The following is a 108287-nucleotide window of genomic DNA, read 5'->3' on the forward strand; positions in this document are numbered from 1 at the left end:
GAGTAGACCCGTGGCAATGAATGGAGCGCAGTTGGCCTGGCCCGTTCGCTTTCAGTGGCCCACTTGAAACACCTGACTCCCTCACCCCTACAAGAATCCTGGGAATTGTAGTATCTTTCTCAGGGTGCTGGGCACGGCAGTTCCGCGAGGGGTAAACTACAGTTCCCAGGATTCTGGGAAGGCGGGGAGAGAATGTGCGCTAACTGCATGGTTGCATGTGCAGCCAGGCTAAAAATGAGCAGGCCTCCTCCCCATATTTTCTAGTTACTCGCCCCATTTTTCTAACATCATGGAGCCCAGAGTAGCATGCAGGTGGATCTCATCTGGACACACCCCAGACCTGCTAAACTTCAGTAGGGCGGTGGCCTCCTGAGTCTTCTGGGATGGAGACTGGGGCTCTCCAGCTGTTGCCTTGGGAATCCAGCAGCCTTCATGGTCAGGGGTTGGGGCATGAAGGGAGTTGAACATCTGGAAGGCTGCCAGATGAGAAGGTTGCGGTATCTGATGATGTGGGCAGTGGGTCACCGGCCTGATACATTTATTTAGGGGATGGAGTGACTGCCCTGTGGGGAAAAGTTTTTAGCAAAAAGGCGAAAAAAGAGGTGGCACAGAGTTTATAAAGTAATGCGGAGAAGGTGGAGAGAGAAGAGTTTTTTCTCCTCTCATAACACTAGAACTCTTGGGAGTCCAATGATGGTGAACGTAGGAAGATTCAGGGCAGGAAAAAAGGAAGGACTTCTTCACACAGCGCATAGTTGTTGTTAATAATAATAATAATAATAATAATAATAATAATAATATTTATACCCCACTCTGGCTGGGTTTCCCCAGCCACTCTGGGCGGCTTCCAACAAAATATTAAAATACAATGGTCTGTTAAACATTGAAAGCTTCCCTAAACAGGGCTGCCTTCAGATGTCTTCTAAAAGTTAGAAGTTAAACTGTGGAACTCCCTCCCACAGGAGGCAGCGATGGCCACCAACTTTGGATGGCTTTAAAAGAGGATTGGACAGGCCTGGGAAAAGACATATAAATATTTGAAGAGAATGTTGAAAATGATGGTTAAAAAAAACTGGTTATGATATTGAGATGTACAGGATTTGATGGACTTATAGAGCTTAAAAGACCCTGTATCTGAGAGTGGATCCTAGGCGAAGACCAGCCAGCCCCTACAGAAGGAAGAAGCCTCCACCAAAAAAGATGAAGAAGATTGGCAAATTAAATTATTGAACTATGCAGGACAAAATAGACAATTTGAAACCCAATAAATACAGAGGACTTGGAGTTGTTTTTCTTTTCTTTTCCTTAAAAATGTTTAATGCATATCTCTTAAGCTTTGTGTAGAGACTTCTACATTAGTATAACTTCAAAAACTCACTTGTAATAAGATGAAGAAGGTTTTAAAATTGGTTAAGAATATAAGGTTCTATGAACGTGCTTGAACAAGCATAAAACAATGGAACCAAGAGGGGGCGTGGAGGGAAGTCAAGCAAAAATTATGGTTTAATCATTTGTTTATGATGGAAAGGTTGAGGGCACAAGGAGAAGGGGACAACAGAGGACGAGATGGTTGGACAGTGCTCTCAAAGCTACCAACATGAGTCTGACCAAACTGCGGGAGGCAGTGGAAGACAGGAGTGCCTGGCGTGCTCTGGTCCATGGGGTCACGAAGAGTCGGACACGACTAAACGACTAAACGACAACAAATGATGTTCTTCTTTTTCTTGTTTTGGAATGATTTTGTATTATTGCTTTTTCTTTTTCTGTTATTTTTTTGGGAAATTAATAAAATGTTAACAAAAAATGAATAAAAGAGGATTGGGCAAATTCGGGGAGGGGAGGGCTATCGATGGCCACTAGCCATGATGGCTGTGCTCTGCCACCGCGGTCAGAGGCGGCGATGTTTCTGAATGCCAGATGCTCTTGCACTCAAGTCCTGCGCTTGAGAGTTTCCCATTGGGTTGGCCGCTGTGAGAACTGGCTGCTGGACAAGATGGGCCATTGGCCTCCAAAGGTGGTGGCCTCTCCTTCACCAGAGGTTTTTAAGTGGAGGCCGGATGGCACTCTGCCAGGGATTCTTGAGTTGTGATTCTTGCATTGCAGGGGGTTGAGCTAGATGACCCTTGGGGACTCCTTCCAATTCTATGCTTCGACAATCCAGGCTCTTTTTATGTTCTTATTTAATATCCCACATTTCTACCAGCACAGCAAAAATGAAAACAGGTACAACAAAAATAACAACAACCAATAAATCTAAATCTACAGATGGAAGGTGGTGTACAAATAATAATAATAATAATAATAATAATAATAATAATAATAATAATTTAAATGTAGCCCTATTAAAAGCAGCGCTAGAAACGCTTAAAGCTATTTAAAAGCACACACTTTCAGGAGACCTTTCCACAGCAGCTGGTTAGTGGCCAAAAGCTTGTCCGAACGACAAAGAAAAAAGTCTGTCTGCCAAGGCAAGAAAAGCAGAGGGAGGCTCCCATGGAAGGGAATTCCGCAATCTGGGGGCAGCCACCAACAAGGCCCCGTCTCATATCCTCACCAGGCACAGCCCTAGAGGACAGGTGGGTGTCTCCCATTACCTGCCATGAGCCAAATTTGATGGGTGGGTGGTGCTGACATATATGAGTCCAGGTGATTGGCAGGTGGGCGTGGCTTGGCCGAGAGGTCCAGTGAGGAGGCTCAGAGACTAGGCAGGTTCACATCACCCATCAATGTGTGAATATGCTTTTTTAAAATAACAAACACACCCTGCAAACAAGTGACAGCAAGTAATGTACTGTAAGTACATGAGTGTGTGTGTGTATATATATATATACCTGAAGATTACAGCAGGAAGTCACACAAATCTGCTTTTGTGACTACGGTCCCCGGAGGCCCCATCCGCACTATCGATTTAAAGCAGTGCCATACCACTTTAAATACTCGTGGATTCCCCCCCCCCCCAGAATCTTGGGAACTGTAGTTTGTTAAGGGTGCTGTTAGGAGGACCCTGCCCCCATTCTTCCCACACAGCTTCCATTCCCAGAGTGGCTTAACCATCAATCCTTCCTCCCAGGGAACTCTGGGAATTGTAGTGCTGAGAGGGTAATATTGTGTGGGGTGGGTGGGTGTCCTAGCAATTCCCAGCCCAGCAACCTCAGCTCAGAATTATTTGGGAGAAGCCATGACTGCCTAAAAGTGGTGTCGCACTGCTTTAAATGTACAGCTCAGTGGGCCATGGAGAGGTTCTGCACGGAGGAAATTTGCAACCCTGTCAAAGGAGACTGCGATGTGAAATGACTCAATTGCGATGCTATCGCTTGAGGAATGAACAGAAACAAAGGGGTTTTAAATGCATACGTGCTAATCGGCTTACCAATGCCAGGATATCTCTTGTTATCAAGAGCTGTTTTGCGAAACCTCACTGTCGATCACGCAATTATCGCTATCTCTGCTTCTCCGCATCTCATCTCCTTCAGACCTCCCTGTTTACAAAACCCCACCCTGCTGCCGGCCATGAGTGTATACCCCTGACTCAGGACGACTCCGTTTTTCACGAAAGCTGATGCCGTAATAAATTTGCTCGTTTCTATTACAGTGGTACCTCGGTTTATGAACACAATTGGTTCCGGAAGTCTGTTCATAAACTGAAGCGTTCATAAACTGAAGCGAACTTTCCCATTGAAAGTAATGGAAAGTGGATTAATCCGTTCCAGATGGGTCCGCGGCGTTCATAAACTGAAAATTCGTAAACCGAGGTGTTCGTAAACCGAGGCTCCACTGTATGTGCCGCAAAGCTCTGTTGTTTTCCCCCTTGGTTGTCCAATTCAACTCCTCCTCAGAGCAAACCCATTGAAATCAATAGGGTTAAGAAAAGGGAGGGATCTGTGTTGGAGACAAATCAGAGTGGGCTTTCTCAAGGGGGTGTGAGGCTGAAGAACTGGGGGGGATGGGGGTGGGATTCAGTTCTTGGTATGAGGATGGAAGACTGAGATGAAATGGCCATACATGTTGTTTACTCGTGTCTGACTCTTCGTGACCCCATGGACCAGAGCACGTCAGGCACTCCTGTCTTCCACTGTCTCCCGCAGTTTGGTCAGACTCATGTTCGTAGCTTTGAGAACACTGTCCAACCATCTCGTCCTCTGTTGTCCCCTTCTCCTTGTGCCCTCCATCTTTCCAACATCAGGGTCTTTTCCAGGGAGTCTTCTCTTCTCATGAGGTGGCCAAAGTATTGGAGCCTCAGCTTCAGGATCTGTCCTTCCAGTGAGCACTCAGGGCTGATTTCCTTCAGAATGGATAGGTTTGATCTTCTTGCAGTCCATGGGACTCTCAAGAGTCTCCTCCAGCACCATAATTCAAAAGCATAAATTCTTTGGTGGTCAGCCTTCTTTATGGTCCAGCTCTCACTTCCATACATCACTACTGGGAAAACCATAGCTTTAACTATAGGGACCTTTGTCGGCAAGGTGATGTCTCTGCTTTTTAAGATGCTGTCTAGGTTTGTCATTGCTTTTCTCCCAAGAAGCAGGCGTCTTTTAATTTCGTGACTGCTGTCACCATCTGCAGTGATCATGGAACCCAAGAAAGTAAAATCTCTCACTGCCTCCATTTCTTCCCCTTCTATTTGCCAGGAGGTGATGGGACCAGTGGCCATGATCTTAGTTTTTTTGATGTTGAGCTTCAGACCATATTTTGCGCTCTCCTCTTTCACCCTCATTAAAAGGTTCTTGTGACATGGCGATACATAGATATATAAGATTGCCCTTTATTAGGAACATGAATACCGTACGGGTCCAAATATAAGCCGCACCTGAATATAAGCTGCACCTTTAAAACGGGGGGGGGGGGGTACCTGAATATAAGCTGCTCCATTCCTTGCTGCTCCTGGTTGCATACCGGGGGGGGGGGGGAGCACTGCTACGTTGCCGGTGGGCTTTCCCCTTCCTCGCTCTCTCCCTTCCTGGCCTTGGGGGAGAGGATGGGGAACTATGCGCGGGGTGGGCGCCTCTTTGCCGCACTCTTGGCACTGTTTGCCCCCTCCCCCGCTCCTGGCTGAATACCATAAGGTTGCGAATATAAGCCGCACTTTAACGTTTCACAGTCAGAATTTTTTTGGGGGGGGAGTGAGGCTTATATTCAGGCCAATACGGTATTGCATTTTGTATTTTCTTTGCCAGGCATAGGCAAACTCAGCCCTCCAGATGTGTTGGGACTACAACTCCCATCATCCCTAGCCAACAGGACCAGTGGTCAGGGATGATGGGAATTGTAGTCCCAAAACATCTGGAGGGCCGAGTTTGCCTATGCCTGTTTTTTTGCACCCTCTTCAAGGGCTTTTGCTTGGCTGGAATGTGTCCTCAAAACTCCAACCCTGGAGAGTTGTGTGTGAGTGTGTTTGTAGATAAACTAGCCTATGGTACAGAGGGAAAATTTGCATTCATTGCTTCGCTCCCTTTAGCCTCTGGTCTGCCCCCACTGCCTTGTGGCCCCCGGGAGATCATCCAGAAGGGACTGTGGCCCTCAGGCTTCCAAACCTTTCCTGCCCGTGTCCTAATGAGGCCCTGCTGCACATCCCCTCACCTGGGGTTGCTAAACCTGCCAAAGAGCGCAGGGGCTTGTCAGTACCAGCCCCACAGCTCTGAAACTCCAGAGAGCTCTGAAACTCCCTCTCCCTGCCGCCTTCCTGAAACTGATGAAAAGCGTCCCTTCCCCAAGGAAGCAGCTGGTTCCTGCTACGTCCTGTTGGTCAGCTGAACTCTGAAAGAACTGCCGCCGTTGCTGCCCTTTCCATCCCTTTGGGTGGTGAGATTTCCGCCAAGGACCACATACGGTTCCGTCATGCGTGTTGTAAATCGTAAATACCCGCCTGCAAGTTCAGCCCATGGGTCACTGCTGCTCACGTGGCGGAGATCCGTTTGGGGTGCCTTGGAGTATCCCCTCGGCACTGGCCCAGCCCTAGATCAGGGCATGCCAGGCCTTGCCCAGAGCTTGCCAACCCACATTCCTGGGCCCACTGGCTGGCATGTGCTCACAAGCCCATCCGAGGGCGGCCCCTAGTGGCAGAAACGCAATATGCCGCCTGCCTGGCGGGCAGCCCTTTTGGGAACAAGCAAAGACTCCGGAAAAAACAAACATTTTCCATTGGAGCGAAAACCTCTTTGGGTTGTACCCAATCTACCCAGGGCCGACCCACTGAGATCTAAGGAGCATGACTAGCTTAGACCTGTCAACTGCAGCAGGGTCTACTCGGAGTAAAACTCAGCTACCCTATCTGGGTTTTTTTTTAAAAAAGTGTCATCGTCCTCCTCCAAAAAAATCCTGGCTGCTTTTCGTTTGCTGTTTGCAAAGGCAAGGTTTGTTTCGTTTCCATGCCGTCTTATTCCGTCGTCGATTTTCATTTTTGAAGGTTGCAGATTTTAACACGCTGTCGCTCGTTATGCCGTCCACCGGCGGGGTGAGCATATCGATTGACGAAAGGCTTTTTAAACAAAGAGATGAAATGCTGCTGGCAGAATCTTGCAACGGAGCTTCTTGGGTTTCCAGCCTGGAACGTTCCCTTTCTGTACACTCTGCTAAATGGGCCTTTCCCTCCTGCGACCTCTTTTCGCTTACCTGGCTCCCAGGAGAGGCTGCATAAGCTGATTCTTCCAGCAGGAAGAAAGAGGGCAAAAACAGAGACACTTTAGCCAGGCCTCACACTAGCCTGCATCTCTGCAAAAGAACACTCCACCATGCCAAGTTAACATTGCCAGCCACACACAGAACACACACTGGGGGCTACTACCCCTGTTCTTGTTGCTCATCACCCCCAGCAACCCACCACCCACCTTTCCAGCTCTCCACTCTCTCTCTCCTTAAACCTCGCCCCCCCTCCAGTGTCCTCCCAGCCCCCTCTGTGCCCCTCCATCCTTGCTTCATCCACCCCTCTGCTGCCTCATCTTTCACTCCACCTTGCCCTCCCCGACTGGGGTTGTGACTCTGTGCGACGATAGCCTTGCATTCCTATACTGTATATATAGTGTAATAAGCAAAAATCTGCTCTTATTCCCTTATGGGGTACACAAGAGCCCTTACTGGGTTCTCCATCGGTCGGAGAATATAACAGAGGCCAACCAGATAATTTTGAGAAGCAAAGCCTTTATTTCTGCTGTTGCAACAGGGTACTTCCCCTCACACAAGAGAATCAAGGAAGGAACCCAGAACAAAAGAGAACCTCCACTTTTATCAGTTTTCCCATCACCAAGAAACACCCCCAAAATACATCATTCCTACATCACAGCTACATAATCAATACCTCACAAAAAAGGAGGGTTCAAGGTAAATCTGAGCACCTTTGACACCTCTCCTAGTCCTCCTCTTACCCCTCCCAGGTGTGAATTCCTAAACACAAAGAGAAATTAACAATAGGAAGATACTTAATTGGGTTTGATCACACACACACTCACACACACACACACACACACACACACACACAGCAAATGTGGCCCAGTGGATTCAGAGCTGGGAGAGACCAGGGTTTGAATCCTCCCACTCAGCCATGAAGCACCCTGGGTGATCTCGGGTCAGCCACTGTCTGTCAGTTAAAGCCTACTACCTCGCAGGGTGGGGCTGCTATTCGCCATTCCTAAACCGGCAGCCTTGCTGGGGTGTGACTTTGGTGGGGAACCCATGATGTCGTATGTCGTTAAGCAGAATGACAGGTTCTCAGGGCGCTGCCCGGCGCTGCTACAGTTTGGTTTTTCAACCTAGCTGTGGAGTTTATCCATTCAGTTCCGGAAGGAAGGTCAGTACTTTTCTGCCGCCTGACACACTCCAAGATGTAGACTGGTCTTCATCTTGCACCCAGATTAAGCCTCGGAATCCATTTTGGGATGTGCTTCCAAAAGATGCAGTTTAATAACCACAGAGCACCTCTGAGCATATGCAGAGTGCAGCGCCTGAGAGAACCCTAACCTGATGGGGGTGGAGTGAATGAAGGCACCTTTTATGTCACAGCAGAGATGGGAAACTTGTGGCCCGCCGGGAGCCCTTGGACTCCAACTCCTATCAGCCCCAGGCAGTGTGGCCCAATGGTCGGGGATGATGGGAGATGGAGTCCAGCAACATTTGAGGGGCGACAGGTCCCACAGCTGTCCTAGAGCAATCCTGTCCCAACCAGTCAGGGATCACATACAGCAATTGATAAAAAGCATTTAAACCATTTATCCATCAGAACAGCAGCAAGAAAACATCAAATAAAATTAACAACACACACACAAACACAGAATACAAGTCATCATAGCAAATTAAAGGGATAAAGGAGGGGAAAAAGAATAAAGATTGGGAAAAATTCAAAGATTATATAGCAAACTTTGTGGAGAATGCCGACCTCTCAAAACATTTATGAAGGCCCACAATAATGAATATCAAAATGCATAGTCAGGAATCAGGTATACATATGAGTAAAAGAACAAGAAAGGTGCAGTATGAGATTGGCTGGAAGCACTAAAGAGTGGGTGGAGGTTTGGGTGGTGGAGGGGAGCTTATCAGATTGTATTTTAGTTAATCAGTGTTAATTTTTGAATATTTTGTTTTTATTGATTTATTGATTATTGATTTATTGATTACTTTGAATCATTGTATGGCAATTTTTTGATTTATAATTTTTGTAAATTTTTGCAAAAAAAATCAAAATTATTTTTGTTAAAAAAAACCTGGTTTTGCTGTCTGCCTGGCACTGAAGAAAATGAAATAAAATAAGGAGATGTTAAAAAAAAATACAAGTCATCATAGCATTAGGTCATGTAAGGTGCATTGTGCCAAGGCAGATCATTGCTCCATGTAGCTCACTATTGTCTAGCCTCAGGAATGGGGGAAAGCTGTGTCCCTCCGGATGCTGCTGGACGAAAACTCCCATCATCCCTGACCATTGGCCCCTATTGGCTAGGGCTGATGGGAATAGAAGGAAGGCCTCTTGGTCTATGCTGATTGGCAGCTTTCCCCAGCCAATGGTGTCTGGTGCTCATTGGGGCTGGTGGGGCAGAAGGCAGGGAGCCTGACAGCAGGTGGCGCCAGAGCCAATGAGTGGCTGAGTCAACTCATTCTAGCTTGGTCCCCATCCTCCTTGTGTTCCGCAAGGGCAAAGCTGAGTATTAAGGTCATATTCACAAAACACTTTTTTCTTTTTAATTTTTATTGATGCTACAACAACAAAGAAAAAAACACACAAATACACAATTACACACATAAAAACATAAATACACACTTACACGCAAAAATAACAAGTGTAACATTTTCTTACCAAGCAATACAACATAAATTGGTCTTAGCACTCTAGACCCGACCTCCCATCTGTTCCATAATTCAGTTTCCTATTACTTATTGCCAATACACACCTTTTATCACAATTTAACATTCTCTTAATATGTTTTAACTCGTCTATCTAACTTGCAGTTATTACTGAAGTTCCTTGAACGCTGCAACAGTTATACTTTAAATACTCTTTGAAAACCTCCCATTTTGAAACAAATTCCTGTTTTGGTTTATTCTTTATTTATTTTTCTGATAGACGACCTAATTTAGCATATTATGTCAGCTTTTGGACCCATTCATGTATAGAGGGGATTTCAGTACTCTTCCATTTTGCTGCGATAAGAACTCTTGCTGCAAGAGTTCACAAAACACATTTAAAGTGCTACAATACCGCTTTAAACAGTCATGGATTCCCCCCAAATAATTCTGGGAGCTGTAGTTTGCTCTGGTTGCTGAGCGTTGTTCAGAGAATCCCTTCACAGAGCTACAATTCCCAGAGTCCACTGCAAATATGGATGGATTGCTGAACCACTCTGTCAACTGTTGCTCTGGGAAGGGAATAGCGCTGTCTCCTAATGACTCTCAGCATCCTTAATGAACTACAGTTCCCAGAATTCTTTAGGGTGAAACCATGACAGAGCCTCCTCCCACCATATGATAAAAAGAGTCGGCACTGAGCAAATACGGTACTTCCAGAGTGGTTGTTCCACAGTGGTGCCACCACAAAAAAGGCCCTGTCTCTGGTTGTCGGCATTGTATAATCCCCAAAGGTGGGAGTCTTTCTGCACACAACCTCAGGTGATGATCTTAGCAAGCGAGAAAGTTCATCTATGGGGAAATGCTGTCCTTCGTGAATTCCAAAACATCGCTCTTTTGTGTGGAATTCACGCCCCCACGGACCTACACCAGTCATAAAACCAATAGCAACAACTCCATCCAATATATAAAAACAAAATGATTAAGTCTATCGCCTCTTCCAGCGCCTGTCCCGTTTTAAAGGGAATTTGAAGTTTCCCATTTGCTATGGCCCCCGTCCGGGGGGATGCCTGTGCTCCCGCCTCTCCAATCCTCTGCGTACTTATTCACGGCATAAATCGGGATCTCCGTATCCTTTTCCGTCCCTGGCTGATGCTTCTTGGTGGTCGAGGTCTCTTCCTCGTCCTGGGGCAGTGGGTGGTGAAACTCCACCCCGAGCTCATACACAGCCGTCCCAATGGTGGCCCCCACCATCGGAGCCACGATCGGAACCCACCACCAGTAGTTTCCGGCACTGGAAAGATAAAGCAGAGTTGTGACTGGTGGCAGAGATGCGGCCATGTGGAGACAATTTGGAAAGGATATGGGTGTGTCACAGAATCATAGAATCACAGAGTTTGAAGGGACCCTGCGGATCATCTAGTCCAACCCCCTGCAATGCAGGATTTATTTATTTATTGCCCAAGGTGGGTCTCGAACCCACAACCCTGAGATTAAGAGCCTAATCCTCTACTGACTGAGCTATCCCAGCAGTAGCTCTATATGGAAACCCTCGCCCTTCATGCGTCATCACTACAGGTGCTGAGAAGTGCCCTCTGCATTTGAGCTCTTTGCTCTCCTACTTTTAATGCTCTCTGGGTTCTAGGAGAGGGTGGGTCTGGAATGCTTCCTAAAGACACTGTGTCCATCACCTGTCGCCCCTCTGGTGCTTAATCCTTCTTCCTCCTCTCCCATTATTTCCCAGCTTTCCCCCCTCATCCACCTCTGACCTGTGACCTCCCCCAACCCCCTGTTGTAATTCTGAACTGTCGCCTTCTTCTCTGGAAAGGTCAGGCTGGAGAGGCGGTCTCCACCATTCCTCCTCTGCGCAGTCCCTGACACGCACTCACATGCAACTGGGCACTGCCTCCTCGCCCCTCGTGCACCCACCTGAACACCTGGGGCCCCCATCCGGCCAGGTAGGTGAAGAGCCGCGGGCCCAGGTCCCGGGCTGGGTTGATGGCGCAGCTACAGTTGGCTCCCATTGCCAGGCTGAGAGCGGTGACTAGCAAGCCCACCCCCATGGGCTCCAGTCCATGTGGGATGCGCTTGTTGCGGGAGTCGATAATGGCCAAGATGCTCAATATCAACACCCCGGTGCCCAGGACCTGATGAGGGGAAGAGGGGGGAGGGAGGACAGGACATCAACCAAAGCACAGGGACATTGGAAACTACCTTAGACCAGGTCAAGCTATTCGTTTATCCAGGCCCCAGAGACTCAGCACCAGTCTGAGAAGGGCCTTCTCGGTAGTGGCACCCGCCCTGTGGAATGCCCTCCCACCAGATGTCAAAGAAATAAACAACTACACTGGACCCTCTAGTTACGTACTGCTCTGGATACGTAACTTTCGGGTTACAAACGCGGCAAACCCGGAAGTGTATCGCCATGCGCACATGCGTAGAAGCGTTCTCGTGTGCAAAAGCGGCACTTCTGCCTATGGACTTTTCGGGTTGCGGACGGAACAAATTTCATTCGTATCCGGAGGGTCCACTGTATCTGACTTTTAGAAGATATCTGAAGGCAGCCCTGTTTAGGGAAGCTTTTAATATTTGATGAATTGTTGTATTTTAATATTTTGCTGGAAGCTGCCCAGAGTGCCTGGGGAAACCCAACCGGATGGGCAGGGTATAAATAATAAAGGTAAAGGGACCCCTGACCATTAGGTCCAGTCATGACCGACTCTGGGGTTGCACGCTCATCTCGCATTATTGGCCGAGGGAGCCGGTGTATAGCTTCCGGGTCATGTGGCCAGCATGACAAAGCCGCTTCTGGCGAACCAGAGCAGCACATGGAAACATCGTTTACCTTCCTGCTGTAGTGGTTCCTATTTATCTACTTGCATTTTGACGTGCTTTCGAACTGCTAGGTTGGCAGGAGCTGGGACCAAGCAACGGGAGCTCACCCCGTCACAGGGATTCGAACCGCCGACCTTCTGATCAGCAAGCCCTAGGCTCAGTGGTTTAATATTATTAATATTATTACTTCACACCTGGAGGTGCCGGGGATTGAACCTGGGACCTTCTGCATGCAAGTCTGGTGCTCTAATCACTGAGCCATGGCAAATGTATTGAGGAGCAGCAGCAGAGCAATTGGACACACAGGACACACATCGCCCTGAGCGAAGGATGCCTCCGTCTCCAGGCAGCGCTGGGAGTTCTAGGGATGGCTGGCCCTACCTGGTCGAAGAAGCCGTTGCCAAGCGACAGGTAGGGAGCTGGGTAGGTGGCAAAGATGGAGGCGGTTTCTCTGGTTCCGGTGACCTCAAGGGTCCCGTTGCTGTAGCTGTGGATGGCGTCTGCAGAGAGAAAAACCAGGGGCCATGAGGCTTGATAGGAAGGAAAGCCAAAGGGGGAAAGGAGAGACGCAGCCCTCCTCCATCAGTTCAGCTAAGAAACCACCTTCATGTGATTCCTGCCCAGTTTACATTCCCAGCTGGTCATTATATTAGGACTACCATGTAACTTTGACATCTGATTCCACTGCATTTTTGTTCATCCTCTTCCCTCCTCATCCCTTTTTTTCCTTTTGTGCTGTGTCTCTTTAGATTGAAAGCCTGCAGGCAGGGATTCCCCCCCCCATGTGTCGTTGTTCTTACGCAGGGGTCAACAAACTTTTTCAGCAGGGGGCCGGTCCGCTGTCCCTCAGACCTTGTGGGGTGCTGGACTATATTTTGAAAAAAAAAATATATGAACAAATTCCTATGCCCCACAAATAACCCAGAGATGCATTTTAAATAAAAGCACACATTCTACTCATGTAAAAAACACCAGGCAGGCACCACAAATAACCCAGAGATGCATTTTAAATAAAAGGACACATTCTACTCATGTAAAAACACGCTGATTCCCGGACCGCCTGAGGGCCGAATTTAGAAGGCAGTTGGGCCAGATCCGGGTCCCGGTCCTTAGTTTGCCTACTCATGTTCTTAAGGGAGACTCTTTGGCAGAAGCGTTTTAAGTACAGTGGTACCTCAGTTTATTAACACAATTGGTTCCGGAAGTCTGTTCATAAACTGAAGCGTTCATAAACTGAAGCGAACTTTCCCATTGAAAGTAATGGAAAGTGGATTAATCTGTTCCAGACGGTCTGCGGAGTACTTAAACTGAAGCGTTCATAAACTGAAGCAAACTTTCCCATTGAAAGTAATGGAAAGTGAATTAATCCATTCCAGATGGGTCCGCAACGTTCGTAAACCGAAAATTCATAAACCGAGGTGTTCATAAACTGAGGTTCCACTGTAAATGAATAAATATGCTGTGAGCCTCGCCGCTTGCCATTTCACACCCTACGGCTGCCAAGGAATGCTTTTGGGCATCAATAGCAAACTTCGCAGTGCAATTATGGCTTTCCTAGTATATCTGGTATATCTTTAACCCAAAGATTGGCTTTTAAATCCGCGGAAGATGAGCTGGGCAGAGTCAATGAATATAGATGTGGCGAGGCAGGTGACTGTGTAATAAGCCGAGCTTGTGAAGTTTGGCAAGAAATGGGCCTCTTATTTTCCCCATCGTGAAAACACTGGGAGATAACATTACCGTAATAAAGCATGTAGACTGCGCCTGCGCCCAAAAAGGCTCCCATAGTCTGAATGACAGAGAAGATGGGCAGCTTCCACCATGGACATTGGCCAAGCAGACACATGGTGAGCGAAAAGGCTGGATTTAAGTGCCCTCCTGTAAGAGAGAGAGAATTGTAGAATTGTAGAATCATAGAGTTGGAAGGGACCATGAGGGACATCTAGTCCACCCCCCTGCAATGCAGGAATCTTTTTAGCCCAATGTGGGGCTCGAACGCACAACCCTGAGGCCAAGAGTCTCATGCTCTCCCGACCCCCGTGTTTGAAATCCTTTTTCCGTATGGTCTCTCGCTTCTGAAATTGCACTAGGCGATGCACATGCCCTTTGCAGCCATGAGGACTAGGAACTTAGGCTGCACATACACACCATGTACAGTGGTACCTCGGGTTAAGAACTTAATTCGTTCCAGAGGTCCGTTCTTAACCTGAAACTGTTCTTAACCTGAGGTACCACTTTAGCTAATGGGGTCTCCTGCTGCTGCCGCGCCGCTGCCGCGCCATTTCTGTTCTCATCCTGAGGTAAAGTTCTTAACCCGAAGTACTATTTCTGGGTTAGCAGAGTCTGTAACCTGAAGTGCTTGTAACCTGAAGCATTTGTAACCCGAGGTACCACTGTATTTAAAGCAAATTACTCCCCCTAAAGCAGGCATCCCCAAACTTCAGCCCTCCAGATGTTTTGGACTACAATTCCCATCATCCCTGACCACTGGTCCTGTTAGCTAAGGATCATGGGAGTTGTAGGCCAAAACATCTGGAGGGCCGCAGTTTGGGGATGCCTGCCCTAAAGAATCCTGGGAACCGCAGTTTGTTCAGGGCGCTGTGAATTGTAGCTCTGTGAGGGGTAGACGCCTCTCCGCTTGTGAGAGTTCACCCGTCGTTTCAGGCCTATATTTCGTTACAGCTTTTGTTACTCTTCGTGACCCCATGGACCAGAGCACGCCAGGCACTCCTGTCTTCCACTGCCTCCTGCAGTTTGGTCAAACTCATGTTACCGGTAGTACCGTAGCTTCCGTTACAGCAGTATAAGGACTTAAAGTTTGCATGTTTAAGAGCAGGCATAGGCAAACTTGGCCTTCCAGATGTTTTGGGACTACAACTCCCATCATCCCTAGCTAACAGGACCAGTGGTCAGGGATGATGGGAGTTGTAGTCCCAAAACATATGGAGGACCGAGCTTGCCTATGCCTGTTTAAGAGTAAGCAAATAAGGTAGGAAGCAAGCTGTTAGGATTGGGAAGGTGCAGTCTGTATGAAAATCAGCACTCTGTTGCCTCAGATTTGACCAGGCATAGCTTATGTACTGAAAGTCTGCATTTGCCAACAATATGAACTGGAAACTTGCTTCAAACAAACAAAAAATTTATCTCCAGGTCCCAGCCTGAAAACCCTGGGGAGACGATGCTAGTTGGTATAGATAATACTACACTCGCCTCTTCTTCTGAGTAGTGGTGCGAATCAGGCCCAGACAGAGAGAGCTAAGCATGTCAAAAGTTAGTGCCCATTAGAGACTGGTAGGGTGGAAGGCTGGGAGCCCAACAGCAGGTGGCGCCAGAGCCAATGACAGGCAGGGCCAGCTAATTCTAGATTTGCCCCATCCTCATCCTCCTCCCTTCTGAGTTTCTACAAGGGGCAAAACTAAGACTAAGGAAGAGGAAGAGGAGGAAGCTGGCAGGCAGGGCCACTCCGTGGAGCGATTGCAAGTAGGAAAGGAGGGAGGGAGGGGCCGCAGAACGAGGCTGGCAGGGCAGTGCCCCATGATTCCGAAGGGACACAACCTCCAGTGACCAGATCCCTCTTGGTAAAACTCCCTACCAGGACTTGATGGAAACAGCCCTTTGAAACCCAAGTGTTTGTTCCCTGCACCAGAGCCTCAGCAGGTACACTGCCACTGGCCATGGAGGCTCCATTGAGCCATCAGGGTTAATAATAACTGCTAATAACTGGCCATAAGGTGGCTGAGTCAAGCTCTGGATAGCTCCAGGAGCTAAGGTTGGCAGAGATAACAGGGACCAGAGGAGATAAGGAGCTTGCAGTCAACAGAAAGCAATCCCAGAGAATAAATCCTTGGCAAGCATCTCCACGTGGCTTCCAGGGCTCAGTCCTGCCCAGGTCTGGAAAGTGGTATCTGTTCAGAGGAAGGACAGGGGAAGCAGGACCAGCCCAGTCCCCAGCAGGCATCGCCATAAGTGATAGAGAAGAAATCTGATGCATGTCTAAAGGGGACCCAACTTCATTTGCATTTTCTGAAACAATGCACGAACCGGGACGCAGCCACCCTCTGAAGTTTGCACTTTGCTGAATTTTGCTTTGCAGCTCTCCAGCCAAGTCGGGTGTAAAAAAACACATATACAGGGGTAAAACGTGCATAAAACTGCATATAATAGCACATTAGGGGAGGTGGCTCTGCACAGATGTCTCTGTTAAGATGAAAGGCTCCAAAGGATAAAAAAAGAAGATGATGACTTTGACAATATACAGTGTTGCTTTAATTTCTTACGTGAATAAATCTAGCCGAACTCTAACTCCTCCATCAGCCCAGGGTATTTTCCGGAGGGACTCTATAAATTTGATACGCTTGACTTTCCATTGTTCGTTATTGCAACAGCTGCGTTGTTAATCTGATTATTGTTTGTTACTATGGACACACCCTCCGAGTGTCCCTATTTTCCAGGGACGTCCCTGATTTAGATAAGCCGTCCTGGTTTCTGATTTGATCCTGGAATGTTCCACTTTTCCTTAGGATGTCCCTATTTTCATTGGAGAAATGTTGAAGGGTATGGAGTTATCTGGCCCCCGAGTCGTCTGAAGGCAATCCTATATAGGGAAGAATTTTTTTTAATGTTTAATGTTTTATTATGTTTTAATACATGTTGGAAGCTGCCCAGAGTGGCCGAGGCAAACCAGTAGGATGTGTATAAATAATAAAATTATCATTATGGAATGGGACATCCCTATTTTCATTGGAGAAGTGTTGGAGGATATGAAGGGTTGTTACCTGCATATTCTGAAAAACCTTTCAATGAAAATATTTATCTATATTGAAAAAGATGTCTCTATCAGGCAAAATCATATACAAAATTCATACACAAAATTCAGAGAAAGGCAGAGCATTTCAAAGGATGGTTGTGTCTTGGCTACGGTACTGTTTCAGAAAGCACCACAGATGTAGGTTTTCCGCTTGTGATCTTTTTAACCCGCACAGTTTCAAGCCTAAATATTGTTCCAATAGTAAGGACTAGCAACTTGCTTATTCAAAAACAAAACAGATGGAAAGAAAGCCGCTATGATCAGGAAGCTGCAGCCTGAGTTCTGCATCTCAGATTCAGGGCCGGATTTAGGTTTGATGAGGCCCTAAGCTACTGGAGGTAATGTCCAGCTGTCCTTTGCAAACAACAGATTGTCGCTGTTTTTTGTGTTGAATATATGCTATGTGGTAACTTATGGACCTAATAGGTATCTAAAGCCATTTGCCACTGTTGCTGTATGTAGGTTTTATTTCATTTCTTTTTTATCTAATATTTTGGAAAGGTACATCCAGTTGTTTTTTTCCTTTAATTTTTTTTTGGGGGGGGGGCTAAGCTATAGCTTGTTTAGCTTATACGTAAAATCTGGCACCACACAGTTTTCACCAAGCTTAACTTGTGCCCTTGCCTTTGCAAAACAAACGAAACTAGAAATTTGCTTCTTCTTCTTTTTAAAGCATTTATAAGGAGATAAACACGGCAGCTCTCCCCCACATTTGCTCTAAATTTTGAGCGAGGCCTGGACCAAGTGCCCGCCCCATCCCTGGGGCTCGTGCACGAGAGAAGCTCCCCTTTCTCACCAGAGACTCCTCCCGAAACATGGATGGCTACCATCACAGCAATTCCACTTGCCAGGGCTGAGCTAAAATAGCCGCCCTTCGTCCCTTCGCTGGTGGTGGCCTGTGCAGATGCGCTCAGAGTAATCACCTAGGAAAGAGAGAGAGAGAAAATAAATAAATGGGGGGAAAGATCTTTGGGAGAATCTTTGCCCTGGGCCAGCCCTCCTGCCTCATGCCCACGTTGCCCCCCCCCCGGTGGTGATAGGAACCCTGTTTGCCCCGGCACCAATCATCTTCCATTTTCTGATGGTCATGGGGTGGAAGAGATGGGCTATGGCAGCGATGGTGAACCTTTTAGAGACCGAGTGCCCAAATGACAACCCAAAACCCACTTAAAGGTAAAGGTGAAGGGGCCCCTGACCATCAGGTCCAGTCGTGTCCGACTCTGGGGTTGCGGCGCTCATCTCGCTCTATAGGCCAAGGGAGCCAGCGTTTGTCCACAGACAGCTTCCGGGTCATGTGGCCAGCATGACAAAGCTGCTTCTGGCAAACCAGAGCAGCACACAGAAACGCCGTTTACCTTCCCCCCTATTTATCTACTTGCACTTTGATGTGCTTTCGAACTGCTAGGTGGGCAGGAGCTGAGACCGAGAAACGGGAGTTCACCCCGTTGTGGGGATTCGAACTGCCGACCTTCTGATCAGCAAGCCCTAGACTCTGTGGTTTAACCCACAGCGCCACCTGGGTCCCTTATTTATAAAAACCCACTTATATATCGCCAAACGCCAACATGGCAATTTAACCTGTATATCTTATTTCCCTCCCGTGTGTTTGACGTTTCTTCTTTATGACTGCTGTTGTCATAAATAACCCTTCATAAAAGTTATTGCATTACATTATTCATTAGATTATCTTTCCGTTGATATATAATGACAAGCTTAGTTGGTCTCTAAGGTGCTACTGGAAGGGTTTTTTATTATTATTTTGTTTCGACTATGTCAGACCAACACGGCTACCTACCTGTAAATATAATTTCATGGTATAACTCAGTGCTTTCTTTCTTTCTTTAAAAAAATGTTTAGGGGTACTCTGATTTTGGCTCAAGAAAATCACCACCGGGGGAAAAGAAATACAGTGAATTTCTTATCCAGTTAAATTCACAAAACGTTTAGGGGTATGCGTCCCCCTGTGTCCCCGGGGGGGGGGGGGGAAGCACAGGTATTACTCCCAAACAAAGTGGTGTTAATGAGCCATCAAACCTCGGAAATACATTTTTTCCCCAGAAGGTTCCACCATTTTGGCCACTAGTGTACATTGGAGGGCTAAGAGCCTCCCTCTCCCAATTGTTAAAATAAGATCATAATGGTTGTCTGTGTGTGATACATATATCAATAAACAAATAAATAAACTCAGCCAGATGGGCAGGGTATAAATAATATATTTATACCTGCTGGCGTGCCCATGGTGCCCTCTCTGGCAAGCATGCCATAGGTTCGTCACCACTGGGCTATGGGGTCCTGGATTTTGGTTGCCAATAATAAATGATAATAATTTTATTATTTATATGACACCTATCACACTAAAACGTCGGCCCAGCCACTCTGGGCTGCTCCCAACAAAACACACTAAAACGTCAACCATTAAAACCTTCTCTGAACAGCGCTGCCTTCTGATGTCTTCCAAATGTCAAATTGTTGTTTAATCAGGACTAGGGAGTCATACCCCCCCCCACACACACACCTGCCTGCTCCCTGTCTCCCAGAAACCATATTTCTGTCTTGTCAGGATTCAACCATTGACCACCACCCATCCTCCAACCATCACAGCCAACCCATCAGAACAATGGTCGTGGTGTAGGGATGGGGCAAGATTTGGTATTTCAAGTTGAATTGATCCAATCGGAACGCTCCAAAACGGTATGGGAACTGGTATCTCTCAAAATCCCGGACAAACCATCGCTCCAAAATTAAAGCTTTAAAAATGTACCTATTACACGGGTGTCAAACACAAGGCCCGGGGGCCAAATCCGGCCCGCCAGACCTCGTCATGTGGCCCGCCGAGCGCCCCAGCCAGCAGGACCCAGCAGCGGGACCTTGCTGCTGAAGCGCCATGCGACAAAGCGCCGACAAACAACTGGGGCGGGGGGGGGGGTAGAAAGGCGGCCAGAGCAGCCTTCTCTCCCTCTCCCTCTCCCTCTCCCTCTCCCTCTCCCTCTCCCTCTCCTCAGAAACATAGGATGCTGCTTTATACTTCTGGCCCTTAAACCCTGGAACCAGGAGAGCAGCTCCAGTGAGTCAACCTCAGCCAGTCCCTTTGGTGAAGGGTGGTGGCTCACTGGCAGAACATCTGTCCTGCATGCAGAAGGACCCCAGCATCTCCAGGTACTAGTAGCTCTGCAAAGGTCCTGCATGAAACCCTAGCGAGCCTCCACCACCCAGTGCAGTTACCAAAAATCATTTTTCAATAAATTGTACAATAATTGTACATTTGAATATCTACTTGCCATTATTCTGACTATGTTTCTGCTTTCAGAGCTAGTTATTACTTACATTATTACAAAAAACAGTAATAATTGAATGCAGTGACAATAATTTATGATGATAAAGAGTGGACACATAGTCCTACAGATACAACCGGCCCTTTGAGGGTGACCAAACTGCTGATGCGGCCCCCGATGAATTTGAGTTTGACACCCCTGACCTATTAGAAGCCATGCAAAAAAAAAAAAAAAGAATCTGAGGAGTGCAGTCGCCGACAAGGAAGTTAAAAAGGTAAAGGGACCCCTGACCATTAGGTCCAGTCGTGACCGACTGGGGTTGTGGCGCTCATCTCGCTCTATTGGCCGAGGGAGCCGGCGTACAGCTTCCAGGTCATGTGGCCAGCATGACTAAGCCGCTTATGGTGAACCAGAGCAGCGCACGGAAACACCGTTTACCTTCCCGCTGTAGCGGTACCTATTTACCTACTTGCAATTTGACATGCTTTTGAACTGCTAGGTTTGCAGGAGCTGGGACCAAGCAACGGGAGCACACCCCGTCGCGGGGATTCAAACCGCCGACCTTCTGATCAGCAAGCCCTAGGCTCAGTGGTTTAACCCACAGCGCCACCTGCGTCCCCAGCAAAATCGGGGGGGGGGAGGCTTACTTCTGAGTAAAGAGCATGGGGTGGAGAGGCTTGGCGATGAGCCTATTATTATTATTATTATTATTATTATTATTATTATTATTATTCATTATTTCCAGGGCTATCTCCCTGGAGCACCTTCCAATCAAGGGAACCTGAACTCCCGAACTATTTTTTGCATTCCAGAAGAGGTGGAAAACAAGCCTTTTGGACCCTGAACTTTGCCCCTCTGGCTCGCCCGCCCCAGGGTCAGGTCCAATGCAATTAAGCGCCCATTGCCCATGAAGGAAGGTCCAGCATTAACAGCAAGGCATCAAAGCGTGACAGGTAGCCAGGGCAGGGAGACCGAGGGTGTCTGGCTCAGAACCCAGGAGTCCTGGTCTCTCGAGCCCCATTCCTAAAAGCATGTCTTCAGAGACAGAACTCGGATCCAGATGTTGCAAACAGCCAACCTGCAGTGGCATGTAGCAGCAAGAGCATTAACATCACCTGGAAAAAAAAACAACCCCAGGGCAATTGATGAACTCCTACGGCTCCCTGGGTGATTACGGGGATTTCAAGTTTTCTATTTATTTGGCGATGGGTTAGCAGGGAGGACGTCAGAGAATCCGCTGGGCTGTAGTTTTGGATTGTCCTTTGGGAGCGTGGCTGGTTGTGTGTATGTTGTCACGGTGGACTCCTGTACGTATATCATTTTCGCTCCCACCAAAGGCCAACCTACGCCTGGGCTCTAGGAGGTCACATTGCAGGTAGGAAAGATGGAGAAATGGGATAGGGAGCCGTCATGCCGGCACTGACTAGTCATCTTGACACCGATACCAGGGGAGATCCTATGATGGATAATTAAACAGATAATTGGTCGGTGAGCAGTCAGGAAAGGATGCCGGGAGCATGGGTTTCTCAAAAACAAGTCATGCCAAATGAATCTCGTTTCTCTTATTTATAATTACAAGTTTCGTGGATCATAGGAATTCTGTGGACATAGTGTATCTTTATTTCAGTTAGGCTTTTGACAAAGTCCCCCATCATATTTTTGCGGAGAAGCTGGTAAAATGTGAACTGGACGAGATAACCGTTAGATGGATTTGTAGCTGGTTGACCGACAGAACCCAAAGACTGCTCACGAATGGTTCTCCATCATCCTGGGGGGAAAGTGACAATGGGAGCACGCCACAGATGATACCAAACTGGGAGGCTAATGCTGCAGAAGACAGAATCGGGTTTCGATATGGCCTTGACAGATTGGAGAACTGGGCTCAAGCTAACAAAACGGATTTCAACAGGGACGAATGTTAAGATTCTGCACTTAGGCAAGAAGAACCAGCTGCACAAATATAAGATGGCGGACACCTGGCTTGCCAGTAGTACAAGTGACAAGGATCTAGGGGTTTTAGTAGACCGCAAGCTGAACATTAGTCCACAGTGTGATGCAGCAGCAGCAGCAGCAGCAAAAAAAGAGAGCTAATCCTATTCTAGGCTGCATCAACAGGAGTCGAGTGTCCAGATCAAGGGAAGTCACAGTCCCACTCTATTTTGCCTTGGTCAGACCACACCTGGAGTCCTGTGCCCAGTTCTGGGTGCCACAATTTGAGAAGGAGATTGAGAAACTGGAAGGTTTGCAGAGGAGGGCAAGCAAGAGGATCCAGGGCCTGGAAACCAGGCCTTATGAGGAATGGTTGAGGGCGCTGGGTACGTTTATCTTGGTAGAGACTGAGAGGAGCTATGATAGCCATCTTTCAATATATACAGGACCGTCACATGGAAGATGGAGCAAGCTTGTTTTCTCCTCTTTGGACCTAAACCAGGCACCCCCAAACTGCGGCCCTCCAGATATTTTGGCCTACAACTCCCATGATCCCTAGCTAACAGGACCAGTGGTCAGGGATGATGGGAATTGTTGTCCAAAACATCTGGAGGGCCGAAGTTTGGGGATGCCTGACCTAAACCAATGGCTTCAAGTTACAAGAAATGAGATTGTGACTAAACATCAGGAAGAACTTTCTGACAGTAAGAGCTGTTCAACCGTGGAGCGGACTTCTTTTAAAGGTGGCAGTGGACTCTCCTTCCTTGGAGGTTTTCAAACAGAGGTTGGATGGCCATCTGTCATGTATGACCTAACTGAGATTCCTGTATTGCAAGGGGTTGGACTAGATGACCCTCGGGGTTCCTTCGAATTATTCAATCCTATGGTTCCAGCCCTCATAGCTCTACACAGAAGTCAAACTTAAACAGGAACATAGCAAGCCACCTTCTACCAAGTGAGACGATTGGGCCCATCCAGCTCAGTACTGTCTACACTGGCAGGCAGCAGCTCTCCAGGGTTTTCAGACAGCAGCCCTGCCTGGAGTTTTCAGGGATTGAATCTGGAAAAAGCAGGTGCTGTACCACTGAGCAAACACCAGCCCTTCTCTGCAACATAGGGATATAGGGATGGTGTACCAGCTCAGACCCACTGCTTCTTCTAGCTTAGCACTGCCGACACTGACTGGCAGTGGCTCTCCAGGGCTTAAATCAAGGGTGAGGGTCCTCTCCCCAGCCCTGACTGGACTGAACCTGGGGCCTTCTGCATGCAAGACAGGTGTCCTACCCCTGAGCTGCAGGTGCTTTTCCATCTACCGTTTTTCCCCCGCCCCGAAACCAGCAAATATTTGCAACTTACGATCAACATGAAGACCCCCAGGAGCTCTGCGAGGCACTGGCGAATTAGGTGGCTGCGGAGACGGAGGCTGGCTTGCGCTCTGGCTAAGAAGCGGGTGTAAATCATCGCCAGCTGGGAGAGAAAGCTTTCCGAAGGCAGATCAGAAATACAGGTGTGTGTGTATCTGCAGGAGAGTTGCTCTCGGGCTACCGGTGGTAATAACTAATTATTATCAGAACTCGTTGCTTAATTGCCCAGGCAAGTTGTGTAAGAAGGGAGCACGGCACCACGCAAGCGAGAAAGAAGGGCATGGATCCCTGCGGCACCGCCTCTCCCCAGAGTTGGAATTATGACCCCTGTTGTCATCAGTGAGAGGCATGCTTGACCCATGCCAGTGCCACAGGCACGGTGAGGCTCTGCTGGACTTTTGCACATGCCCTTGCAATAACGTAGGGAGAGAGCCAGCTGGATCAGGCCAATAGACGCCCCCCCCTTGTCCAGCATCCCTGTTCTCGCTAGACAGATGCCCCAGTGGGAAACCTGCAAGCAGGATTCGAACCCAAGAGCCCTCTCCCCTCCTGCGCTTTCCAGCAACTGGTATTCAGAAGCATCGCTGCCTCGAACTGTGGAGGGAGAGCACAGCAGCTGTAACTAGAAGCCATGGATATATTCTCTGTGAATTTGTCCAATCCTCTTTGAAAGCCATCTGGGTTAGTGGCCATCCCCGCCTCTTGTGGCAGTGAGTCCCACAGTTTAATCATTTTATCTTTTATCTGTATTGACTCTTCCAACAGTTTTTGACTTTTTAATGGTTTTATTGACGGTTTTATGCTTTTATTGCGATAAACCGCTTGGATATATTTTTTTATGATATAGCAGCATACTTTTTTTTTAAAAAAAAACAACATTCTAGTGTTATGAGAAGAGAGGGAGAAAAAGTCTACTTTCTCCATGCATGGTGTAATTTTGTAAACTTCTATCGCGTCATCCCTTACCTACCCTTTCTCTCCCAGGGACATCTCTCCATCCCCTTGATCAGGGGTCAGCAAACTTTTTCAGCAGGGGGCCGGTCCACTGTCCCTCAGGCCTTGTGGGGGGCCGGACTAGATTTGGGGGGGAGAGGAATGAATGAATTCCTATATATAATTCCCCACATATAACCTAGAGATGCATTTTAAATAAAAGCACACATTCTACTCATGTAAAAACACCAGGCAGGCCCCACAAATAACCCAGAGACGCATTTTAAATAAAAGGACACATTCTACTCATGTAAAAACACACTGATTCCCAGACCGTCTATGGGCCGGATTGAGAAGGTGATTGGGCCAGATCCGGCCCCCAGGCCTTAGTTTGCCTACCCATGCCCTTGATGGTTTCGCTTGCCCTTTCCTGAACTTGTCCTCACTCTACAATATCCCTTTTATTGTGGTCCACTGAGGGTGCCAATTCAGGTGTGGTGGTGCACAAACTGTCCTGTGTCCTGTGTACCCATTTCCCCTTTCTTGTGTACACAACACACAGACACACAAAGAACACGAAAACATAACCTGGCCCGGCCAGAGAAGGGCACATCTCAGCCAAGAGCTTGGCGGTACAAACAAAATGGCCGCACTCTGGTCAAGGGGAATGTTGGTTGACCGATGGTTTCTTCCTGCCTTTTTCTTCCTAACTGAACACCTGCTTTCATCTCAAGCTGTGTGTGTGTGTGTGTGTGTGTGTGTGTGTGTGTGTATTATTAAAGATTTTCTTGATTTACAAAAATATGTGCAATGTCTCAAGCAGCGCAGGGAATTGTCTCCAACTAAGTTCTGCTTAAGAGTAGATCACGGAATATGCAGAGATGCCAAGACTGACAGCTCTGATAAGAGACACAAATCTATAATCTTTCAAGGAGGGCAGAAAACTTTTTCTAGTCTCTTTAAAAAAGTAATTTCCCTTACACGAAATCCACGGCAGGATTTGAAATTTGAGGCGGGAAATAGCAAAATATATCAAGAAACCTGTTAAGAGGATGAAACTGGAAACGATGGGATTTCAAGACACAATTGTATGCAACTGTGATTATAAACTTTGAGGATGAGCAGAAAGTCGTTTTTTATTGTAGAATAACTATTCAGTGATCAAATGTAACTTTGAACCTTGAAATAAAAGAAAAAAGAAATCTGGGGAGGGGGAGGGAGAGTAGACCCACAGGAATTATTCTGGTATCGCAAACATTTTGTAAAGGTTATATTTAAAGAAACGGACAGTAGGTGGAATATAAAGGTTTTATTTTTGCAGTTTGCCTCCGGGCACTTCTATAGGATGATGGTATGCAGAGTCGCGTGGGCCGAGGACAAAGATGGCAGCCGTCCTTGCTGGCTGGGAAAGGTTCCCCACACCTGCTGTCAGAGCTTGGAGGAAACTTGAGTCACTGTTGTTGTTGTTTAGTCATTTAGTCGTGTCCGACTCTTCGTGACCCCATGGACCAGAGCATGCCAGGCACTCCTGTACAGTATTCCACTGTCTCCCGCAGTTTGGTCAAACTCATGTTCGTAGCTTCGAGAACACTGTCCAACCATCTCGTCCTCTGTCGTCCCCTTCTCCTGGTACCCTCAATCTTTCCCAACATCAGGGTCTTTTCCAAGGATTCTTCTCTTCTCATGAGGTGGCCAAAGTATTGGAGCCTCAGCTTCACGATCTGTCCTTCCAGTGAGCACTCAGGGCTGATTTCCTTCAGAATTGATAGGTTTGATCTTCTTGCAGTCCATGGGACTCTCAAGAGTCTCCTCCAGCACCATAATTCAAAAGCATCCATTCTTCGGTGGTCAGCCTTCTTTATGGTCCAGCTCACACTTCCATACATCACTACTGGGAAAACCATAGCTTTAACTATACGGACCTTTGTTGGCAAGGTGATGTCTCTGCTTTTTAAGATGCTATCTAGGTTTGTCATTGTTTTTCTTCCAAGAAGCAGGTGTCTTTTAATTTTGTGACTGCTGTCACCGTCTGCAGTGATCAAGGAGCCCAATAAAGTAAAATCTCTCACTGCCTCCATTTCTTCCCCTTCTATTTGCCAGGAGGTGATGGGACCAGTGGCCATGATCTTGGTTTTTTTGATGTTGAGCTTTAGACCATATTTTGCGCTCTCCTCTTTCACCCTCATTAAAAGGTTCTTTAATTCCTCCTCACTTTCTGCCATCAAGGTTGTGTCATCTGCATATCTGAGGTTGTTGATATTTCTTCCGGCAATCTGAATTCCGGTTTGGGATTCATCTAGTCCAGCCTTTCGCATGATAAATTCTGCATATAAGTTAAATAACTTGAGTCACTCAAGTTAGTAACTTGAGTCACTAACTAAATACAAGTTTGGAAGGACTCCAAGGTCAGATCCAGGGAGGAGACTCCGGGGAGACATTAAATTTGCCAAGAGGGCAATTAACGAGGGCAAAGGATGAGGACCTGCCATTCGGCAGGAGAGACTGGTTTTGTGGGAGGGAACAAGTGTATTTAGACAAGGGATGGGGAAAATCTCGGGTCTGGAGGTATGGTGCATCTCTCCATCTTTACCTGGCCAGACAGACTCTCCCTAGGCCCCGCCCCCTCTTCTCAGGCCCCGCCCCCTCTTCAGCCCTTCCTCGCTTGTTCTTGCCTGGCTGGCAGGGGCGTAGCGAGGCACCGCGACACCCGGGGCGGCAAATTGCCATGCACCGGGGGGGGGGGCGATGTCGCTACGTAACGATGCATGCATTGCTACATGGCGGGGTATCGCTGCCTCCCCGCTCCTCCAAAGCCGCGTGCCTCCAGCTACAAAACTCCAGGTAGAAAGCCCACCACGCTGAGCGGGCTTTCTACCTGGAGTTTTGTAGCTTAAGGCACCCCGCTGCGCATGCGCGTTACGTAGCGGGGTATCGCCGCCCCCGGCGACTCCAATCCGCGTGGTGCACCTCCGTGACTCCCAAGCTTGGAGCAGACTTTTTACCGGGACACTGGAGGCTCGGCTTGGGAGTCCAGTGGCACACACACACACACACCCAGAGTGGAACCCGGGGCGTACTGCCCCCATCACCTCCATTGCGACGCTCCTGCTGGCTTGAATGTGCCCTTGAAACCTGACCGTGCCTCTTGCTTCGCTGGGTGGAGGATTGGAAAAGGGTGTAGTGTGTACCGAAAACAGCCTGCCAAGGTGAACTTTGAATTTTTGTTCCACCCACTTTTGCCTCGGGCCTCGTCCACCACTGGTAGCTGTCTCCTCCTGCCCCAGGTGCAGAGCCTAAGAAGAGCTTGCTGGATCCAGCCAATGGCCCACCGAGCCCTACCAGTGGCCTGTAGGAAACACTCAAGCAGGGCCTGAACAAAACTCTCCCCGCCTGCGGTTTTCAGAAACTGGTAGACCGAAACTTTGCTGCCTCCAAATGTGGAGGCAGAGTGAAATCATTGTGGCTGGTAGTCACTGAGAGCCGCACCTTTCATGAATTTGTCCAGTCTTTCTTTCTTTCTTTCTTTCTTTCTTTCTTTCTTTCTTTCTTTCTTTCTTTCTTTCTTTCTTTCTTTCTTTCTTTCTTTCCTTCCTTCCTTCCTTCCTTCCCTCTCTCCCTCCCTCCCTCCCTCCCTCCCTTCTCCTTCCTTATTTTTTTTTAAAATAATTTTATTAGGATTTATAAATAGACATACAAAGCTTAATATCAAATATCTTTTGGGGGGAGGGGGGTTGTCCAAAACTAAAACATTGATCTAAATACAATAAGAACGTAGAAAAAAGATAGAAAGAAAAGCAGGAAAAAGAGAGAGAGTATAGAAGAACTAGGTAAGAGATTTTTTAAAAGAGAGGAAAAAATGAAGTTCAGGAATTAAAGAACTTCCGACTCTTTGTCTGGCTGCTATACTCCAGTCACTCCAGTTTAAGGTAAAGGTAAAGGGACCCCTGACCATTAGGTCCAGTCGTGACCGACTCTGGGGTTGCGGCGCTCATCTTGCATTATTGGCTGATGGAGCCGGTGTACAGCTTCCGGGTCATGTGGCCAGCATGACAAAGCCGCTTCTGGAGAACCAGAGCAGCGTACAGAAACACCGTTTACCTTCCCGCTGTAGCGGTACCTATTTATCTACTTGCACTTTGACGTGCTTTCGAACTGCTAGGTTGGCAGGAGCTGGGATCGAGCAACGGGAGCTCACCCTGTCGCGGGGATTCGAACTGCCGACCTTCTGATCGGCAAGCCCTAGGCTCTGTGGTTTAACCCACAGCGCCACCCGCCACTCCAGTTTAGCATCCTATAAAAGTCACGTTCTATAAACAAACATCATCTCCCATCCTCAAATTCCAACCCACTTTGAAAGCCGTCTAGGGGGCTATCCCTGCCTCCTGTGGGAGGGAGTTCCGCAGTTTAGGTATATGTGTTGCATGAAGGAGGATTGCTCAGCAGGAAATCTGGGCTTCCCGTTGGGGCATTGGATCGACCACTGTGTGAACAGGGTGAGGGACGAAGTGGGCCTCTTCCAAGTTTTTAACGGCACATCATGCCAGCTCAGGTGGCTTTGAAAGAGGCACAGAAAAAAATCAAGGAGGTGGGAGGTCATACGTCAGTTTAGGGCTGCCATATGTCTGACATAGCCATTGGAAACTGTGTCCAGTCGGAAATCACTGAAATGCCCAGGAGAATCCTAGCTCTAATAGCTCAACAACTCTGGCTGATAACTTCATTTGCCCCAAAGAGATCATGAAATCTGGGAACCCTATCTCAGCTGAGCCTCTCAGCCACAACAGCTTCCCTAAAACATCCAGCTTCGGAGGCAGTCTACCTCAGAAGGCCTAGAGATGGGCTCTGTCCTTAGAGCACTGCTGGTGGACTTCCTCGAAACAGGCCAGCTCCATCCAGCTTGGGACAGGCACTCCATCAGGCTGCCTCAGTGGGAGAGAGAGGAAGCAGGAATCTTATACCCCCCTTTATTCATTGGGTAGTTATTTTTCTTTCTTTTCAGATTTGAGGCCGAGCTCCATCAGGCCTTATAAGAACAACTCTTTCAGAATGTGCGGCCTGAGTTTGTTTTTTTCCTCTTCCCTCCCTGTCCCTTTCCTCTTGCGTTCCGTGCACCTTCTAGGCTGTAAGCCTGCGGGTAGTGACTGTCTTGCTTTGACTGCATGTAAGCTACTTTGGGAGCCTTTTTTGGCTGGAAAGCAGGGTGCAAATGCTCTAAATATATAAACAATCTGACACGACGCGATGGATGCGACAGGGTTCTTTGTCGAACGACCGAGCAGGAGGGTTTGCCCTTTTCATTCCTGCTGGAGGCAACTTTGGACGGGAAATAAGCACACAGAGAAACCTTAAGCATAAATAAAGGCTATTTAATGTTATATTTCCGGGAGATGGAGCCCGCGCGAAAGACCGGGGAGGCCGCAGGGAACTGAAAACACGCAGGAAGGAAGCAATATCTGAAATGGAGGTTTTGTCCGCAGAGGGCACAAATCTGAAAAGAAAAAAAACAACAAAACGCCAATGAAACAGAGAAGAACCTGATGTCCCTCCCCTCTCCGCCCTGCTCTTTCTCCCTCCACACCTCCATTTTCATTCTCACAATAATCCTGCAAGGAGGTTTATGCTGGGAGCTTGTGACTGACCTTTTAGGGCCAAGTTGGGATTTGAACCCTGGCCTCTCTCCGGGCCTCATATGACACACCACATTGCCCTCCTTGCTCCTTGAGCACCCAAACTTTGGATAAATTGTGCCAGTGGTAGGCAACCTAAGGCCCGGGGGCCGGATGCAGCCCAATCGCCTTCTAAATCCAGCCCACGGATGGTCTGGGAATCAGCGTGTTTTTCATGAGTAGAATGTGTCCTTTTATTTATCCCATCCTTTTATTTAAAATGCGTCTCTGGGTTATTTGTGGGGCATAAGAATTTGTTCATATTTCCCCCCCCCCCAAATATAGTCCGGCCCACCGCATGGTCTGAGGCCCACGGCTGAAAAAGGTTGCTGACTCCTAAATTACGCCATGGGCTTCCGTAGACCCTGGGGCAAGATCTGTAATGCTCCACCAACAACTCAAGCGTCATGGAATGCCATAGGCTTCTCGCCTATGTCCTAGGGCCAGGCATCCCCAAACTTCAGCCCTCCAGATGTTTTAGACTACAATTCCCATCTTCCCCAACCACTGGTTCTGTTAGCTAGGGATCATGGGAGTTGTAGTCCAAAACATCTGGAGGGTCGCAGTTTGGGGTCCCAACCAATCAGGGATCCCACCCCTGACCATTGGTGCTGCTGGCTGGGCCTGAGGGAGCTGGGGTCCTGCAGAGCTACTGGTTCCCCACCCCAGCTTTAAGATTGAAGTCAGAAAGACCCCAAAAGCTAGCTGACTCAGCCATAGGAAGAGTGGAAGCTGGTCCATTTGGAGAGAACGGGGGCACTGCCCCACCAATCTCAGCCTGCTTTCAGCCACCCCCACCTGCCTGCCTTCTTACTTGCATCCATCTGTGGGGTGGGACTGGCTCTCATTGGTCATAGCTATGCCTCTCGTTGGCTCTAGCGCCACCTGCTGCTGGGCTCCCTGCCTTCCGCCCTACCAGTCCCACTGCATAGGAAGACCTCAGCTCTAAACACCCCCCTCATCTTACCCTCTAAGGCCACCCACCAGGCAGAACTATCAGCTCTAGAACCAACGGCGGAAAAAAGTGTCCAGGATGGAAGCGGAGTCGCCTAGGTCCTCTCCAGGGCGTGAGTGGAAGGGCGCCAGGTCTCCTGCGGAAGGAACCAGCCCGGTTAGTCAGAAGTGGTGGCATGGATAGGCTGGGAGCGGTGGGAAGTACCAGCTGGGGAACCCCTGAGGGAAGGAGGCTTCAGAGCCAGGGGATGGGTGGTGGGAAGGCGATGGGTGGCCAGAGGGAGAAGACTGGGAAGAGGAAGTGTCGGAAGCAGAAGATGCAACAGGGTTTAGTGAGCAGGAAGAGGCAGTGGCAGAGAGCGGTTCAGACTCAGAGGTAGAAGCAGAAGCTGGAGAGGAGGGGGTGGCCAGGCTGCTGAAGAAGCCAGGGAGTCTCCCCCTCCTGCTGTGTGACCAGCTCCTCTTCCCCCCTGGTCTCCCAGAACCAGAAGAGGCAATGAAGAGGGTGCAGCAAAGTGTGACAAGACAAAGGACTCTCAGGTTGCTGGGGAAGGGCCCGGGGAGGAGCCTCAGAGAGAGGCGGGGACTTTCCATCCTCACAACTGCCTCACTGGGGCAAGACCTTGCTGGGGAAGAGTTGCTGTGCTCGCTAGGCCTGGACTGCTTTGTTTCTTTGAACGAAGACTTAACTTCACTGACACATAAGGACTAGAAACTTAAAAAACAAAAACCGATAACAATTTAGAACATTCTAAAAGCAATTACAGTTGAAAACAATACTCCTTGCAATGATCTCAGGGTTGCTTGGAACAGTTTTCTTTGGCAACCAATTACCTGGGTGAAGAGAAGTGTTTTTACAATTCCTCCCAGAAGTTAATAAACCAGAGAAGCAAAAGTTCAGATTCTTAGGAAGCTCAATTCTGTGTGCTTCTCAGGAACAGCAGAACACACACTTTGCCGAATCTCTGTTTCTCGTGACTGTTTACCCTCAAAGGCCAGCATGAGGTGACAGTCCTCTTGAACCAGGCTCCCCCCTCCTTGCACTCACCTGAGCCTCCTTGCCGGCCACCATCAAACCCTGGACGTGGCTCCCCTCCGCTCTGGCGGGTGACAACTGTCTCCTTGTGGCCCTGACTGTCACGCACCGTCCGCCTCTCTTCCACCGTCTGAAGCAAGAGGGTGTAAGGGATGGGTGAAATTAGGGGAAGATTCCTGGGGTAGAAGTATAGTCTCTGCTCATCAAGAAGGGGATCCAGTAGGATCCAGTGTGAGGAATGGCATGCCGACATTCAGAGGAGACCTTTACATTCCCAGGGACCTCAGGAGTCCATTCTTCCTAAACTGTTTTGAAGATTAATAAATGGTCAAGAAATTACTGAGCCCATTTTGTAGTTTGCCATTTTTCAGTTTAAAGCCAGGAGGTCCTGAGAGGTAAGTCAAACAGCACCACCCCCTGCTTCCAGGTTAAAAAGTTAACTTCACAATGCAGCTTGGCACTCTCTTCAATTCATCTGAATGCAGAACAGATTGCCAAATTATCAATGCAGTATACTCTACATATCACTATATAATAAAATTGTCAGGCTGTCATCACGTTGCAGTTCGCATGGCCACCAACAGGTGGCCCCACAAAGTGACAGAACAGAACAATATTACATATTGATATGTTACCCTCCAACCACCACCCAAGGCCAATTAATACAGATAAAATATTCAACGCAATGAAATAAACCTATCCATCACCATTGCTTCTCAACCTCTCCTTGGCAGACAATCTAGTTTTCAGGAGTGAAAAATCTAATGGACACAAGTACCATCTAAGTACTCCTGAGAGTAGATCTTCAAAATGAATGGGCCTAAGTGAGTCATGCCCATGGATTTTGAATGGGACTATTCTGCATAAGGCTAACCTGGTATACATACCCATTCATGCGTGCGTGCGTGCGCACACACACACACACACACACACACATTCTGGATGAAAGAAGCTTTGCCACTTACCCCATCTGGTGCTACCACTTTTGTGATTGAGACGCTTTTGAAATATGACCGGGGTTGGGCTGGCGGAAGAATAGTCTCGAGCCCTTTGGACGTGACCTGCGAGTCCAGATCTGTAATAAAAATGTGACCGGGTATCAGCTGAGCCAGTTTGTATACTCACACACACACTCACACACCATTCTTCCCACAATACACCCAAGTTTCTACAGCAACCCCTCGACTCACAAATCCCCCCTTAAGAAAACAAATTCAGCAAGTAAAAACACGTTTGCTTAGAGTGTGAATCATTTTTAACTGAGATGCTTTCCTCTGCAACAATAAGGACTAGGCACTTGAATGCACAAGAGTTGTCCTGGCAAAACAGATACGGCTTAGTCCAGGATCTGGCTCCCCACAGAGGCCAAACACAGAGGCCTCTGGGAAGATCACAAGCAACAGCCCCCTGCTGCCATACCTAGGGTTGCCATACGTCTGGAATTCCCCAAATACTGCATTTGGCAGCAGCATCCTGGTGGAAATCGGAGAAATGTCTGGGAAAATCCAGTCATATGGCAACTCACGCCGGCAGTTTCCCAAAAAAATAGCTCCAAAATGGTAGTTTTGTTTGTGACTTTGCCCTAAAAGCTCAACAACCCTGGGCAAAAAAAAAAAAAGCTCAATAATTTTGCCTCCCCCTCCCCCCTGAAATGCTCAACAACTTTTCTGTCCGAATATTCACTGTTTGAAATATGGCAACCCTAGCCACCACCACCCCTGAACACGTACTCAGAGATATACTGCTCCTGAACATGGAGGGTTTATCTTCCCAAAACGAAAGGGTAGATTCTTGCATCACCCAGCAAATTACATACACACGTACAGCATCTATACAGACACCCAGACATTTCCAAAATACTCATGGATAATCTGGGTGGTCTCAAAAGACCCAGACATGTGGCTCTTCGGATGTTTTGCCCCCAAACCAACCACTGTTCCTTCCCCGCCATTTGCCCTGACCTCTGTCTTCCTTTGGGGTATCTTTCAGTTCTGGGAGAGGTGGATCAGTCCCTCGCAGCTGTAAAAAACAACAACAGAGAATGCAGTCAATAAGGCCTGTGAAAGAGTGTGAGAGTGATGGGAGAAGAAAAGAACAAATGCAGAAGGAGATGGCAGAGTGATATGGCAGAGCAATTGAAAGACTGGCTATCCAATCAGCATTCACAGGGCCTTTTCAGTGATGGCTCCCCAGTTGTGGAATGCCCTCTCCATCATTATTAACTTCCAGGAGAAATTGTAAAAACACTTCTCTTCACCCAGGTAATTGCTTGCCAAAGAAGACTGTTCCAAGCAACTCTGAGATCATTGCAAGGAGTATTGTTTTCAACTCTAATTGCATTTAGAATGTTCTAAATTGTTATTGGTTTTAGAATGTTTTTGTTATATAGCTGCCTATAAAGGTAAAGGCAAAGGACCCCTGGATGGTTAAGTCCAGTCAAAGGCGACTATGGGGTTGCGACGCTCATCTCACTTTCAGGCTGAGGGAACCGGCGTTTGTCCACACACAGCTTTCCGGGTCATGTGGCCAGCAGGAATAAACTGCTTCTGACACAACAAGACACCATGACAGAAGCCAGAGCGCACGGAAACGCCATTTACCTTCCCGCCACAGCGGTACCTATTTATCTACTTGTACTGGCGTGCTTTCAAACTGCTAGTTTGGCAGGAGCTGGGACACAGCAACAGGAGCTCACTACGTCACGGGAATTCGAACCGCCGACCTTCCGATCAGCAAGCCCAAGAGGCTCAGTGGTTTTAGACCACAGCACCACCCATGTCCAGAGTAGGAGGCATAGCTATATATATAGTGTATTGGTTTGCTGCCTTGGGCTCCTTGGAGAGGAAGGGCAGGATCTAAATTCCATCCATCCGTGTAAATAACCCCCTGCCTGCAGAAAAGTAGCCTATCGGGGGGAAATGCTACAACAGCCCTATCTGTGACGTGCTCATTTCCTATGGAAAAGGTCTTTTTCTTTTTTAAGCATGTGTTTCTGTGAGATTGTGCAGAAATATCACCGTGCCCCTCAAAATTTAAGGGACAGAGCTGTAGCTCAGTGGTTGAGCACCTGCTTCTTGCATGAAGAAGGTCCCAGGTTCAATTTGTGACACCTCCAGGCAGGGCTGGGAGAGACTCCCTGTCTAAAAATCCTCAGCAGCCACTGCCAGTCAGTGTTGGCAGAACTGAACTAGATGGACCAATAACCTGATTCAGAATGAGGCAGCTTCGTGTGTTCCTACCGGTCATGTGACGTAGTGCCACCTCGAATTCTACCACCTCAGTCTTCCAACTCATTCTGCAGTATGGGCAGAACAGATCAAACCAAGTAATTCCTTTGCAATGATCCCTGACTTTGGGGATTTGTTTAAAGAGTAGACTGTTCCCATCTGTCTGGCCACCGCCCCTGCCCAACCCCATATACCAGGCTTTCTCTCCCAGAACTGCAGCCATTCCACTTGGCTACCTCAGTGGGAGAGAAGAGAGCTCAGTCCCTCAGCTTTTCTTCGTCAGACAGTTCCTACCTGTTTAAGAACTGGTACCCGAGTTTGCTTTTTTCCTCTTCCCTCCCTGTCCCCTTTCCCTCGTGTGCTGTGTTTTTTCTTCGGATGCAAGCCTGCGGGCAGGGACTCTTTGATTTAAATGATTATACATAAGCCAATCTGGGAGCCTTTCCTGTAGCAGAATGGGGTACCAAACACACTAGTCTAAACCAATAGGCAAAGATGAGGCATCATGTCAGGAGTGGTCCAGAGTTGAGAGCACCACACACCCCTTGGAACGGCTGCCAGGGCCTCCTCTCTGGAGCTGTGGGGCCTGAGTCGTCCTCTAGGGCTCGGCTGCTAGACCTCTGGCTATCTGGACGTTTCAGCATGAAATCCCGCAGAGTCTGCCTCTTCTCAGGTGATGGTGCCAGTGGCTCTGGGAAATCTGTGGGCAGAGAAACAACAGTTGTTCATTTTGATTTTATTTACTCTGGGGTTAAGGCTGCAGCTCAGGGGCACAGCACCTGCGGAGGAACCGCTGTCTGAAAATCTGGAGAGTTGCTCCCCTTTATTCAGGACCACGAGGACTAGAATCTTGCAGTCTTTTTAAGGGGAGAGAAGAAGGTCCCAGGTTCAATTCCCACTTGCCCATTTCCCTCCAAACCGGGCCAACCCTAGCAGGACCTAGCAAACCCAGTTGAAACCGCCCAAGATCTTGCCTACCAAAGGGCCCAGATGGCAAACTCCTCGCTCCCATCTCTTGGAAGAGGTTGTTGAAATCCTGGAACAGCTCGTCAAACCCGAAGGTGTCGTGGAAACGCATCCCGCCTGGGCTGAATGTGAACCCGAACCCAAAGTCCCCGGGGTGCCTCGCCCCAAAGCCGTCTTCATCATCCTCATCGTCGTCATCCCGTGTGATTCCCCCAAAGAAGGGGTCGCGGGGCCTGTAGCAACAACGGGGAGAAGGGGAGAGGTGTTCTTGGGGGGTTTGCTTTCAATGTTAATGTGCTTGCTCAGCCTTATTTACTGTTAGGCTGTACTCGATTTCTGTTTAAATAAACAAAAATCAAAATAGCATAAAGCGCATGATGCAACCACAGCTCGTAACTACAGATGAAACTCGGAAAATTAGAATATTGTCGAAAACTGCATTTATTTCAGTAATGCAATTTAAAAGGTGAAACAATATATGAGATAGATGCATGACATGCAAAGCAAGATATGTCAAGCCTTTATTTGTTGTAATTGTAATTATTTGTCATTAGGCGGGTCAATTATAAATGGAATGGAATTAATGAAATGTAATAGCGGTGTTTATTTTTGTATTATTGTAACTATTTGTTTTATTACTGTGGAATTTCCAAAAGAAAGCATTTGTAAAAATTAGAAGAAAAAGAAAAAAATAATAAGTTGCATTACTGAAATAAATGCACTTTTTGACGATATTCTAATTTTCCGAGTTTCACCTGTACATAATGGCTAAAAACGATTGCATGGACGGACCCAGGTTTAAATCTCCACTTGGGGATAAAATCCGGGGCGGGGCTTGGGCCAGCCCATCTCCCTCAGCGCAGCCTACCTCGCAGGGTTGTTGCAAGGGGGGCCGGGGAGCCTCCAGCTGCCTTTGGGGAAGGGCAAGATACCCACACGTCCTTAAAACGTCACCAAACAGGCGGATTACTTGGAATGAGGTCTTACTTAATAATGCGATCGCTTTGCCAGCAGCAAGGCAGGCAGAAACTCGGCCAGCGTAGCCCTAAGGTGTTGGAAGGGAAGCTGCCCCGGTGGGATTTCCGCCTGCCAAGCTTTGAAAAGCTTAGAGGAGAGGGGGCAACGGATTTGCGCATAAAATAAGAAGCAAGGAAGACCCTGATCTCCCAGGGCTTCCAGTCTCACCTCCGCTCCCCGGGGAAGCCGAAGAAACCCCGAAATACGTCGTAGAGGCTCATTCCGCGGCCAGCCGTAAAGCAAAACCGCCACGCCTCCCTTCGCGCTTCCGCCACTCTGCTGTGAAACGCCCCTTCCTCCTCCCCCGTCTACCCTTATATGGCGGCCGTAAAGCGAGCCAGGCTTCACGACGCTACCTCTAAACGACACCCTAAAGATAGAACTGACGTTCTCCTCTCCGGCGGCTCATAGCATAGCTGCCAAGTTATCCCTTTTTTAAGGGATTTTCCCTTATGCTGAATAGGCTTCCTCGCGAGAAAAGGGAAAACTTGGCAGCTATGGCTCATAGACTTATTCGTGAATAGACTGATGCAATGCGCAAGTTTCCGAGTTCAATCCCAACGTTCCCCAAGAGCCCCTGTAAATCAATAGAGAAAATAGAGTACCTTAAGAGCGATTGTTGACAGGCGCTGCGAGAGGGCACCAAGTATTATTATTACATCGTACGTGGTTCACTCCCCATTTTAGCCTCCCAGAGATTGATGGAAAAGCCTCCGTTGCCTGCAAGAATGCTGATAACTGGAGATCTCTCAATTTCCATTCAATCTTCAGTTTATTTCAGGTTTATTGATTGTAAGCAGGCTGGCTGGCAGGCCCTCTGCTTTTCATTATTATACACCACCTAATTACTTAAAGACGTAAATGCAGGTTCAGTTTTGTACGATAGTTAAGGAACACAAGGTTTTGCTACCACCCTTGGACAACAAATTGTAGAATCATAGAATTGGAAGAGACCACAAGGGCCATCCAAGCAGGAAACACCATCAAAGCATTCCTGACATATGGCTGTCAAGCCTCTACTTAAAGACCTCCAAAGGAGGAGATTCCACCACACTCCTTGGCAGCAAAATCCACTGTTGAACAGCTCTTACTGTCAGGAAGTTCTTCCTAATGTTTAGGTGGAATCTTCTTTCTTGTAGTTTGAATCCATTGCTCCGTGTCCACTTCTCTGGAGCAGCAGAAAATCTTTCTCCCTCCTCTATATGACATCCTTTTATATATTTGAACATGGCTATCATATCACCCCTTAACCTTCTCTTCTCCAGGCTAAACATGCCCAGCTCCTTAAGCCGTTCGTCATAAGGCACAGTTTCCAGGCCTTTGACCATTTTGGTTGCCCTCCTCTGGACACGTTCCAGCTTTTCAATATCATTCTTGAACTGTGGTGCCAAGAACTGGACACAGTACACAATATTCAAGGCTGCCATAGAACAACTTTGGACCCAGATGCCTCCAGGAATTCCTCCGCCAGTCCAAAGATCCACAGGCTAATGGTTCTAGAGAAGGGATATTTGGGGTGGTGGTGCATGGAAAGGGATATCTTGGGGTGGGGCATTGGGGAAACTGCTTGAATAATCCACCCCTCTTGAATAGCCACTTATCCTTGGTCTTTCTGGGGGAGTGAGCAAAGCAGGATCTGCAGATACTGAGCAGCCCTGCAACACCTCAAGAACCACCTTTCCTCATACCCGGAGGACCCTGCACTCATCATCTGATGCCCTTCTTTGTGTGCCTCTTCCGTGAGAGGTTGGGAGGACATCGACAACCAACGGGGCCTTTTCTGCAGTGGCTCCCCGCTTGTGGGATGCTCTCCCCTGGGAAGTTCACCTGGCACCTTCATTACATAACTTTGGGCACCAAGCAAAAAATATTCCTTCTCCCAGGCCTTTGGCTAATTAAGCAATTTATGGCTTGGGGTGTGTGTGCTGCTCTTGTTACTGTTACTTTTTTTTTAATATTGTAAAATATCAGGACCCAAATAGGGGGGGTGGGGAGGGAGGCAGAGAGAGAGAGAGGAGGCACCATGACCTGCCTGGTGTGTGTGTGTGTGTGTGTGAGAGAGAGAGAGAGAGAGGCTTTCTCTGGTAGGCAAGAGAAAGTGGAAGATGGAAGGAGGAGAGAGGTTGAGGAGAGAGATTGTGACCCTATTGTGCATGGGTAGGCAAACTAAGGCCCAGGGGCCAGATCCGGCCCAATCGCCTTCTAAATCCGGACTGTCTGTGTTTTTGCGAGTAGAATGTGTCCTTTTATTTAAAATGCATCTCTGGGTTATTTGTGGGGCATAGGAATTATTTTTTTCAAAATCTAGTCTGGCCTCCCATAAGGTCTGAGGGACAGTGGACCGGTCCCCTGCTGAAAAAGCCTGCTGACCCCTGCTATTGTGGGTTGGGTAGAGAAAACACACAAACACAGCAGTCATTGTGGGGAATAAAACAGGCTTGGAGAGGGGCTGGAGCTGCCTGGCAGGCCCCCTCTAAGTGCGCATGCGCACATGCACGCACACACACACACAGTCAAACTATGGATGGAAAACGCAAGGCCCAAAGAACAGAGTGGGGTTTTCGTTTTTATATACAAGACACATTTATCCATTAAATTTAGAACACAGTACAAAAAAAACACTTCAACTAATTAATCTTACAATGCGGTTCATATCAATTACTGATCTTATTCCTAATAATAAAGGGGGGCATTGTAGGAGGAGGAGAGGGGGGAGAGAGAGAGAGAGAGAAAGAGAGAGAGAGAGAGAAAGAAAGAAAGAGAGAGAGAGAGAGAGAGAGAGAGAGAGGATTCCAGATGTGACTCCTTTGGATCCGTTAGGCGGTACTTCTTCTTTTTTCCCTTCCTTTTTCTGGCGGGTGGGTGGGTGGGAGGGAAGAGGGGAGTAGAAAAACGAAATGAAACAAAAGGCCCCTACGGCTGAACAGCTCGTAATCTGAATGAATGCAGAGAAAGAGAGAGAGAGAGAGAGAAAGGAAAGAAAAAAGATACAAATTCTATATTACATACAATGGGGAAGGGGAGGGAAGAAGGTGGCTGGAGGGAGGGGGGGGAGAGGATGCCGAGGCCAAAGCCATGTTGGCTGGGGTCCGCCGGGGCTGTTGCAGGGCCGTGCCGAGGGCAGGGGAGCTCTCCTTTCCTTCTGGGGTCCTTCCTTCTTGGGTAGATCGCTGTCGTCCTTCCGTTCGTCTCTTGGTTGAAGTGTGTGGAGCCGCCTCTGAGCCTCTCCTCAGTTGGCGCCCCAGTTGTAGCTGTTGTAGGCAGACTTGTTCGCCTGCGACTTCTGCGGGATGGAGGTGCCCTGGCTGCGCTGCCCAGTGCCGCTCTGTGCAGGAAGGAAAGCAGGGGAAGAAGGGGGGGGGAGAGAGAAAGAAGGTGAGCGAGGCTCGACTAGCTGCTAGCTCAGCTCCCCAGGCCTTATTTGGAGGCATGAAACAGGCTCCAGCAACCCATCAACATGTGAAATGAGTAAAGCAACTCAAGAAAAGAGGTTGCTTCTCTTGCCAGCAACAGGAATGCGTAAAACCCTGGGTGCCTCTAGATCAGTGTTTCCCCAACTTGGGTTTCCAGCTCTTTTCAGACTACAATTCCCATCATCCCTGACCGCTGGTCTCGCTAGCTAGGGATGATGGGAGTTGTAGTCAAAAAAAAAAAAACCAGCTGCAGACCCAAAACATTAGACTGCAGCTCCCACCAGCCAGCAAGGCAAATAAGTCAGGGATGATGGGAGTTGTAGTCCAGCAACATCTGGAGGACCCCACAAGTGTCTCGCAGCCTGGCTCCAGAGCAAGGCCAGGGAGGGCTTTGGGGGTTTTGATCGGGCTTTTGTTAGTCCACCAGCCAGAGCCAAGTGCAGCACAGGGTGGGTGTGGAGAGATGCACAAAATGCCAGTTTTGGGTGGGGGTGTGTGTGAAGCCAAGCATACTCCAGGAGACATGCATGGGGATGACCTGTGTAAACAAGTAAATCTCTGCATTTGAGAACTGCCAATTCAGGGTTTGGAAAGAACCTTCTGCTCCCACTGCTGCCAAACGAGGGGAAGTCAGAAAACTTTGCCAATTCCATGGCAAGTGGCAACTTATCAGTAGATCTTCCCTCCCTCTACTCTGAGGAAAGAGCCTGGACTGTGCCACCAATGGCCAAGGACCATAGCAAACTGCCACAAACACTCCCTGTGTTGTCCCAAATCCTACTGTGCCGTTGGGTAGACTGGGAAAGCAAGGTACTCCAATTCTAGTTGCAAAATCTGACGTGGAGTGTTTATGACTTGGTGGGGCAGGACCCCAACAGCTGCTGTTAGATATCAAATCATAGCCGATAGTTTGGACAACTCTGCCTGCTTAGCGTAACGGCACCTGCAGCTTATCTGTGTTTGGCCTTTCAGATCTGAGGTGGGAGACCTAAGCTGGACAACTTTTAATTTAATTTTATTCTATTCATCAAGCTGACTTGGATCCCAGTATTCTGTGGCGGGGAATCCACATTGCACAAGACACAATATGGTAGAGGGAGCAAGTGCTTCTTAACACAGTGCACGGTATCAGCGCACGGTTAAAGCTCATCACCAGGGATAGCCAACGTGGTGCCCTTTAGATGCTGCGGGACTGCAATTCCCACCAGCACCCCAGAACAACGCTCAGGGATGATGGGCGCTGCCAACCAGCGTCATCCGGAGGGAACTCAGTTGGACAGCCTCGTTCCTGGAGGTAAGAGCTGTTTGATGGTGGAACAGCTTGGAACTTTTGTTGGAGGCTTCTAGGCAGAGGTTGCCCAGCCATCTTCCGGGAATTCCTTTAACTGTGGCTGTGGGGGCTGGACTAGATGACCCTTGGAGTCCCTTCAAACTCTCCGATTCTGCTCACGACGTGCTGCCTCACTTCCAACACGTCCTGCCTTTGCTCCGTTCTCCCTAGGGAGGATGCGCAAGGCTGGTTCACCATCGACCAGCCCCAGGACAGAGGGAGGAGCAGGGAAAGAAGATTTCTACGGCATGTGGGTCTGTCGCCCTGTGCATGTTTTGTGTGTGTGGTTGTGTTTTTATGCCCACAGCTGTCTGGGGCAGAGCTGGGGGAACTGGCGGCCTTTTCCAGGTTCTGCTAGACTCCCAGGAGCCTCCGGTCAACAGGCAGGGAGGAATGATGGGAGGCTGGCACACACACAGGAGGAATGGAATGCAAGCTTCCCTGCAGCTCCCTAGCCTACAGCAAAGACTGACCACGGCCACCAGGGCGCAGCAGGATGGGCGCAAGCGATCACCCCTTTCCAAGAGGTTCGTTACCTGGTCTTCCTGCTGGCGTTGGAAGTACAAAATCGACTGTTTTGGGAAGGTGGAAGCAGGCCGAGGATATGGAAAATACAAGGAGACGTTATGACAGCCCCCCTGGACCCAAGTGTGCGAGGACGAGTCTGGGATGTGGCGGGAGGGGAGAAGTGGACTGGGTAACGAACCAGCAACTGGGGCGGTCAAGGCACCTCTTAGAAAAGTATCCCAAGGCCTTCCCTACTGCGTGTGCATGAGGTGTGTTGTTTTACGTCTCTGTGCAATGAGGGGGATGGAGATGGAGGAGGAGGAGGAGAAAAAGGAGGGACCGGGAGACAGGTGGTGGTTGCCCAAAGGAGGGAAGGTGTATTGGGACCCGACCTTACCTGCCCATCCTGCTGCAGGTGGTGGTGCAAGATCTGGGAGTGCGGCTGCTGATGAGGGGTCAGGATGTGCATGAACGGGGCCGGCGGATATGCTGCGGCGGTGGCAGGGTTGATGGGGCCGCCACTGCCCAGCGCTGACGGCAGGTTGAAGGAGGCCGTGGGGGTTCCGGTGTGGAATCCCTGCTTCTCGAACGACTGCTGCTGGGTACACATACACACAGAGGGGCGCTTAGGGACAGGAATTATACCCCAACCGTCTCCTATGTCGCTGCCAGGGAACCTTCGTCACCATCCCACCCACCCCCACCCCCAGTTCCTGGTGTTGCCAGGCTCCCATCAGTCCCTGCAGCAGCCAGGGTGGCTCAATGGTCAGGGATGATGAGAGTCAGGAGTGCAGCAATATCTGGCCATCTGCAACGCACTCCACGTGCGGCTGCCCTTGAAAATGACTCAGAAGCGGTCCGAAATGCAGCTGTCAGATTACCCACTGGGGTTCCATTCAGATCACACACAAGCCCTCTTTGAAAACAGGTTGCCAGTTCATTTCTGGGCCCAATTCCAGGTGCTCACGTTAAGGGTTTAAAGCCCTAAACCACTCAGGCCCCAGATATCTGAAAGATCAGATCCTTCCCTACAGACCTGCTAGATGGGACCTGCTTGGTAGTTTTGCCTCCCTCAGTAGGCCCAGGGAGGGGCTGGCCAAGGAGAGGGCCTTCTCTGTGGCAGCCCCAAAATTGTGGGAAACCTTCCGCACACAGGAGCACCTGGCACCTTCGTTATACAGCTTCCGCCTAAAACGAGTTGCCTGTATTTTTCAGGGCCCCCTCCACCGTTTTTTGTGATTGTCTTGTTTTTCAGCAGGGGAAGGGGAGATTTTGGTGGGGAAACCAGGGCAGTTCCTTTGCTCCTACACTCCACCTGCATTACTGCAAGGCAGCCAGGCACCCAAACCTCACACAGCACACTCAGGAGCCACCTCCCACATTGCAGCACTAACCTGCGTTTTGGAGTAAACAGAACCAGAGATGTCTGGTACTCCTGTGTTACTGGATGTTACTGACACACCTGGAGAGGGGGGGGAACAAAGCGGCGTTAGCAGTTAGCTTGGTTGGTCGCATACAAAGCCCAAACTCCTCCCCTCCTGGCTCCCCTCCCCTCCCCTAGCTCTTTCCCAGAGCGATTTGAGGGCGAGAACAGCCTCCTAGCCATATCATGTATTTGCAAAATCAAAGGCTGGCTTTGGTGTACATGTGCAAACATCAGCTGGGATGCAGTGGCAAGGTGCAAGAAGCAGAACAAGCTGAGCTTGTCTCCTGGCAAGAGGGAGGCACTGTGGGAGAGGGGCTCCCGTGTCTGAGAAACTGGCCAATTGTCTTCCCCAGAAGGAAAAGGTTCACAGTCTGGCAGTGCTGCTCTGTCATTGGAACGCCCAGGTGGTCTCAGTGGCTAGATGCACATTTTACCATACTGATGCAGACTAGGTTCCTTGGAGTGTAGGCCCTACCTAACGCCGTGTCTGTGCCTGCCTTCCTGATTAAGCAGTGCAGGGTCTGTATCTGGGAGCAAAACCAGGGTGGGTGTTCCCAGCTACCCCAACCGCAGCCTTTGGAAGCCTTGCAAGTTGTTGCAGGAGAGGGACTGTGAGCAACAGAATGGAAAGGGTGTTTCTGGGACCAAAGTGAGACAACGAAGCTCCCTTGTTATTTTGCTGTTGCCAGGAGGTCTAACGCTAACATAATCTTGTTTCAGTTACAGTAATGAAGTGCTGGGGTTTTTCTTTTTGTATGCCGGTATATTTGCCGCTATGGTGCCGTTATGAAATGGCTTTTGCAGTGGTTGATTTTGCGACACGCTCCTGTTTTCTTTGCTGTTCAACCTATTTGAGCACTATTCTTTTTGCGGGAAAGAGGCATGCAAATGAAACTACAAATGAACGAATCTGATGGAACCTGTGGAGAAATGTGGGGCCATCAAGAGCACCAACCCAATGAAGGAGTCAAAGCAGGCATAGGCAAAATCCGGCCCTCCAGATGTTTGGGACTACAATTCCCATCACCCCTAGCTCACAAGACCAGTGGTCAGGGATGATGGGAACTGTAGTTCCAAACATCTGGAGGGCCAGAGTTTGCCTCTGCCTGATTCAAAGGATGGCCATAGCATTTTAAAACAGACTCTAATATTATGAGCATGCAAAGCCGCCTTGTCTGAAGTCAGACCATGGGGTTTATCTAGCCCCAGATGATTTACCCCAGGGAACTTTTGGTCCTCCAGATGGCAACTCTCAGGAGCAAAAAAAGCTTGTGCTATTCTAGGCTGCATCAACAGAAGTCTAGTGTCCTGATAGGGGATGTAATACTCCCACTCTATTCTGCCTTGGTCAGGCCACACCTAGAGTCCAGCTCTCGGCACCATAATTTAATAAAGATGTTGGCAAGCTGCAACGTGTGCAGAGGAGGGTGACCAAGATGATCGAAGGTCTGGAAACCAAGCTTTATGAAGAACGGTTGAGGGAGCTGGGTATGTTTAGCCCGGAAAAGAGAAGCTATGATAGCAATTCAAATATCTCAAGGGCTGTCTCATGGAAGATGGAGCAAGCTTGTTTTCTCCCGCTCTGGAGGGTAGTACTCGAACAAATGGCTTCAAGTTACAAGAAAGGAGATTCCAGCTAAACACCAGGAAGAACTTTCTGACAGTGAGAGCTGTTCGACAGTGGAACGGTCTTCCTCAGAAGGCGGTGGGTTCTGCTCCTTTGGAAGTTTTTAAGCAGAGGATGGATGGCCATCTGTCATGGATGCTTTAGCTGAGATTCGCGCATTGCAGATGACCCTTGGGGTCCCTTCCAGCTCTATAATCCTATGATCGCTACCCACTGGCTATCTTAGCTGGGGATGATTGGAGCTGGTTCCTGCAGCATCTGGACAGCACCATATTGGCCTTTGGCTCTATTTTTCAAAATGAACCGCTCCGTTATATTTATAAAAATATCCATATACTGCTTACAACAATTGTACCCAAAAACCATATATGAAAGTTAAAAGTCAGAAATCATGGTAACTCTTGCTGAAAGATGTTGGCCTGCATACTAAGCCTGGCGGAACCCAAGTTTTCAGCAGGCATTTAAAAGGTTGCAATGGAAGGGCCTGCCTGCAGAATTTCTAGTAGCAGGGAGTTCTGCTTGGTCCCTTGCTGTCGCCCAGCAAGCCTCGCCAAGGCAGAAGAAGAAGAAGAAGAAGAAGAAGAAGAAGAAGAAGAAGAAGAAGAAGAAGAAGAAGAGGAGTTTGGATTTGATATCCCGCTTTATCACTACCTGAAGGAGTCTCAAAGCGGCTAACAATCTCCTTTTCCCTTCCTCTCCCACAACAAACACTCTGTGAGGTGAGTGGGGCTGAGAGACTTCAAAGAAGTGTGACTAGCCCAAGGTCACCCAGAAGCTGCATGTGGAGGAGTGGAGACACGAACCCGGTTCCCCAGATTACGAGTCTACCACTTTTAACCACAACACCACACTGGCTCCCACCACCACACTGGCACCACACAGAGAACCGTGGCGAATGATGCCCCTTGCAGACGATCTCACGCCCTCCCTCAGGGCTGCTTAAACTATTGCGGCCACCCCACCTACTCACCAGTGTTGTATCCATGGGAGCCGTAGCCACTGGGCTGCTGGAAGGGGGTGGCCGAGGCGTTCATGCTGACGTTGACGCTGTGCTGCTTGGAAGAAGTGGGAGCCACCTGGGGAAAGCAAAGGGCTGGGGAGTGAGCAGGGTGGGAGGAAGCGGCCGGGTCTGGCTCCATCCCTGCCCCACAGCTCCACAGCAGGCCGGCACTCACGGGGAACACAGCTGGCCCATACTGGAAGGTGCTGGGCAGCCCCGGGACTCCGGTGTAGTAGGGCAGGCTGGTGTAGCTGTAGCCGGGAGGCAGGGCCGGGTTCAGGAACGTCTGCTGGGTGGTGTGGTGCGTCTGAGTCTGGTTCTGCTGCGGCTGGGCCAGGGTGGTGGCCGGCGCGGGGGAAGAGGCGTCACCGCGGCCAAACTTCGTAAGGTCACCTTGGGGGGGGGGAAGGGCAGAGTGAGAATGTGGCACCTGTAGGGTCCCAATGGCAAAAGAGTGCATCTAGTTTGCCACAGCCCTTCTCTAGCAATGTAGGGAGATTACGACACATTACTGATAGCTGCATCTGCATGTTGTCCACTACCTTGCTCCATTTTCTGCGCAAATGATGTTTGTAAATACTTAGAATAAATACGCTGTATTTTTCAGCGTATAAGACAAAAAAATTTGTTTTTAAAAAACCCAACCCCTTTTAGTCCAAAATTGGGGGTCATCTTCTACACGGATAGTGAATGCACAGGAGTCCATCAAATGTCTGGGTTTTTGGCTTGGGTGGGCCAGAGCATGGTGTTCAGCAGGGCGATTGGGCGGTGGGTGGGTCTTGGTTTGCCAAAAAAAAAAAGCTCAACGGCTTTGAGGGCGATTGCCCCCAAAAGGCTGAGCAACTTTTCACTGCCGCCGATCGTTCGGATTTTCACTTCTAAAGATATGGCAACCCTAAAATATTGATTTCCTAATTTTGGGTTCAAAAAAATAGGGGTCGTCTTATACACAGAAAAATACGGTAAGTGGCAACCCACAAAAAACCCACCCAAAGGACCTAGCTTGGTGCCACCAAGTCAGTTTTCTAGCAGTATCTTCCTATATAAAGAAGAATGTAAGATGTCGTCATGCTCTGCAGTTCGTGTCGCTCCCTTCCCCATTCCCTTTTCCTTCATGTGTCATGTCTTTTAGATTGCAAGCCTCAGGAAAGGAACTGCATTGTCCCTTGGAGAGCCTCTTTGACTGATGGACAGGATATCAATACTGGAAATAAGTAAGTTAGTTGAACAGAAACCTACATAATTAGTCTGATTAGGACGACAACTAAACTGCCCTTCCCAGGTGGCTTAAACCCAACTCCCTTCCCCAACCGGGGCTTTGCCCGTCTCCTACCAGAGTAAGGATTGCTGCTCAAGCTGGCATCTCTTCCAGTAAGCGGGGTGGTCTGTGTGGGGAACGGGATGCTGTAGTAGTCCTGGAAGAGAGGCAGGCGGAGAAGCTAAGGATGCTCATCTCGACTGGGGAGGAGGAGGAGGAGGGAATTGGCCTCCAGGGACCAGAAAGCAACCCCAGCACACATTTGAAGCACAAGACTTCCCCCAAAGAATCCTGAGAACTGTTGTCTGCTAAGGATGCTGGGGGCTGTAGCTCTGGAAGGGGGACATTACAATTCCCAGGATTCCTTGGAGGAAGCCTTGTGCTTTAAATGGGCACAGCATGGCTCTACCCCAAGTAAAAACGTTGGTGTCCTTGTGAAAAACAAGAGCTATATCCAAAGGGGCAGCCGAAGAAGAAGACCGAAAGCAGTAACTTTGTTCAAAAACTGGGCTCATTTATTAGTTACTAGCAAAGTACCACTCCCAGGTGTCACACAGGTTTTGCGGATGTTGCGGGGTGGCATACAAATACCACGGACAAAGACAATTTATTTTTGGTTTATTTCCGGGGGGGGGGGGGTGCATTTAAGATTATTCCAGTCTGCTCCATTATGAAAGTGTTACAAACATTGCAAGAAAAGAACAAAGGTGTCCTGCTATGCAATGCAGAACAGTGGGAGATGGCATGTTTTCTAAGTAGCAATGATGATGTTATTTTAAGAGGGCAGAGGGAGGGCTGAATTTAACTCACCAAGGGGAATCTCGTCTGAAGCATCTGTAGGTCGTCGTAGCCATAAACCTGCGGCTGCAAGAGAAGCAGCAGGTTAGGGAGAGGCCTGTGTCTCTCACAAGGGACGTTCCTTTTTGGACTGCATTGTATTTTATGTTTGTTTGGATCCGCTTCCCATAAACCAGGATTATTTCAAAGGTCTTGGGGTTGTTGTTTTTTTGTCAGAGTCAGATGTTGCAACACAAGCAGGCTGGAGGCTGCTTTGACTGCATCTGGTACCGACTCCAGGTTGGTTTCCCATGCTCTGTCCCTCCTGCCATGCTATGGTCAAGAGCCAGGCAGGATCTACTGGCATGGAACTGTAAAGCGGCCCCTACTCACCGGGTAGGCGTGCAGGAGCCCTGGAGCCATGATGTACGGGTTCGGCAGCAATGGCGGCACACCTGGAGGCAGGTTGGGTGGAGCCTTCCCTATGGGGAGAAAGGAGAGTTAACTACGGACATCCCAGGACCACTGCCCCCCCTCTCCCACAGGCACTGAGAGGCAGGGAGACTTACAATTAAGAGAGAGAGAGAGCATAGCTGAGTGTGTGCTTCAGTGTGCAGAAGATGGCAAGTCCAAAGCTCGCTGTCCCTAGATGTTATTGGACTCCAGCTCCCATCAACCTCAGCCAGCATGGCCAATGATCAGGGATAATGGGAGTTGTAGTGCAGCAACATCTGGCCACAAGTATTCCACACCTGTCCTTAAGACACATATCCCAACCAATCAGGGACCACATAAGTGCACTTGCAGGGGTGCAAAGGAGGGATGGGGACCCTGTGGCACTCCAGATGTTGCTGGACTCCAGCTCCCCTCAGCCCCAACCAACAGCATGGGATGATGGGAGTTGTGGTTTGGAAATACCTGGAGGGCAGAAGGTTCCCCATCCCTGGCTTAGGGACACAGGAAGCTGACTTAGGCCAGTTCAGGCTTTTGGTATATTCAGCTCAGTATTGTTAGCACTGGACTTCCTTCATCAGTAGAGGGAAGGACTACATGACTTTGGAGGTCTGTACCAACCTCTGTGATCCTATAGTCTATGCCAGGGGTACCTCCAAGCATTGCTGGACCCAGCTCCCCTCAGCCACAGTCAGTGTGACCAATGCCCAGGGGTGATGGGACCTGCAAGTACAGCAGCAACCTTATCCAGTCCTGCTCTAAACTAAACTAGTCACAGGGACTAGAGACATAGCTGAAAAGGAGGGATTGGAGGGCCAACGCAATGAAGGCGCACCTGTGCCTCAGAATGTGTGGCACAGAGGGTGCTCAAAGTGTTCTCCCCACTTCTTGCTTTATTACAGGGCTGGGGCAAACCTGTGACCTCCCCCCCACAACTCCCATCAGCCCCCCATAGGAGGCCAATGGCTCGTAGGAGCTGTAGCGCAGCAACATCTGGACTCTTTTATAGAGGGCAGGACATGCGAGAGCAACCAGCCATATAAGCACAGCTCTGCCGGCACTCTCCATTGTTAAAATCCCCCCCCCCTTTATACGTGTGCCTCCTCCATGAGAGATCCAGAGGGTGGAAACATGAGAACGGGCCTTTTCTGTTGTGGCTCCCTCTTTGTGGAATGTTCTCCCCAGGGAGGCTCACCTAAACACCTTTGTTCCGTATCTTCAGGCACCAGGTGAAAACATCTCTCTTCAACCAGGCTGATTATTATTCTACAGCTTTTAAAAAATGTGTGTGTTTGTGTGTGTGATTTGTTATTGTTTTATTATGTACAGTTGTACCTTTGTTTTCGAATGCCTTGTGATTCGAACATTTTGGCTCCTGAATGCCGCAAACCCGGAAGTGGCTGTTCTGGTTTGCGAACTTTTTTTTTGGAAGCCAAACGTCCAACGCGACTTCCGATGGTGTACAGGAAGCTCCTGCAGCCAATCGGAAGCTGCGCCTTGGTTTCCGAACATTTTCGAAAGTTGAACGGACTTCCAGAATGGATTCAGTTCAAGAACCAAGGTAACAGTATTCTCATTCTGTATTTTTCTGCTGTAAACTGCCTTGGGCTCTTTGGATGAAGGGCGGTGTACTCGTTTTTATAAATAATAGTAATATTATATGAATGACAGTCACATCAGCTCCAGTTTGGTGCCGGCAAACACAAACACACACACAATCTTTCTCTCTCTCTGCTCAAAGCAGACAAAAGAGGCTGAAGGGAGCTCAAAGCTCACCACTTGCTGGCTGCTAAAGAGATTGCACTTTCCTTGCCTTACGGAGAGGGACATTGTCCACAAGAGGGAAGAGCAGAAATGTATATATGAATCAACAGCTGCAGGAACAGAATGTAAAGTAGTGTTTAAAAAAGCAGGGGAAAGGGAACACCCCCCCTCTCTTCTTTCTCATGCACACACATGCATTTTAGCCGCTGGCCAGGCCTAGAGCCTTGAGGAAGCACCTGACGTCGTAGCAACAGAGCTGCGGGTCGTGGCGGTCACCGTAGAGTTGCCGCTGAGGCTCAGGCCCAGGCTGCTGACGCTACTCAGGCTCGAGGAGGCGCTGACCACGGGGGGCGCAACCGAGACGGTGCTGGAGGAGGTGGAGAAAGTGCTTGCGGAAGAATGGAGCCCGGCGTCGCTCTCCACACTGGTGTGCTGCAAAAAACCAGGAGGGGAAGCAGGGGAAGGGAGGAAGTCAGGATCTGCAAGACGGGGACCGACGGGTCCGTGCGGAAAGGTCGTATGGCGCACGCAAGGCACATGTCAGAGCACTGCAGTTCAGTCAGCCACAGGTTCTAGGCTGGATGCATCTGGTTGCGGCTCAGCAGTTTGCTTTCGCACGCTCACCGCCCTCCTGGATAGCTACGGGGCAAGCTAGGCAGGATGTTGGGGGGCATGCACTTTCCAGGCCCTAATCTTAGATGGGAAAGAGCAATTCAAGCCAAACACAATAGAGAAAACAGATTTTCAACCGTACAGATTTACAACACCAGCAGACAAACTTGCATCTTCAGCTGTTCCTGCTCCTGCATAGCCATGTCAGGGATGATGGGATCTGAAACTCACCAATATCTGGAGAGCCACAGGTTCCCCATCCCTGATTTTAAAAACAAAGCCTTACAACCCCTTCAGCTCTCGCAGCAGAACAGGAATGAAGGCAGAAGCGATATGCTAGTTAAGTTGGCAGACTGTATCGTTTCAGAATACAGTAATGGGAGCAGCTATTTTTAGTATTTGGGCCATTCCATTGTCACGGGTGGGACACTTGGACCATGTTTTTTGGTATTCACACATGTGTAAGAATGTAAATATACATAAAAATTAACAACCAAAATTTGAACTATGTTCTTAATAAGATACTGAACATTTTACTAATTTTTTATTATTTTTATGTATATTTTTGACAATTTTATTAAAGTATTGTCACGGGTGGGACAAAAAAAGGACATGGAGCTTGAGATAAGTTTGATTTATGGAAAAACTTTGTGAGTTGGGAGGTGAATCAATTATAAACTCAGCATATCTGTTTAAATCAATGTTTATTGGTTACAACTATGCAATCAGAAATTTAGGTTAAGAAATTTAATGATACAAAATTAAGGAAAAAATGCTGTCACGGGTGGGACAATGAAATGTCACGGGTGGGACGCGTCTGGCATACACTTGATTTAAAATACAATTAAGGTTGTTAAAAATGGAATAATTACAAAAAACCTTTTGCTATTACTATACTTACTATCTACCATAGCCTACAAAGTATAATGTTGTATTTACTAAAATTAAAATCTATTAAAAAAAAATATTTTATTCTAGTCCATCTCTGAGCCAATCAACCACTTTCAAACACATCTACATTTTCAGTAAATTCATAAAAAATGTTCCTTCTGACTCGTTTAACATTAGGTTGGGGTAAGATACTAAGAATATGTTCAAACTGCACATACGATATGTCTTTTTCATCAACTTTCCAGAATTGTTAACTGCTCGCATACACATCCCCTTGACTTCTCCATCATCTTCAACATTACTTTGGCATATTGCAGCATATCTATATTTAGTAGGCCTGGTTCTTTGTCTTTTTGTAGTTGTTTCAAATTCAACTAAAACATATGTCCCAATAGTCACTCCATCAACGAAAGGCTTCACTCCAACCACCGGCACATCTGTTTCATTTGTACAACTTGCTACACCATCTTGTTTTTCTGTCTCACTATCAGAATCTCTGTAAACATCAGAAACTTTTAACTTGGAACAGTTCTGTGAAGACTACGTGGGTGGACTTTTGAAAAGAAGGTCCATAAACTAAACTTCTTTTGTCTTTAGCTTTAAAAAATGGTTGGACTGCACGTTTGGAATCTTCCTCACCAAAGTCCAGCGCTCATCTAGCATCGCCATATTTGCACTGATATCAGTAGGTGTTAAAAGGACAAACTTCATATTTTTGAAAGCTTTAGCTTGTAATCGCTTTACAAAGAAGTGCTTCTTAAATTTACTAAATTGATTTTGTAGCTCATTGACAGCTTCTTCTATGGTTCCTTTGGCTTCAAAAACCTTAGGCCGGCTAGAACAGTCATCTTTCCATTGCTTCCAGAAAATCTCAGACGACATGTTTAAGTCTTCATCAATTAGGGTGTGCAAATTAAGTACACACTTTTTGCATTCACCATTCATGCATTTTCCATTTTCCAAATCACAACAAGGAAGGCTCAAAAAATCAGAATGTGTGGAAGGGGAAAAAATGTATTTCCTACTTATGGCTTCAATTAGGAAATTGAAATTAGCGTGGTATTTGCAAACGCAAACATTGTGTGGCATTTGAGAAGCTAAGTCAATATTTTTAGGCCTCAGTTCATAAAATTTTGATTTGCTGATTTCAACTCTTGGGTTATCAATCTTAAATAAGGCATAGGCCTCTTGGACTGTCATATTCATATGCCGCTTTTGGATTTTGATTCTTTTTCCACTTGTTAGATCTTTAATAGATTTGACATCCTTAATTTCTGGTGCCTGCCTGATAATATCATCTGAATTATAAAACTCATGGACCTTTGAGATATTATCTTGTGTAATAATAGAACTTTTGGTGTTCTGTTTAGGGCTTTTATCAAATAGTGTTTTTGGCGCTTGAGGTGAACTCTCATACACAAGCTTTCGTAACACGGCTATTCTTTTCCGTGGACTTAATGGCAACACTCTTTTAACTTTGGTAACAGCCTTTCCAAGAGATTGTGGACATTTAAATGACCCAATCTCTGGAATAGTAGTGTCGCCAATTGGCCTAGATTCTTTTTCTTTTACCTTTTGTCTGTACTTTCTTTTGCGCTCAGTTTCTTTCCGTCTGTATTCCATAAGTGATTTTGCAGACAAATTCTTTACCAACTTCATCTTTTCTCGCCTCTTCTTATCTCTGATCCTCTCCTTTTCTCTGAAGCTTTCACATTTGTTTTTATCTTGTTTTAGTTTTTCACGCAGCTTTCTCATACGTTCTGCAGATGTAGTCTTTCCCATTTTGTGTATTGATTCAAAGGTTATATTATCTGTATTACTGTATGTATTCACATTAGGGTAAAGTAACGGTAACTGCCTTTATGTTCCAGAAGGAACAGCTACTATTGGTTCATTCAAGCAGCTGCATTTGGCTCCTTAGTCTTATTGGTTTCCACCAAAAGGCAGCTTTGTGATTGCTTGAGATTGTTCCCTCCAAAATGTATCCCTTTCTAGCTAGTTCCCCTCTCCTCAGTCCCTCAGCCTTGTTTGCCAGAATAAAGAATTGTTACATGAGGAATCTGTCTCCTGTCTGCAGAGAGCTGAAATCACTTGCTGAAATCACCAACTCAAGCTACAACAGTTAGCAACCTAATAAAACAAGTTGAAAACTGTCACGGGTGGGACAGAAAAATAATTATTAAAATTTCATGTTTACATTAATTAACTGCATTTTTATTGATAGGTGTGTTATACTCTAATACATACTCCCACAATAAAACAAACATAGCCTATAAATTAGTTTTATCACAAAATAAACTTTTGTACCTTTTGCTGTCACGGGTGGGACACTGAAACAGCATCCCATTCAATAAAAAAAATAGAAATAACTTACCCAATTAATATTTTTCAAGTCCAATGTGTAGACAAAGTTCTTCACTTTAATAATATACCAACAATGACAACCAAAATTTTTGTTTATCTTTAAAAAATAATGCCAACCTAAATGAACAAAATTAAGCTACACAATCAGAAAAGTGATACTGAAACTTCAAGTTCAAATTTCTCATGAAAAAAATAATTTCAAATTCTTTTTTTCTTTGGAATATTGAACTTTAATATGTTTAGTTAATGAAACTATAAATAAAATAAGTATATTTTAAAAATAATTTTTTTCTTATCAGGCTCATTTTTCATGGAATGGCCCATTTCCTCCTCCACGCAAAACGCCCCATAGACACATAAGGCTAGTATGTTAGGGAGGACAATATGGAGGGGGAAAACAAAATATTCATTCTCCCCCAAGCATGTAGTCCATATACATCACACAGGGCTCATACTGAAGGCAGCCCTGTTTAGGGAAGTTTTTAATCTGTGACTCTTTATTGTATTTTGATCTTTGCTGGAAGCCGCCCAGAGTGGCTGGGGAGACCCAGCCGGATGGGCAGGGTGCAAATAATAATAATAATAATAATAATAATAATAATAATAATAATAATAATAATTTACTGAATTGGGAGGGGGGGCAGAGAGAAACAAGAGCTGAGTTCCGCTACATATATTTCTGGGGGCCAAAGGACAATTGGGGAATATAACCACTAATCTTCCCTAGGCAATTCTGTCTGCCACATGGCAAGCAGTGCAACTCCCTGGGCCTACTTTCCTGAGGTTTATCTAGCATCATTATTTAGCCTCAGTCATATGCTGAAGCCACACCTTTTTACCCTAGCTCAGAATCACGTTTTGTGACCCACTTAAAAACTGTCAAGTTACCTGATGACTTTGGTTGGCTTACTTTGCTTTAAAAGGTATTGTTTTGTTGTAATCTACACTGGGACATAATCTAACCAACAGCAGAATAAGAAGAATCCTGCAGGATCAGGCCCATGGCCCATCTAGTCCAGCATCCTGTTCTCAGAGTAGCCAAGCAGTTGCGCCAATGGGAGGCCCACTCTGCTCACACACGGTTCCCAGGAACTGATATTCAGATGCATGATGCCTCTTTTGATGGGAGGCACAACAACTCCCTCTTGGAAAGCAGAGAGGGATTCTAGTAAAACCTCACATACGGTAAATTCAACCAACGGAACTCTCCTGTGTGCATAAATGTGCTCTTCTCCTTAAAGAGGGCGCAGCCAAAGCAGAAGCAATACCATGCATGACCCAGACAAGGGTACCTGGAAACAGATTGCTGTTGGGTCTTGGGAAGACAGACACGAACCTGCACTCCAAGGCTACTATTAGGCACCTCTGGCACCAAAACATTTTTCTCCCCTCTCATTCCCTCTACTCACCAAGAGAGTGGAAGTTGACGTGCGGCCAGCAGAAGTTGATGAGGAGAGGCTGTTCTGAGGGGTGGGTAACGTGCTGTGGGGAGAGAGGGAAGGGAATGCCGGTCAACCCACAGCCAAATGGCTGGCAATGCCCTGTGCCTGACCTTTTCCATTTAACTTGACCTTTACAGAGGCCTTGGCGCTATTCCACTGGTATTTTTTATTTTTTTAAAAAATCAATTAAATTTATATGCCGCCCTTCATCCAAAGATCTGGGGGCAGTTTACTTCATTTCTGTAGCTTGTTTTTAAATCAAATCGACAGAAAAATGGAATAGAACTGAACACACGCCAGGCAATGCAATGGTTGTTCTCTTAGGTGCAAAATACAGATCCTCAACTTTACTGCAAAAGGAGGTTGCTAGCCCTCATGACTGAGCTTTAGAAAGCTGCCTTAGGCAGAGTCCGGCCGTTGGGCCCGAGGCCTATCAAATTCCAGGGGTGGGGAACAGAAGATATTCATCTCCTCACCCCCACCCCCGACATTTGCCATGGCACCAGGTGACTAAACTTCAAAGGAAAGCACACTATTTGGGGGGGGGCGGGGATTGGGGTCAGTTCTGAGGCCACCCTGCTGCTACCTGCTGTGTTGCGTGGTGGCCGTGCTGGGGAGCTCCTCCGTGTGGTTCAGGCTACTGAGCACTGAAGAGTGCTGGGGGGCCGTGGTAAGCAAGGATGCTGCAGACAGTGTGTCGTTGAGAGGGGTCGCGATGCTGGGGGCAGAGGGGGAGTCCGATTTCACAGCGGGGCCTGCGGAACCTGGAAGAAAAAAAGGAGAGAAAACAGAGTTAAGGGGCAGATCACCCAAGCAAGACTTCTTCCCTCACTTCCCCTTGCAAAATTTGAAGCAGCATAGAAAGCAACGTTAAAAGGGCAAAACGCCAAGATACGATACATGTAAAGTCCAGCCCAGCGCCCTGTTCTCAAAGGCGCCAACCGGATGTCTGCTAGGGGGCGCCTGCAAGCAGGAGCAGTGTGCAGCAGGTTCGCCAACACTGCTTGCTGCACTAATTCTTTGCGAGCGCAGCTCTCGTTTCTTCCCCCTCCCCGACCACAGGCATGCTGGAGCGGCACTGACCTTCGGCTGTCTGCGTGGTCTGCAGCTGCGTGGGCGGCACCGAGCTGAAGCCGTTCTAAGAAGAGAAAGAGAGAGGGGAAGAGGAGTCAGCTGCCGTCTGTACAGACATTAGGTGCACAGATCAAGAACCTAAGAAGAATAATCTCTCCAGAAGAAAACGCTCTCAAAAGTAGTTTTTGGACATTACCTTCCTTAGTACAAACCGAAATTTCAGAAAGATTAGAAACACTTAGAAACAGATTAACTGGAGAGGACGAATGTAAGGATGCCAGAGAGGAGGTTCTAGCAGAGGACAAGACTCCCTCCAAAAAGGTTCCCATGGTGGAAGAGTTTCCTTCCCAGGCACACAACTTGACAGTCTGTCGCCCTCACAACTTCCAGGTAACGGTAGAGATGAATCTGCCTTCAACTACGAAAGCGCAATGTACAGGAGAGGGTAGCAGATTGCCCCATAAAAGGGAATCCACCCCCATGGTGACCTCACTGGGCTCCTGGACTAAAATGAGATCCGCCCACCCCAGCCAAGTACCCTGCTCTCAGACACCTCCTTACTTTAAAAGACTAGGACCCGTTATACAGTGGTGCCTCAACTTATGAAGGTGCCTTCGTAACGGATTAAATTCGTAAGTCGAAAAATTCGTAAGTCGAAAAACGCCATTGGAAACACGAGTTCCCATAGGAATGCACTGAAAACGGAAAAATTCATAAGTCGAAGCAACCCTATTAAAAAATTCGTAAGTCGAAAAATCCCTATCTAAAACCGTCGGGTTTTTTTTTCCGGATGTCGAGACATTCGTAAGTTGAAAAATTACCCCCATTCGTAAGTTGAAAAATTCGGTTGTCGAGTCGTTCGTAAGTCGAGGTACCACTGTACGTTTCTAGTAGTGATGCTCAACATAGACAGTGGTCAAGCTATGAAGTCACTGGATGCTTTGAATGCGAGACCCAACAGCAGCCCCTATTCCCCATATTCTTTCTAGGCCAGGGGTGGAGAAGCTGCAGCCCTCCAGATGTTGCTTGGACTACAACTCCCATCATCCTTGACTGTCAATCCTGATGGGAGTTGTAGCCCCAGCAACGTCTGGGAGGACTGCAGTTTTCTGTCAGCCGTGGACTGGGCTTTCCTCCTTCCCCTGAAGGAGAGCCCTTCTGGTCCAGCATCCTCTTGCCAACAAACGTCAGCCAGATGCCCCTGAGAAGACAGAACGCGGGAGTCGCTGTCATGTTGTTAATAAGGCCCCATCTTAACAGAGCACATGGTCTTCTAATGCAACACATAAGTCAATCAATCCCATTCTCTGATGGGGACATGCCAATCCCAAGAAGGATGGGGACATGCGACCCACACCCGCTCAACACTAGGCACTCAGGAACAAAGCTTACCTTGGCCTGGGTCAAGTCTTTTTGGGGCGAGGAGGAAATGGAGTTTGGGTACCGCCGGGTCTGAGTGGATCTCTGCTCGTACAGTGGTCCCTGAGCGCTGTTCTGGGAGGTATATGTTGCTGTAGGCATGGTGCCGCTCTGGTAACCCGGCTCCTGGCTCTTATTGGACGAAATCGTGGACAGAGACTCACTGCAGGTGAAGAAGGGTCAGGAGATTTAAGCATGCAAACTGCCAATGGGCTCCTGCCCATGGCTTGCAAGAGGTGGCTTCTACCTAACTAAGCCTCCTAGAGCATGGGTCGGCAAACAAAGGCCCAGGGGCCAGATCCGGCCCAATTACCTTCTGGATCCAGCCCGCGGACGGTCTGGGAATCGCAGCGTGGATTGGTGTGGGGATTCTGATCATTCGGGCTGCGCCATTCCCCCCCCCCACACCGCCACGGTGCCTCCTCGCTCCCTCCTCCTGGCTTCTCCCCGCCCTGCCTAGAGGAGGAAGGGGGCTGGGCTTTGTTGAGCCACGGTTGGCTGAGCACCATTTTAAGCAGCCCCTCTCCAGAGCCAGCCTTTTCGCGCTGCTCATCGTCCCTCCGCCCCTGCTGCTCACAAGGCACAAGTAAGCAGCAACCGGGGCTCATCCGGTGCTGTGGAGAAGGTAGGGGGAGTCGGTGGGGTTTTTTTCTTCTTCTTCAAAATATAGTCTGGCCCCCCACAAGGTTTGAGTGACAGTGGACTGGCCCCCTGTTGGAAAGGTTTGCTGACCCCATGTCCTAGAGCAAAACATACACCAGGAGGCTTAGTTTGGTCAGAATCGAGTTCACACTGCCAGAGTTAACACTAAACACATTGCTCCTGGTAAATGAGCCACCACAGATGCTAGAGGGCCATGAAAATGTGTGTCCTGGGTTTTTTAGACTCATCTACCCATGTACCCATCTATTGTGGACGCAGGTGGCGCTGTGGTCTAAACCACTGAGCCTAGGGCTTGCTGATCAGGAGGTCGGCGGTTTGAATCCCCACGACAGAGTGAGCTCCTGTTGCTCAATCCCTGCTCCTGCCAACCTAGCAGTTCGAAAGCACGTCAAAGTGCAAGTAGATAAATAGGTACTGCTCCGGTGGGAAGGCAGACGGTGTTTCTGTGTGTTGCTCTGGTTTGCCACAAATGGCTTAGTCATGCTGGCCACATGACCCAGAAGCTGTACACCAGCTCCCTCGGCCAGCAAAGCAAGATGAGCGCCGCAACCCCAGAGTTGTCCGCGACTGAACCTAACGGTCAGGGGTCCCTTTACCTTTACCTACGTACTATCTGAAACCAAAGGGGTTCATTGGTTGCCAGATGTGAAATTTACTGGCACTATTTTCAGCTCTCTTACCCCACTAAAAGGGTCTTTTTGCAGCCCAACACAGATACGCCACTGAGGACTGTGCCTGGGACCTTCTGCTTGCGAAGCTGTCTCCCGCTGAAGCGAAGACCCTTCCCCCAAATACAGTGGCAACAGGCTCATCTCACCTTGCAGTACTCGTGTACAGGCTGCTCGGAGGCTGGCTGACGGAGGCGCTTGTCACGGGGGCAGAGTCATACTCCGAGAGGACAGGCTCTGAACCGAACTGCAACGCCCCGAACTGCAAGTTGAGCCCTGAGATATCCGCAGAGCCGGGCATCTCCACTGCCAGAGCGGGAATCTGAGGAAGGAGGGGTGGCCTGGTGAGCTGCCGCGGCGGCACATAGAACCTGAAAGCGGCGTTCCCGCTCTCAAACTGGCAAACCCTTAAGAGCGGTGACTGCCAAAGCTATAGTATATACAGTATATCAAGGAAAAAACTACCATAGCTGACAAGTTCTCCTTTTTTTTAAGGGAAATTCCCTTATGCTGAATAGGCTTCCTCACAAGAAAAGGGAAAACTTGGCAGCTATGAAAACTACCCCATTTTCCCACGGATATATTAGGGCTTTCATTCAATTGCATCCTCCTAATCTAATCATATTGAGTCACCCTGAGATACACGGGGATAGGGTGGTAAACACATCTAATCAATAAAATAACAAATAATCTAATGATTTTCACCACTGCCCATTTTTCTCCTTCCTTTCAAAGATGGCAGATGGTGCATTTCCCCCACCCGTCAGACGCGAGGTCTTGAACAACAGAATCACGGAGCTGGAAGGGACCCCGAGAGTCATCTAGTCCAATCCCCTACAATGTAGGAAATTTAAAATTAAGAGTCTCATGCAGATGCTGGGGATTGAATTGGAGACCTTGTACACACAAAGCAGCTGCTCTACAACTGAGATTCCACCCTTCCCCAGTACAATATATTTGAGTCATCATCATCATCATCATTTATTTATTCCCCAGCTACCCTGGGCGGCTCCCAACAGAATATTAAAAACATAATGAAACATCAAACATTAAAAACTAAACAGGGCTGTCTTCAGATGTCTTATAAAAGTCAGGTAGTTGTTTATTTCCTTGACATCTGACGGGAGGGCATTCCACAGGGCAGGTGCCACTACCGACAAGGCCCTCTGCCTGGTTCCCTGTAGCTTCGCTTCTCACAGTGCGGGAACCGCCAGAAGGCGCTTGAAGCTAGACCTCAGTGTCTGGGCTGAATGATGGAGTGGAGATGCTCCTTCAGGTACACTGGGCCAAAGCCATCTACAGATTCAGACCCCTGGGTCCACCCAGCTAATTAGAATAGCCTCTGACACTCCACTCCTGAGCTATGGGCCCCTTCCCGCTCACCTGCCAAGTTCATTGGGCCCTTTGTGGGGCTGCCTCAAGCCTAAGCCCCACGCCGTGCAGGATGGGAAATTCCTGTGTACCTTTGATGTCAAGGACGCTTTCTTCTTCTGCTGCTTCATCTTCTGCTGGGCTGGCTGGGGGCTGGAGGACTGGTTGTCTGAGGAGCCCGGAGACATCTGGGGGACGGGGTTGGTTTTGCTGGCCAGGGGGGACGAGGGAGGCGGCGGGGCTGTGACGGACGATGTCACCACAGGCTGCTTATCCTGCAGGAACACTTCCATCATGGCAGAGGTGGGCGGGAAGGCCTGGCGCTTGGCAAACGGGCTGTGCACAGCGGATTCCGACGGGTTCTTCAAATCTGCATGCCGGAGAGGGAAGGAGGGTGGTCAAGCCCCAGACAGGCAACTCCTAGTTCCTCCTCCTTACAACGCACCTGTGTATTAACCTATGACCTTTGCCCCACCCACACCAACCTCTGGCTGCACCTATTATTAGCACGTGGCCCCAGATGGTTCCCTATGAGGGCATGCAGCCCCCAGGCTGAAAAGTTTCCCCAACCCTGGTTTTAGAAGCAGCGGGATTTGGAATATAAACCTTGTTTGTTTGATCACCACAGGCGGCCAGTCAGCTATCACAGATGCAGGACTGAATTTGCCGATGACGCCAAGACTTGCTGTAGCATACGCTGTCCCCCCTTTATAGCTATGAGGGAGCCAGAAAGGGTCTACTGGTATGCAACCCACCTTAAGGCAGGAGGGATGTGTGGATTTAAATCAGGATTTAAAAATCAGTGAGAAAATAAAGCTCTGCGTCAATGGTACAAATCTGACCACTAAACCCATGTTGATTTAGGGTTGGGGTTAGGGTTCAGAATTTGGGGGCATCCGGCGTAGCCTTGCCAGGCTGTAACAGTGAATTGCGCATTCCAACACTCTCGCCATTCGCAAGGCCCCTCCAGCCTCCACTGTCCGCCTTACCGTACTGCACGAGAGACGAGTGGCTCGTGGTGCTGCTGTCCCAGGACGTGGTCGCGCTGCTGCTCCCGGATGGCTGAGGATGCTGAGCTGCCAGCTGAGCCAACGCCTGGGCGGTCTTGAACTGCTCCAGGAACTGCGAACCGGTGGTGGTGGTGGCAGCGGAGGCGGCGACTGCGGTGCCTCCGCCACCACTGCCGCTTTTGGCCTCGCCGACGTCACTGAACCCCTTCCCCAGCATGCCGACCTGAAACGGCAGGAAGGGAAGGCCGGCTGAAGCAGGCGGATGGCGACTTTGGCTGGGCAAACACACAGCAGCCACAGATGGGGACCAGGAGTCTGGATTTTTCTAAATACAAGACGTGCACGACTGCGGGGGTTCAGAGGCTTGTCCTTTTCCTTACCATGCCATGGTGCGGGAAGGTGTTCCCCGAACTCGGCTGGGATATAGGAGCCTGCTTGGAATTGCTGAACACCAGCGGCTGGCTGAGGGCAGGCGCCTGCGAGGAATCCAGGTTGGGCGACTCATTCTCCAGAGAAGAAGGGGTCTTTCCTAGCAGCACAGCAAGGTCGATTCTAGGAAGGAGGCAGAAGGTCACCGTGAGCATGGCGTAGGGCGAGTGGCCTGGCCGGCCCACCACTGTTCCTGCACCAAAAGGGATGCCCCTTGCCAGGGCAAAAGCTAACAAAATGAATTTCAATAGGGACAAATGTCAGGTTCTGCACTTAGGCAGGAGGAACCAGCTGCATAAATGTAAGATGGGGGACACCTGAGTTTCCACAAACTGAGCAGCAAAATAAGCCAATGCTATTCTGGGGTGCATCAACAAAAGCAGGCTTCCTCAACCTCAGCCCTCCAGATGTTTTGAGACTACAATTCCCATCATCCCTGACCACTGGTCCTGCTAGCTAAGAATCATGGGAGTTGTAGGCCAAAAACATCTGGAGGGCCAAGGTTGAGGAAGCATAAACAAAAGTATAGTGTGCAAATCGGGTGGGGGGTAATATTCTGCCTTGGTCTATTCTGCCTTGGTCAGACCACACTTGGGGCTCTGTGTTCAGTTCTGGACACCAGAGTTTAAGAAGGATGTTGACACGCCGGAAGGTGTGCAGAGGAGGGCAACTGAGATGACGAAGGGCCTGGAAATCAAGCCTCATGAGGAACAGTTGATGGAACTGGGTATGTTTAGCCCAGGCAAGAGGAGACCGAGGAGATATGATAGCTATCTCTTTAAATATCTCAAGGGCTGTCACATGCAAGATGGAGCAACCTTGTTTTCTCCTGCTCCAGAGGGTAGGACCCGAAGCAATGGATTCAGGTTGCAAGAAAGGAGATTCCAACTAAACATCAGGAAGAACTTTCCGATGGTAAGAACTGATCAACAGTGGAATGGGCTCTCCTCTCGGGTGGTGGCGGAGTCTCCTTCCTTGGAGGTTTTTAGGAGAGGTTGGGTGGCCACCTGTCCAGTATAATCTAGCTGAGATCCCTGCATTGATGACCCTCAGGGTCCCTCCCAATTCTACAATTCTATCTGATTTGCTTGTGCACAGAGGCGAACGTGGACAGATCAAGGAATGTGAATTTTTCTCCCTCGGCGAAAGATGAGCACCGCAACCCCAGAGTCGGTCACGACTGGACCTAATGGTCAGGGGTCCCTTTACCTTTACCTTAGCTTTTACTCATGCACCCCTTTAAAGAAAAAGCTTTATCAGAGCTCAAGGACACATTCCAGCCAGACAAAAAACTCCCAAGAAGAGTGCAAAGCAGGACTGTTTGTGAGGAATGTGCCTCTATGTTGCGCAATCTTTGGGGTGGGGTGGGGTGGGGGTGGTGAAAGAGTCCCAAAGGCCAGATGGAGAGGACTCAAGAATTGCATTGGTACGAGGCACCGCAACCATCAGTAGGAGTCATTTGGGGCAAGAACACCCAGAACAGTGCATGGGGCGGTGAGAAAAGCAGTGAAATTCTTCCGTCTGGCAAGCAGAACTGCTTCCGCTGATGGAAGGATCATAAATAGCCTCTTGAATTCTTCCCAGGGTGGCCTGACACAACCCTGCCTGACCTCTGGTCATACTGGCCAGGGCTGAAGTGAGTTGGAGAGTCCAGCAACATCTGGAAGACCACAGGCCTGTCCCCCACATCCTGGATAGGAGAATTGTTGTTTGCTTTATTCCCCTGCTTTGTGCCCCCAGCCCCGCCGCCCAAAAAGAAACTCATTTCTAAACTGAAACCCAGCTATTGTGGCAGGCGCAAATGGACCACCTCTGTCCAGCCGTGATGGTCACGTTTTCCGCAGGCAGAGGCACAGAGGAGACGTTGGAGGCAGTGAAGATCTTGGTCTCTGAAAGCTGGGGAAGGAAAGGAGAGGCAGGAAGTTAGGGTACTCCCAAGCTAGAGAAGGCAAAGCGCACACAGAAAGGGAAGCTACGCAAGAGCTGGGGTGTACCTACATCTTCATTCCAGTCCTCGGTCCCCCATTCCTCCGTTGCCGTCCTCCACGCACCTGGCAAAGAACAAAACAGAGGGAGTTTGGTACAAGCGGATCCTCGGTGCTTCCCGGAAAAAGCCAAAGGGGGTAGCTTTGAAGAAGCATTGCAAGCAGGTTGGTGCCCCTCGCCCAGACAAGACACAAGCTTGGGGTGGGGTGGAGAGGAGAGGAGGAAAAATATGGGCACACCACGCAAGCTCCCCCACCCACTGAACACCAAAGCAAAGAGGCTGGACCTTGGAATCACTGTGGGGGAAAGAGATGTCTTCCTTGACCCTGTCCTGAAAGCGGTGATGGACAGCCCTACTGATAATTCTACATGCCCCCTGCCCAGTTCCACTGCTCTCTTGCAATCAAATGTGGCATCTCTCTGCCCTGTCCATTCCTCCTCCTGCCACTGCCCCTCCCCAAAGTACTGCAAAAGCCCAATTTTTTCAGAAGATCGCCGTCACCAGGTTAGGATCCATGCAAAATCCATTTTGCATAGATCCTAACCTGGTGAAGGGAAGGTTTCGTTTGTGCATACGTGTGTGTTCGTACAGATTTATTTATTCAGGCAATTTATAAACTGCTTAATTACAACAGTCTCTAAGCAGTGCATAAATAACTCAATACTATATGATGCTCGGGCATCCTGCAAGAGACTCGCTGAGGTGTCTCCCCCTGCAAAAATTTGCTTTCAACCCTATGAAAGCGAGGGCGGGTCTTTTACCGTCTCAAAGAGGAAGGTTGGGTAAATGGTTAAGAAAAAGCTGCTTTTTCTTCCCTGCTCCTTGAAATCTTCATTTATTGACTGTGGGCATTTAAAAACATGCATACACTCTGCTGGCTCCTGAAGGTGTGTTTTGTTTTTTTAAAAACCCATAGTGCCATTAGCCAAAAGTGCAAGGGGAAAGACATGAAGACTTGAAACTGGGAGTGGGGGTGGGGAACCCTGCAAGGCACTACAGTTGGGAGTTGAGAGACCTTGGATCAGTCCCACACTTTCTCTCTCTCGGTCTAATCCAGGTGCGTAACCTCCAGGGGCCTCCGAACTCCCATCAGCTCCAGGCAGCATGGTCAAGGGCCAGAGATGATGCAAGCTGTGAGTCCTGCCTCCCACCTCCCCAATCTGCTCTTGAGTTTCTCCCAACTCCCCCCCCCAAAAAAAAAGTAGAATGAGGGGGCGTGCCAGGAGAAATTCTGCTGGGCAAGCTCGAGCGGGTTTACTCGCACAAGACCTTCGCTAGATTCAACACCCTGTCAGCATTCGCCAAATCTGCAGAAGTCTGCACACACTTGGTCCCTGGGTGGCTAGCAAACCAAACTTGTGTAGCAGGACTGCCTCCCCTCTGTAGTCCATTTCCCCATCCTGCACCCGCAAGTCAGGCTATCGATGAGTTTTTAAGAAAGGGATTAACTCAGGATCTCTTCATGGTCAAGGCGCAACTAACCTGTCTTCAGTGATCCCAAGTCTGCACTCTTGCTTAAGAACATAAGAAATGGCCTCACAGAATCAGACCAAGGCCTTGCCCAACTTTCTCCACAAGAAATATCAGCCGCCTGCCAGCAACTGGCCAGCAACCCACCAGGAGATTGTAAGAACCCACCAGTGTTAACTATCCACCAGTTGGAGCTGCAAACAAACCATTTGTAGATCTTGAGGCCATTAGGAAGGAAGGCGTTGCAGCAGAAATTGCCTCCCCATTGGCTCCTCAACAGGCCAATTAGATGGAACATCTGTGTTTAGAGGCAGTGTATCTGTGAATGCCAGATACTGGGGGACTGTCACCTACAGTCCCACTTGTGAGAGCCCACCAGAGGCACCTAGCTGGTCCCCGTCCCCCCAAAAAACAGGAATATAGATGGACTCCTTGGTCTGAACTGACAAGGCCATTCTGAGCTTATGTCCCAAGGATGCTTGGCCTTCGAATCATAATGCAAGAGCTTTAAAGAACCACAACAGGGGAGCCACAGCCAGTGAAGGGTGCAATCAAAACAGCCAGGAAAGCAAACTCATCCCCCCCCCACCAAACAAAGAAAAACACACACATGAAAGCCCAAACCCCGCCTCCCCTTAAAAACAAAGCGGTGTGGGGAATGCGGTGTGGGGTGGGGTGTCAGTGTTAGTAAAAGCACAGGCAAGAACGTACACATATTCATTAAATGAAACCAAACCAAGATGGAGAGAGATGGAGGAGGGCAGGGGTTGTGGAGTGGGAGGAACAAGACAATGACATATCCACAGATATATTCCAACTTATAAATAAAGAGATCCCGGGCAATTAGTGCACCTGGATTTCTCGTACCAGGAGCAGTGTCAAATTTTCGGGGATAATTTGACCCCTCACCCCTAATGTAATCAACTCCTGAAAAGAAACAGAAAAAAAGAAAAAGGAAAAAAAGAAACGGGGTAAAAACAGTGAAAATGGTTTTGTATTGTAAGAAATGAGAAAAGCGAGGCGATTCTGCCGCTGCTGCCGCCACCCCCTTCCCCACCCCAATACTACTCTGCTGCCCACCATACCTGTGGATATTGTTAAAATTAAATAAAACTATACTTAATACTACAAACTAATCATGGGAGTATGAAATGAGGAGTGTGTTCTGTAAACACTGTGGACAAGTAAACCCTCCTTGGGGGCCAGTGAAAAGGGTCATCCGCTTCCACAGACAACTTTTAACAGTCCCCCTTTCTTAGCTCAGGACACACAAAGAACGGCGGGATCTACTTTCAAGAGAAAAGTTAAGACACTGCAGTTCTCTCCCCGCTTCTACATTTCTACTGCACATCCAGGTTAGCAGGATGTGCTTTTTGTCCAAGCAGGGAGACAGTGTTGTCTCCTTCTATGGAGGAAGGCCAGAGCTCAGAGGCAGGGAGCATTTGCTTTGCATGCAGAAGTTCCCAGGTTCAATCCCCAAGGGCATTTCCAGATAGGACTGGCACAAAGGCCCCCCTTTGCCTGAAACCCTGGGGAGGTGCCTGCCGGTCAGTGTTGACCGTACTGAGCTAGATGGACCAGGATATCCCAAGCTTGGGTCTCCCAACTGTTTTTGGACTACAATTCCCATCATCCCTGACCACTGATCCTGCTAGCTAGGGATGATGGGAGTTAACAGTCCAAAAAACAGCTGGAGACCCAAGTTTGGGGAACGCTGGTCTTCTAAGCCATTACAAGGCAGCTTCCTGCATCCAACACTTCAGTTTCCTGAAGTTATGCTGTTGCTGAAGGAGATGAAAAGTGTGTGCAATGGAGCGGTGGGTGGAGATTATTTCTCTTCCCTCTCAAAAGCTTTGGGAAACCTTCATTAAAATCATAGGATGGCGGACCCAACTCACCCCTGCCCAGTGTATGTTAACCACCACACCCTAAAGACCAGGGGTAGCTGATGGAATGCACTTAGATGATGCTGGGTCTCCCAGCTCCCATCAGCCCTGGCCAATGTGGCCAAAGCTCAGGGGAGCTGGGAGCTGGGAGTCCGGCAGTTTGCAGGGTGCCACAGACTCTAGGACCTCAAACTCCAATGCAACTTTCCCCACAGGTTTTGCAATCAAAAATACTAAAACGGATCAGAAATGCTTAACGTGGATTGTAACCGCGACCCAAAGCAGATTTAAACTGAAATAAAACCAGCCTTTTTTTTTTACAGCATCAAGCTCAAGTAAAATGGCTGGGTTTAAGGGCATGATGGGGCAACTGGAAAGGCATTAATCACACTGGAGCATGGAGGGTCATCATTCAGCGGCAGGGCAGGTGCTGGGAAGGGTGGTTCTCTCCGCCCACCCCTACTCTCCATTTAAAACAGTGTTTTTCAAACTTGGGTTCCCAGCTGTTGTTGGGCTACAATCCCCATCATTCCTGACCACTGGTCCTACTAGCTAGGGATGATGGGAATTGGGTTCCCTGCTGGTGTTTGACTACAGGTTTGAGCAGTGTTGACATAAAAGGATCTCTGGGGAAGATGCCCACCGGCAATGCCCAGAGTGCTGTTTCCAACCAGCCCAGACAATACTGACGATAAAACAGGCTGATGATAAAATGCAACCCTTTATGTTGAAGAAAGGCAATCTGTATGGAAGGGAACCCATTTGTTGGTCGTTTTACTGACGTGAGTTGAACTCGGGTCCCAAGCTGCGGCAGCACAAAGCGCCCATGTCACTTACTCGTGCCGTCGTCCGGCTCAAAGCTCCCGGTGCTGTTCCATGTATTGCTGTTACTATTCCCATAGCCTTCTTCCGTGCTCGTGGGCTCAGCGTAGTCCGCGGGGTTGAAGGTTCTGGAAGACAGGGTGGGTGAGGAAAGGGCAATCTGAGTGTACATCTCAAGGACACGTCCGTCCTGCTTTGACCCTTTAGTCTCTTCCCTCCCCCTCTCCAGGCCATAGGTGTGTGTCATCTGGTCACAGATAAACTCCCTAGCTCTGCCCACCTGCCCAAGAATAGAGTTAAGACAAAGGCTGCGAAGCTTACCCCATGCCTTGGGCTGAAAACCTTCCTCCCCGCCTTCCAGATCCACCTGCAACAACAAAAAACCAGTCAGCTTTAAACCTTACCAGACCCGGGATGCTCCTCTAGGTAAACTAAACCAGATTTTTAAAAGTCTTCTATGTGATTTTTAGGGTGGCCACATAAAAGGAGGAAACATGAAAAAAGAAGTTTGCCATACAGGGATGTTTCTGCTGATATTTATTCCCCAACCGCACCGCACCCCGGCCATAATCAGAAATCTGTTCACCCATCTCTTATTTCCCCCACTAATTTCACTCCTTTAAACCAAGGATGGGACTACAACTTCCACCATCCATCACTGATATTGGTTGGGGACGATGTAAGTCAGGCCCCCCACAACTTTGGGGGCGGAGACAGAGGGCCCCCAGCCTTGCTTTAAAGCAAAACAAAAATGAGCCTACTGGTACAACCACCCACCTTCTAGGTACCAAGTTGAGACTGAGAGCTGGACTAGTGCCAGAGTTCAAATCACACACTGAAGGTGGGAGAACCTGGGATATTCTAGATGTGGAGAACCTGCATCCCTCCAGTTATTGGGCTCCCAACTCTGACCATCTGCAGCAGGCATGGCAGAAGGCCAGGGTTGAGGGGCACTGTGGCCCCCAGAAGGTTCCCTATGTGGGAGTGAAACTTCCAGGCTGAAAAAGCTTCCCCTGCCCGGTTTCAGGTGGTCGGATTTGGAATCTTGTTTGTTTGATCACCGGAGGCGGCCAGTCAGCTATCACAGCTGCAGGACTGAGTTGGCCAACAATGCCATGACTTGCTATAGCATACGCTGTCCCCCCTTTATAGCTATGAAGGAGCCAGAAAGGGTCTACTGGTATGCAGCCCACCGTACGGAAGGAGGGATAGATTCAAAGCAAGGCGCTTTCAATCAGGATTTATTTATTCTTTGTCTGTCCTGAGTCTTCCAATGACCATTTGATGAGCCCGAATTCTAGCGTTAAGAGAGGAAAACTTCTCTAGATCAACTTCCTCCACACCATACTGAATTCTATACACTACTCAATCACCTAGGTTTTAGCCTGATTTTATGGTCTTACAAAAAGTGCATCTGATCCACCCTGTTCTCAAAGCGGACAACCTAAGTAAGGGAAGCCTGAAAGTCTCACTTTCCACACTTGATTCCCAGAAACTGGTATCAAGAGACACCCTGCCTTCGACTGTATGGGGAGAAAACAACCATCGTGCCTAGTAGCCACTGGCAGCGGTATCCCCCATGGTCATTTCCAGTCCTCTTTGTAAAAGCAATCCAAGTTAGTGAGCCACCTCCCTCCCCTCTCTCACCTCTGCCTCGCCCGCGGCCTCGTCGCCCTCTCTCTGTGCCTCTTCCAGTGGGGCCGGCTGTCTTGCCACTGTCCAGTCCATTCTCCTGGCCCCGAACTAGAAGACACAAAACCGCACTAGTAAGTTTCCAGCGTGTTGAGTGCGTTGGGGGGGCGGGGGCGTGCAAGGCTCGAATGCAGTGCTGAATGAATTGAGGATTCTTGAGCGACCTGCAATGCAGCTGGCAGAAGCTGAATTGGCCAAGGGGTTCCCCTGCCCATCAGGTGCACCCTCTGGGAAGTTCAACCTCTTGCCAGGGGAGAGGTGAGCGGTGACAATCCACACATGACCCCCTTCCTCTACTGCAGGAGAAGCAACCCACGCCATTTGGTTCCCGTTTTCCCAGCCCTGCCCTGCAATATGCTCATGTCTAAATTTTACAGACTCAGCGTCCTCAATTTCCCTTGGGGGTCTTTGGAATGAACCATCTGCTTTTTAAAGGAATGGAGATATGTGGTCTTCAGATGAAAATAAAGTACAATCCATAGGTTGCGAAACAGATGCTGTAAAGGGGGTTGCGTGGTCTTGTTGTTTTTGTTTTAAAGAAGCTACAAACACCCAAGCAAAACACATCTTCACAGTTGGCTTGTGAAATGGCATTTGGATAAACAGGTCTCAATTTTTTAAAAAACAAAAAACCCTAAGGATCCCGATTTCCCCAAACACCTGGATATTTGAAACATGTTGTTGCCTCCCAAGCAGAGCTAACTATTTTAAAAAACAAAAACAAATTGTGGAGCAGGAATTCAAAATGTGATTATTCTTCAAGCTCCGCACATGGCAATGCCAGGTACAACAGGGGAGACAGGGAAGCCATAACTGCCCCCACACTGCACATCTCTGGCCGTGAGGTTTTAATCATCTGCTACCTTTCCTCTCGTCTCGTTGCCCCACCCCACACCGGCAGCTATTCCGCACAAAGTCGCGACTCGTACACTCTCTTCCGCGGCTCGTCCCTCGGCCCCTTCTTGGCAATCCGCCTCGTCGCCGGCTGAAGTCCCGCTCCCTCTCTCGGTTCTCTTTGCTTTCTTCGCTGGGTTCCGTCTGCCCGCTGTCTTTCTGTCCTGAAACCCCCTTCTTCTTCCCAACCATCTCCCAGGAGTGCTGCAAAGGGAGAGGTGAGATTTATTCCCACTCCCCATGCCATGTAACACATGTTCAATTTCACAGATGCATGCAAGAAACATTCTACAGGTTTCACTGACGTTGATCATATTATTTTTCAAAAAGCACTGTAGAGGAGAGATGCTTCTGCTGACCCCTATAAAACAGTGTACCAGGTGTGGGGAGTAGCTGGCTCTCGATGTTGCTGGACTACAACTCCCATCATCCCCAGCTAGCATTGCTAATGGTCAAGGATGACGGCAATTACAGCTCAGCAACAGCCAGAGGGCCAAAGATTCCCTTCACCTGCATTTTTTCCAGGGATTCTTGGCCTCTGCACAAGAGCCCCATGATTCACAACTTGACAACTGTGTACTCATGGAGCTGCAGTGAGAGGGGGAAAGTGTTTGATCCCCTGCTAAATTTGCCCGTTTGCCCTCTGACGAAAAAATGATGAGTCCATAATTTTAATGGTAGGTTTCTTGTAGCTGCGAGAGACAGAATAACAACAGGAAAACCCCCAGAAGATAAAAGGTCTGAAGGACAGTAGACCGGCCCCCTGCTGAAAATGTTTGCTGACCCCTGGGCTAAGCAGAGAGGCCTGGAGTGGGGCATGCAGCCCCTCGGGCTGCTGTTCTCCCTCCCCGCCATAGACCCACACTTAACTTTAATTTAAACCACACTATCCTACACGGATTTTATAGTGCCCTATGACCTGACTTTTCAACATCTCCCCCTCCGCAGATCTGCTTCGCTCTGTCAGCTTTTCTCCTGGGTCCCCCTCTCTCCCTCTCTCTCTCTTTCTCTCCTTTCAAACTCCCATCATCTACAGTCAACACAGCCAGTCATGAGGGATGATGGGAATTGTAGTCTAGCACAGATAGGAGAACGGGGCATGCCTTGAGCTGCCTCATCTTCCGAGACATGGGTTCTACATACGGGCTGCCTTTCTCCCCTCCCCAACGATACTCCCTTCGCCCAGCAGAGAATAAAAAAAGGCCTTTGCAGCCCGCAACTCCACTCTTGCTAACCAAGCCCCGCAAAGCCGCAGATTTACCGTGTCCGGGTTGCCTTCCAACAGCACATTGATGGCTCTGTTGACATCCCCATTGCAGTCGTGCAAGGCGATGACACACTCATCCTGGTTCTTGCCCGTGATGTCGATCAGCTGCCGAGGGAGAAACAACAAAGCGTAAGGCCATCTGTTGACTTGGCTGGGACCTGTCACCAGTTACGGGACTTCAAACCCTGAACCCGAGTGCCTCCCTCAAGCTATCCAAAGCAACCATGAGTGGGTCCATCGTGTTCCTCTCTCCCAGGAGACATCAAAGACAACTGGTAGGGCAAGGAGTTAAAAGGCACACTCTCCTTGGAGAAACAGTCTTCCCCTCTCCTCGTGTGCTCCAGCATCCCCCCAAAACGTACTTGTTTCACTTTCTCCTCAAAGTCAGCATCGTTGTGGTCGGATATCATCTGTGCAAGTCGGATTTGCTCTGCAGTGGCCTGTGGAGACAAGGGCCGGAGGTGTGGAAGCGTTAGAATGAAACAGGGCAGAAAGACAACAAGTTAGCCCTGTAAGTGGGGTGTCTGGCCGGGAGCAGGGAATCTGTCTGAGTAAAGAATGAGCTGGACACTGCCATTCGCTCTGCCCTCAGATCTGAATTGGGTGCTTCCAAGGCCAGGCAGCCACAGACATCAGTGAGGGAGAAGGGCAAAGCCACAAAGCTCCCACCTTCAAGTTACGAGGGAAGAGCTGCGCAAAGCCCTGCCCTACGGGCGTAGACATTTATCACCTGCTCAGCTTCCAGAGCTGATAGGGAGGAATTTTCTCATACAGACACTCAGAATCTGCATAGACACAACTATATAACTACATTATTCAGAACTGTAACTTTAAGAATTCACACCCAAGCTTGCTTCTACTCTCCCTAACCCTTGTCTTAAGATTGTAAACCCAAGGAGCAGGGACTGGTTTGTGCAAGCTGCTCTGCTTTTTGGCTAAGAAGCAGAGTACAAATACACTGGGACTAACACTGAGACTAACACACTGGGACTAAGACTGAGAGGTTTTAGTCCTCAGTTAAGGGTGAGGATCCAGAGTGCAGTCTAAAGTAGGGATGAGATGAATTAAATTCTCTCTCATCATGTCATCTAGTCGTCTGTTCTGATCTCTGTTAAACAAGGATAAAGGCTTGTTGCGGGTATCAACATAAGAGCTCAACTCCTCTATGTTCTCCTCTCTTATTAATTTGCTATTAATTTTCTATTTCTCATACACATCAATAGCACAACGTGCTTCCATGGAATGCAGATTAATAGATTCATGGAAAAGCAGAGGTTCTGGAACAAAAAGGATAAGATATTGTCCCCTTTTGCAGCCTCTCTTCCCCTCTTTGTGTCCCAACTGGAAAAAACCCAAACGTTGGAAAACTGTAATAAAAACGAATAATACAAAATATAACCAAGTGATAAGGGATACAGCCTGCATATATAGGCAACTGGTTGGGCTTATCAAATGGTGGAGGTTTCAAAAGCTTTTCACTGCCCAGGCAACCAGATGTTTTATCCAGATATCCCAACAGGTTCAGCAGTCAGTGACCGGGAAATTAGTCCTTTCACCTGCCACACTTATCAAGAAAGTTTGAACACTGTTTTCTCTTTAAAAAGGTAGAAGGCGTAAGAAAAGTCTTCGCTTCTCCTTCCGATTCCTCCTGTGTTTGCCCGCAAAGCCAGAACTTTGCCTCAGCTCCTAAGCATGCACGCTAAGAGCAGCCCAAAAGGGCGCGGAGTTTTCCTTTGTCTCATGGGAAAGACGTTAGGCCAGCGTGCTCTTAGTCACAACGGAAAAAAGGAAAAGGTAAGGGAGCCAAGAGGACTCCTCCCCTCCCAAAGCCAACTGGTTTCCATGGACACCCTGCCCTGCTCCGCCCTCACCTGTGGCCTCTGTTTGTGCTGTGCCTGGTTCTGCGTCTGCTCCCAGCTTCCCCGGGCTCGGTTAGTGCCCACCGATGTCATCATTTACAGTATATACAAATAACAGTATTTACAAGGTAGAACTCTGTGGAGTGGAGAGAAGAAAAAGTGTTTTTTTATCTTTAAGGAAACGGGCAAGCAGATGGCCCAGCCACAATTTGCCAACACATCCCCTTTTGTGATTAACATGGAAGAACCAACCGCTGATCCCTTAAGTCAAGGGGTCAAATATTCCTTCTCCCAGTTCTGCCCCACCTCCCGGTACAATTTGCCTTCTTAAAACCATCAGCTCATGAGGACTCGCATCTCCCAGGTGCAGAGCCCACTCCTCAAATCCCTCAGACACTCGTCAGTTCTTAAAGGGGAGAGTTCCGAGCTTGTTCTCAGCTTTGGGTGAAAAAGCCTTTGATAAAAACCCATCTCCTCAAGGAAAGTTTCCATGACCAATGGAAAGTTACAGGTTGGTGTTGCAAAAAAAAAAAAAAAGGAAAAGGAAAAGGGAACTTTGACAAGTTGGCATCTCAGAGCAGGGCAGCGACATTCTCCAGCTGAGTTGCATCCTGCAACCCTCAGAGCTGGTCACCAGGGAGTCGGTCCTCGCAAGATCAGAGTTTGAAGTGAGAGTTGAACCAGGGTCTTTCTTGGTCCCCGGGCTCAGATTCTGGCCCGAAGACCACACTAGCTTTCAACAAGAATGCTTTATAAAATGGCAAGAGGAGGTCCTCATAAATCTGCGCTGCCCTGCCTAAAAACAGTGGCACAAACACTCTGGAAATTTGCATCCTGGCAGATGCATTTAACCAAGAACGCCTACAAACGCAAGAGACAGCATACATTTCATAAAACCTACACCTATTAAGTTTGAGAGGAGGACCATAGTTCAGGGGCACCAGCTTCAATCCCTGTCATTTCCAGGTTGTGCTGGGAAAAGGCTCCCTTGCCAGAAACCCTGGAAAGCTGCTGCCTGTCAGTGTAGACAGTACTGATCTGGATGAGCTAATGACCTGACTTCCTAAGTTCATTAGCAGGTTATTATTCACAGAGGCCAATGCTGACCAAATCAGATACTGTACAAAGAAATCCAACTAAACGATGGGTTCTATTAGAAATGACAATTCCCCCCCATGACTTAACAAGACACTGTGGCCAGTGGGAGGGCGGGGGTGGGCCAGTGTTTTTCATCAGTCTCCCCTTCCTCCTGTTTCAAAAAAAACTGCTTGGGAGAGTAAAGGGGCCCTGGTACTTCATGGGCTGAAGCATGGCCATATTTTATACTAGGTGATTGCAGGGGAACAGAAACAACAGAACTGAATATTGATATTTTTTTCTTGCAGTAGAGATGAGAGCGAGAAAACTTTTGCAGTTCAAGGGCCACATTCCCTCACAGACAACCTTCCAGGGGCCACATGTGCAGGGCCAGAGGAAGATATGGGCAGAGCAACACATGCAACTGTTAACATTATATCAGGGATGGGGAGACGTTTTGACCCCTAGATGCTACTGAATTACAATTCCCTAACCATAGGTGTGCTGACCGGGGCTGATGAGAACCAAAGTCTAACAACCTCTGGAGGGCCAAATGCGTTATATAGTAGGTGAGAGTCCAGCCACACAAGAACCAGAGATTCCTGCACACCGTTCTATATTCAGCTAGGCAAGAAGCATTGCCACAGTTAAATGGTACATTCCAACCAGGGAAAAGCCCTTGAATAGGGTGCAGAGCAGTGGCATGGTCTGGGACAGGGTCTCCAAACTAAGGCCCGGGGGCCGGATGCGGCCCAATCGCCTTCTAAATCCGGCCCGCGGACGGTCCAGGAATCAGCATGTTTTTACATGAGTAGAATGTGTCCTTTTATTTAAAATCCATCTCTGGGTTATTTGTGGGGCCTGCCTGGTGTTTCTACATGAGTAGAATGTGTCCTTTTATTTAAAATCCATCTCTGGGTTATTTGTGGGGTATAGAAATTTGTTCATTTCCCCCCCCAAAATATAGTCCGGCCCCCCACAAGGTCTGAGGGACAGTGGACCGGCCCCCTGCTGAAAAAGTTTGCTGACCCCTGGTCTGGGAAGAGTCCCAAGGGCCCCGGGATTGAGGTTTTCCATCCCTGCAATAGGGGGACTGTGCTTCCAACAGAGATTGCAGAAGAGCAAGACAAAGAGAGAAGGAAACAATTTCTCTCACACCAATATGAGAACAATGTTCTATGAGGCCACCAGAAAGGAAGGCATGCTTGGAACTGGCTTGCTCCAACAACTACCTACTGTTCCTTAGGGAATTCTGGCATCTACATGCAGAATGACCACAAAAATACAGCAATTATTCCCAAGCGATGGGAGTCGTGGGCAAGCGGCTCACGTGGCTCTCGGGATCCTTAGTGGCGCACGCTAGGGGCAACTGAGCACAGAAGTGGCAGACCAAGTTACAAAGTGGTCTGGAACAAGGGATGAAAACTCCCATTGGTGGGTCAGTGCCGCCTGTACACTCTTATCACAGGCTACAGCCACAGGCAACTGAGGACAAAGCATTATGACCTGCTTGTCCCACATGGATGCAAGACAAGCTGCAGAGCACATACATGATTCGCACACACAGAAGGTCCTAGGTTTAGTCCCTATCAAACAAGGTTTAAAAGATCCCAGGTAGCAAGCAGAGCCAGCCTGACCAAACTCAGATATATAAGCTAATGACCAAATGGCACCTTAAACCTAGGTTGCAGTCACCACAACAGCATGTCTAGATTTGTTGTTGTTATTATTATTATTATTATTATTATTCATTTATATACTGTTCTATATCTTAAAGAAAAAAGTCAAAGCAACATTTGACAACACATTAAAACATCAAATAAAACAATCCAGTTTAAAACAAATTCAAGCTTCAAGGAAAATATTTCAGGTCCTTATGTAAGTGACATTTTGCTTTCCCCATATTTATTTACCTACTTAATTTATAGAGCTGCCTGGTAGCAGAAGGACTCTAGGCAGCCAGTGTGGTGTAGTGGTTATTAGAGTGTTGGACTAGTACTTTGGAGACCAGGGTTCAATCCCCACTCAGCCATGAAGCTCACTGGGTGACCTTGAGTCAGTTGCAACCTCTTAACCTACCTCATAGGGCTGTTGTAGGGATTAACTGAGGAGGGGGAGGTGAACCATGGACTCCTTGGAGAAAAGGGTGGGATATAAATAAATGCAACAAATGAGCTCTTCTGATTAAGAAAACTGGAGGGGCCAGCCAGATGGAGATGTCAGTTGCTAACCCAGCACCCAGAGACCTCCATGTGGTCGCAATTGGACCCACGCCAGTCGCAAAATGCACCTGGCGCCTGGCTAATTTCTAGCACTGAGCTTGTCTGCTGGAGGAAGTCAGGCAGGAGGCAGGAAAGGCCTTGGAGGCCTGCTGCCCTTAAGTGTGGTAGACAGACAAAAGACTCCGCTGGTACTCCAGGTGGGTTTTGTACACGGAAAAGGGAGGGTTTCGCACCACCCTGTCTTTGCCTCGAACAGTAAAATGTCTTGGTAAAGACTCCTCCCTGACCAAAACCCTGGAGAGTTGCTGCCAGTCAGGAATAGACTATTCTGAGTTAAATGAACCAATGGTCTGACTCGAGATAAGGCAACTTCCCTTGCTTGGTGGGAAAGGCCATAGCTCAGTGAAGTGAGGTCAGGCTGCAGCTAAACAACTGTTTTTCAGCATTGAGCTAAGCAGCTCTGCATACAGAACACAGACTTTTAACCCTCATTTCTGCAGGATGGCTTCAGGACAGAGTCCCCCCCCAAAAAAATCCTCACAGCTTCAACAAAGTCGAAAACCTTGCTGAAGACAAACCTCTTGGGCCCAGCAGCCTGTAGTCACGGTTTGTGTTAAAATAAGCTGGCTTTTGTAGTTCAGAGTCTGTTTTACTTGAATTTTCTTTTTAAAAAAAACAAAGATGGGAGAACATTAAGAACAATTAGCATGAACCTGTTCCGCATGCAATATGCCATAACAGAGTTTTATTTTTAGACCTTTCCAAAAAGGTTGGGAACGACGTCACTGCCCAAGACCTTGGGGAGCTGCTGCCAGTCAGAGCAGCCCTGATGGATCTCAGCAAATGTCTAGCATCCATTCCAGCAGCCTACTCCACATAACCAGACAGATATGTCCCAAGACAGCCGCAATAACAGGACAGAAAAGTGAGAGCAACAGGGATCCAGAGACAGACAGATTTCAAATTAGCCATCATGGCTAATAGGCCTCTCCCTCCTCCATCAATCTGTCTCATCCCCTTCTAAAGTTATCCAAACCAGCAGCCTTCATCAAATTCTACTGTGCTGAATCCTACAAATTAATGCAGCTTCAATTAGTTTATGTATAACGCAGCTTCAAAATACTCAGATGACATTGAGGTGGCTCTCTCCCCCTACACTCCTTTTTGGTCCTTACAAATTATGGGGCCTTCAAAGGGAAGCACTGTGGGGCTATTTATGCTCAGGTCCTGACCATAAATACCTTTCTGAGTTGGCATAAAAAAGAGCTTCAGTGCACTTCCTGTATTACAATGCCAGTGGCTTCCATCTCGTGGGTAGAATAAACTTCCTGTTTATACGCGAGTAGGCCTTTGAGTCAATTACAGAAATCTATAGTTATCCATTGCTTTCATATAAGAAGTTCCATTCCCACACAGGTCTGGGGGCTTATAGGGGTGCCCTCAGCACCCACAGCTGGGAATTTGGAGAGAATCCAACTACTGGTAGATTTCTTAATCCCTACAGATCACTGCACCATCAAGAATAAAACAGTGGAATCACACGAGACTGGACACCACGGAAACTCACTACCAAGTACCACCTTCAGCGCAGGAAGCCAAATTTCAAGACAGACACTGATAGTAGGGAGAAGATTTTGCAGAGAGAGAAAAGAAACTCAGAAAGAACACAGAAAGATCCAGACAAGCTGTGTGCGGGGGAAATGCTGAAAATACCTATATAGATAGCGAAAGAAAATAAAGAGAGATGAAGGATGTAATGTGATGAGTTTCTTTAAAGGAGAACAGCCACTATTATCTGAGGTCACAGTTAGGGCCAGGATGAAAAGCTATGGGTTTCAGTTCACTCGGGATATTTAAGTATTAGGAACAATGTTTATACAATGCTCAAAGTCTTTCGTCCACACTACTTCAACCATCTTTAAAATAATTAGTAAGATTGGTCAGTGCTAGGATTCCCATTATTACTATTCAGTACGAATTGATAAGGCAGTGTTGCTCTCCCAATGGAAATTTATTCCTAAATATCTGACACCACATACTATCCAAAGATGATCAAGAGCACTGCTGATGTTCAGATCACAGCTTGAATTCTTAATCACTACACAAAGAAAAAGTTCCACAGATGCCCCAAAGCCCTGCTTCACACCCTTTTCATGCAGAAGACCCGAGGTTTAATCCCAGGTAGTACCAGAAGACCCCTGTTGGAAACTCCAGAGAGCCACTGCTACCCAGTGTGGAGACAATACTGAGCTAGCTGGACTAATGGACTGAGTAGCTTTCTATGTTCCAAACAAAGTCTCCCAGAGCAATACGCAGTCTTCTTTTCATAAGTTTGAAGGAAAGGCTGCCATGAGTCTGACAGACCCTTTAGTGATTAATACCCCCATGTCAAAGAAGAGATCTGGTCCCACAAAGCATCTTCTGGGACTCCAAGGTTCTAAGAACAAAGCAATAAGATGGTTATTCTTTGCTGGAGAGAATAGATACTGGGAAAGGCCAGTGATGCTGACAGGGTGTTTATGCTTCTGGCAACCTAAGCAGGCAAACTTCACAGCTATAGATGGAAAAACACAGGTACACGCAAAAAACAAAGCAAGCTTCCCTTTAGCAAAACTTTTTTTGTACCTAAGGGTGCAGTTTTCTGTGACTTAGCCCCACTGAAGTAAGTCAGTGAGATGTGGTTTGGAGTCATAGGACTGGACTGCACAGGAAATCACAATGCAAACACACTTTACTAAAAAGCTATACACCTTCACCCTGAAACTTGTTTGCGTCCATAGCAGTATATATATATATAGTATATATAGTAGTAGCAATAAAATCTAAAATGGATCTTATCTGCTGGACTCTATTTTCTCAATATGAAAAAGTTTACGGTATCATTTTGGCTAGTTACAAGAACCGCCTTAGGAGAGAAATAATGGCAAAAGTGTTGACTTTCGTTGTGTGATGCCTGAGCCCTTAAACTCCTAAAGCATGGATGGGGAACCTTTGGCCCTCCAGAAGTTGCTAGACTGCAATTCCCATCATCCCATAACCATTGGGCATGCTGAGGCTGATGGGAGATGAAGTCCAACAACTTGTTCTATAGAGCAAGGGAGGGAAAAGGAATATTAGCACAAATCCCAAGGCTCGGAAAGGAGAAACAAATAAATAAGCAAAAAGCAGTCACTCACTGGTTCTGTTCCTCGTTCATGAGACAAAAATTAACAGCAGCCTAGGTTACAGAGGGATTGCTGCAAGGATGAAACTGTTCAATCTACTGTCCGTTAAAAGCACAGAGGCTGCAAAATTAAACCCACTTACCTGGGAGAAAACCTCATTGACCCCATCACTCCTAAAGTAGGCATGGTTAGGATTGCAATGTACGTTATTAAGAATCACTTTCTGAGAAGCAAGAACTTAGGTTGAAGAAGCCAGGCAGAAGAGAAGATGCTGAAAGGCAAGAACAGCAGTGTTTGTGCTGCACTGATGCAAGTTCTCTGCACAAAAAGAGGGCCTTTCAAAGGATGGGAAGCAGAAGCAGCATGATAAGCAAGAACTGGAGCTGCAGGTAGTCAGCTTTCTCAAAGGCACCAAATCTCAACAGAAATTGCCATGTGGAAAGTGGAGGCCCTAGAAATGGTACTGGTCACTTGGAGCAGATGGCCTGGCCGGCGGGGGCAGTGAAGAAAGAAGAGTGACGGAGATCAACATAAACTCCCTAGGTTTGACGAAAAATGAGCTAGCTGCCCTGCAATACAAGCAGAAACACCATTACACAAACCCCACTGAGTGACAGAATCCTCAGGAGAATAGTGGTAGTTAGCTTTTAAAGGCAGGACAACAAGAAGCTCTGCAGTATTTGAAGTATCTTTTCGTAAACACCACACCCTCTGGATTGAAAGCTTCCGGCACCGAGGGAATCTTGGTTCTTTCAGTGCCCCATCTGTCTGCCTGGCACTAGAGCACTTCGCAAAGTGTCCTAGCCAAAGTCGCAAGAATAGGCTTCGGAGACCTGGATTCGAGAAACTGTTCAGTCACAATGTTCACCAAGGCCAGTTGTGCTGTTTCATCCTCAAGCAACAACAGTGAGGATTAAGTAGAGGAAGGTAACCCTCCCACATAAGGGGGGGGGCACATCCTGAATTCTTTAAAGGAAGGGCAGTATCCAAAAATATTTTTAAAATCCAAGGACACAGCTAGGAGTTTAAGAAACAGTCCAGAAAATGTTTTAGAAAAATAAAGCGGGGGAGTTTTATAGCCAGTTAACAGTTTATTCAGAGGTTAAGTACCACTTGCATGAGGTATCTTTATAGGAAGGGATGCACTGAGTTGCAGTCTAGCAGCTCAAACTTACAAAGTAATAAGGTGAGAAGAGTCTTGCAAGATCTGGCCAAAGGCCCATCTAGTCCTGCATCTTGTTCTCAAAGTGGCAACTAAACACCTCTGAGAAGCCCACAAGATGGGCCTCAGCAGAAGTGCAATGATCCTTAGGAAACTGGTATTCAGAGGTCTTTGATAAGGGAGGACATATAGAGCTATGATGATTTGTAGCCACGAAAGAGACTCATCTTCTGAAGTTCCAGCAGCACCAGTCCTCAGGAAACCAGCATTCAGAGGCCTTTGATATGGGACGAAATATATAACCATGATGACTTGTAGCCACTGATAAGACTCATCCGCCATAGTCCTGCTTTGTACAATGGAGCTTGCCTCTTTACTTAAGCGCTCAAAGGACTGCAGCTAGAAGCAGCCCAACCTAGCTTCAGTTACTCGGAAACAGAACGCTGCTGCAAACTTGGCACAAGCTGTTGTTTCTTCCCCCCCCCCCCACAAAAAAAAACTAAAGAAGAAAGACGAGATTGAGGAACTTTCTCTCCTCCCCTGACTTTTTAAATCGTTTCCACGTGCAGGTTTTTAAGGGCTACTTGGGGAATGTTTACAGATCTGTGGGCGGTGGGGACAGAAAAGAGAAGTTTCCCCACCGCCACCAGCCAAATTTACCAGCTTTTTACACCTCGGTGGGGGGGGGGGACGGGACAGAGAGAAACAAGCGGTCTTGGGAGGAACGAACAATGGATCCGGCTTTCTAGAGAGGAAAAGATAACTCTCCCCCACCTTCGCAGGAAGCTCCCCCCAGGCCTGGTTGTCCGGGAAGAAGGATCAGGTTGGAGTGAAGGGTGGGGTTGTGTTTGCGGTAAAGGCTTTGGAGTGGTGGTTGGGGGGGTGGAGAGTTGGAAAAAAAGACTCCTCACTCTCTTTTCCCCGGTCCACGGAGCTCTCTGGAAGCGGAAACAGCCCAGAGGGCCTCAAGGTGGGGCGAGGAGGAATGCTTTAAAAATAGTGATGAGAGTAATAACCATAGTAAAAAGAAGGGGGGAGTGGTTTACCTACCCAGAGGTTGTGGGGAAAGGATCGACCTCGAAGAAGTTTGAGCGGGGGAAAAATCGGTCCCGCCTGGTTCAGCCCGACTCAGCCCCTCCCTGGCCCAGCCTGGCGCGCTACGCAAGTCCCCGGCTTCGCTCTGGCCGACTAGGCCGCGGTGGCGCTCGAGACCGGAACTCTCCCCTCCTCACGCCCCCTTCCCCCGCCCTCGCTCCCTCCCTCCCTCGGAAGGCCCAGCAGCTCCACCGTCTCCTGGAACAATTACTGCCTGCCGGACTTTCCCCCTTCTACTCACTCTCCACGGAAAGCTCCTTTTTTAAGCCCAGGGGAGGGGGGAAAAATCCCCTCACAAAGTACAGATATACATATAGATATACATATATAAGTATGTATTAAGGAAGGAATTTATTATTATGATATGGTGGGTGGGGGGAAAGGGGCGGGATCGCCGCTTAAAGGGCCCGCGCGCAATTCCCGGCGCGGCCGCCAACTTTACCTGATTCTCCACCGCCTCCTCCTCCTCCGCCGCCGCCGCCACACACACTGACAACTAACCCAACGCGGCCGCGGCCGCCCCTTTGCCCCCACCACGTGACGAGCGCGCGCGGGGATTGGAGGGAGGGCCGCGGCGCGGCTTCGGGCCGCGTCACGTGACGGGCGGCGGCGAGGGAGGCTGGGCCACGCCCCCTTTCTGTTGTCCGTCAGAGTTCGCCCGCTCTTCGTCTTTATCCCGGCGCGCTTTCGGACTCTTCCCCGCCCATCGCAACCTCCCCACCCCCACCCCGAACGTTTTCCCTGGCCCCGCCTTCTTAAAGGAATCACGTCACGCCTCCCTGCGAGAACTCACATGGCCAAGGATGAAAAAGGGGAGGTGGGTATATGGGATAGGGATGCAGTTATCGTCAGCGAACGCTTCCGGTTCTCGTTGGACACGGCGGGTTTCGTGGAACTATGTTTTACTCAAGAGTAGACCCTAATTTGACCAAACTGCGGGAGGCAGTTTGCGAACATGAGTTTGACCAAACTGCGGGATAAAAAAATTCCTTCAGTAGCACCTTAAAGACCAACTAAGTTTATATTTTGGTATGAGCTTTGTGCATGCACACGAAAGCTCATACCAAAATATAAACTTAGTTGGTCTTTAAGGTCCTACTGAAGGAATTTTTTTATTTTGCTTCGACTCAGACCAACACGGCTACCTACCTGTAACTCAAACTGCGGGAGGCAGTGCAAGACAGGAGTGCCTGGCGTGCTATGGTCCATGGGGTCACGAAGAGTCGGACACGTGCTATGGTCCATGGGGTCACGAAGAGTCGGACACGACTAAAGGACTAAACAACAACAACAACAGACCCTAATTGAAATTCATATGCCTAAGCTGTTTATTTATTTAATGTATTATTATACAGTACTAGTCATGTCTATTGATTCCAATGGGTCTGCTTTGAGTAGGACTACTGGGTGCAACTCGGTACCAGACAACCCAATCAGATGCGCTGGATACAAATAATAAAACTGTTGTTGTGTTTTAGACCTTTTTTTGAGGAGGCAGCGGAGAGAGGACTTCAACTAGGAAACTGGTGTAGCGTAGCAATATAGTTTAACTATATTTGTTTTTTAAGTTTTGCTGCTTTTATGTTTTATTGCTAGTTTATTAACTGCACAACTAAGAAAGTTTTCTGATTAAGTGATCTTTACATATTTCTATAAATTATAAAACAATAAAAGCGATTGAACCTTAAAGCATGGGTTTGGGGAAAACTACGGTAGTACAGTGGGTTAGGACCTACGATTCCCATCATCCCTGACCACTGGCCCTGCTGGATGTGAGACTGACAACAACCGGAAGGCCACCAATTGCCGCCTCGCAAATTAAGATAATGGGCCCTATCTCACGCACAGATCTCCCTTTCTGTTACAGAAATTCTGAGTACGTACTGACCCTACTCTTTCCTCCGAGTTGGTCCTGCACGTGGCAACGTACGTCCCATTGGGAACCGGAAATGCCGCTCACATTCCACTGAGTGGGTAACCCCAGCCCTACACTGGCCCCCTGTCCTGTAACCTCCCCCACTATCCGGACCACGTGACCCTCACATTCCCAGCCCCCTCCCCAAAACCTGCCTTTATTGGTAGGCTTCCTGCTATATAATTTTGCTTTCGGCTTCATTCAGTCCAGCATTTGCTGTTATTACTCACCCACCCCTCACTCTCTCTTTTTTGTCTCCTCCCCCACGTTATCGCCTCCTTTCGGTCACCTGACACGACGCACCTCTTCTCCCCGCCCTCCGGAAACCATAGACTCTATGGCATAGAGTCTGAAGTCGAGCGGGAGGTGTTAGGTAATGCGTCACGTGACGGGGGCGCAGCCCGGCTTCGGCGCCCGCCATGTTGTGTGGCCCTTTCGGGCGGCCGGGCCAGGCCAGGCGCCAGGGCCGGGGATGGCGGCGTCCTCCACCTCCTCTTCCTCGTCGCCGTCCTCCTCCTCCCCCCCTCCCCAGTCCAGCAACTGGCTCTCCGGGGTGAACGTGGTGCTGATCATGGCCTACGGGAGCCTGGTGAGGACAAATGCCTGGCAGGAAAGGCGCCAGGAGCGAACGCCGCTGAGAAGAGCGGGGATGGAAGGAAGGGCGGCCCCTGTCGGGGCGCTGAAGGGAGGGAGGGGAGGCGCTGAGGGGCCCCGTGAAGGGCGCGGGGGGGGGAACTGCCGCGTCGCCATGGCAACACGCGCTTCCCCTCCTTTCCCCGGGTCTCTCTTTTTTATCCATGCACGCCTTTGGCCCCGTCGCTATTCCGGTTATCTCAGGCATAGGCAACCTTCGGCCCTCCAGATGTTTTGGACTTACAATTCCCATCATCCCTGACCACTGGTCCTGTTAGCTAGGGATCATGGGAGTTGTAGGCCAAAACTGCTGGAGGGCCGAAATTTGCCTATGCCTGGGTTATCTCTTCATACCCTTCTGTTTTCCTCTGAAGCCGCGGCCGTTTTGCCCTCACAACAACCCTGCGAGGTAGAAACTCCCAGATTCGCCTCCACAGCCTAGGAAGAAGCCCCGCATTTTGAGAAAGCTTCACAGATTCTACGGCGGCATCAGTTTCCCCGTCTCACACACAAAAGCTTGTGTTCAGTTGCTAGAGAGCATAAGGCTCTTAATCTCAGGGTCGTGGGTTCGAGCCCCACGTTGGGCAAAAGATTCCTGCATCACAGCGGGTTGGACTAGATGACCCTCGTGGTCCGTTCCAACTCCATGATTCTGCGCTGGAGTGACCTTTGTTAGCCCTCTCCTGCACTACTCTGACACCTTGGTGTCTTTCCTTTCGCCTGTGGGGCAGGTTGCAGGTCCCTCTTAGGTCGCAGGAAAAGATGGAAGTGGACCTCTTTTGGGCAGCAGAATTCCAGCTTGCTGGAGCTACGATGACAGAACTCCTCCAGTTTCACATTCTGCGCGAAGAGATCCTCCTGCAGATTCAAAACTCTCACTCAATCCTTTCCATTTTTGCTTTCTTTTTCCTTGAATGGGTCTTGACTGCCTAGAACCGGCCCTGCAGGGAAACCGGCTGTTACAGTGCTGGGTACTGTGGTGCCTTCTCACGTCTCAGGCATGATGCACAGGTTGATGGCAACCCACAACTGTATTGGCCTCTTGTGCCGCAGCATCATTTTGGTGGCTCGTGTACAATGTATTCTCACTATAGATACTTTATAAGCGTGGAGGAAGTAAATCCCTGTGGGCAGATTGTGGGAAGGGGTCAGGATTGCTTCAGGTCTGTGATACCATTTCAGCATTTTTTCTGTCTTTTTCCCCAGGTCTTTGTGCTACTCTTCATATTTGTCAAGAGGCAGATCATGCGCTTCGCCATGAAGTCCCGCCGTGGCCCCCATGTGCCAGTTGGGCAGCACGCGCCAAAGGTTGGTTGGCAGGCAACCCTGTTTTAGGGTTAGGAGGGAGACTTAAAGGAAGGCTGGGGAACCTCGGATCTAGGAGCTGTGTGCCGCCCTCCAGGCCTCTCTGCTTGTGCCTTGGGATTCTCTTCCTACACAAGACTCAGACCAGATAAAATAAAGTGCTTCTTTGTGCAGCACATAGTTAAAGAATTGCATTTGCTCCACAGGAGGTAGGGAGGGCCACTAACCTGGATGGCATTCAAAGAGACAAATTCATGGAGGATAAAGCTGTTGGTGGCTCTGCCTCCATGGTCAGAGATAGAAATGCTTCTGAATACCAGTTGCTGGAAACCACAGGAGCAGCATTAGAAACTGAGATATGAAAGCTAGGAGCTAAATGGCACCTTAAACCAAGATTACGGCCGCAACAACGGAATGTCTAGGCATGCTTTTTTTTTTATAACGAATGCAAAGCTGAAAATGAACTGCAGCTAAAATGTGATGTTCATTTTTCTTGAAAGGGAATGTGGCCCTCTGACTGAAAAAGCTTCCTGACCCTGGTTGATGTAAAATCGCTGGTTGGGAGCATAAGGTCCTGGAACTGAGCTATATAAATAAAAATAAGTATTAGGGCTGGGGGATACCTGGTTTTCAACATTGTGATATATCACCAGCTAAACCGCACAATATATCGATATATTACAGTCAGTGTCTGAAATAAAGGATGGAGCCTTGGCTGGCTTTACAGCTTTTACAGCATCGTGATTTTTGCCGGCGCCTGCTCTTGCGATTCGCTGGCCCCCTGCAGGAGACAGCGGAGAGCTGAGCCGGCAGAGTTAACAGGGGCTTCCGTAATCAAGAGCAGCATTGCCTGGCTTCACGGTTTTTCCCACATTGTGATTTTTTTTTTGCCTAGCAAACACACATAATGATTCGCAATGTATTGCCAGGTCAGAAATTATGAAACTGATATAATGATATGGACTTCAGACCAGTTTTGGGCAATACAGTCCTAATAAGTGTTTAGCAATGTTTAGTTTAGAAAATGAAATTACTACTGGCAGAGGAAAACTCTGAAGACTTAACAATATTTATTATTGTTTATTATCTCTTTGTACTATATAGTTTTGCTCAAGTCAACAAGCATTGTTCTCCCCACCCCCATTTTATTATAACAGCATAACATAAGCTGACTAACCCCTCCCTCTTTTGCCTCAATAGGAAGACAGGAAAGTATCTTATCCCAAGTCAGATTGTTGGTCCATTTATCTTAGTATTGTCTATCCTGACTGGTAGTAACCCTCCAGGACTACAGGCAGGGAGTCTCTCTCTCTCAGCCCTGCCTGGGGATGCCAAGAATTGAACCTGGGACCTTCAGCTTGAAAAACAGGTGCTCTACCCACTGAGCTATGGCCCTTTCTGACAGTACTATTCTGCCTGCCTATGGGTTAACGCCCAGAGAACGAGCTTTGCTATTGGCCTGTTGGATCTTCCGCATTCCTACCCGGAAGTGGCTATCTTCAAACTTCACCCAAAGCTATCGCAAATGTCTGGTTGGCACTTAGAGATTTCCCAAGAAGGGAGATTGGCAGTGCTGGGGCAATATTCATGATGCTTCATTTCAAAAGATTTTGATTGGTGCTTTCCCGCTGGGGTCCTGGCCAAGGACTTTTCTTGGCTCTGCTTTTGCTGAAGACCGTGGCCTTCCAGATCAGGCAGAGTGAGGTAGCCTTGGGTGGCTGGTCTTTGTGCGCTATTGAAAGGGGAGCAAATTGTTAGGTTTATGGATACCTGTGGGATGTTTCAGTGTGCAAACTGTGTGCTGTGCCCCTCACCTCTGACCCTTCCCCTTTACCTGCTCAGGGCCTGAAGGAGGAGATTGACATCCGACTATCGCGGGTTCAGGACATCAAGTATGAGCCCCGGCTGCTGTCCCACGACGACACTCGCCTCCTTCAACTGGAGTCGCCTCGAAGCCCATGTACTGTTTCCTTTATTATTATTATTAAATTTTTATTCACTTTTCTTTTTCTATCATTACATACATCTCATATCAATAGCATTTATATTACATCACCTCCCCCTCCCCTCCTGGGCTTCCCCCAACTTCCACTTCTGGTTTGTTTCTCCCTTATTACATACTGCTGTTTCCTAAAGGTCCACTATATTATTTCTTTATCTTTTTAAATGTTCTTTGTTAATAAAGATGTGAGTGTTTATTTAAATCCTGCCATCAAGTCAATATTCTTCCTTTGTTTCTGCAGGTATATTATAAATGGTTCCCACTCTTTTTCACTGTTGTCTTTTTCTCAAAGTCTGTCCGTCAATTTTGCCAGTTCTGCATAGTTCATCAATTTCTCTTGCCATTGTTCTTTAGTTGGCGTTTCTCCAGTTTTCCACTTTTGTGCTATCAAAATTCTCGCCGCCATAGTAGCATACATGAATAGTGTCCTCTTCTCTTTTGGCAGATCTTGACCTAAAATGCCTAACAGGAAAGCTTCTGGTTATTTAACAAAAGTTATTTTCAGCATTTTCTTCAATTCATTATACAGTGGTACCTCGACTTACGAACGACTCGACAACCGAATTTTTCGACTTACGAATGGGGGTAATGGTCGTGCGCTTGTGAATGTCTCAACATCCGGAAAAAAACTGTGGCGGTTTTAGATACGGATTTTTCGACTTACGAATTTTTAGATAGGGTTGCTTTGACTTACGAATTTTTCTGTTTCCAATGCATTCCTATGGGAAATCGCGTTTCCGTTTTTTGACTTACGAATGTGCTTTCGGAACGGATTAAATTCGTAAGACGAGGCACCACTGTATATCATTTCCCTTTACAATTTTACATTTTTACAATCCCACCACATATGATAAAAAGTACCTTCAGGCTCACACCTCCAATACTCTTTTCATTTTTATACATTTTTGCCAATTTGACCAGTGATATGTACCATCTGTACATCATCTTTATGTAATTATCTCTCAACAATATACAACCCGTAAATTTCAAATTTACTTTCCACAATTTTATCCAATCTTCAAATTGTATATTGTGACGTATATCTTGTGCCCATTTAATCATTACTGATTTTACTTACAGGTAGGTAGCCGTGTTGGTCTGAGTCGAAGCAAAATAAAAAAATTCCTTCAGTAGCACCTTAAAGACCAACTAAGTTTATATTTTGGTATGAGCTTTCGTGTGCATGCACACTTCTTCAGATTTTACTTCTTCATCTTTAGTTTCCCACTTCAAAAGGATATTATATGCCTTTCTTAATAGTTTTGAATTCTCTTCTATTACTTCCTTTTGGAATCTAGAAACCAAATATGAAAAACCTTTCTTACTATCTTTGAAGATATCCTTTAGCTGTCTATGGTGCAACCAACTTTGAAGATGTTCCTTTATTTCTTCATATTCTTTCAATTTTAGTTTTCCCTCTTGTTCTACCAATAAGTCTCTGTATGTTGGCCATTCTTTCTCCCCCCCCCCAATTGTTTCAAGTGACAATGCCTCAATAGGTGATAACCACCAAGGTGTCTTAGGTTCTAATAAATCTTTATATTTTTCCCACACTTTGAACATACACTGTCCATTTACTATTTCCTAATTCATGCCAAGAGGGTGGGAGACGAGGGCATGAAAGTTCACAGAGATGCCAAACTGACTCAGGCCTCTGGGTTGTCTCCTTTTGTTGCAGTTTGCTATAACTACATGTACAGGATGAAGGCCTTGGACGCTATCAGGGACTCAGGTGAGCAAACAAATGTTAAGCTGCCTGGCCTGGTGGTTACATTTCCTGCTCGTATTCACACTCTCTCTGTTCCCCCCCTACACACCATAGAGATCCCCTTCTCCTCTGAAGGCAGGCACCCCAGATCCTTGATCGGGAAGAACTTCCGCGCCTACCTGGTGGACCTTCGGAACTCCAGCACCCCCTTCAAAGGTGTCCGCAAGACTTTGATTGACATACTCCTGGATGGGTATGAGAGTGCCCGTTACGGCACAGGGGTGAGTAGTCTTTGCCCAGAGTGCTGTGGAACTGGACTCTGGGACTTCAGAAGCATCTTGAGAACTCTTGACTGCGCTCCCATCATCCCTGACCATTGGCCATGTTGACTGCTGATGTTGATGGGAGTCCAAGAACGTTAAACCACAACTCCCTTAATCCCTGAGGGCGTTGGGCTGGCTCGGGGTAGCTGGTGTTCTAGCACTGAAAGCATTGGCTTCTCTTTTTCCTCCTGTGGCGGACAGCCTTAAAATGGGTCTTGCCCCCTTTCCCCTTTGGATCAGGGGTAGGGAACATGTGGGGTGGGGTGGGGGTCAAATACAACCTTTGTCTGGCCCTCTGGATTCTCCTCTTTCCCATCCATATCCCCCAGCTGCCTGATTTGTGCCCTTGTTTGATATTTTTGCCCGGTGTCCTAGAACTTCCTTCTCTGGGTGGTGAATCAAGAGTGGTATGTGTAGGAACTTACCTTGTTGTTCAAAGGCAAAATTTTACACCTGTTGCCCTACCCACTTTTGCCTTTGGCTCCGCCCACCATTGGCATGTGTTACCCAGGAAGGAATGCAGCTATTAGGTTGCGGGGGAAATCCCCAGCCACCTGCTTTTGATGCAGGCGTTCAGTTCCTTGGCATGGTCAGAGGTGGCCTACGTCTGCTCTTTCTGATTGTACATACCTTTAATCTGTGTCGACTATGGTAGCAGTGGCCACAGTGTTAATAGACACAACGCTCAGCCGGCAGAATCCACATGTTCCTTGTAGATCATCTTTGCCTTCAATTTGGGATTGTATGTGTTTGTATGTTGCGCTGTGACACTCTGTCCCCATGACAAATGTGCTGCTGATATGGCCATCTTTTGCCTCCAGCCCTGAAAGGACCTTCTCCAATGCCCAGCTAAACGGGGTTGGAACACTCAGCAGTCGCCCATTCTCTTGGATCCAGAAAGCTACATTTCTCTATGAAATGTGCTGAGGTTGATGCTGTTGTACTCTGAATTCTTGTGTCTTCTTTCTGCCTCTATGCTTCATAGGTGGGAGTGAGATGTTCCGGGGCAGGAATGCTAAACCACCTGATACCCTTGACCCATTTTTGTGTGTGTGTTTGTTTCTCAGACTTTCGGGAGGACAGAATTCCTCAAGTACCAGGAAGCTCTGTATGAGCTGGCGGCAATGTAAGTCCTGGGGCTGGGGCTGGGGAAGGGGTTGTTCTTTTGATAATCACCTTCTTACATCTGGGAGAACGGTGCAGTGTGCTGGGAGGCCTGTAAATCCCTCAATCAAACCGGCAACACTTTGCAAAAGCCATAGCTCAGCGGTAGAGCATCTGCCTTGCAAAGGGAAGGTCGTGGGTTCAGTCCCCAGGATCTCCTCTTCCCAAAATGAGCAAACCCAAGTTAGTTGCATCTATCAGCTTCACTGGATACTGTGCTTATGCAACCGCCCCTCTAATCCGGCAACTGCTCATTTCCCTCTCTCCCGGCGCAGCATCAAGGCCCGAGGAGGCAGCAGCCAGAGGCAGCACCAGTCCGCAGCCAAGGACCTGACCCTCTCGCCTGACCTTTCCGGCCCAACCACCATCCAGGTCACCTACTTGCCCTCCAGCCAGAAGAGCAAGAGAGCCAAGCACTTCCTGGAGCTCAAGAGCTTTAAGGACAACTACAACACTCTGGAGAGCACCCTGTGATCCTCACCCTCGATGCACAACAGGGCGAGGGCTTTCTCCCTTCTCAGTGGGGCTGGCCTGCTGTCGGTTGGCCCGCCAGGACCAAGAAGACTCTTCTCACCCTGCCTCTCTTTTTTGGCTTGTGCGCTTGGCCTGCCATTAGCTGCTGCCAGGTGGCATTTCGGTGGACAGTCCAATGCGAAGCATGTTGCTGCTTTGGGGTGGGGAGCGACTTGAGTTTTCCCTTCCCTCTGCCACCCCGTGTGGTCTTGTAAATATATCAGTCAGTTACCTCTTTTATTTATTTAAAAAGACTCAACCTCCCAGGCATGCCTCTCTCTCCCTACTGCCCGCCGAAGGCGCCGAGAAAGAGCAGAGGGGCTTCTTTTAGTCATTTCATTAATTCTGGCACCTCGTCCTCCATCCTCTTTCACCATGGGGACATTGTTTCTGTCCTTTCCCCCCTTTTCCAATATCATTTCCTTCCCTCCATTCTTCCCCATCTCTACCTTCCAGCCAGCGAGGAAATAGTGAAGGTCCACACCCACGAGCACAAGAGGCGGTTGGGTTGTAAAACAGCCACATTGGGGCCGCTGTTTTTCTGCAGTGCCGTTTTGGAGCGTCGCGACGAAATGGCTGCTTACCGCCGTGGGTCAGGCCGGGGCCCATTTCCCTTTTTGTCTACTTGCCGTCGATGCGCTGGAACGTCAGTGTCCCCAACCCCAACACGACTGAGGGGGTGTCCCGTTCCCCCCGCCAAGCTGGGTCTCGGCACAACAAGCCTTGCTCGCCCCTCTTCAGCCTTGAGGGGCGGGCAGGGGCAGAGAGAGAGAGCTGGACTGTCCTTGTCTGTTTCTGAAAACGTCTCTTTAATAAAGCAGACACTTGCACAGCCATGGGCTCCTGGTTATCTCTTATGCAAAAGAGCAGTGCTGACTTGGACGAAGTTCCCGGGCCCATCTCTTCTCTGTCTCCAGGAACTTTGAGTCACACCTGGAAGGGCCTCCTAGGATATGCACCCCGTTGCCATTGAAAAAGATTCCCCGCATCTGCTTTTAAAAGACACAAGTGTTGACTGGTTCCTACTTCAAGGAGAGAGAAAGCCAGCAAGAAGAGCACAGCAAAGCTAAGGACTAGAGAGGGACTTCCCCATGGCTGCATGAGATTTGAAGGTGGGAGAGAGAGAGAGAGAGACTTTGTTGCCCTCACACAAGCACATATGCTTTCTTCCTTGTTCTCTGGGACTTCAAACTCCCAATCTTGGGGCTGTGTCATCCTAAGCCCACATGGTTTGTGTTGCTCTGGGGTATATCAAGGGTAAGGGGGCTGTGGCCCTCTACATGCTGTTAGACTACAACTCCCATCATCCCCAACCATGCCGGCGGGAAATGTAGTCCAACAATATGGAGGGCCACAGGCTCCCCTTCCCTGCTTTAATATGCATTTAATATGTGATTCCTGATTGGTTGGGACATGTGTCTAGTTCAGGGGCTTCCTATGGCCTTCCTCCAGATGTTGCTAGACTCCCAACTCCCATCATCTCTGCCTGAGTCTAATGGGAGTTTGAGTCCAACACCATCTGGAAGGAGGACCACAGGTTGTCACCCCTCCATCCCTGCTGTATCAAAGTAAAGGCCAGATTTCCACCCTCGTCAGTTTTGAATGTTTTCGCTCAGGGGCCTTTTCTGTTCAGCATCAATAACTGAATTTAATACTCCGTGGAAATTTGCATCATATTTCAACAAATCCCTTCTTCAAAATTCACACTGCTCCCAAATTTTGAAATATCCTCTGGCCCAGGAATTTAGACGAAACTGCATATACTGGGAGGGTGCATTTTAAAAAAATGCCTGTATTAGTGATGGTAACCTACACAAATGCATTGTATTTGGGGAAAATGTGCTTTGCAAAGTTATATAGAAATGTGTGTATTTTAGGAGAAATAAATGCCAGTTTTCATGACTTTTTAAGAAAAATGTGGAAATGTGTAGAAATGGAAAAATGAGAAACCTAAAGAGAAACCGAATTTGACATGTTTGCCCATCCTTACCTGCGTGTTTTCTGTGGTCGACTAAGGTTCACCCTTGTGCCAGTGTTCGCTCCTTCTGCTGGCAGTCCGTTGAAGTCAGGCAGACACCGCACATCCTGCCCTGTGCATTGGACAATGCTGAGCCGACAGAAGAGCCTGCAGGATCAAGCCAAAGGCCCATTTCGTCTAACATCCTCTTCTCACAAAGGCTAACTGCATGCCCCAATGAGAGCACCATGAAACCATGCAGATCTGGCCCAACGCTGTGATTCTGTGTGTGTGTTAATTCATTCCTGTTGCAATAAGCTACAGACAACCAGGGCTGTTGCCCTTTCTGTGGCCAGCAGATGGCAACTTTTCTCTGAGAAATGCAGCTAGAGGATGCTCCCAGCCCTATCGCATCCAACGCTCTTGTTCTAGCCATCCGTACAGGGCAGAATTCTCCACAACCTTCGGTCCCCTAATTGATGTTGGACTCCCAACTCCCATCATCCCAAGCCTACTTGTAGGGAGCTGTGGTTCAGCAGCAGCTGGCGACCTCAGGTTGAAGAAGGCTGGTGAAAGAGGCAAAGTAAGTCTCAGGAAGTGAGGAGCCTTGGAATGGATCTCGCTGGCAAAACAGCTGCTTTGCAGTGGGGGAGATCCCAGATCTCACTCAGCATAAGAGAGCTTCCTAGGTTCCTCTTTAAACTTGCCCTCTATTTTGGGCGATGAAGACTCGAATCTTACATTATTCCTAAAGGAAAGATCAGTGGCAGAGCACATGCATTGCATGCATAGGGTCCCAGATACTCCCATCCCTAACCTGGAGAGGTCGAAGATTGTATCGCCAGCCTGGAGAGCCCCTGCCGGTCAGTGTAGGCAATGCTGTACTAGACAGACCAATGATATCCACTCCATGGCTTCCTATGTCGGTTCATAGGACCTCCCCTGTTTTTCATCTCTGCCATCAGTTGCGATGAGCACCAGCCACTGTCTTGGCCCAAGGCGTTTTGCAGCCGGAGGTGAAGGTTGGCAGTGGGATAGTTTCTTCCACCACACCTAAGGGCAGCAGGCTTGATTCAAGGACACAGGGCTGGGTGGGGAAAACGAGAGACGGCCTCCCCTGCCTGAGTCAGCTCACCACTTTGCCTAAGGGTAGGGATGGCCCTCAATTCCAGGTTCTAATACCTTGGTTGTCGAACCGCTTGGCTCCCGAACAAATCGGCTCCCGAACGCCACAAACCCGGAAGTAAATGTTCTGGTTTGCGAACGTTTTTTCGAAGCCGAACTTCCGACGTGGCTTCCATCGGAAGCCGCGTTGTCGAACTGTTCCGGGAGTCGAACGGACTCCCAGAATGGACTAAGTTCGACAACCAAGGTACCACTGTACAAACATCCTCAGGTTTTCAGATGAGCACAACTCTGCTTTATTAGTAGAATTTGGCATCCATTATGCTCAGTACCAGCAGGGATTGTGTGTGTTTGTGAGAGAAATGTATGCACTTTCTGATTCATTTTATTTAGTCGCTGACCATGTTCATTTGTGGGATTTTCATGGAATACTTGGCGTTTGATTTTTTTATTACTATTTAAAGAAAGTTTAAGGGGATATTTTGTTTCCCTCTTAAATGATGCCACTTTTGATGCCACTACAGTAGTTTGGTTTCGCAGGTTTTATATACTGATACGGTTTGGGATTTGGAGAGTGGTCAGTTTGGATGATACCTGTGGTCCCTTCCACCCCTGTGATCCTGCGCAAGAGAGGGTAGAATCTGTACAAAGAAACCAACCAAACCAGCCAATGGCATTTGCTGGCCAGTTCAGTACCACCATTTACATGGCCAAAGAGGTTGCCCTGTTGCCATAGAGACAAATGAGGGCTACCTCCCACTTACCTAGTTGGAAGCGACATCACACTGTAAGGTAAAAACAATAGCTGGATGCTGGAAACGGGGGGCACAGAGGAATGTCTGCTCTGAGTTGGTGCCAAAGTGGAGTTTGGGGCTTCTCAGGAAACCTTTTGGGGAGGCAAGCTCTGCTGAAGTGCTAATGCTGTGAGCCTCACCGTCCTACGCTCTGGTGGTAAAGTTAAAAGTACCCCTGACCATTACGTCCAGTCGCGGATGACTCTGGGGTTGCACGCTCATCTCGCTCTATGGGCCGAGGGAGCCGGTGTTTGTCTGCAGACAGCTTCCGGGTCATGTGGCCAGCATGACAAAGCCGCTTCTGGCGAACCAGAGCAGCGCACGAAAACGCCGTTTTCCTTCCCGCCGGAGTGGTACCTATTTATCTACTTGCACTTGGACTTGCTTTCGAACCGCTAGGTTGGCAGGAGCTGGGACCGAACAACGGGAGCTCACCCCGTCGCGGGGATTCGAACCGCCGACCTTCTGATCGGCAAGCCCTAGGCTCAGTGGTTTAGACCACAGCACCATCCGCGTTGGTTGTACATATGTCCAAATAAAACAAAACATCATAAAGGCACCACAAACTTCATTGACCTTCATTCCAAGGAACCCAAACTCCCGAGTCTCTTCGCCGCTGGGAGGTAGGGTGTGTGCAATGGCATTTTGCCCTGTTCTGATTAGAAATGGCGTCTTTCAGAGCAGACCCTCCCTCCCCTCTGAGATGCTCTGTCCGCCCCCCTGTATCTGCCGTTCCCCAATCGCCCACCCCGCCGACCTTGATGCTTCTCTGCTCTAGGGCCCATCAGCGCCTCGGCTGGTTCTGGATATTGACAAGGGCGAGCTGAATGGGGGCAGGCCCCTTGCTCATTACGCAGGCTGTCATCCCGGATCACATCAGCCCTGCCACGCACGGGGAGCAGGCAAAGTGCTGGCACCAAATCAGGCCGTCAGGCTTGGAGATCGGACCCCAATTACTTGCCCCTGCCCAATTACTTGCCCCAAGAAACACTCAAATAAGGTTTTGGGAAGGCAAATGTTGATCTGAGCCACGGTACACCCTAGAGAAGTCTCAGAACCTGCTTGGGAGCATATTAAGCAAGGTGAATGGGTCTCCGAGCATGTTAAGAAGGCTGTATTCCTATATGCCAGAAGTCGCTAGCTTTTGGGGACACATCTGGATTTTTGAGTGAGCGCTAGGGCTCCAGCCCCTCCAGTCCCTTCACTCCCCCTCCCCCAAATAAAACCACCACCACCACCTGAAAAATAGAGCACCTGTACACACTTTTCCAAAGTATCCGGGTAAAAGTGGGATCCAGTAGAATTAGTCTGGCACTTGGAAAGCACATAGAGCTGAAACAGGAAGTGGTAAAGAGTGCCCTCTCAACTTCTCTTTCTTTGTGGTTTGGATCACATTCAGTAAGAATGTTGGGGCTTTTTAATTTGGAGAAAAGGTGAGTAGTGGGGACATAGGACACAAAAGTTGCTGATCTATTTTTGCAAAAACTCAAAAAAAGAACAATATGTTTTTGAGCATATTTTTAAGGAAATCCACCCAAATCTACACCTCTGGCAGGTTGCCATACGTCCGGTTTTTCTCAGACCTTTCGATTTTTGTCTGGGCACTGTTCCTGATGGCTGAATCCCGGCTATGTCCTGGAAATTCCCGGACAACCTTAACATCGGGACATCAATTGCTCAAGTTGTACTGGGTGTATCTGTGACTAGAACTGTATCTCCACTGGCCTTCATGCCAGGGAAAGTGAATTCTGGGTAATCTCAGACACACCTGGAGTCGTGCTGCTCGGAGATGGGGGTTGTGTGCCGTACTGGTGTGCAACACTGGTGTCAGAAGTGGGACCTGGAGGAGGAGGTGTCAGCCCCTTCATCCTATGCTCAGGTTGTGTGTGTGTGTGTGTGTGTGTGTGTGTGTGTGTGTGTGTGTGTGTAAATAAAACCATCAATTCCCAAGGACACCGCTGTCTCCATTGACCTTCATGCCAAGGAAGCTGAACCTTGGTCAAGGGCAGGAACACCTTGCAGCTTCTCACCCACAGGGACCTTACACCAGCCAGGACTTTTACTCTCCCCACACTCCGTGCAAATGTGTGCCACAAACTTGTAGAGAGGACAGAAATGTTCTCTGCGTTTGGCCACTGTCACCCACCCAAAGGCCCTCCCTTCCCCCAGCCCGCTGCCCCCTTCCCAAGGTCGGCCGTGTGCTACCCACCGAAGCGTGCTCCGTCATGGCTGCAGGGGAATCTCCAGCAGCAGATGGGCCGAGCGGATCGATGAATCAGTGGAATATGGCAGTGATGGGGAAGGGAATTGGCTATTCACTAATGGGGCAAATTATGGCTGGAGAACGCACTGCATTAGTTAGTTTCCTGCCTCTTGGCACCTGGGTTGGAAAAAGAAGGAGAAGGTGCAGTTCTGCACACAGGGCTGAAGGCCACCTGAGTCCTGCTCACTGCAGACCTGCCTAAACTGATGGATTCATTACGTTACCTTTCAATTTTAATTTGTATACCGCCTTTCTACATGACTCTACACAAGCCAAAGAAACAACGAAGATAACATTTAATAAAATTGTTATATCCAAGCTAAAAAAAAATGAGGGGAGGGAGAAGAAACAACAAAGATTGCACACTTTATAACAATTGGATCTGATATAAAAATGTCATAATAAGAACAAAACTTAAAAGAAACCACTTCTATCCAATAAAGTCTTATTCAATAATCCATTAGAATGTAATAGGACACCATAAAATTAAATACCAGCAAATAAGAATGAAACAGAAATTCACTCTTAACAATTACAATAATTTCTAAACCATAATCAATTAAACAAATAACAAAAAAAAACAAGTCACAGAGCATTAAATAACACAGTGCAAATTGAGAAGCAAAAACACGCAACTTATAAAATTATTTTTCAAAAATATCCCCAAACGCCCCTTCTCTCTTCCCAGCTGCTTCTCTTGTTCCTAAAGTCATGGTCTGGGAAAGGCTCCTAGGGCTGAAGCAAGGTGTGAAGTGAGATGCAGCCATCTTTTGAAATTTGCACTTCCCCCAATTTTGCAAGGCCAAGTCGTTTGTTACAAAAATGCATATACTTGGGATTGAGTTAAATTGGCACCTGTCTGTCTTGGGAGATGCTGGAGGAGTGTGGCTCCAGGGGTGGAGTCAAACAGCCGGAGAGTTGCAGCGACTGCTATGGCTTTAGAGACCGATACGGGAGAGAGATGTTTTGTTGCAGCCAGAGCAAATGAAGGCATCTGGTTGTGCTGCTGCAGATACAACACGGCAATTCTTCACTCTGCTCTACTCCCAGCAGTCATTCCTCCTCTGGTCATTGCTATGGATGCAGAACCTGACTGTCTGAGGCCCTAAGCTACTGAAGGTAATGGGACCCTTTATATGTCCGTCTGTCCTTTGTCAACAACAAATTGTCACAGTTTTTTTGTGTCGAATATATGCTACATGGCCATTTATGGACCTAATAGGTATCTAAAGCCATTTGCACATGTTGCCCTGCAACCAGTCCATGCAGAATCTAGGCAGCCTGTATATAGAAAGGAGCAAACCAGTTTTTTAGGGAGCAGGCTAGCAGCCGGGGCCCATGACTTACATCATAGGAGCCTACACAACACAGAACACTGTTGCTGTAAAGGTAAAGGGACCCCTGACGATTAAGTCCAGTCGCAAAAGACTCTGGGGTTGCGGTGCTCATCTCGCTTTACTGGCCAAGGGAGTCGGCATTTGTCCACTTCCGCAGACAGTTTTTCCGAGTCATGTGGCCAGCATGACTATGGCACTTCTGGTGGAACCAGAGCAGCACACGGAAACGCCGTTTACCTTCCCGCCGGAGCGGTACCTATTTATCTACTTGCACTGGTGTGCTTTCGACCTGCTAGGTTGGCAGGAGTAGGGACCGAACAACGGGAGCTCACCCCATCACGGGGATTCGAACCGCCGACCTTTCGATTGGCAAGCCCAAGCGGCACAGTGGTTTAACCCACAGAGCCATCCGCGCCCACTGTTGCTGTATGTTCGTTTTATTTGTTTTTTATCTTATATTTTGGAAATGTACATCCAGTTTTTCCCCTTTAATTTTTTTGGGGCCCCCAAGGGAGTGGGGCCCTAAGCTATAGCTTGTTTAGCTTATAGGTAAATACGGCACTGGACTCTATCTCCAGGCACTGCGGTCGTCTGAAGGGGATTCCCACTTAGCAGGGCTGATGTTGCCAGCCTTGATGTCACATTAGCAGACATCTTTGTAAAACAGAGTTAGTCTGCTAACAGGCCTGAAACCAGTTAGTTCCCCAATAGAACATCTCTTTCCATCTTTCATTCTGTGGACAAAGCCAGAGTAGAAACCCCCGAGGCAGGAGGAGTGTGAACATGCTGGGAATGTGGGCTTGGGAGAGCACATCTTTCTTTGAGACACTGCCCTGCCATGTGACGCCCAAAATCTTCCGAACACAGTACTTACGGAAGGTATTGAGGCATAAAAATGCATACGATTGCGAAAACAAAGCATTACGTTAGGGAAAATAGAAAACATGGCAAAATTGTGTACATATATTTAGGCCAGATTACATACGAAAGAATTTGTTTATTTATTGGGTTTATATTGTTGTTGTTTAGTCGTGTCCGACTCTTCGTGACCCCATGGACCATAGCACGCCAGGCACTCCTGTCTTATTGGGTTTATATACCGCCGTATACGCAGAAGTCTCAGGGCAGTTCACAGAACAAAATCAAAATATAAAACTACAAAATATCAAATAAAAATAAAAACAACAGCCCAATAACCCCCCCCCAAAAAAAACCAACACCCCACATTTTAAAAGGGCATGGAATGTGTCTATTAGGAGAAACGCACTCTAAAATGCTGGTAAATTTTCATGGAAACTTTTTGTCGTTGTCGCAAACTTCTGTGGAAATGTGCAGAGCCTGAACTCAAGACTGGAAAAAAAGCTGAAAAAACGAGAGGAACTGAAACCAACAGGTTCAGACATCCCTGGTCCCAAGTCTCCTGTCATTCATATTCGCTGGGTGACCTTGTTTGAATATTGTGCGCGATCTCTTTCTGTCCCGGTCAGCCATCCCCTCCACTTTCCCTAAACTAACCAAATCAGGGACTTTTTCCTGACAAGCAGAGATACCTGGCTCTCCTGGACCAGAGTGGGAAACGGAGCAAAACTAAGGGGGCACCTGAGTGGAAAATAGCCCTCCCCCTCCCACAAATCCTGGCCTCTTGGAACAGCAGGGCTGTCCAGAGTAACGTATATTGATGTGAAATTGACAAGGCCCAGAGGCCAGCAAGCAGCCAGAGAGGAGGACAGAAGATCGAACCTTTTATTGATCAGGATAATTTGGCTCCAAGGGCATTAAAGGCTGGGGCTGGGGAGCAGTTAATGGGAACATGGACACGTGTGTGGCAATGGGGCTGGAGCCCCTCGACGGGGAGACCCCCACCCCGCTGTGCCAGGGGGGGGGCGGTAGGATATGGTTATAAAGTGGGCTCAGGGCAAGGGAGTTGTCAGATCGCCAGCATCCTTTGGGCAGCCCAACCATCCGCACAGGTAAGGTGCTGAGAGCTATGCGAGGGTTTTTTTTAATCTTCTGCGGACAGACAGGTGAAGGGGGAGGGGAAAGGGTCACCGAGATCCTTCCATTCAGCCCTAACTTGGCTCCACCCTAGAGGAGCATCAGGGGTCGGATTTTAGTGGATCGGAACATTTTCCCAGTCTAGTCCAGTTGTAGTATTATTGCTGTGGTTATTTTATTCAATCATTTAATGGCTTGCCTGCCCTCCGACAACAGGTCCCAGGGAAGGTTGCGGCAGTTTTTAACAGCAGGATGAAAAACAGTTGTTTTATTTCGTACCTATTGCGTTTCATGGGATCGCAGAATTGTAGCATGGGCAGGGTCCCCCAAGGGGCATCTAGTCCAACCCCCTGCAGTGCAGGAATTGCAACTGACAGGTGGCCATCCAACCTCTGTTTAAAAACCTCCAAGGAAGGAGAGTCCACCGCCATCACATACCCCACCGTTTTCTCTCTCTCCAAGGAGATCAAGGTGAAGTAGGTGGTTTTCCCCTTCCTCATTCAATCCTCACAACGACCCTGCAAGGTAGGTTAGGCTAAGAGGCAGAAACTGGCCCAGGGTCACTCCCAGGGAGCTTCTTGGCCAACTCCCCCAAGCCCTAGTCTGATGCTCTAACCACTACGCCGCACTGCCTCTCACAGTACTAGGGAGAGACTTGCAGGGTCTATCTCAGGCAGAGGCTGTCGGAGGCCGTGATATGCCCCTGAATGCCAGTTGCTGGGTAGAGTTGCTCCTGATCTCAAGTGCTGCTTTTGAGCTTCCTTTGGGCACCAAGTTGGCCACTGGAAGAGCAGGATGCTGGACTGGGTGGGCCATTGGCCTGATCCAGCAGCCAGGCTCTCCTTACATTCTTAAGGGTGCTTCACATTACCTGCTTCCGATACTTTTTTTTTTTAAAAAAAATCTTTTTAATGGGGATACCAAGAGGTCATGCAGAATGGCTGGGGCAACCCACTCAGATGGACAGGGTACGAATATTATTATTATTATTATTATTATTATTATTATTATTAATTATTAATTATTATGCATCTGCTCTGCCACTAAGCTATGTTCCCTCTGCTAGCTGGAGACTGTAAGCAGAGCTATTAATGTTTTTGCAAATAAATAAAATCAGATTGGTAGTGTAGGCCACAGAAAAGGTTGAACCTGGATGACTTCATGCCTGCTCTACTACCAGCTGGCTCTTTCCCTTTGCTGGTGCTCCTGATTCCCCAGTCGGATGTCAGACCCCCCAGATCAGGATTGATCCCCACCAAGCATTGCCCTCTGTAACCATCCTTCTGAGCTTCTGGGCTTCCCCAGGTACCATCTCCCTCCTGCCTCTCTAGCCCTGTCCTCATCCCAGTGCTGGGCAGGAAGTGGAAAAGACACTCCTGTCTGGGCACATCTGCTCTATGACCACCGACAGTTCGATGCCCATTCAATCGGTCCTGGCTTCTGGCGACCGCTCTGCATTTTGAGCCTGAAGACATCTTCTTGAACTCCTACTTCCATCATCCCTGCCTGTTGGCCATGCTGGCTGGGAACTTATGGGAGCTGGAGTGCAAGGGCGTCTCTTGACGTACATAAATTTCTTTGTCTTGTAGAGCTGGAAAGGGACCACCAGGGTCATCTAGTCCAACCCCCTGCAACTCGAACCCATGATCCTGAGGGAAATTACCACACAGTGTAACTCTGATGCATGTTTTCTTTTCTGTCTCCTTCCGCAGACTCCTCCGCACCCCTGTGACGTCGTTCAGGGGCCCATCGTCTCAGCCGGGGACCCACCCGCCTCCCCTGCTTCTGTCTGATATGTTTGATATTAGGTTGTTCTACTGGGAAACCAACTAAATATCAAACATATTCTTACAGCGCCAGGGTTGTTTCGACACCCACCGGGGCCGCAGTTTGGACCGACACACGGGCGATCCTGATGTCTTCCCCTTCGGCTTCTAGGTTGCTTTCCCTTTCCTTGGGCTTAACTGATTATCCCCGATTAACCGACTGGCGGTGGCTGGTATCCATTGGGTTGGATAGGACAGAAGTCAGGGAGCTCAACAGCAGGTGGCGCCAGAGCCAATAGCAGGCTGAGCCCAGTAATTGAAGTTTTGCTTCCATCCTCTTCTGGGGGTCAATTGAGGGAAAATATATATACAGTGGTGCCTCGCTAGACGGATTTAATTCGTTCCACGGGTCTTTTATTATAACGAAAAATTCGTCTAGTGAATCCCATAGGAATGCATTGAATTTTTTTGATATTTTTTTTCCCCATAGGAACGCATTAATTTAATTTCAATGCATTCCTATGGGAAACCGCGATTCGCTAGACGAATTTTTCATAAAACGAATTCGTCTAGACTCGAGAGGCAACCTCCACTCGAAAAATCCTTTCGTTAAGCGGAAATTTCATTAAGCAGGGCATTCGTTAAGCGAGGCACCACTGTATTTGAAAAAATGAAGTACACGTAATGGAGTCAGCCAGAGGAGGGCATGGCCGGCAGATTGGAACTCTGAATAGATGTACTCTGCACAGCAATGTTTGATTGCAAGTTCTACTGTGGAAAATGGGGTAGGGAAGGAATAGAGTAGCCTGCAGGTGGGCAGGGCTGCCGGGCTGGCACCCTGAACATGAGCACTCCACTCGGCAGTATTTGATTGTAAGTTCCTCTTACAAGGGGTGTCGGAGGACAGCTCTGTTCAAAGGGCTGCTCATCCAAATGTGGTTTAAAAAGACAGCGCCGTATGAAAGAGGAGCAGGAGAGAGCCTTGAAGTTGCCTTGAGGTCACCTGCTCATCATCTTCCCACTAGGGCGAGGTTGATTGTATTCCTATTGAAATGATTGCAATTCTTTCCAAAAGTTGCACCTATCAGATATATATCAGCATATGTGAACTTTGCGAAAATCTCTTTTTTCTGTTTGTTTTGATGGTGTCTAAGAGGGTATCAGAAAACAGATATTGTCCCTGCTTTAATAAATTGATTGCCTACACTGCAAGGAGGGAGGGACTGGGAGGAACGAGGCTTCTCAAAGGGAGCAATGGGTAGAGTACAGTACTTCCTAGGAGTTCGGGTGGCCAGAGCCCACAGGAGGAGTGGAACAGGAAGAAGAAATGAATTCGGAGACACTGAGGACTAGCAACTTAAATATGATTTGGCCCTGGTGAATAGCAGCACGTTTGGCCATCCTAATGATGCCTGCCCCCCGCTCTCTGAGGTTTAGGTTGAAGGCTGAAGAGGGCATCCATTACCCGTGGCAGCCGGGGCATTGTCTAAGCAAGCGGGGACATTTTGGGGACACAAGAAACGCTGGCATCTCACCACCTGTTGGTGCCGAGATTGAATAACGGAATGCGAGCGGCAGCCTTGAATAAAAAGTGACAGAGCCACTCGGCTCACCCCCACCCCCCACCCCCCGCCAACGCCCCCAGCCTCGCTTGCTGGGCACAGAGGGCGGTGAACGGTGAGGAATTGTTCTGGGGCTATTTAAAGAAATAGGATAGCATATCAGCAGGACAAAAGACCGGGAACAAGATCTGGTGGGTGGCGGCTTGGGCACTGGGGACATGGCGGCTGACCTTACCAGCCCGGGCCTGCAGCCTCAGGGTGAGGGGACAGAGGCAGCAGAACGGGGCTTGAGAGAAGGGGGAATGGTCCTGAGCTGGGTAGGGTGGACTGTACGGGTGCAGGAATTGGGGCCCCTCCAGAAGATGTCATTATTATGGAGCATTTGTTTTGATTTGCTCACACCATGCTTACACAGAGGTTACATCAGAACACGAGAAGAGCCTGGCTGGATCAGAGCAGTGGCTCATCTCCTTCAGCATCCTGGTCTCAGATGGAAAACCTGCAAGCAGGATCCAACCCCCTCCTGTGGCTTCAGAAGCATCGCTAGTAGCCATCGCTAGTAGCCTTTTCTTCCATGAATCTGTCCAGTCCTCTTTTTATAGCCTCCCAAGTTGGTGGCCATCTCTTCCTCCAGTGGGTGTGAGTTCCACAGTTTAACAAAGGAGGGCTTTCTTTTATCTGTCCTGAATCTTCCAGCATTCAGCTTCTTGAGTTCTAGCGTCGAGAGAGAGAGAGAGAGAGAGAGAGAGAGAGAGAGAGAGAGAGAGAGAGAGAGAGAGAGAGAGAAGTTCTTGCTATCCACTTTCTCTATACTCTAGGAGGAAAGGGAGTACAAAAATGTCTTTATTAGAATGAATTTGTACCGAATAATAATTGTTCTCAGTTTCTGCTTGCAAGCTTCCTGGGGACATCTGTGAGAACAGGATGCTGGACTAGATGGGCAAATTGCCTAATCCAGCAGGCTTTTACTATGTTCTTAATTCCAGATGTGTGCGAATATGGATGGTCTCCTCTCCCACTGTTGAAAAAAATGGACAGTACATCGACTTAGGATTCAAGCAGAGGGCTCTGGAAGGTGTGTGTGAGAGGGACCAGGCACATCAAATCCTGCATTTCTAGGGACTCAGAAACTGCCCCTGAGGTTTATGACATCCTAACTAGGCACCCCCAAATTCCAAAAAGTCAAGTTTCTGGTCCTCAGGATTTCCTGGCGTTGCTTTTTCAGGCACCTTTCCCAGGTGTGAGTCATTGATCCAGCTGCAGCGTTTGGGCTGTAGCCTATGAAGAATAAACTTAATGAACAGGACAAACATTGTTCTGTTATTTATTTGATTTCTTTATTGCATTCCTAGCCTGCCTTTTTCTCCAAGACGGCATACATGGTTCTTCCCTCCTCAGTTAATCCACGCAACAACCCTACAAGTAAGGTGATGTTGAGAGGCAGCGACTGGGGATAGCTCATATTTAAAAAAAAAACCCCGCTGTGAAAATGCTTTAAAAAAAGTTTAAAAATATATATGGAATTTGCCATTAGCTTACCAGCGCCATCTAGTGCCACATTTGTAAAATGCACTTATGCACTTAAAACGTTATATTTACAACAGTATAGCTGAGTCCCAATTCTCAGGGTCCTGAGTTCGAGCCCCACGTTGGCCAAAAGATTGGTTCGAGTAGATGACCCACGTGGACCCTTCCAACTCTATGATTCTGTGATTCTGTGGCTGGCTCAAGGTGACATCCAAAGACAGCTTCGTGGCCCCAATTCTGGGGGTGGAGGGATTTGAACCTTGCTCTCTCCCAGGCCCTAGTCCAACACTCTAACCGCTACACCACACCACACCCCCTTAGAACTGAGTTGGCGAAAACCCACCAACAGTATGCTCAGTGCTTCTTATTTTTCACCAGGGATGGGGACTGATCCTGGTAACTTAGAGATAGGTTTCTGAATACCAGTTGCTGGAAATCAAAGGGGGAAAGGGCGTTTGTCAGGGGTCAGCAAACATTTTCAGCAGGGGGCTGGTCCACTGTCCCTCAGACCTTGTGGGGGGCTGGATTATACAGTGGTACCTCGGGTTAAGAACTTAATTCGTTCCAGAGGTCCGCTCTTAACCTGAAACTGTTCTTAACCTGAGATACCACTTTAGCTAATAGGGCCTCCCGCTGCCGCTGCGCCGCTGCCACGCAATTTCTGATTTCATTCTGAAGCAAAGTTCTTAACCCGAGGTACTATTTCTGGGTTAGCAGAGTCTGTAACCTGAAGCGTCTGTAACCTGAAGCGTCTGTAACCCAAGGTACCACTGTATTTTGAAAAAAGAAAGAAAGAAGAACAAATTCCTTTGCCCCACAAATAACCCAGAGATGCATTTTAAATAAAAGCACACATTCTACCCATGTAAAAACACGCTGATTCCCGGACCGTCTGCAGGCTGGATTTAGAAGGTGACTGGGCTGGATCCAGCCCCCGGGGCCCTAGTTTGCATAACCCTGGCGTTTGTGCTCCACCCCCCATCGTTCTGCCCAGACACTGAGGTCCAGTACCGAGGGCCTTCTGGCGGTTCCC

General features: G+C 48.3%; 4 protein-coding genes across 16 annotated transcripts; 1 reads left to right on the forward strand and 3 right to left on the reverse strand.

Annotated features, from left to right (window-relative positions):
• Positions 1-9185: 9185 nt before the first annotated feature.
• On the reverse strand, positions 9186-23752 carry AQP10 (aquaporin 10). The gene is made up of 6 exons (XM_035099381.2): positions 23464-23752; positions 17703-17829; positions 13840-13977; positions 12481-12599; positions 11194-11411; positions 9186-10558 (listed from the first exon to the last, which is right to left on the reverse strand). The coding sequence occupies exons 1-6, from the start codon at positions 23566-23568 to the stop codon at positions 10282-10284; spliced, it is 984 nt and encodes a 327-aa protein (XP_034955272.1). The 5' UTR covers positions 23569-23752; the 3' UTR covers positions 9186-10281.
• Positions 23753-29754: 6002 nt separating this feature from the next.
• Positions 29755-37570, reverse strand: HAX1 (HCLS1 associated protein X-1). Of its 2 annotated transcripts, none has more exons than XM_035097754.2 (8): positions 37439-37570; positions 36266-36486; positions 35830-35987; positions 34022-34079; positions 33026-33135; positions 32073-32190; positions 31038-31161; positions 29755-29892 (listed from the first exon to the last, which is right to left on the reverse strand). In XM_035097754.2, the coding sequence occupies exons 1-7, from the start codon at positions 37489-37491 to the stop codon at positions 31073-31075; spliced, it is 807 nt and encodes a 268-aa protein (XP_034953645.1). In that variant the 5' UTR covers positions 37492-37570; the 3' UTR covers positions 29755-29892; positions 31038-31072. The 2 variants fall into 2 exon arrangements, with proteins under 2 accessions (XP_034953645.1, XP_034953646.1); XM_035097755.2 differs by having other exon boundaries at positions 31055-31161; positions 37439-37525.
• A 2246-nt stretch (positions 37571-39816) lies between these two features.
• UBAP2L (ubiquitin associated protein 2 like) lies at positions 39817-85587 on the reverse strand. 12 transcript variants are annotated; one of them, XM_035097749.2, is made up of 28 exons: positions 74658-77447; positions 73149-73226; positions 72781-72891; positions 71555-71723; positions 70581-70676; positions 69255-69300; positions 68949-69061; positions 67078-67152; positions 64767-64819; positions 64579-64664; positions 62720-62891; positions 62319-62562; positions 61422-61699; positions 60108-60280; positions 58601-58790; positions 57218-57272; positions 56721-56898; positions 56102-56174; positions 51062-51257; positions 49002-49090; positions 48642-48695; positions 47907-47988; positions 46749-46966; positions 46544-46649; positions 43915-43982; positions 42918-43115; positions 42550-42585; positions 39817-40595 (listed from the first exon to the last, which is right to left on the reverse strand). In XM_035097749.2, exons 1-28 carry the CDS (start codon positions 74739-74741, stop codon positions 40500-40502), a joined length of 3417 nt encoding a protein of 1138 aa, XP_034953640.2. In that variant the 5' UTR covers positions 74742-77447; the 3' UTR covers positions 39817-40499. The 12 variants fall into 12 exon arrangements, 11 of the variants coding, with proteins under 11 accessions (XP_034953640.2, XP_034953642.2, XP_034953643.2 ...); XM_060269710.1 differs by lacking the exon at positions 39817-40595 and adding an exon at positions 85511-85587 and having other exon boundaries at positions 40606-42585; positions 74658-74781; XM_060269708.1 differs by lacking the exon at positions 39817-40595 and adding an exon at positions 83808-83868 and having other exon boundaries at positions 40606-42585; positions 74658-74781.
• A 103-nt stretch (positions 85588-85690) lies between these two features.
• C17H1orf43 (chromosome 17 C1orf43 homolog) lies at positions 85691-94830 on the forward strand. Its single transcript, XM_035099042.2, has 7 exons — positions 85691-85869; positions 87120-87221; positions 89061-89178; positions 90899-90952; positions 91043-91209; positions 92319-92377; positions 92691-94830. Exons 1-7 carry the CDS (start codon positions 85753-85755, stop codon positions 92887-92889), a joined length of 816 nt encoding a protein of 271 aa, XP_034954933.1. The 5' UTR covers positions 85691-85752; the 3' UTR covers positions 92890-94830.
• Positions 94831-108287: the final 13457 nt, after the last annotated feature.

Source organism: Zootoca vivipara, chromosome 17 (assembly GCF_963506605.1).
Source record: "Zootoca vivipara chromosome 17, rZooViv1.1, whole genome shotgun sequence".
Classification (NCBI taxonomy): Eukaryota; Metazoa; Chordata; class Lepidosauria; order Squamata; family Lacertidae; genus Zootoca; species Zootoca vivipara.

Bases quoted from the DNA above. Each gene is read 5' to 3' on its own strand.
- AQP10 (XM_035099381.2), bottom strand. From the start codon at position 23,568: ATGATTTACACCCGCTTCTTAGCCAGAGCGCAAGCCAGCCTCCGTCTC. The intron at 13,978-17,702 runs GTGAGAAAGGGG...TCTCTCTTACAG, and splicing joins TGTTTCGGGAGGAGTCTCTG to GAGGGCACTTAAATCCAGCC. The intron at 12,600-13,839 runs GTAATGTTATCT...TTCTCTCTGCAG, and splicing joins AGTCTACATGCTTTATTACG to ACGCCATCCACAGCTACAGC.
- HAX1 (XM_035097754.2), bottom strand. From the start codon at position 37,491: ATGAGCCTCTACGACGTATTTCGGGGTTTCTTCGGCTTCCCCGGGGAG. The intron at 35,988-36,265 runs GTAGGCAAGATC...CTCTGCCCACAG, and splicing joins TTTGCCATCTGGGCCCTTTG to ATTTCCCAGAGCCACTGGCA. The intron at 34,080-35,829 runs GTGTGTGGTGCT...TGTTTTTTACAG, and splicing joins CCTGGCAGCCGTTCCAAGGG to CTGCGAGGGACTGATCCACC.
- UBAP2L (XM_060269710.1), bottom strand. From the start codon at position 74,741: ATGATGACATCGGTGGGCACTAACCGAGCCCGGGGAAGCTGGGAGCAG. The intron at 58,791-60,107 runs GTGAGATGAGCC...CTTCACCTGCAG, and splicing joins CTGTACACGAGTACTGCAAG to TGAGTCTCTGTCCACGATTT. The intron at 56,175-56,720 runs GTAGCAGCAGGG...CTCTCCCCACAG, and splicing joins GCCACCACGCAACACAGCAG to CACGTTACCCACCCCTCAGA.
- C17H1orf43 (XM_035099042.2), top strand. From the start codon at position 85,753: ATGGCGGCGTCCTCCACCTCCTCTTCCTCGTCGCCGTCCTCCTCCTCC. The intron at 87,222-89,060 runs GTTGGTTGGCAG...TTACCTGCTCAG, and splicing joins TTGGGCAGCACGCGCCAAAG to GGCCTGAAGGAGGAGATTGA. The intron at 89,179-90,898 runs GTACTGTTTCCT...CTTTTGTTGCAG, and splicing joins GGAGTCGCCTCGAAGCCCAT to TTTGCTATAACTACATGTAC.